Genomic DNA, 144,179 nt, shown 5'->3' with positions numbered 1-144,179 from the left:
TGGACCAAAGTCTTGTAGAGTGGGAGAATTATCGCTTTATGCCTGGAGTTAATCCCCTTTTTAATGCATGCCAATATTCTGTTTGCTTTGTTAGCAGCAGCTTGGCATTGCATGCCATTGCTGAGCCTATCATCTAATAGGACCCCCAGGTCCTTTTCCATCCTAGATTCCCCCAGAGGTTCTCCCCCCAGTGTATAGATTGCATTCATATTTTTGACACCCAAATGCATTATTTTCAATTTTTCTACATTTAACCTCATATGGTATTAAACAGGATTGGTCCCAGCACAGAACCCTGGGGGACCCTAATACCCACCCCTGACCATACTCCCCATTTATCCCCACCCTCTGAACTCGCCCTTGTAGCCAGTTTTCAATCCATGTACTCACCCTATGGTATATGCCAACAGACCTTACTTTGTACAGTAAACGTTTATGGGGAACCGTGTCAAATGCTTTTGCAAAATCCCAGATGGCAACTTACCTCCTCATAGAAGGTTATTAGATTGGTTTGGCAAGAACGATTCTTCATGAATCCATGCTGATTACTGCTAATGATACAGTTTTCATTACTAAAATCTTGTATATAGTCCCTTATCATCCCCTCCAAGAGCTTGCATACTATTGATGTTAGGCTAACTGGTCTGTAATTCCCAGGGATGTATTTTGGCCCTTTTTAAAATATTGGTGCTAGATTGGCTTTTCTCCAATCAGCTGGTACCATTCCAGTCAGTAGACCGTCAGTATTTTTACTGGAAGGAGCAATGGTCTGGCAATTACTTGACTGAGTTCCCTAAATACCCTCGGGTGCAAGGCACCTGGTCCCGGTGATTTATTAATGTTAAATTTCCCAAGTCTATTTTTAATTCTGTCCTCTGATAGCCACAAGGGTGCTTCCTGTGATGTGTCATGAGGACAAACACTGCAATTTTGGTTACTGAAGCCCCCCCAATTCCCTTGTGAAGACCGAGGAGAAGAATAAATTAAATACCTTCACCATCTCTCCATCCTTTGTAACCAGATGTCCTTCCTCATTCTTTATGGGACCAATATGGTCTGTCCTCCCTTTTTTAATATTTATATACTTAAAGAATTTCTTGGGATTTTTTTTGCTCTTCTCCGCTACGTGTCTTTCGTGTTCTATCTTAGCCGCCCTAATTGCACCCTTACATATCTGGTTGCATTCTTTGTAAAGTCTGAATGCTGATGATGATCCCTCAGCCTTGTATTATTTGAAGGCCTTCTACTTTGCTTTTATATGCATTTTTACATTTGAGTTAAGCCATCTAGGACTTTTGTTTGCTCTTTTAAATGTATTTCCCAGTGGGATGCACTGGCTAATGCCCTTATTTAATATGCACTTAAAGCAAATCCATCTCTCCTCCGTGTTCTTTGTTTCTAAGATTTTATCCCAATTTATAGCTTCTAGCAAGGTTTGTAGTTTAGGGAAGTTTGCTCTTTTGAAATTCAGTGTCTTTGTGTTCCCCTTATGTTTCCTATTTGTGTGATTTATACTGAAACCAATTGACCTGTGATCGCTGTTTCCTAAATTTTCCCGTATTTCCACATCCGTGATCAGGTCTGTATTGTTGTAATCAGTAGATCTAGTAACGCTTTGTTTCTAGTTGGTGCGTCTACCACCTGACCCATGAAATTGTCCTGCAAGAAATTTAGGAACTGGCGAGTCTTAGACGAATGCATGGTTCCCTCCGCCCAGTCTATGTCTGGATAATTAAAATCCGCCATTATGATAACACTTCCCATCCTTGCTGCTAATCCAAATTGTGATAGGAGGTCAGTCTCTCCCTCTTTCCTCAGGTTAGGGGGCCTATAGCATAATCCCAGTATTATTTTCCCCTTAGCTTCATCCCTTTAAAGCTCTACCCATAAGGATTGCACCTCCTCCCTAGCTCCCTTATTGATGTCATCTCTCACATTCACTTGTACATTATTCTTGATATATAGGCATACCCCTGCTCCTTTTTTACCCTCTCTATCCCTACGAGAAAGGGAATGCCCTTGAATGGTTGCCAGCCAATCATGAGAGCTGTTGAACCAAGTCTCTGAAATTCCCACAACATCTAAATCCTCCTCGTTCAACAGTATCTCTAGTTCATCTTTAGTTAAGTATTCTCATATGTTTTAATATTATTGTATCTGTCATTACTTAATTAAATGTTACAAGTTTTTGTGTGATCTCTCTTTGCACATCTCGAACAACCCCAAAAACGTAAACTCACATAACTGTGATAAAATAGCAGCTTACAACTGAGCTTAGCTTTACCCCCCTTGTCATTTGTACCCTTCTTCTAAACAGAAGCTTTCTTTTTTTGCCTTTTTATTTAGTCTTTATTTTTTTTCTGTTTTTGTTCATGCACAGACCTATAATAGTATAAAAAATGTAGTTGAAAAAGCCCCACGCTTTCCAATCCCTGAATTTCAATGACAGCGACAGTCAGCACAGAGCTGCATCATGCTGAAGTGGATGACAAAATATGTTTCAATCCCTGTGGATCAATGCAGACGTATGTCAAATATTTTTGTTATTTCCTTTTAAACACCAATTTTTACGGGAAAAAAATCATGGATAGGAGTCCCAAACCAAATCTGAAAATGTTTGGCATCTAAAAATAGGTATTTCAGTGATTGTTCTTTTTCGGCCTCTTATCCATGCTTATATTAGTTGCTACTTAATCCCTGTCTGCAGAAGCTACAGGAAAAGCAGGCTATATCAGGTGATAAACTGCGTAATATCAGCTCTTCCGGTGCCAGGAAACTAAAAAGGATTGCTGCATAATCTTATTTAAAGATTTTATAGCATCTCTGCTGCAAAAAATAAAAAGTACATTTTTTTATCTTTCCATCTATTAAATCTTCCGCCCTTGTTGTTTTAACTTTGGATAGTAAAACATTTTTTTTTCTGCCAGTAAATACCTTATACAGCCCACTTCCTGTTTCTTTTCTGGTCATTAGCCTAGGCTCATGACATCATGCACAGCTCTCTCTCTCACTCCCGTGAGAGTTTGCCAGGAAGGGAGGGGGATGAGTCATAAGAGGGACAATGAGAGCTGCAGAGCTGGAGGTGTGCCTCTGTGTGTCTGTGTAAATCCAGGAAGTGAACAGGCAGCAGCTTTAGCTGCCCACAGTTATAATGGATGCAGCCAGACTTAGTGAAGGGAGATTTTCTGCAGCATATTTGGAAAGCACAGAATTACATAGTTGCCAACAGTCCCGATTTTCCCGGGACAATCCCTATTTTGGGACCCTTGTCCCGATCGGAGGCTGTCCCGCATTGGGATTTGCCCAGAGAAAATCGGGAATGTTTGCATTTACAGTTTTTTGGAAGCTGGCTTCAGGAAAATGGCCGCCGGTGCCACCGCCGCCGCTAGATCGCTCCCCCAATGAATCGGCTTCTCCTCTTGCACGGATCGACCCCTCCCCTCTCCACTGAACACACGGCGCCGGCGGCCGCTGTATGTGCTCACTGCTGGGGCCTGGGGGGGCGTAATGGGAGGGGAGGGTCTGCACTGATGGAGGGGGGTCTGCTGAAGGGGTCTGCACTGATGGAGGGGGGTCTGCACTGAGGGGGGTCTGCACTGATGGAGGGGGGTCTGCTGAGGGGCTCTGCTCTGAGGGCGTCTGCACTGAGGGGGTCTGCACTGATGGAGGGGGGTCTGCTCTGAGGGGGTCTGCTCTGAGGGGGTCTGAACTAAGGGGGTCTGCACTGAGAGGGGTCTACTCTGAGGGGGTCTGCACTGATGGAGGGGGGTCTGCTGAGGGCGTCTGCACTGATGGAGGGGGGTCTGCTCTGAGGGGGTCTGCACTGATAGAGGGGGTCTGCACTGAGGGGGTCTATACTGACTCTGCTGGGGGCACCTGATGCAAGGACGGACTCTGCTGGGGGCACCTGATGCAAGGAGGGACTCTGCCGGGGGCACCTGATACGAGGACAGACTCTGCTGGGGGCACCTGATGCAAGGACAGACTCTGCTGGGGACACCTGATGCAAGGACAGACTCTGCTGGGGACACCTGATGCAAGGACGGACTCTGCTGGTGGCACCTGATGCAAGGACAGACTCTGCTGGGGGCACCTGATGCAAGGATGGACTCTGCTGGGGGCAGGCGACGTGGCAGGTGATACACTCAGGGATCCCACTGATTCGGCATTATGGTGAGTTGAATGATTTAATTTTATATTACAATGTAATAATAGAAATAATGCGCTTCAATCATCCTGACACCATAACAATCATGGTGCCGGGATGATTGAAGCGCTAACACCAGGTGTTTGGAGTATCTTTATCTGCTGATTGTTAAACTTTCTAGAATACACATATTTCTATTGTTGTGTAGGATCTAGGGCTGCTGTCCCTTCATTCCTCTCTCCCCCTTTCCCTCTCCATCCCTTATTCATCTCAGACTCTAACCACACCCCCTTTGAGCCACGCCCATTTAAGCAACGCCTGCTATTTCGCGTGCCGCAGTTTTATTTTTTATTGATAAGCCACACCTACAAAGGCATGCCCCACCCCCTAATTATTATACGGCTCCGCCTACAGCCAAAAAAGTGTCCCACATATTTTTTTTGCAATGTTGGCAACTATGGAATCACAGTACGTATAAAATAATATGCAAACTGGTTGGAGGGAAGCTTCAGAATGGCAAAGATGTTTTTATTACAAATTATGTGAGCAGACTGCAGTTCCTCTTTAAAAAAAACATCTTATAAAAGAAAAGTAATAATATTTACCAATCCCGCCCCTGATAACTCCAATCTTTGCTGTGCTGTTGAGCTACACCGGCCAGAGAATTTTCTGCATTGGACATTTCTAGGTGTGTGGAAGGCCCGTGTTTCTGTGGTTCCACCTTCTGGGCACCATATCTGCAGGGAGACAGTAGTGATATTGGGGGTGGCTGTGAGTTTGCCACTCACTGAATAGTTTTTTTTTTTTTTTAGTTTTTAATAGAATATGTACAGGTTACAACCCCAGTAAGATTTTTATTTATATGTCCCCCCTGGGAAATTCTCCATTGGGTTGGGGAGAAGGGGACGCAACTGTTCTGGTGACAACCTAAGAGGGAATTTTTTTCTCACTAGAGGTGCCCTCTGAAGAGCTATCCACAGTAGAATGTTTTTCGGAGGGGGTTTGACAGGCGGTGAAGGTGTTGCCTCCTGACCACCTGTTTTAACCCCTAAAAACTCACCAGAATGCACCTCAACAATGCGATTGTGGGGCAGGTGCGGAGTGGCACCATTCAAGTAAATGGGTAGCATTCAGCGGGTGTTACCAAGTGCAACAGAAGATAATTTATACACCCCCTTCTGCAGCCTTTTCAGCTTAAGAAGGAGCGGTTGGGGGCCAGCAAGTAAACATGTTGTCCCTGCAGTTGATGTGTTGAAAGCACAAAAAATGGACAAGTTTACCCACTTAAGCCCCGGACCATTTGGCTGCCCAAAGACTAGAGCACTTTTTGCGATTCAGCACTGCGCCGCTTTAACTGACAATTGCGCGGTCGTGCGACATGGCTCCCAAACAAAATTGACGTCCTTTTTTCCCCACAAATAGAGCTTTCTTTTGGTGGTATTTGATGACCTCTGCGGTTTTTATTTTTTGCGCTATAAACAAAAAAATAGCAATTTTGAAAAAACGCATTATTTTTTACTTTTTGCTATAATAAATATCCCCAAAAATATATAAAAAAACATTTTTTTTCCTTAGTTTAGGCCGATATGTATTCTTCTACATATTTTTGGTAAAAAAAAATCGCAATAAGCGTTTATTGATTGGTTTGCGCAAAAGTTATAGCATCTACAAAATAGGGGATAGTTTTATGGCATTTTTATTGATAATTTTTTTTTTTACTAGTAATGGCGGCGATCAGCGATTTTTATCATGACTGCAACATTATGGCGGACAGATCGGACACTTTTGGCGCGATTTTGGGACCATTCACATTTATACACTGATCAGTGCCATTTAAAATGCATTGATTACTGTGTAAATGTGACTGGCAGTAAAGGGGTTAACCACTAGGTAGCGCTGTAGGGGTTAAGTGTGTCCTAGGGAGTGATTCTAACTGTGGGGGGAGGGGCTATGTGTGACACGACACTGATCACCGCTCCTGATTACAGGGAGCTGTGATCAGTGTCCTGTCACTAGGCAGAACAGGGAAATGCTTGTTTACATCAGCATTGCCCCGTTCTTCCTCTCCTTGAGACGATCGCGGGTATCCCCGTGGACATCGAGTCCGCGGGACCCGCGATCACACTCACGGAGCTTGGGGAGGGCACAAACCGCTTCTTAAAGGGCAACGTACAGGTACGTTAATCTGCCTAACAGCGCTGCGTCCCCGGACTGTGTGGAGAGTTAGTGAGCCTGTGAGCTCCCTCTCCTTTTATTTAACGTTTATTTCTAAACCTTTTATTTGGCTCAAGTGGATTCAGTCGTATTGTTGGACTGCATTACAGAATAAAAATAAAAATTACAATTACAATTACCAACAAAGTTACGCTATGAAGCTATTTTTATTTTATTTTTTATCTAGCACATGCAAGTGGATGCCTGGTTGGGATATGTGCTGCAGTAAGGGGCAGTGAGTCCCCCTCCCCTCCTCAACGAGTGGTTCACCTGAACTGGGCTAAGTGGAAGGATACTGGCACCGGTGGGATCGGAGCGATTAAAGGCAGACATCACACGCTCATACCCCTGCAGGGGCAGGGAGCTCCTGTGAGTGCAATCGGATTGGGGGGAAATTGCTAAAAGTATTGCATGGATCTCCATTGATAAAGAAGAATCTTTTTGGGAAATGCGCTATTGCACTGTATATTGTATCACTAGATGAACTATTTGGGACTACATATATTTTCACATAATTTTTGATACACATTTTGATATTTTTATATTTTTATATATATATATTTTTGATATATCTCTGATACACATTTTTTGATACACTTGCTTTATGGACTGGTTTTAATTTTCAACGGTTTTTCACATAATTGTAGTGTGTGTGGTGCACTACTAAACCTTCTCAGCTTTAACACCTGTCACTTTGCAGTTGATTAACACATGTCTTACTATTTTGAAAAATAACTATTGTGGTTGCTCAATATATATATTCATGTATTAGGAATATAGTCACTTGAATTTTAATAAGGATTTATCACTTTACAATATATATTAGTTTTTGGTCCATTCACATTTTTATATAATTTATTTTTATATCATTTATTTTTTATATTTTATTATTTAATTTTTCTATTTAAGTAGGATTGTATCACGCACCAAAGCACTTGTCACTTTAAAAACACTCACTTTCACACTCTTTGTTTTACACAGCGCCATCCCCTATATTCTGATTTTAACCTCTTTGGGGGTAACACTGAGGTGTTCCCTACCTACATAGGGGGGCAGCAGTGTTTAAAAGTCTGAAGCGTGGACCCATTGATAGATTTATTACGTTAATCTGCCTGTACGTGCCCTTCTGCTGACGTACATTGGCGCGAGCCGGTCAGCGAGCGGTTAAGGATTTGAGCGAATTTGACAAGGACCAAATTGTAATGTCTAGACGACTGGGTCAGAGCAACTCCAAAACTGCAGCTGTTGTCAGATGTTCCTGGTTTGCAGTGGTTAGGACCGACCAAAAGTGGTCCAAGGAAGGAGAGTCGGCTAACAGTGACAGGGTCATGGGCGGCCAGGGCTAATCGAAGTACATAGTGAGCGAAGGCTGGCCTGTATAGTCCGATCCACTAGAAGAGCTACTGGAGCTCAAATTGCTTGAAAAGTAAATGCTGGTTCTGATAGAAATGTGTCAAAACACACAGAGCATCACGGTTTTTTGTGTGTGGGGGGGGTGTAGCCGCAGACCATTCAGTGTGTTCATGCTGACCTGTGCCCTACGGTGGGCGCGTGAGCCTCAGAACTGAACCACGGAGCAATGGAAGAAGGTGGTCTGCTCTTATGAATCCAAAAATAGTTTGAAGAACACAACAACAAGTTTGAGCTGTTGAATTGGCCTCCCAACAGCGGCGGCCAGTGATATATTTTCTTGGGGGGGTGGCAAACAGTGCACAGCCAGCCACCCCCCCTCCCTCACGGTCTGGTCACCTGCACCCCCCCCAACTCTCCCCCTGGTCGGGGTCAGGGTCATTCACCCTCAACACTTACCCTGGGCAGCCGGCTTCCCCTGTGTATCCTCCTCGGCATCACGGCGGTATCCTCGCCGTGCGTCTTCTCCCTGGGACAACAGGGTAGCTTCTCCTTCCGAACAATCGGGAAATGGGTCTCAGGACTCGCTTTCTGATTGGCTGGGAGGCAGAATCAGTGTTACAATAGCAAATATTAATTCGCTATTGTCACACAACTAGGTGGGTTCGGAGCGCAGTGCTCTGCGCCCCGTGCCCACCCTTTTTTGAAGCCATTTAGAGCCTTTGGCTCTAATCACGTGCTTCAAATCCCCCCCCCATTGGAATACAGGCACCTGGTACCCTGCATGTAGATTAGGGGGCCAGACGCATGGATGGGGTTGTGGTGCCTGTGCGCCTTTTATGGACAGGCTGCCACTGCCTCCCAAGTCTCCAGATCTCAATCCAATTTTGCTGGAAAAACAAGTTGGATCCATGAAGGCCCCACCTTACAACTTACAGAACTTCTGCTACTGATGGCTTGATGCCAGATACCACAGCATACCTTCAGAGGTCTAATAGGGTCCAGGACTTCACAGATTATGGTAGGTAGCTTAATGTTATGGCTGATCGGTGTGCATGTATGTGTTTATATATACAGTATATTAAGAGGCGGGAGTACTACTAATAATGAGTTGGGGATGCACGCATCATTTAATACTTTTATTTTTCAATTCTTTCTTTATTTCAGCTATCTCAAACTTAGGATAGGCAGCATGAAGAGCTGCAATGGGATAAGAGACAGGAAGATGGCTTAGTTAAAAAAATAAATATATACAGTATCTTCCACTCCGAATCACACTTATCTGTACTACTTTCAGGATCCTGTTATTTTCCTTTCTCTGTTCTGGTAAATACAATAGCTCAAACGTACAGCCTGTTTGATCATATTTACACCTACAGAGGTCCATGCTACAAAGCCGATCTGCGGGAATTATTTACATTTTCCTCTCTGAATATCAGACCCCTCCGGATATCAGAGCTTTGTTTTATAAACTGCCAGCGGGCATAGGAAAGGTGTGCAGAGAGTTGGAGTTTAATGATAAGCGCTGACGTTCTGACAATCTGTGATCTGTAGTAGCTGTTACAGCATTTAGTGAGCTGCCGGAGGGATTTCAGTAAATAACCCGCAGACTCGGATAAAATGTAAACCCTGCAAAGCTTACACACTGTCCTGATAGATTTGCAGATATTGGAGTTGGTGAAAGTAGAATAAACGCGGATTATGCTGGGACATGACTCAATCGTCTGTCTGTTCTCCCTACACTGTGCGACTCCCACTGCCACACTGTTAAAGGGGAACTTCATTTAGGGCTCATTCACTCTATGTGCGGTAACATTAGATTTTCTGCACTGGATAAACACAGGTCACCGCTGGGGCACATAGAAAACAATTGCTTTCTATGTGTCTCATTCACATCACAACGTTGGTGTGATGTGCGGTGTGGAATGCAGCATGTTTGCATTTTAAGGCGGCGCACTGGATGGCACTGCATGTCACCGAACAGCAGCACAATGCACCACACTGCTGTGCAGAGACATGAATAAGGTGACAGTATGTGACACTTCATATAAAGTTCTGGCCCAGAGTGAACCAAACCATAAAAAGGCCCAATGTCCCACCTGAAAGAGGTCTTCACTTTCTGTGCAACTGGTCCCTGCATCCGCCATGTACGATGCAGGGACCAGTTGCACAGAAAGTGAAGACCTCTTTCAGGTGGGACATTGGGCCTTTTTATGGTTTGGTTCACTCTGGGCCAGAACTTTATATGAAGTGTCACATACTGTCACCTTATTCATGTCTCTGCACAGCAGTGTGGTGCATTGTGCTGCTGTTCGGTGACATGCAGTGCCATCCAGTGCGCCACCTTAAAATGCAAACATGCTGCATTCCACACCGCACATCACACCAACGTTGTGATGTGAATGAGACACATAGAAAGCAATTGTAAAGTAAAGAACGCTCTACGTAGTTTAAGGTTAAACCTCTTTTCTTCTAATTTTAATGAGTGGCCGCGAGTCTTGTTAAACTCTCTTCTGCGAAAAAGTTTTTTTTCTATTGTAGGGTCACCAGTACGGTATTTGTATATCGAAATCATATCCCCTCTCAAGCGTCTCTTCTCCAGAGAGAATAAGTTCAGTGCTCGCAACCTTTCCTCATAACTAAGATCCTCCAGACCCTTTATTAGCTTTGTTGCCCTTCTTTGTACTCGCTCCATTTCCATTACATCCTTCCTGAGGACTGATGCCCAGAACTGGACAGCATACTTCAGGTGCGGCCGGACCAGAGTCTTGTAGAGCGGGAGAATTATCGTTTTATCTCTGGAGTTGATCCCCTTTTAATGCATGCCAATATTCTGTTTGCTTTGTTAGCAGCAGCTTGGCATTGCATGCCATTGCTGAGCCTATCATCTACTAGGACCCCCAGGTCCTTTTTCCATCCTAGATTCCCCCAGAGGTTCTCCCCCCAGTGTATAGATTGCATTCATATTTTTGCCACCCAAATGCATTATTTTACATTTTTCTACATTGAACCTCATTTGCCATGTAGTTGCCCACCCCATTAATTTGTTCAGATCTTTTTGCAAGGTTTCCACATCCTGCGGAGAAGTTATTGCCCTGCTTAGCTTAGTATAGTCTGCAAATACAGAGATTGAACTGTTTATCCCATCCTCCAGGTCGTTTATGAACAAATTAAATAGGATTGGTCCCAGCACAGAACCCTGGGGAACCCCACCACCCACCTCTGACCATTCCGAGTACTCACCATTTATCACCACCCTCTGAACTCGCCCTTGTAGCCAGTTTTCAATCCATGTACTCACCCTATGGTCCATGCCAACGGACCTTATTTTGTACAGTAAACGTTTATGGGGTACTGTGTCAAATGCTTTTGCAAAATCCAGATACACCACGTCTACGGGCCTTCCTTTATCTAGATGGCAACTCACCTCCTCATTGAAGGTTAGTAGATTGGTTTGTCAAGAACGATTCTTCATGAATCCATGCTGATTACTGCTAATGATACCGTTCTTATTACTAAAATCTTGTATATAGTCCCTTATCATCCCCTCCAAGACTTTACATACTATTGATGTTAGGCTAACTGGTCTGTAATTCCCAGGGATGTATTTTGGGCCCTTTTTAAATATTGGTGCTACATTGGCTTTTCTCCAATCAGCTGGTACCATTCAAGTCAGTAGACTGTCTGTAAGAATTAGGAACAACGGTCTGGCAATCACTTGACTGAGTTCCCCAAGTACCCTCGGATGCAAGCCATCTGGTCCCGGTGATTTATTAATGTTAAGTTTCTCAAGTCTAATTTTAATTTTAATTTTTTTAATTTAATTTTAATTCTGTCCTTTGTTAACCATGGAGGTGCTTCCTGTGTTGTGTCATGAGGATAAACACTGCAGGTTTGGTTACTGAAGCCCCCCGATTCACTTGTGAAGACTTGAGGAGAAGAATAAATTCAATACCTTCGCCATCTCCCCATCCTTTGTAACCAGATGACCTTCTTCATTCTTTATGGGGCCAATATGGTCCGTCCTCCCTTTTTTACTGTTTACATACTTAAATTATTTCTTGGGATTTTTTTTGCTCTCCTCCGCTATGTGTCTTTCATGTTCTATCTTAGCCGTCCTAATTGCACTCTTACATTTCTTGTTGCATTCTTTATAAAGTCTGAATGCTGATGATGATCCCTCAACCTTGTATTTTTTGAAGGCCTTCTCCTTTGCTTTTATATGCATTTTTCCATTGGAGTTAAGCCATCCAGGGCTTTTGTTCGCTCTTTTAAATTTATTACCCAATGGGATACATTGGCTAATGTCTTTATTTAATATGCTCCTAAAGCAAACCCATCTCTCCTCCGTATTCTTTGTTCCTAATATTTTATCCCAATTTATGGCTTTGAGCAAGGTTTGTAGTTCAGGGAAGTTGGCTCTTTTGAAATTCAGTGTCTTTGTATTCCCTTTATGTTTCCTATTTGTGTGATTTATACTGAAACTAATTGACCTGTGATCGCTGTTACCTAAATTGCCCCGTATTTCCACATCCGTGATCAGGTCTGTATTGTTGGTAATCAGTAGATCCAGTAATGTTTTATTTCTAGTTGGTGCGTCTACCATCTGACCCATAAAATTGTCCTGCAAGACATTAAGGAACTGGCGAGCCTTAAATGAATGCGCGGTTCCCTCCACCCAGTCTATGTCTGGATAATTAAAATCCCCCATTATGATAACATTTCCCATCCTTGCTGCTAATCCAAATTGTGATAGGAGATCTGTTTCCACTTCCTCTCTCAGGTTAGGGGGCCTATAGCATACTCCCAGCATTATTTTCCCCTTAGCTTCATCCCTTTGGAGCTCTACACATAAGGATTCCACCTCCTCCCTAGCTCCCTCAGTGATGTCATCTCTCACATTCACTTGTACATTATTCTTAATATATAGGCATACCTCTCACCCTTTTTTACCCTCTCTATACTTGCGGTAAAGGGTATACCCTTGAATGCTTGCCAGCCAATCATGAGACCCGTTGAACCAGGTCTCTGAAATTCCCACAAAATCCAAATCCTCCTCGTACAACAGTATCTCTAGTTCACCCATCTTGTCCGCCATGCTCCTGGCATTGGTGAACATGCCACATAGTTTACTGGTCACTGGAAAATTAGCATGGCACCTCATGGCAACAAACTCTCTGAGGATCTGAAAAAAAGAATCGTTGCTCTACATAAAGGTGGCCTAGGCTATAAGAAGATTGCCAAGACCCTGAAACTGAGCTGCAGCACGATGGCCAAGACCATACAGCGGTTTAACAGGACAGGTTCCACTCAGAACAGGCCTCGCCATGGTCGACCAAAGAAGCTGAGTGCATGTGCTCAGCATCATATCCAGAGGTTGTCTTTGGGAAATAGATGTATGAGTGAGGCCAGCATTGCTGCAGAGGTTGAAGGGGTGGAGGGGTCAGGCTGTCAATGCTCAGACCATACGCCGCACACTGCATCAAATTGGTCTGCATGGCTGTCGTCCCAGAAGGAAGCCTCTTCTAAAGATGATGCACAAGAAAGCCATGTCCTATGGTCTGATGAGACCAAGATAAACTTATATCTATATAAATCTATGACTACCCTGTCTACAATTCAATACAGGAGCAATCAGAGGGTCAAGCTCATTAGAGCTTATAATCTAAAAGGGAGGGTCAAGTAATACAAAAGGTAATAACTATAAAGTGATATGTGTGTGTATATAAATCCTAATTAGATTATTTTATTTTATTTAACTAAAATAATGCTAAAATAAATGCAAAATTTTGCTGGAATACTCGCTCTTAAACCAGACCTGTCCCCCACCAGTAATCCTTTCCACTAGTCTTGGGTCTTCTGGGTTGAATGACGTCCAGCGTCATTCAACCCTCTTTCTCTAAACTTTGTTCCTGATATATAGTCATGGCCAAAAAATGTTGGCACCCCTGCATTCCTGTCAGATAATGCACCACTTCGCCCAGAAATTTGTTGCAATTACAAATGCTTAGACATTCTCGTGTTTATTTCTTTTGTTTGTATTGGTATAACACAAAACAGTGAAGAAACAAAAAGCCAAATCTGGAACATTCTGCGAAAAACTCCAGAAATGGACTGGACAAAATTATTGGCACCCTCAATTTAATATTTGGTAGCACACCCTTTGGAAAAAATAACTGAAATGAATTGCCTCCTGTAACCATTAATGAGTTTCTTACATCTCTCTACTGGAATTTTGGACCACTATTCTTTTGCCAACTGCTTCAGGTCTCTCAGGTAGGAAGGGTTCCTTTTCCCAACAGGGACTTTATGGGGTTCAGATCTAGACTCATTGCTGGCCATTTTAGTACTCTCTGACGCTTTGTCTTAAACCATTTCTGGGTGCTTTTTGCCATGTGTTTTGGGTTTTTCTGCTGTAAGACCAGGGGACCGGATCCGGTGGGGGGGGGCAACAGGGCAATTGCCACCTCTCGAGAAATTAGTTAAGGGTGAGCGGCGGGCCAGTCAGCTGGTGAGTGAGCGGGTGGCTCGGCGGGTGGGTGAGCGGGTGGCTCGGCGGGTGAGTGAGCGGACGGGCGGCTTGGGGGGTAAGCAGGCAGGCAAGTCGGCAGGTGAGCAGGCGGCTGGCCAATCAGCGGGCCGGGGAGCAGAGAGATGACATCATCTCTCACCGCCCGGCGCCCGCCATGCATCCCTGCAGTTTCGCCCTCACTGTGCCCCGGGCAGCAGAGAGATTACATCATCTCTCTGCTGCCTGACTTCGCTCTCGGACACAGAAAGTGGCAATCCCCACCTTAGCAGGAAAGTGACAGTTGTAGCAGGCAAGTGACAATCCGCAATGTGTGACAGGTGACGTGGCAATCTGCATGTGGTGACAGGTGACGTGGCAAGTGACAATCTGCAACTTGGGGCAGGTGACGTGGCAAGTGACAATCCGCATCCAGTGGCAGGCAACGGAGGCAAGTGACACACTCAGGGCTCCCACTGATTCTGCATTATGGTGAGTTGAACTATTTCATTTTATATAACAATGTAATAATAGAAATAATGCGCTTCAATCATCCTGACACCATAACAACCATGGTGCCAGGATGATTGTGGCGCCAACACCAGCCATTTGCCCGATAAATTGCAAAAAAACATATTTTCTGGCAGTGCCCCTCCCGAGACTAAACTCTGGATCCGCCCCTGTGCAAGAGCTATGACCTCTGACCGAGATCCAACTTTCTGACACTTGGCCCTACATTGCACTCCAGAATTTTTTGGTAGTCTTTAGATTTCATAATGCAATGCACCCGCTCAAGACATCAAGTGCCTGAAGCAGCAAAGCAACCCCAAAACATCAGTTAACCTCCACCATGTGTGACTGTAGGGACTGTATTCTTTTCTTTAAAGGACTCATTTCTATTTCTGAAAACAGTAGAATGATGGGCTTTACCAAAAAGCTGTAATTTTGTTTCGTCTGTCCACAGCACATTCTCCCAAAAAGATTTTAGCTTCCCCAGGTAAGTTTTGGCAAACTCCTATCTGCCTTTTTTAATATTATTGTGTCAGCAGTGGGGTCCTACTGGGTCTCCTACCACAGTGTCCCTTTTCATTTAGATGGCGACGTATAGTGTGAGCTGACACAGATGTACCCTGTGCTTGAAGATCAGCTTGAAATTGTCTGGAAGTTGCTGGAGGTTCTTTATCCACCATTCGAACAATCCTTTGTTACAATTTTTGATCAATTTTTTGCTGACGTCCACGTCCAGGGAGATTAGCTACAGAGCCATGGGCTGTAAACATCTTGACAATGTTGCGCACAGTGGACACAGGAACATTAAAGTAGAATGGATAGAGCAAGGAAGGGTTATAATCCCCTGTCAGATTTATTTTCTCTATCTGTGTCCCATTGATGAGATTTCCTTTCACTTCCTGCCCCATAGCCAAATAGGAAGTGAGAGGAAATCCCTGCAAATTAAGAGAATTCATTGGGCACCCCCAGGTCACCAGAACTAGTGTCCTCATTAGAAGATTTCCCCTCTATTACATATTTGGGGACAACCCAAAATTTGGGGTTTTCTTTTACTTTCACTGATAACGGTAAACAAGATCAATAGAGAGGGTGAATCTCCCTAACGGGGCACAGACAGCATTAGAAAAAATGAGAGATTTTCTAATCCCTCTCCACAAGTAAAAAAAAAAGAAAAAAAAGTTTTTGCCTTTATTTATACTAAGATCTCTGGAGATGGACATGTAACCTGGAGATTGTCCATGCTTTTCCACAATTTTTGTTCTCAAATTCTCAGACAATTCTTTGCTGCTCTTTCTTCTTCTCCATGCTCCGTATGGGACACAGAGACACACAACGGAAAGGTTGATTCAATGTTACAATTTCAACTGGTTGCCGGTGTGATTTCTATATTGTCAGCACCAGGGCCGTCTTTAATATTGATTGGACCCTGGGCAAAACTTTTCTCGGGGCCCCCCCATGCAGTTTCACTCTCCACCTGCTCTGAGACATACAATAAGCAGGTGCAAAACAAACACCCTGTACAAGGAGAGAGAGCAGCTGCAAAATAAATACAGCTAGACTTAAAATCAGTTTACTGAATCAGATCAGGCAGCTATTGCGATTGGTTGCCAGAGGTTACAGTGTATCATTACCGCTCACTGACTGGTTGCTAGAGGTTACAGCACACGTTACGGCTCACTGATTAGTTGCTAGAGGTTACAGCACATGATTTCTGCTTGTTAATTGGCTGCTAGAGATTACTGTGGATATGACCTCAGGGGGGCATGATATAAATATCAATGCCACCGGCCGCCGCTAATACCATATTAATGCCACCACTATTTACATATGAATGCCGGTAATTTACATGTAAACACAGGGTCTGCAGGTGAGTCATCTGTACACAACAAAAGGGCAGAGCTGGGCAGCATTAGTAGAAGCACTTCACACTGAGATATCGGGACACAGCACAGGACTAAAACTTCAAGGGACAAGGGAATTTAAACTGGGATAGTTGGCAAGTATGAGGCAGCTGCTTTGGGCCCCACAACAATGACAGGGCCCAGGGCAGCTGCCCCTTTTGCCCTGCCTTAAAAACGGCCCTGGTCATCACATGTTAATTGATACAGGTGAGTTTAATTACAAATGACAGGAGCATCACAAACTTGGAATGCAATTATTTCTTACAATTTTGAGAAGGTGCCAATCATTTTGTCCAGTCCATTTTTTTTTTGGAGTTTTGCGTGGAATGTGTCACATTTGGCTTTTTGTTTCTTCACTTCTTTGTGTCCTTCCAATACAAACAAAAGAAATGAACACGAGAATGCCTAAACAATTGCAATTACAACAATTTTCAACAGGGATATCATGTGAAACTCTGCATACGTTTTATGGTTGTATTGAGTTTATGTGTGGTCTTCCCATGTTGACGAGATGTTTTATAAGTATAGATTGAATTGCTTTTTACGAATCCCATGTAATTATACCATTTATCCCCCCTTTTTTGATACCATGATATAAATAAAGAACTATTAATTTTTAATAAAACCATTGTCACTTGATTTGAATACCTACTTTGCTGCTAAAAAAAACCTTTGAGGGATTTCCCATTCAATTACAACAATTTTCTAGGTAAAGCGGTGCATTATCTGACAGAAATGTCGGGGGGCCAATATTTTTGGCCATGACTGTATCTCCTATGTGTCATAGCTGGAATGATTCTTTAACGTCTAGTTTGTAAGCAGAACACACACACACAACACAAAAGGTGTCTTTGTGGTAGGGGACTTTTTCCTGGACATCATTGGCTGATTTCCCTCACTGTATTCATTTTGCTGTCCTCCGCTTTTGTTAGAAATCCACAGAGCTGTTTCCCCCCACGTACGGTCTATTAACACACATAATTACAGATACGCGGCGAAAAAAAGCTAATTTCTGATCGTTAGGCCGGAAAACAAAAAAAATTGGACTCCGAATAATTACATTTCGGAAACCGATTAACAAAAATGATCTCCCGTTTACCTGGTTCCCCCCCCTTATTTACATGCAGAAGCAGAAAGTTAATTTCTCTGCAGCGTTTAATGATACAATTACATTTTTCTAATAATCAACCGTTCACAATCTAAGAGGTCCGCCAGGGAGAATAATTACATAGAGACGTGGGAAGAGCTGGGTGGAAATTCACACTTTGTACAACAATAAAGCATGGATGAACCTTGATTGAATAATATAGGCTGTGGCTTTAATTTTAATTTCTTTTACTCTGGAATTCATCTCTTCTTTTTAAAAGGCAACTCCGGGCACAAAAATATTCATTTAAAGAGTAACTTGAGGAAAAAAAACATTCCCCTCTGGGCGATCTACGTACATTACAAGGATTTTAACAAACTTTGTTACAGATTCCTACCTTTTGCTCTTATGAAGAAATCCATGTTTGTTCCTCTGTGCCCCTGTTTATGAGTGAGTCTAATGGGAGTAGTTTCATCATTATCAACCAGCTTCTAAGGGCTCGAATGAGGAAAGTGGCAGGGTCTGCGTCCTTTTAGATGTTATTTCCTACTGGGAGTATCTTACCAAAAATGACATTTTTGTTGCAGGGGATGCCAAAAATCTGACTTGTATCTTAGTGCAGACTTCTGGGGAAAATCAGTGAGCCAATCACACAAGCAGGAAATGTTTCTTGGGGGCGTTCAGTATACATTCTGTGTACAGAACGCCTCCAGGTAGCCGTATTGCATTGCGCTTTACAGAAAATTACAGCGGCTGCAGATTTTTAATAACATTCAATTACAATACGACTTGTGTCGCAATTGTATATGCCAGTGATTGCGAACCTTGGCACCCCAGATGTTTTTGGAACTTCATTTCCCATGATGCTCATGCACTCTGGAGTGTAGTGAAGCATCATGGGAAATGTAGTTCCAAAACATCTGGAGTGCCAAGGTTCGCCATCACTGGTATATGCTATATATTTTTTTTTTGTTTGCTATTTTTTTTCCCAGTTACCCTTTAAATATATTCCTCAATATAAATCCACTTTGTGTGCACCAAAATGCTTTTATAAACTCAGATATTACCTTGTGAAAGTAGTAATGACATCATCAGTGTGCTGTACATGGCCTGTGCACACACCTCCCAACTTTTTGAGATGGGGACACCTATCAGCAAAAGTATACAGGCATAGGGCACACCCCTGGCCACGCTCCTTAAAGGAGAACTGTACAAAAAACCAAAATTGGTTAAACCCACAAGTGCTTTTTTTTTTTTTTTACAACTATGTTTCCTTTATATTGGCTTTTGGAATTTACAAATGCAGCAATTTAGAAATCAGATGAAAGGTTTAGTGCTGGAGAATTTTATATACATCTATATAGATCAGACCAAAATGAGGGACAAATGAGGAGGAATGAGGGACAGAGGGACATTGCTCCAAATCAGGGACAGTCCCTCCAAATCAGGGACAGTTGGGAGCTATGTGTGCAGAGAGCAGAGCTGGGGGAGGGACTCAGCAGGCTCCACCCATTACAGATTGCCTGTGGAAAATTACATGAGGGGGCGGAGACAAGACCAGTCATCCTGCACAAGGAGAGAGAGCGGCAGTGGGCGGTCTTTATTAAAGGAAGTCTCACGCGGAATTACTGCACAGATCTGGAAGAAAGACGCAAAGTACACCAAGTTTCAAGAAGACGCATGATGAATGGATTTAGACAATGTTCGCTTCTCCCGGAGTTCAACTTTAAAGAATTTTCCTATTGGTGTACCAGCTGTGTTTCTGGCTCTGGCACCCTGTAGAATTGAGCTGATATGTGGGAGTGTATTAGTAATGCAGACCTCTCGTATCTGTTGACAAGAGTTCTACAAGGCTGGAAATCGTTTTTATATTTGTACCTCATTAGTGCCGCGCTACAAAAATATGTTATAATAGAATGACACGTCACAACACAAAAAATATTAAACATAAAACATATAAGAAATGAAAAATGTCACAATTGTGCAAACAAAAATTAGTAAGCAATTGTCCATAAGAAAGTCCCATCAACAGAATCCGTGTTCATGTTGTGAAATACCATGCACGAGGATATTACAGTCTTCAATATTTAGCTTCCTATATACAGTGTATCCTCCACTTTGTGCATAAACTGCATGCAATTGAGTGCTCCTTCCACCAGATGGAATCTCACCTTAGGTTTATTACCCCCCCACCTAAGTTGGATCACAACGCACTTGTGTCCCTCCTTTGGGGACTAAGATAATTTTTATCTCATTCTTGGGTATGCAATATGTCTGACAAGCTTTCCTCTACATTCAAGCTTTACTTCATGCTGTTACTCTCGATGATGCTTCCATTCCAACATATACACTTTATTACCAAAAGTATTGGGACGCTTGCCTTTCCAAGCACATAAACGTTAATGGCATCCCAGTCTTAGTCCGTAGGGTTCAATGTTGAGATGGCCCGCCCTTTGCGGCTAAAACAGTTTCAACTCTTCTGGGAAGGATGTCCACAAGGTTTAGGAGTGTGTCTATGGGAATGTTTGACTATTCTTCCAGAAGGGCATTTGTGAGGTCAGGCACCGATGTTGGACGAGAAGACCTGGCTCGCAGTCTCCGCTCTAATTCATCCCAAAGGTGTTCTATCGGGTTGAGGTCAGGACTCTGTGCAGTCCAGTCAAGTTCCTCCACTCCAAATTCGCTCATCCATGTCTTTATAGGCCTTGCTTTGTGCACTGGTGCGCAGTCATGTTGGAACAGGAAGAGGCCATCCCCAAACTGTTCCCACAAAGTTGGGAGCATGAAATTGTCCAAAATTTCTTGGTATGTTGACACCTTAAGAGTTCCCTTCACTGGAACTAAGGGGCCAAGCCCAACCCCTGAAAAACAGCCTCCACACCATAATCTCCCCTCCACCAAATGATTTGGACCACCAGTGCAAAAAAAAAAAAAAAAAAGCAGTCTTTAAATTTTGGCTGATAAAATATGCATTTGTTTTCATTACATCTGAAAATAAATAAAACTTCTATAATTTCTATTTATAAATACATTTGATGATCTGACTGCAGACCTCCCAGTTCTTCACAGGCCAGAAGTTGGCAGGTATTTAGAATTCTCGGTGTCCTCCCTTACTACCTTATTTTGATTTCTCTTTATAGAAAAGAAAAAAACAACAGCAACATCCAATAAATTCCCCCGTCAGTTAACACCTGAAAGATCAGGAAACGTTTGATCTTGGCTGTTTGCCATAAGAAAACGTATCAGCCTGGAATCGATAACATTGTCAATGTCTCAGCAATGAAAGGAAATGGAGTGGAAGTTCTCCTTAATTAAAAAGAAGAGGGGATGAAGACGTTGGCGATTTTGTGGTATTCGGCCCTCTGAGCTTCACAGCATAATTACATCTTTAGAAATATCATTTGTAAACTCAGGAGGGGAGAGGAGGGTTGTAGGATTGTGTTATTAAACGTTCCTCTCGGAAAAGCTCTAATGCACATGTGAGGAAAATAATAATTACCTGATCTGCAAATAACAGCGTTCCGACACTCGCTACCACTACGGCTCAACGGCATGGCAGCTTAAAGCAGATCTTTAGGCAAATATAAAAAATACGGTATATAGCAGCTGTAATTCATTAAATTATATATATATATATATATATATATATATATATATATATATATATATATATATATATATATACACTAAATTTACCAAAAGTATTGGGACGCCTACCTTTAGATGCACATGAACTTTAACCACTTGCCATCCGGGCCATTTCTGACAATTCGCTCCTACATATAAAAAAAATACTTTTTTTTGCTAGAAGATTACTTAGAACCCCCAAACATTATATATATATGAATATATATATTTTTTAGCAGGGACCCTATAGAATAAAATGGCGGGTGTTGCAATTTTTTATGTCGCGCGGTATTTGCGCAGCGTTATTTCAAACGCAATTTAAAAAAAAAAAAAAACACTTTCATGAATAAAAAAAAAAAAAGAAAAGAAACAGTAAAGTTAGCCCAATTTTTTTGTATAATGTGAAAGATGGTGTTACGTCGAGTTAATAGATACCTAACATGTCATGCTTTGACTGTGAACATACAGTTTATATATATATATATATATATATATATATATATATATATATATATATATATATATATATATATATACTTATAGTATATACACCCGTGCTATTGGATAAATTCTATTTGAGTGTTGATCTAAAATTTGTGAACTATTAAATTAATAAAGAAATAATTTATGTAAGGTTGCTGCCTTTAGATCATGTGCAAACGTGTGAAGAGCACTCCTACTACTAAACCTGATTAAACAAATTACTAGTGTCCATACATATCAAACAATTTCATAAACAACTGATTAAACTCATATAGTCAATTAATCAAACGTTCAAACAGTCCATCATTATTGGTGATCTTCTCAGTGAAATATTAAAGTTCCATCGTGGCTAAAGTGCTGTAGTGCCAAACTGCTGTAAACATAATTTGGTGCAATCTGTGCTCCCCTCCTATGTGCCCACTCACTCACCAGCTGCCATAGACTCCCATAAAAGAAGTCTTGTGCGCTTTAAAATCACTTCAGATGCTGGGCTTTGTAGTCCTTCAACGTGGCTCCTTGTTTGCAGATGAGTGTTTGCTCATAAAGGTATTGAATGGCAAAACAGGAGAAAAGTATATAGCGCAATTCCGTTTTTTTTTTTTAATATTAAAAGACAGTAATCCACTCACTTTGGTATAAAACAAACAAGCATAAAACCGGAACCAGAAGTACGTGGTGATTTGCGTGTCACCAACCAGATCTGACCTCACCACGCGCGATCTAATGACGCGTTTCCTCCCTCCCATGGGACGTTATCAAAGGAAATCCTTTGATAACATCCCGTGGGAGGGACGAAACACGTCAGTTGACCGCGGGTGGTGACGTCAGATCCGGCCGGTGACACGCAAGTTGCCACGCACTTCTGGTTCCGGTTTTATGCTCGTTTGTTTTATACCAATGTGAGTGGATTACTGTCTTTTAATATGTTTTGATAAAACGGAATTTGTTGTTTGGCATTACAGCACTTTAGGCGGCGGTGGTGGTGGGAGGGGGGTGAGATCCCTTTTCGCCACCTGCAGAAGTGATCAGGTGGCTAATTAGCCATTCAGATCACTTCTGCCTGAAAGAGAATCGCTGGCTGCAAAGAATAATACTGGGATGACGCCTGTAGGTGCAAGTATCATCCAGGTATAACCATTGAAACCCAAGAACGTCCATGTACATACCATGGGCAGCAAGTGGTTAATGACATCCAAGTCTTAGTCCGTAGGGTTCAATATTGAGTTGGCCCACCCTTTGCAGCTATAACTGCTTCAACTCTTCTGGGAAGGCTGTCCACAAGGTTTAGGAGTGTGTCTATGGGAATGTTTGACCATTGTTCCAGAAGAGCATTTGTGAGGTCAAGTACTGATATGGACGAGAAGGCCTGGCTCACAGTCTGTGCTCTTATTTATCCAAAGGTGTTCTATCGGGTTGAGGTCAGGAGTCTGTGCAGGCCAGTCAAATTCCTCCATCCAAAAAATACACACGAAAGAAAAACCTAGCAGGTGTGCTGATCAACAGTTTAGTATAGCCCACCAGCTGGCTATTGGTGATAATTAGACAATTCAAAGGGTGCTGCTGCTCTCTATGGATCCTCTGGGTGGCAGGAACACATCTAGACAAAAACACAAAAGAAGAGAGCGCAAAGCCGCCCTAGTGTAACTCAGCTTTAATATGGTAAAGTTAAAAACACTACAATGGTCAAACTCACATTCAGGGCCGTCTTTAGCGCAGGGCAAACGGGGCACTTACCCTGGGCCCAATCTTTGTTGGGGGGCCCGCGCTAGCCGTGAATTGGGGCCCCGATCACAGCTTTGCAGAGCGCACAGAGGACACGGGAGGATGTATTCCTCGCTAGCCAGCTGAGAGGGGGCGGGGCCGGGAGCTCCACTGACGCTCTGACCCCGCCCACATGCAGCCTGTGTACTCGGAAAAGAGCTTCTCTAGTGAGAGCCAGTGATCGGAGTGGGAGTGTCAGTGGAGCTTCCGGCCCCGCCCCCTCTATACTGGCTGGTGAATACAGAGGTCCGGGGGCGGGGCCGGGAGCTCCAATGACACTCCCACTCCGGTCACTGGCTCTCACTATAGGCGCTCTATTCCCAGTACACAGGCTGCATGTGGGTCAGTGGAGCTCCCGGCCCCGCCCCTCTCAGCTGGCTAGCGCGGAATACATCCTCCCATGTCCTCTGTGCGCTCTGGAAAGCTGTCATCGGGGCGACCATTTACGGGTGATGTGGGCCCCCCAACAAAGCATCAGTGGAGCTCCCAGCTGCTTTAGTGAGAGCAGAGAGTGGAAGCCCCGCCCACAGTCCTGAATGTATGTAGTGAGTTTGGCTGGCCAGGTATGTCCTTACAACCATAGAATGCCTGACTGTTTAAACCCTGAGCTGTGTTATTTAACCACTTGCCGACCGCCGCACGACTATATACGTCGGCAGAATGGCACGGGCAGGCAAAAGGACGTACAGGTACGTCCTTGCCTGCCCGCGGGTGGGGGGTCCGATCGGACCCCCCCCGGTGCCAGCGGCGGTCGGATCGAGGTCAGGGTCGATCGAAGGTGAGGGGGAGGCCACTCATTCGTGGCTCCCCCCTCGCGATCGCTCCTGGCCAATGATGTGCTTCCTCGGCTTCTGTGAATGTAAACAGAAGCGGAGGAAGTGATGTCATCTCTCCTCGAGACGGTCTTTTCGTCCGGCGCCGAGGAGAGAAGACATCCAAGTAAGTGCACCAACACTACACATACAGTAGAACACGCAGGCACACTTGTCACCCCCCTGTCACCCCCCGATCACCCCCCTGTACCCCCACACATACTGACACCAATAGCAGGTTTTTTTTTTTTTTCTGATTATTGCATTGGTGTCAGTTTGTGTCAGTTATAAGTGTTAGGGCAGTTAGGTTAGCCCCCTTTAGGTCTAGGGTACCCCCCTTAGGTCCAGGGTACCCCCCTAACCCCCCCTAATAAAGTTTTAACCCCGTGATCACCCCCCGTCGCCAGTGTCACTAAGCGATCGTTTTTCTGATCGCTGTATTAGTGACACAGGTGACGCTAGTTAGGGAGGTAAGTATATAGGTTCGCTGTCAGTGTTTTATAGCGACAGGGACCCCCATATACTACCTTCTAAAGGTTTTAACCCCTTGATTGCCCCCTAGTTAACCCTTTCACCAGTGATCACCATATAATTGTTACGGGTGACGCTGGTTAGTTGGTTTGTTTTTTGTAGTTTATTATAGTTTATTACAGTTTATTATAGTTTTAGGGCACCCGCCGTTTATTACCTTATAAAGGTTTAACCCCCTAATTGCCCGGCGGTGATATAAGTTAAGTTTTTAGGGTCAGATAAGGTCTGCGTCGCCCCAGGCAGCGTCAGGTTAGCGCCAGTACCGCTAACACCCACGCACGCAGCATACACCTCCCTTAGTGCTATAGTATCTGAGCGGATCGATATCTGATCCGATCAGATCTATACTCCCCAGCAGTTTAGGGTCCCCCAAAAAAACGCAGTGTTAGCGGGATCAGCCCAGATACCTGCTAGCACCTGCGTTTTGCTCCTCGGCCCAGCCCAGCCCAGCCCACCCAAGTGCAGTATCGATCGATAACTGTCACAAAACACTAAGCACACATAACTGCAGCGTTCGCAGAGTCAGGCCTGATCCCTGCGATCGCTAACAGTTTTTTGGTAGCATTTTGAATCAGTCGCTGACAGTCAGGAGCTTTTTTGCCTGTGAGTCTCACTAGTGTACCCCTAAATTTAGAGGCCAAAATGGCAAATCGAAGGTACACTAGTGAAGAGGCCTACACGTTTCTGAGTATGACAGATAGTGAAGAGGAAGTCACTCATCTGTCAAGTTCAGGCTCAGAATACGATCCTGTAGAGGACAGCGGCTCCATGACAGATAGCTCTGACGACGGAGTTGTGGTCCCTGCTAGGGTCAGGCGTACCAGACCCCGAACTTCTTCTTCTGTCCTTGAAGTGCAAGAACCGCAGGTCCCTCGTATGGAGCAGAGCAGTACTAGTGCCGCTACTCCTTCTGGTGAACTGGCAAGCACCAGCGGCCTAGTACACCTTGGTCGTACATCCAGCACTGCAGTATCACGTGGTGACGTGGCGAGTCCCATAAGTGCAGTTCAAGCTGGTGAGGTGGCAAGCACTAGTAGGGTCCCGCTGCCACCAAGAAGACAAAGACAGGCCCGTCGTGCCCATAGTGCCCTTCCTGCTGCATTGGCCAATCCGAATTGGGTACCCACCACTTCTGCAGCACCCGTATTGCCCCCATTCACTGGCCAACCCGGAATTCAGGTGGAAACAGTTGATTTTACGCCACTGGATTTTTATTCACTGTTTTTCACCGAAGATCTCTATAGATCTATTGTGGACCAAAGCAATTTGTACGCTGGTCAACACATCGCCACTATTCCCCAGTCCTCCCTTGCCAGAGATTGGAGACCAATTATGGTCTCCGAATTTAAGGTCTTTCTGGGCCTTTCCCTCAACATGGGCATAACCAAAAAGAGTGAGTTGCGGTCATATTGGTCCACTGACCCAATTCACCATATGCCCGTGTTCTCTGCCTCCATGACCAGGGCACGATACGAGCAGATTTTGCGGTTCATGCACTTCAACGACAATGAACTCGGTCGTCCTCGTGGAGACCCTGAATACGATCGGCTCTACAAAATTCGGCCCCTCGTAAACCACTTCAACCAACGTTTTGCAGACTTGTTTATTCCCCATCAAGTTGTCTGCGTTGATGAGTCCCTGATTAAATTTTCTGCCCGCTTGTCATTCAAACAGTACCTTCCCAGCAAGCGTGCCAGATACGGGGTCAAGATGTATAAGCTCTGTGACAGGGCCACAGGCTATACATGTAGATTTATGGTTTACGAGGGCAAAGATAGTCACGTAGAGCCGACAAACTGCCCTGACTACATAGGAAGCGCTGGCAAGATAGTGTGGGACTTGGTGTCACCCTTATTCGGAAAGGGGTACCACTTGTACGTGGACAATTATTACACGAGCGTGCCACTTTTTAGTCACCTTTTTGATCATCAAATTGGAGCATGTGGCACCGTGCGACCTAATCGCCAGGGCTTTCCTCAGCGGCTTGTAGATTCCCGTCTTAGGCTGGGGGAGAGAGCCTGCTTGCAGTGTAATAATTTGCTCGCTATGAAGTGGAGGGACAATAAGAATGTTTTCGTTCTTACCTCCCTTCATGCAGACACGACGACCCAAATTACTACGGCGACTGGTGTTGTGGAGAAACCCCTCTGTGTCCACGAATATAACCAAAATATGGGAGGGGTGGACCTCAACGACCAGTTGTTGGCGCCGTACCTAATTGCCCGTAAGGCCAGACGCTGGTACAAAAAAGTGTCTGTATACTTATTTCAATTGGCTTTGCTGAACGCTCATGTGCTATACAGAGCTTCAGGACGGACTGGATCCTTCCTTAAATTCCAGGAAGAGATCGTCAGAGCCCTTCTGTTTCCAGACGGTGCTCCACCTCACCTTCCCCAACCAAATGCAGTAGGCCGGCTGCATGAGAGGCATTTTCCTTATGCCATCCCGAGTACCCCTACCCAACAAGCCCCCCAAAGAAAATGTCGTGTCTGCAGAAAGCGCGGATTTAGGCGTGACACCCCGTATTATTATTGTCCCTCCTGTCCTGGCAATCCTGGTCTTTGCATTGGTGAATGTTTTGAACGCTACCATACACTAGTTGAGTTTTAGCATAGGGTACAGCACTGCACAGACTAGGACACACTTTCACAGGGTCTCCCAAGATGCCATCGCATTTTGAGAGACCCAAACCTGGAACCGTTACAGTTTTAAAAGTTACAGTTATAAAAAAAAAAATGTAAAAAAAAAAAAAAAAAAGTAAAAAAAAAATAAAATACACAAAAAAAATATAAAATAAAAAAATCAAAAATAGTTGTCGTTTTTATTGTTCTCTCTCTCTCTATTTTCTCTCTATTGTTCTTCTCTTTTTTACTGTATTCTATTCTGCAATGTTTTATTGTTATGTTTTATCATGTTTGCTTTTCAGGTATGTAATTTTTTTATAGTTTAATGTGTTTTAACCATTTTTTTGTTTTCAGGTACGCCATTCAGCTGCAGCGCGGATTTATTTATCTTGACAGCAACAGCGTTTGCTCCCACGATACATAAAGCCGTGACTCCAGCGCTGTCGGAGGTGATTTCACCACCACAGTTACATACTTCAGCATATATGCCGAAGCGTGGGGGCAGCAGTGGGTGGAGGAGCGATTTGCTCCTGCCTTTTGTGGGAGGATGCCCCCATGCTTCGGCATATATATATTTTAGGTAGGCACAGGTTGCGTTAAATGTTTTATTTTTTACTATGTTTTTTTTTTTTTGTATTTGCTTTGCAGGTATGGTAAGTATTACTGTTATACTGTAATGTTACTTTGTTTTTTGTTAACCATCATTTGCTTAGCAGGTACGCCATTCAGTTGCAGCGCGGATTTATTTATCTTGACAGCAACAGCGTTTGCTCCCACGATACATAAAGCCGTGACTCCAGCACTGTCGGAGGTGATTTCACCACCACAGTTACATACTTCAGCATATATGCCGAAGCGTGGGGGCAGCAGTGGGTGGAGGAGCGATTTGCTCCTGCCTTTTGTGGGAGGATGCCCCCATGCTTCGGCATATATATATTTTAGGTAGGCACAGGTTGCGTTAAATGTTTTATTTTTTACTATGTTTTTTTTTTTTGTATTTGCTTTGCAGGTATGGTAAGTATTACTGTTATACTGTAATGTTACTTTGTTTTTTGTTAACCATCATTTGCTTAGCAGGTACGCCATTCAGTTGCAGCGCGGATTTATTTATCTTGACAGCAACAGCGTTTGCTCCCACGATACATAAAGCCGTGACTCCAGCGCTGTCGGAGGTGATTTCACCACCACAGTTACATACTTCAGCATATATGCCGAAGCGTGGGGGCAGCAGTGGGTGGAGGAGCGATTTGCTCCTGCCTTTTGCGGGAGGATGCCCCCATGCTTCGGCATATATAAAACGGTGCATGTATGCCCATCATTAGAAGTGGGTGGATGAAGGGAGGTATTCTAATGGTGGGCATACCCACCGATCAAGATCTTTTTTTCGTTCAGCCCACAGGCTGCATGAAAAAAAGTTTACAATGTATGCCCAACAAGGACCAGCAATGTACTGGTATGTTGCTGGACTTTGAGTGGTTATACCAGAATGATGCCTGCAGGTTTAGGTATCATCTTGGTATCATTCTTTTCAGCCAGCGGTCGGCTTTCATGTAAAAGCAATCCTAGCGGCTAATTAGCCTCTAGACTGCTTTTACAAGCAGTGGGAGGGAATGCCCCCCCCCCACCGTCTTCCATGTTTTTCTCTGGCTCTCCTGTCCCAACAGGGAACCTGAGAATGCAGCCGGTGATTCAGCCAGCTGACCATAGAGCTGATCAGAGACCAGAATGGCTCCAAACATCTCTATGGCCTAAGAAACCGGAAGCTACGAGCATTTCATGACTTAGATTTCGCCGGATGTAAACAGCGCCATTGGGAAATTGGGAAAGCATTTTATCACACCGATCTTGGTGTGGTCAGATGCTTTGAGGGCAGAGGAGAGATCTAGGGTCTAATAGACCCCAATTTTTTCAAAAAAGAGTACCTGTCACTACCTATTGCTATCATAGGGGATATTTACATTCCCTGAGATAACAATAAAAATGATTAAAAAAAAAAAAAATGAAAGGAACAGTTTAAAAATAAGATAAAAAAGCAAAAAAATAATAAGGAAAAAAAAAAAAAGCACCCCTGTCCCCCCCTGCTCTCGCACAAAGGCGAACGCAAGCGTCGGTCTGGCGTCAAATGTAAACAGCAATTGCACCATGCATGTGAGGTATCACCGCGAAGGTCAGATCGAGGGCAGTAATTTTAGCAGTAGACCTCCTCTGTAAATCTAAAGTGGTAACCTGTAAAGGCTTTTAAAGACTTTTAAAAATGTATTTAGTTTGTCGCCACTGCACGTTTGTGCGCAATTTTAAAGCATGTCATGTTTGGTATCCATGTACTCGGCCTAAGATCATCTTTTTTATTTCATCAAACATTTGGGCAATATAGTGTGTTTTAGTGCATTAAAATGTTAAAAAGTGTGTTTTTTCCCCAAAAAATGCGTTTGAAAAATCGCTGCGCAAATACTGTGTGAAAAAAAAAAATGAAACACCCACCATTTTAATCTGTAGGGCATTTGCTTTAAAAAATATATATAATGTTTGGGGGTTCAAAGTTATTTTCTTGCAAAAAAAAAATAATTTTTTCATGTAAACAAAAAGTGTCAGAAAGGGCTTTGTCTTCAAGTGGTTAGAAGAGTGGGTGATGTGTGACATAAGCTTCTAAATGTTGTGCATAAAATGCCAGGACAGTTCAAAACCCCCCCAAATGACCCCATTTTGGAAAGTAGACACCCCAAGCTATTTGCTGAGAGGCATGTCGAGTCCATGGAATATTTTATATTGTGACACAAGTTGCGGGAAAAAGACAAATTTTTTTTTTTTTTTTTTTTTTTTGCACAAAGTTGTCACTAAATGATATATTGCTCAAACATGCCATGGGAATATGTGAAATTACACCCCAAAATACATTCTGTTGCTTCTCCTGAATACGGGGATACCCCATGTGTGAGACTTTTTGGGAGCCTAGCCGCGTACGGGACCCCGAAAACCAAGCACCGCCTTCAGGCTTTCTAAGGGCGTAAATTTTTGATTTCACTCTTCACTGCCTATCACAGTTTCGGAGGCCATGGAATGCCCAGATGGCATAAACCCCCCCCAAATGACCCAATTTTGGAAAATAGACACCCAAAGCTATTTGCTGAGAGGTATAGTGAGTATTTTGCAGACCTCACTTTTTGTCACAAACTTTTGAAAATTGAAAAAAGAAAAAAAAAATACGTTTTTCTTGTCTTTCTTCATTTTCAAAAACAAATGAGAGCTGCAAAATACTCGCCATGCCTCTCAGCAAATAGCTTGGGGTGTCTACTTTCCAAAATGGGGTCATTTTGGGGGGTTTTGTGCTATCTTGGCATTTTATGGCCTTCGAAACTGTGATGGGTAGTGAGGAGTGAAATAAAAAATTAACGCCCTTAGAAATCCTGAAGGCGGTGATTGGATTTCGGGGCCCCGTATGAAGCTAGGCTCCCAAAAAGTGCCACTCATGTGGTATCCCCATACTCAGGAGAAGCAGCAGAATGTATTTTGGGGTGTAATTCCACATATGCCCATGGCCTGTGTGAGCAATATATCATTTAGTGACAACTTTGTGCAAAAAAAAATCACTTTCCCGCAACTTGTGTCAAAATATAAAATATTCCATGGACTCAACATGCCTCTCAGCAAATAGCTTGGGGTGTCTACTTTCCAAAATGGGGTCATTTGGGGGGGGTTTGTGCCATCTTGGCATTTTATGGCCTTCAAAACTGTGATAGGTAGTGAGGAGTGAAATCAAAAATTTATGCCCTTAGAAATCCTGAAGGCGGTGCTTGGTTTTCGGGGCCCCGTACGCGGCTAGGCTCCCAAAAAGTCCCACACATGTGGTATCCTCGTACTCAGGAGAAGCAGCAGAATGTATTTTGGGGTGTAATTCCACATATGCCCATGGCATGTTTGAGCAATATATCATTAAGTGACAACTTTGTGCAAAAAAAAAAAAAAAAAATTGTCACTTTCCCTCAACTTGTGTCAAAATATAAAATATTTCATGGACTCAACATGCCTCTCAGCAAATAGCTTGGGGTGTCTATTTTCCAAAATGGGGTCATTTGGGGGGGTTTTGTGCCATCTTGGCATTTTATGGCCTTCAAAACTGTGATAGGTAGTGAGGAGTGAAATCAAAAATGTATGCCCTTAGAAATCCTGAAGGCGGTGCTTGGTTTTCGGGGCCCCGTACGCGGCTAGGCTCCCAAAAAGTCCCACACATGTGGTATCCCCGTACTCAGGAGAAGCAGCAGAATGTATTTTGGGGTGTAATTCCACATATGCCCATGGCATGTTTGAGCAATATATCATTTAGTGACAACTTTGTGCAAAAAAAAAAAAAAAATTGTCACTTTCCCGCAACTTGTGTCAAAAAATAAAATATTCCATGGACTCAACATGCCTCTCAGCAAATAGCTTGGGGTGTCTACTTTCCAAAATGGGGTCATTTGGGGGGGTTTTGTGCCATCTTGGCATTTTATGGCCTTCAAAACTGTGATAGGTAGTGAGGAGTGAAATCAAAAATTTATGCCCTTTGAAATCCTGAAGGCGGTGCTTGGTTTTCGGGGCCCCGTACGCGGCTAGGCTCCCAAAAAGTCCCACACATGTGGTATCCCCATACTCAGGAGAAGCAGCTGAATGTATTTTGGGGTGCAATTCCACATATGCCCATGGCTTGTGTGAGCAATATATCATTTAGTGACAACTTTTTGTAATTTTTATTTTTTTTTATTTATTTTTTATTTTTTTGTCATTATTCAATCACTTGGGACAAAAAAAATAAATATTCAATGAGTTCAACATGCCTCTCAGCAATTTCCTTGGGGTGTCTACTTTCCAAAATGGGGTCATTTGGGGGGGTTTTGTACTGCCCTGCCATTTTAGCACCTCATGAAATGACATAGGCAGTCATAAACTAAAAGCTGTGTAAATTCCAGAAAATGTACCCTAGTTTGTAGACGCTATAACTTTTGCGCAAACCAATAAATATACGCTTATTGACATTTTTTTTACCAAAGACATGTGGCCGAATACATTTTGGCCTAAATGTATGACTAAAATTGAGTTTATTGGATTTTTTTTATAACAAAAAGTAGAAAATATCATTTTTTTTCAAAATTTTCGGTCTTTTTCCGTTTATAGCGCAAAAAATAAAAACAGCAGAGGTGATCAAATACCATCAAAAGAAAGCTCTATTTGTGGGAAGAAAAGGACGCAAATTTCGTTTGGTTACAGCATTGCATGACCGCGCAATTAGCATTTAAAGCGACGCAGTGCCAAATTGTAAAAAGTGCTCTGGTCAGGAAGGGGGTAAATCCTTCCGGGGCTGAAGTGGTTAACTGTAAAGCTGTGCATTGCTGAAAGTTCTCTGACCATCCCCTGTATAATGTCTGCAGTCTCTGACTGTCTCCTGCAGTATGTCCGCAGTCTCTGGTAATCTCCTGCAGTATGTCCGCAGTCTCTGGTAATCTTCTGCAGTATGTCCGCAGTCTCTGAGTGTCTCCTGCAGTATTTCCGCAGTCTCTGAGTGTCTCCTGCAGTATTTCCGCAGTCTCTGAGTGTCTCCTGCAGTATTTCCGCAGTCTGATTGTCTCCTGCAGTATGTCTGCAGTCTCTGATTGTCTCCTGCAGTATGTACACAGTCTCTGATTGTCTCCTGAAGTATGTCCGCAGCCTCTGAGTGTCTCCTGCAGTATGTCCACAGTCTCTGATTGTCTCCTGCCGTATGTCCACAGTCTCTGGTAATCTCCTGCAGTATGTCCACAGTCTCTGATTGTCTCCTGCAGTATGTCCGCAGTCTCTGTTAATCTCCTGCAGTATGTCCGCAGTCTCTGATTGTCTCCTGCAGTATGTCCGGAGTCTCTGATTGTCTCCTACAGTATGTCCGCAGTCTCTGATTGTCTCCTGCAGTATGTCCGCAGTCTCTGATTGTCTCCTGCAGTATGTCCGCAGTCTCTGATTGTCTCCTGCAGTATGTCCGCAGTCTCTGATTGTCTCCTGCAGTATGTCCACAGTCTCTGATTGTCTCCTGCAGTATGTCCGCAGTCTCTGGTAATCTCCTGCAGTATGTCCGCAGTCTCTGATTGTCTCCTGCAGTATGTCCGCAGTCTCTGAACCTCTCCTGTAGTATGTGTATTAATGTGCCCCTTTACTTGCTCAATTATTTGGGATTGCTCCACTGCTCAGTGAGAGGTAATGATGTGCATGAACCTCTAGCAACCAATCAGCAAACAGTAGTGATCTGGTTTAATCTCTAGCAACCAATCAGTAAGTGCTAATGATGTGCTGTAACCCCTAGCAACCAATTAGTGAGCGCTAATAATGTACATCAACCTCTAGCAACCAATCGGCAAGCAGAAATTATGTGTTGTAACCTCTAGAAACCAGCCATTGAGCAGTAATGATAGGCTGTAACCTCTGGCAAACAATTGCAATCACTGCCTGATCTGCTGCAGTAAACTGATTTTGAGTCTACCTGCTATTTTTTGTATGTCTCAGAATGGAGGGGGGGCCCCAAGAAAATGTTTGCCCAGGGCCCAATCAAAATTAAAGACGGCCCTGCTCACATTGTGCAAAGATAGAAGATAGCATAAGGATTCCACTGTGGCTGCACTCCTAAAACCACCTCAAGATCCCGACAGGGGAGGGGGGAGCAGGGACGTTCAACCTAGCTGCCCGGATCCTGGCAGCACATTTGAGGCTATCCACCACTACACTCAACATGTAGATCCTAATGCGCATACACTCGGTCCAGCGGGCGCTCCTCTCCGAGGACACATAAACCCACACAAACAGGCTACAGAGGGGAAGAGAATGTGGATGTCACACAATTACTACGACAACGCGTTTTGGAGGCGTGGCCTCCTTCCTCAGATCTCACCAACAAACTGCTATTCACCAACAAACTGATCTCCAGCCATTCACCAACAAACTGCCTCCTGCTACGGCCAAATATTTCGCATTTTGACTCATCCGTCCAGAGCACCTGCCGCCATTTTTCTGCACCCCAGTTCCTATGTTTTCCTGCATAGTCGAGTCGCTTAGCTTTGTTTTGACATGCACAAAACCATAGGAACTGGCATGCAGAAAAATGGCAGCAGGTGCTCTGGATGAGTCAAAATGTCATATCCTTGCTGAATATTCTGTGTGCAGAGTTGGGCGTTTGCTGAAACAATTCCAGAAGATCTTTACATTTGTCTAACGAGAGAACAAGGAGAAAGAGAAGGGGTTAGATCTTTTCTGAGTTCCTTTCTCTCTTCAATATGAAAAGGCCAGAATATTAGCTAGTCTGATGCCTGCCAATATTTAGTCAATAGGCATAACAGTCACTTCATTCTCCTTAATGGACCGTATCCACACTAAGCAAGTCACTATAGACAGGAAACGGCAAGAAATCAATGCAATGCAGATCAGTCTGGAGAATGGACAAGTAAGGGTGAAAGGCCAGCACCACCCAAACTCACATTTCAGGTTTTGATACAGTTTTCTGTCAAGTCAAAGTCACTGGAGAGCTTCTTAGATATCCTGGAGGTTTAATTAGTGAGATCTCCACAAGACAGGTTGTGTCTCCACCTCTTCCTACAAAGCCACGACGGAGGTGTCACCCACAAAGAGAACGGTATTCTCTGGAAGGAATCACAATCTGCCTTTGTATGATTTAAAGCAGAGGTCAGCAACCTTTTTCCACTTAAGGGCCGGATTCAATGTAGAGTGCCTTGAAAAAGTATTCACACCCCTTGAAATTTTCCACATTTTGTCATGTTACAACCAAAAACGTAAATTTATTTTATATTATGTGCTAGACCAACACAAAGTGGCACATAATTGTGAAGTTGAAGGAAAATAATAAATGTTTTTCAATTTTTTTTACAAATAAATATCTGAGAAGTGTGGCGTGCATTTGTATTCAGCCCCCTTTATTCTGATACCCCTAACTAAAATCTAGTGGAACCAATTGCCTTCAGAAGTCACCTAACTAGTAAATAGAGCCCACCTGTATGTAATTTTAATCTTTTTATAAATACAGCTGTTCTGTGAAGCCCTCGGAGGTTTTGTTAGAGAACCTTAGTGAACAAACAGTATCATGAAGGCCAATGAACACACCAGGCAGGTCAGGGATAAACATTTAATAAACCTATTTTAAATAATAAGTGCCTTTTGTGACTCTTATTTAGAACACACAAGGTTCATGTACTGAATAGATGCAGCATATGTGGAATCTCATTCGGGCAATCTCCTGGATATGTTTCCTTTGCTTTCAATCACTGAGCATTGCAAGATGTCTGATATGTCAATCACATATGTTTGAAAATATGTTGCCTCATAAGTTAAAAGTTGGCCTCTTACCAGATATGGTGAATCCCTATTACAAAGATCAAACTCGCTGTAGGAGTATATTCGCCTGTCTGGATATCACCCACTTGGTTGTCCTGCTTCCATGCAACTCACAGACTTGAACTCAGGTGATTCAAAGACCAAGGAATTGGATTGCTTTCATGGGCGTTCAGCTTATAAACTGGCTTGGAAATCTCAAGTGCATTTGTACCAGATCTTTATATCCATAACAATGTAAAGGAACTCCAAATTTCAAGAAATCATATAGATAAGGAAAGAAAAAGCCTCATAGTGTAAAACTGCTTGGCTTTATTAAAAAGCTTATAAAGGTTACACTTACAACAAGGCACTAATTTCAGGCTTGAAAAAATTGTAGTATGTGGCGGCGATATCATTCGTCTAACCATTTGGGAGGCGTTACAGGGATTCTCCGATCCGACGCGTTTCCACAAAAATGTTGTCTACTCCATTCCCAGTAGACGACAGCAATACTTTCATCACTGCAACATTGTAATGAATTGTTTTTTTTTTTGTAAGTCAGTCCACCCCCAAACTGCCATTTTAGTTTTCTGGAGTTGCAGGTGGATTAAAACACTCCATTATTTTTCTCTCCAACGCCAGCAGTGGAATTTCTGCAAAGATTTGTGTTTTTACCTCGGTGCAAGCATGAATGGTAAAACTGTATTCCCCATTTGTAATGGCTTTAACGGGTGGGTGGAACCAGAAACTTAGATGCAGAGATTGCACCGCTCGAGACTGAAGAAAAGCCACCGAGGTATTAAACCTGCCATCATTTTGTATATTGGTTTTGGGTGGACATGCCTAATAGGAACCAAAATATTCATGAAGCAAATTTACCAATGTCAACCAGGTTCCCTCTCACCAAGCAGATGGAGCAAGCTCAATGCCCTATGGCATGGTCACTGCCTGCTCCCAATGTTTTTCTATTCAAGCATCAGGTCCCCATCATTGCCGTTCCAAAGTCAGTACACACTCACAATCCTGTACACTCTTCTGTCTTTCCTTAGTTACATGACATTCTCTATGAAATTCTCTGCCTTAAATGTACACAATATGACCTTTAGGATGAATGCAAGTCATTAGAAAGAGCACAATGTGTTCCTAGAATCCATTCTCCCCCAATGAAAGCACTATGATTGGAAAAATTAATATCCTACACTACATATTTGACCACATTCGTTTCAGCAGTACCAGCTGCCTGTATCCCAGCTGGAGACAAGGTGCCCCTCCACCTTAGTCTATGTGTCACACATATAGAGGTATAAAAAAAAAAAAAATCACTTGCATGTTCAGGAGAGGAGTTATCGGCAGAAAAAAAAAAACACCCAATGCACCTAAACATTTCTAAACGCTAGAGTTTGTTCATTTCAATTTACCTAGAATTAAAGTAGAAGTTCACCCCAAAACCAAAATCCGCACATCTATTCACATCCATGATCCAAGACTAACCCACCCAGCCCTGCAAAGAAGAAATCGCTATACACACCCCCTCTGAAGCCGCTTCCGGTCCCACGCTGAGCTGCCTCCTCTGCAGGCGTGTGCAGAGGAGGCAGCTGACAACGGAAGACCTATAAAAACTATATGAGTGAGGTCACTTCCCAGGAAATTCACAGCCGTTGTCGGCTGTTACCTGCCCAGAGCTTCCACCACTGGAGCAGCCTCAGAAAAGGCATGCACAGCAACCTCCTCACCACAGGGCCAGACAGACCAGCCCTAGACTGTGGATGCCTGTAGATCTACAAACCATAGTCTTCGGGTGAAACTCTACCCCAAAATTCCTGCCAATGGAATAAAAGCCCAAAACATATTTTATTTCTTGGACAATGATCTACCTGAAATGGCTCCTCCTTCTCCTGCCCACAATAAACTTCACACCTTTCATTAGTAAGAAGCCAATGGTAATTTTAAGGAACAAGAACTCACACAATCTTCGTGAATTGACCTTTACATACAAAATATCACAAAAATGGATGTCAGAATAAAAAAAATATAGTAAATTCAGCTGGTCTGTATGATAAAACTTCTAGTGAATTGAAAATTAAGTTTTCAACGAAAATGTAATTTCAGTTATGCTACAGTAAACTAACCCTACAGTCCAGTCTTATGCGTAGAAGAAAATAGGCCTATATGATAATTACAAGCTTTTATGTATGTATAGTGTGATCTTTAATGGAGCTGATTGATGAAAACTGGAATAAAAGTGGAGTAAGTGGCCAGCCTCAAGTCAGGTTTCATCCCTGAACTGAATAGGGCAGTGATGGCGAACCTTGGCACGCCAGACACCCTGGAACCACACTTCCCACAATGCTCAACTACACTGCAGACAGTGGTGTATTTAGGTTTTGTGCTGCCCTAGGCCTGACTAAACTCATGCACCCCCCTAATTTAAATATGACCCACCCCTTGCTGCCGAGGCCACACCCCTTCCTGTTTAAGACCCACCCTATCATCTGTAAACCACACCCCTTCCTCTTTTTAGGCTCATTTGGCACCTTTCAGGGGGGAGGGGGGAACAGGTACCTGTTTTTGACAGGTACCCTTCCCCACTCCCTGGAGACTGCAACTAAATGTGGACTGTTTAAAGGGTTTGCATTGATTTTAGCATGCATGGAGCACTTTGCACATGCCAGTGGCGGCTGGTGCTCAAAATTTTTGGGGGGGTGCAAACAAACTAAGAAATTCAAAAAAAAAAGACATCAATTGCAGCCTCACTGTGCCCCATCAAATGCAGCCACTGTTCCATCAAACGCAGCCACTATTCCCACCAAATGCAACCACTGTGCCCCATCAATTGCAGCCACTGTGCCCCATCAAACGCAGCCACTGTGCCCACCAAACGCAGCCACTGTGCCCACCAAACGCAGCCACTGTGCCCACCAAACGCAGACACTGTGCCCACCAAACGCAGCCACTGTGCCCATCAATTGCAGCCACTGTACCCATCAATTGCAGCCACTGTGCCCACCAAACGCAGCCACTGTGCCCACCAAACGCAGACACTGTGCCCACCAAACGCAGCCACTGTGCCCATCAATTGCAGCCACTGTACCCATCAATTGCAGCCACTGTGCCATCAAATGCAGCCACTGTGCCCACCAAACGCAGCCACTGTGCCCACCAAACGCAGACACTGTGCCCACCAAACGCAGACACTGTGCCCACCAATTGCAGACACTGTGCCCACCAATTGCAGACACTGTGCCCATCAATTGCAGCCACTGTACCCATCAATTGCAGCCACTGTACCCATCAATTGCAGCCACTGTGCCATCAAATGCAGCCACTGTGCCCACCAAACGCAGCCACTGTGCCCATCAATTGCAGCTACTGTGCCATCAAACGCAGCTACTGTGCCCACCAAACGCAGCCACTGTGCCCCATTAAATGCAGCCACTGTGCCCACCAAACGCAGCCACTGTGCCCATCAATTGCAGCCACTGTGCCATCAAATGCAGCCACTGTGCCCACCAAACGCAGCCACTGTGCCCACCAAATGCAGCCACTGTGCCCACCAAATGCAGCCACTGTGCCCACCAAATGCAACCACTGTGCCCATCATTTGCAGCCACTGTGCCATCAAATGCAGCCATTGTGCCCCACCAAATGCTGTCACTGTGCCCATCAATTGATTTATTCAATAACTTTACCTGCTGTTCTTTGGGGTTCCCTTGTGCCTCTCTCTCTCTTCCTGACGTCACTGCCAGACCCTGCCCCAGTGCCGAGGAGAAGGGTCAAGCAGTGTGGAGGAGGGTAGGCGGAGCATAAGGCTCCACCTCCGCCAGTCATCGGCCTCTTATGGGGGCATGAGTCACATGCCGCCCCCCCGCATGAGAGGAAGTTCCCCCACCCGTCTTTCTGATTCCCGGCACACATGCAGCCCACGGCGGCCGCCTTGCTGTAGCGAGCGGCGCTGCTGTGTATGGGCGTGCTTGTCAGAGGGTGGAGGGGCGTGAGCTCTGCTAAGCACGCCCATACACACGCCCCTCCACCCTCTGACAAGCACGCCGTGGGCTGCATGTGTGCGGGGGGCGGCCGCGGGAGCCGGGAATCGGGTGGGGGGACTTTCTCTCATACGGGGGGGGCGGCTTTTTTTGCCGCCCCCCGCAAAGTGCCGCCCTAGGCCTAGGCCTTGTCGGCCTAGGCCAAAACACAGCCCTGACTGCAGAGTGCATGAGCATCATGGGAAACGAAGTTACGAAACATCCGGGGTGCCAAGGCTCGCCACCACTGGAATAGGGGAAACTGCCATGCTTTACTACTTCAACGCTCTTTTTTCCAGTTTCTGTAAATCAGCCCCATGTGCTGGTGCTTAGATGAACCTGAACAAAACTTCTGCCTAAAGGATGGTTACTGGCATGATAGGTAATAGCTGAGTTTGCTTTAGTCAAGTTCTCTTGGTATAAAAAAAAATCTACAATTACCGTATTTACATATATACAATCAAAGACAATTTGCTCACTTTGTAAACTGATAAATGCACTATCAACGAAAGGTCAGAATGTAAAGCCAGAAAATTGTGCCTTATCGCTCAGGTATGTACCTCCTGTACTAAACACAAGCAATGTAAAGATCCTGCTCCTCCATCAGTGCAACAATGGCGATCCCTGATAGATGCATCTTTACCTTTGTATAAATTAACCTATACAGGACGCAATTGCCCTAAAAAATTTGATAAAATATGGGCGGCGTGGGTTAAGGACAGGAGCTTGAGTCTGGATTAGGCTTGGAGTCAGGTAATGAGTGATCAGAATCCGCTGAGAGATTGAACCAGGAGAGGGGCGATTCCATCCCCCCCCCCCTCCGCTTTCACTTTTTCTCTCTGTTAATACAATACATGTATGTTGAACTAGATCTATGACCACCTAGTGGGAACTATATTTGCAACTTTATTAATCTAGATTTTTGAACTGACAGGCCCCCTGGGCGAGGTAACCCTACTCTAGAACATGTTATCAGATTGTTTGCAATACTATTCGTACTGTATATGTGAACCACAGAGACTATACCACTGTATTTATTGTTTTGCTTGTTTTTTACTCAAATAAATAAACTTTATTGTTAAAAAAAACAAAAAAAAAAACACAAGCAATGTACATTCACTAAATTAATGGACAGGTGGCCTCCTTTCATTTATATCATGCAAAGAGCATTTGCAACCCATCAATTTCTGAACATTTAAAAAATACAATCTGTCACAAAACAGTGAAACGTAAATCACTGTATTGGTGTTTATCGTGTTTTTGCATTACCCCAAGTCTTCTCGGTATGAGACATTAAATATAAAATGTAGGTGTGGGCCTCAGCACCCAATTGGATCCTTGTTTTTATTTTTCAGGAGTCAGCAGAAAAATGAGTGATGGAAATCAATAACTGATTATGAACACCACCTTCCCTACTGTGTTTCTTGGTTTGGAAGTCCTATTAAATATCTGCAACATAAGGCGAGGTTAACGCTGGTCTGGCAGTGTATTCTGGAGAACTGCTGTACCTCTTTTATGTTCGCCATCTCCTATTTTTACAAATCTTGTGCTGATGCAGAATTTTGTCAGACCTGAAAAGATGCTTACTGACTTACTGATGCCTCCCTGCTTGTATCCCAAGTGCACAAGTCAAGGTCATTGCAGACATGCAGTTCAGCCATAGGACCTTTTGTCTGACAGGATCACGTGTGCAAATTCACTAGCATGAAAAGGTCTCATGTGACCGGAATGATCCTGAGAGAACTGGGCTTTTGGGGGTTACCCTATGGGCAAAAACTGGTTGTTCTGAATCAAAAGGCTGGCCTTTCCTTTTTTTTATCAGTAAAAGAAAAATAAGATCAAAACCAAAGAGAAAGAAAACAATTTAAAAATAGATAATACTGAGCTTTTGTGTGACTCAGCTAGGCATCAAGCTTGGGCTAGAGCACATTTTCCATAAAAATTCTTCTAATATAGTCACCACATAAATACAGGTGACCATTTTTTGGAGTGGACACAAAGAGACAGCCTACCGTTTCCCCGCTCCACCACGAGGCTGCTGGATACTGACCGACAATATAAATGGCTAAATTATGTACAGGTACACTTTAATGGCAAGTTATTTGTATGGCCCGACCAGGTGCTGCTGAGAAAAACAAACCTACCAAGTGTATTTTGAGTGCTTTAATAAAATCTGAGAAAACTGCATGTTTATAGCAGCCAGATTACTGCTCTTATTTTGTAATTTGCCATAGATATATGACATATCGAGTCTGATTGGCAGCTAAGGGCAACCCAAGTTACTTAATTTGCCTGAGTAACTGCTTGTGTTGCCTTCAACTGGTTTCTATCTTTCATATTTATGTAAGGGGTGGTTGGCTGGCAACACAGTCAGTTCTTTCTTCAGCCATTTTCATATGCAAGGAGTAGTCTGTGTTTTTTTTTTTGTGCGTCTCCAGCTGTGGTCTGACACATCAGCCTATCACATTGATCTAATATTTGAAAGTGATGTCCCCTTCACCAACACCATCCATTCATATCTCAACCCTACACTACGACATCTCATCCCTAAGTTAACACCTGTTCTTTCTACTCATTTTTTTTTCATGGTTTTGGTTTTCCTAAAAAAACAATTTTTGTGTTTGTATATACATATATAAAAAAAAAAACACAAAAAAGGGCAACACTTCTTTCCCCGTAACAGTGAGTTTGACAATTAATAGGCTTAACAAAACAGAGTCACAAAGGACTGTGTAATACACTCAAGTGAATCCACCCAGACTTGCACACACACACACATTTACACACACACTATTTGGTGTTACATCTCAACACTCACATTTTTGTTTTTAGTTTGTCTTTAAGGCAGCGGTTCAGTGAACAATGAAGCATAGGAAAAAAAAAAAAAAAGAAAGAAAGAAGGAAAGAAAATGTACATATGCAATCTCAAAATGAGGTCCATGGCTGTTCCTGTCCACTACAAGATCATGTTTTGTCCTGCACAGGATTGTTATAGATGTAATGAAAAGAGGTGGATCACGTTCCTTGTCCTCTTAGCGGTCAGTGCTAAAACCTGGATCTGGTTTGTTCATTGCTTTAAGGTGCTGCTGCCCGCTTTACATATATATGGACTCATTGCTCACAAGCCCCTGAGGGTCTGACATACTGTACAGTTGAGACAAATCCATGATAAAAATGCTGGATAGGTCACTCAAGTTGGCAGGAACCTGCTGTCTGTTGCTTTGGCAGGCTGCATTGAGATGTTTGAACCACAGCATAGCATTCAAACGGTTTCCAGCCTGAAACTTGTAAGAGTTTCCTTTTTCAGAGTCCGTGAGTAGAAAGAGATCAAGGTGATCGGGGTCATCAGCCATCATCGCCATCCAGCCCACAACTGAAACATTTTTTGTAGATGTGGACTTGAAATGCTTCCTTTCTGTGGCTTTTATGGATTTTGCTGCATAGTATATAAGCTGTGTATCGCACAGTACTGCTCAGTATTTGGTCCACGGCGCCACTGTTGGCTTTTTGCCCCCTTTTAATAAAGTCTTCAATCGTAAGACCCCTTGCATGGTGACTGGTGCAGGATATAAATGCATTGCCAGTTCCGCTGAATCTGCAGAGCTGCTGGCCTTCAATGGGCCCCGTCAGCCATTCCATGACTCTAGTCACTGGCCCCAGAGAATGGTACAATCTGTTCCTTTCAAATGCTGGCCATGACATATATTTACTGAGCTCTGAGCCATCACTGCTCCCTATAGATATGCCACTAGAAAGAGTAGAGCTTTCTGCCTGTCCTCGGGAAGGTGTATGGGGCTCCATTACACTGTCATCTAATAAGTGCCATGGTCCTGCGTTTGGAAATGTTGCACTTTTAAACTCTGCTGTGTTCATTTTATGGATGAAGTTGTATCCCAAACTGTGGCATCTGCGGTGCCCATGAGGGATGAGATTACGAAGAGTACGAAGAGATGGAGGCGTTGGTGGTAATAATACACCTTCCACTGCAATACTTTTTCGAGAACTTTGAGGTGAAGCTCCTGTTTCAGAACCAACTAGATCCTCACAAGATGCTGTAGTGCGCAGAGTGCTGCTCCCAGGCTCACTTTTCAAGGATAATTTATAATTTCATCCTCCATAAACTTTTGAAGCTCCTCAATGTATCACACTGAGTTCAGGTATTTCTGTACATGAGGCAATAAGGGAATATCACATTCACAGAACTGCTGCAGGTCAGAGATTATCCTCAGGATATTGTTCATTAGATTAGCTCTCTGCTCATTTTCCAGAATGCTACCAGTTTATGGGTATGCAGAATCTATGTAAGTGAGGTCAGAGAGGTAAATACCCAAATATTGAATACAAGGAGTCATCTTCAAGCTATTGATATAGTCTCTTAGGCGTTTGTAATTATCTTCCTTGCTAACTACATACTCCAGTTTCTCAAAAGCTGTCTTGTCTTTCCGACTCAAAAGTGCCCAGGTCTTTGTTAGTCGGAAGATGGTAACCCAGATACCACGGCCATTAACGTATGAAGGTTGTTCAGTTTGTAGAGTTTCTTGGCAGTTTTAATGTAATGGCTCAAGACTTCAGCACGCATCTTTAGTGTTTGCGCATGAAGAATCTCTCACTACCCAAAAACTCACTTGGTTAAATCGTTTAGTGAAGGCCATGGCATTTGGTGCAGAACTGTACTTTTCCTTTTTGTTCCATCCACAGCTTGAAAATTCCTCTGGCTGAATGGCTTTGAAAACCAGCATATCCATTAGTGTTATCTGACCGGCATATTCCTCTGGAGTGGCCATGAGGACGTCAAACACGACAGCATCAAAGCTTTTCTTTAGAGAAGCAGAGTCTTTATCACTCAGGGATTCTGAGCTACTGCTTTTCTCGGAAATATTAGCCGTGAGAGCAGCATTGCTCGACTGTCCGTTCATTAGGTCCATTCTTCCAGCAGCATTAGTGCTTGCTCCCTCCTCGAAGTGAGCGTAAACTGTTAATCATCTCATCTCCATGGACGCAGGAAAATCATTATCATCATCCTCTGTTGATCCTGCCAGTCATTTCCAAATACCTCTCCTCCTCCTTAGCTCAGCCAAATGATGCTCGCCACTCCCGTCGTGGCTTTATTCGCTCCTCTCCCATTCAGATGCCGTCATAGCGCTGTGCGCGCCCCCGCCCCACCAGCTTGCTGCCTCTCCAGGGTGGGTGGGGCCTGTGTCTGAGGAGACGATCGGGAACAGTGTCGAAGTAACGCGCTGTGTGCGCTTCTGCTATCCACCTTGCCATCAATTTTGACCAAATTTCCTGTGCCTTTGTTGCTCACACATCCCCAAAACATCAGCGATCCACCTCCGTATTTCACAGTAGGAATGGTGTACCTTTCATCATAGGCCTTGTTGAGTCCTCTCCAAATGTAGTGTTTATGGTTGTGGCCAAGAAAAGCTAAATTTTGTCTAATCACTCCAAATTACTTTGTGCCAGAAGGTTTGAGGCTTGTCTCTGTGCTTTTTGGCGTATTGTTAGCGGGATACTTTATGGCATTTGCGTAGTAATGGCTTTCTTCTGGCGACTTGATCATGCAGCCCATCTTTCTTCAAGTGCCTCCTTATTGTGCATCTTGATACAGCAACACCACATGTTTTCAGAGAGTTCTGTATTTCACCTGAAGTTGTTTGTGGGTTTTTCTTTGCATCCCGAACAATTTTCCTGGCAGTTGTGGCTGACATTTTAGTTGGTCTACCTGACCATGGTTTGGTTTCAACACAATCCCTCATTTCCCACTTCTTGATTAGAGTTTTTTACACTGCTGATTGGCATTCTCAATTCCTTGGATATCTTTTTATATCCCTTTCCTGTTTTATACAGTTCAACTACCTTTTCCCGCAGATCCTTTGACAATTCTTTTGCTTTCACCATGACTCAGAATCCAGAAATGTCAGTGCAGCACTGGATGAAAGATGCAAGGGTCTTTCAGGAGTCCAGAAACTCATTGACCATTTATACACACACACTCTAACAAGCAAACTGATCACAGGCGAGGATGGTTACCTTTAATAGCCATTCAAACCCCTTTGTGTCAACTTGTGTGCATGTTATCAGGCCAAAATCACCAGGGTATGTAAACTTTTGATCAGGGTTATTTGGGTAGTTTCTGTTGCTGTTATGATTTAGAAAGAGTAAACACAGTTGATTGATAATAAATGGCTTCAGCCAAACACTAACCATGAGTGAAAGAATTTTTTTTGTGTTATCATTCATATTCTCTGAAAAATGGCCAAGAAATCATAAATTCTGCCAGGGTATGTAAACTTATGAGCACAACTGTATGTTGACCAAGGCAAAGGTATTGAAGAAATGAACCAGGCAGTTTAAATAGCCAGAAGGGGCTGGCTGTGGGCTTGACTGACGAGCAGGAGATGATCAACAGGTGAGCCACTGTGGAACGATGAGTACTGGCAATTAACCGAGCTGAGCGACCTGAGCACAAAGAAGGAAGGTCTGAGAGCCCAGCCCTGACAGAAAACCTGTTATGCCGCGTACACACGGTCGGACTTTTCAGCTACAAAATTCCAACGGACGCTGACGGACTAAAGCTGGCTGGTAATCCGATCGTGTGTGGGCTTCTCCGGACTTTCAACGTACTTTTTTAGCCTCAAATCCGACGTACTTTAGATTTGAAACATGCTTCAAATCTTTACGTCGTAACTACGACGGACCCCGAAGTCCGCTCGTCTGTATGCTAGTCCTACGGACAAAAAAACGACGCATGCTCATAAGCAAAAACTAAACGGAAGCACTCGGTCTAGTAAAACTAGTGTTCGTATTGTAGGTAGCACATTCATCACGCTGCAAAATCTGTGATCGTTGAATGCAGCGCATTTTATTTCTTCTTTACGAATGCTCTAAAGAACGAAGGTGTTTTGCTGTTCATATTCAGAGTTCTCCCAAACTGATTTCTGGATTCTTTTTCTCTTTTTGATCTCATGAATGATATAGTATGCTTTTTAAAAACAATGTTTCCATACTAATAATACTTTTTACCTTTTATTTATTTATTTTTTTTAGGTTTGTAAAGTTACCACAAAGAACCCATTATTCTAGTTTTGTTTTTCTAGTGCTTATTTTTTAGTTTTTAGATAAAGTTAACCCAAAGCACCGTTTTTGGTTATGTAGATTTTTTTATTTTCAAGACTTACCACTTGAACATTATTAACATTAGTAATGTATTTTTGGTGTGTTTTTTCAAACTCAATGAGATTGTTGTCCCTTGTTAATTTAACATTGTGTGTAAAATCAATGATTTAAAAGAAAACACATAAAGTCTTTTGCTAAACTCAAAAAAGATCCATTTGTTCATGGTCAAAATAAAATAAAGAGGAAGTCAACGCTGGAAAAAGTCGGTGTACAAGAAAATTGGGATCTTGAGGAGTCCATATAAGAGGGAGCACAATCTGGTCCAAGAATCCCAGAGATCAACAGCACCAACAGATGATCTAGATGTCCCCAGACTGTGGTCCTACAACAGCCTGCGTCTTCTGTCAGACCAGACTGAACCCAGGTCATCACTTTCTTCTCTTCCCTGCAGCCTTTCCTCCACGCTGCCCTGCAGCCTTCCCTGCAGCCTTCCCTGTAGCCTTCTTTGGAGGCTGTGGCTGTGGTGTTTCAGTTGTGGCAGGAGGAGGAGGAGGAGGAGGAGGGGGGGCTGCCTCATGTAGTTGTGTGTTTCGGGTTAGCGTGCCCTGCAGCCCCTTCTGGATAGTTTCCCCAAATAGGCGCTCGCAAATGAGACGCTGCTCCCAATCCATTTGAAGAAGCCTGCTGGCTAAGTAGCAGCCATAGGACTCTTCTGCTTCGGGGGGGCTTCTCAAAAAACGGGTGGCCTCTTGCATGAGGCGCAGGGATGCCTCCTGTGTGACCGTCCCCTTCCTGGCCCTTTTTTTGGGAAGGTGGAGGGGAAGCACTTGTGATTGGGTCATGCTCCTACTGGGCCCAGCCACCTCACTTGGCCCAGCCACCTCACTTGGCCCAGCCACCTCACTGGGACCAGCCACCTCACTGGGACCAGCCACCTCCTGCCTGACACTGGGCCCAGCCTCCTCCAGGATGATGGAGAATCCGCCCTCCTCCAGGCTGTCCATGGGCCCAGTCTCCTCCTGCCTGCCACTTTCCACACATTCCTCCTGGATGGACTCATCCTGTGTATAAAAAAAGGACATAGTTTTATTTATTTATTTGGGGTTCATCAATGACACACAATTTGCTTCTCATGACTAGCAAATTCAATGTGAATACATCTCTTTAATAAAAGAGTCTAATCAGACACCCTAATTTTTTATAGCAGGTGCCAAACATATTTAGCCACTCCTGTCAATTGATATGTATACACAATTTTGAGGCCAAAATTATTTTAGACAATTATAACATCCAGTTAACATCATTAATATTAGTACAGTAAATATTTGTTAATATAATTTACCTGACTCCAGATGGTCATATCCGGTTCATCCAGGATGGAAGACCCAGCTTGCTCCTCATCAGCCTCTGCTGGGATGGAGGGAAGGGTGGAGGGAAGGGTGGAGGGAAGAGTTGAAAGTGATGCCCTAGCTTCATTCTGGTCATCAAGAAAACGGAGTTGATTGTAGTACCACAGCCTGGGTACATAAACATCATCTGCTGATGCTCCAGATCTCATTGATTCCTGGATCTTCTTATGCTCCCTCTTATACATATTCCTCAAGACCCCAATTTTCTTGAGCAATGTCTCCATTGTTGCTTCCGGGATGGTCGCCTGGACAAAGGACAGAAGTCTCTCCAGCGTTGACTTCCTCACATGCTTTGCATAATACTGAGGGTGTTTCACCTCCCACAAATTCCTCATCTCTCGATATTTAGATATGAAAGCTGTAAGTAACTCTGGATCCTTAAATAGGGGATTCATTATATCTGGAAAAGATAAAGTCACAAGACAAAAAACACTTAATTATTAGTTTTCTGCTAACCCCTCATCATCTTCTCCCTATGTAGGCCTCATCAATCTATCAAGCCATATAGGCCGCTTGCTACAAAGTCATGACCTAAAACCAAAAAAAAAAATTATTTAAAATTACCTTCGTTTTGTAACGTCCTGGTCCACTATCACCTACGCACAGAACGTACGTACGACACGTGCGCAAGGCCCCTCTTTATACACTACGCATGTGTGAAACTCCGCCTGCGTCGCCCGCCCCTGACGTTCGAAATTAACTCATGTTCTCCGCCCCCTAATTCGACGCACAGAACGTACGTACGACACGTGCGCAAGGCCCCTCTTTATGCACTACGCATGTGTGAAACTCCGCCTGCGTCGCCCGCCCCTGACGTTCGAAATTAACTCATGTTCTCCGCCCCCTAATTCGACGCACAGAACGTACGTACGACACGTGCGCAAGGCCCCTCTTTATACACTATGCATGTGTGAAACTCCGCCTGCGTCGCCCGCCCCTGACGTTCGATTTTAACTCATGTTCTCCGCCCATTTTTAGTTACGGCGCGTAGTGGGGTAAATAATGGCGGAGACACCTGACATGTTGACTACCTCAGGTAGCGAAAAAAGCCCGGAGGCTGGAACGTCAACCAGATCTGTGAGGCCTAGATTTAAGGCCTCCAATATGAGTTTTGAAGAGATGGTGGAGATGGTGGCCATTCTTCAAAAAAAGGACTATGATGGGAAGTATGGGCCGTACGCACGGCCAAATTTGCGCAAGGCCAAAATAATGGCGAAGGTGGTGGACACTTTACAGGCTTCTTTTGGGGTCCAGCGCTCCAAGGATCAAATTCGCAAAAGATGGTCTGACCTCAAGCTCAGGGAGCCGGATCAATACAGACGGATCCGTAAAGTGCTTAAAAAAAGTAAGTACTTGTCGTGTTTTTCTCTTGTGTTTATTACCTTGTATACTGCTCCATGTGCTTTTCCTTCCTATACGATTTTTTTGCTCATCGTTTCAAACGATCTTTTAATAAACCTTGTTACATATCTATAGATATATCTATCTATATATATGTGTGTATATATAGATAGATATATAGATAGATATATATATATATATATATATATATATATATATATATAGAGAGAGAGAGAGAGAGAGAGAGAGAGAGAGAGAGAGAGAGAGAGAGAGAGAGAGAGAGAGAGAGAGAGAGATAGGTAGATAGATAGATAGATATAGAAATGTAAAACATTCTTTTGGAATATTTTAAGTTATCTTTTTTTTTTCTTTACATTTAGTTATATATTTAGATTTTGTTCCAGATATAGAGAGAGAGAGAGAGAGAGAGAGAGAGAGAGAGAGATCAAAAGATTATTAACTATATTTCGAGATATTGATATCTAGATATCTATCCGATATGTCTTTATAATTTTAAATATTGAGGTAAAATAGGAACTCTACACAAACCACTTCACTCCAAATGTTTGAAAATTACTATGTACTAAAATATCTGTGTGCTAAGTAGATTACTAATTTTTTGTTTCACAAAGGGGAAAAATCACTCAGCCAACAAGAAGACAGTCCACCCCAAGCCAAACAACATGATTGGGAAATCAGCCCAAGCCCCACTGAGGATGTGGAGGAAGGAGAGGTGGGCGACATGGGCACCCCACCAGGTGAGTGTCTGACACACCAGCTTACTATAATCTATGCATGGCTGTCTTTTCTTTAATGTAATTTTTCTACTCTATTTTAGGGGATCTGGTTGTGCTTGATTCAAGCAACAGTGCCACCCCCGAGGATGTGGAGGAATTATGCTACATGGGCACCCCACCAGGTCAGTGTCTGAGACAACAGCTTTATTATGGTAAGGTAAACTATGTATGTGTGCATATTTCTAAACACATTTTTTGGTTTCATTCCACTTTAGGTACAAGAAGTGACTATTTCACCTCAGACAGTGCCCAACGGCTAATTGGTCAAATAATGGCCTGGAATAAGGAGATCGATGAAATGCGTAATCGGCTGGATAGTATGCAGCAGGAAATGAAGGACATGATTGATGTTTTGGGTAGAATCTAAATGCCCTTTTTGAAACCCCAAAACATCGATCATGTCCTTCATTTCCTGTTTTGCTGACCCCATTCTGGGCCTTCTCTTTTTTTTTTTGGCTGAACATATATGGCTGTTTAACATAATTTAAAAAAGGAGGGCTGTTTCTAGAAAATACATAAAAAATCCACAAAAAAAAAAAAACTTGATTTTATAAAAACCAAAAAAAAAAAAAAAAAAAAAACTTGATTTTCCAAAAAACCAAAAAAAAAACTTGATTTTATAAAAACCAAAAAAAAAAAAAACTTGATTTTATAAAAACCAAAAAAAAAAAAAAAACTTGATTTTCCAAAAAACCAAAAAAAAAAAAAAACTTGATTTTATAAAAACCAAAAAAAAAAAAAACTTGATTTTATAAAAACCAAAAAAAAAAAAAACTTGATTTTATAAAAACCAAAAAAAAAAAAAAACTTGATTTAAAAAAACAAAAAAAAAAAAACTTGATTTTCCAAAAAACCAAAAAAAAAAAAAAAACTTGATTTTATAAAAACCAAAAAAAAAAAAACTTGATTTTATAAAAACCAAAAAAAAAAAAAACTTGATTTTATAAAAACCAAAAAAAAAAAAAAACTTGATTTAAAAAAACAAAAAAAAAAAAACTTGATTTTCCAAAAAACCAAAAAAAAAAAAAAAAACTTGATTTTATAAAAACCAAAAAAAAAAAAACTTGATTTTATAAAAACCAAAAAAAAAAACTTGATTTTATAAAAACCAAAAAAAAACAAACTTGATTTAAAAAAAAAAAAAATTAAAAAACTTGATTTTCCAAAAAAACAAAAAAAAAAAAATAAAACTTGATTTAAAAAAACAAAAAAAAAATAAATAATAAAAAAAAGGATTTTAAAAAACCAAAAAAATAAACAAAAAAGGATTTAAAAAAAAAAAAAAAGCCTGTTTGCGAAAATCAAAAAGGCAAAAAAATTTTTTTGTGGATTATGTAGAAATATTTAAATATAATTATATTTTTGCAAATTATTAAGATATCATTATATTTTTGTCTATGAACATTTTCTACTAAATGCATAACTGAATGCATAACAACGATTAATAAAAACATCTCCTTATAGGAATTAAATAAATGTGTGGTTTGTTATTTCAATGCTCAGTATCAGTTTGGTTATAATTGTAAAAAAGGTGTTTACAGTGGCAATGGAGCTTATTTAGACATTTAAAAGGAAAATACAGTTGGCACTACAACTGCTCGACCATAACCTAGGAGAAAGCCCAAAAGAAAGGCAAGCAATAAATATAATTCCAGATTTCATCAATATTTTTTTTTATTTAAAAAAATTAAATATCCTGGCCCATTGCAATGGCCCCCCTACCCATAAAATAATTAACATATTGCTGTCTAACTTGACGGGCACTTTGGGGGGCCAAGCCAGTACGGACAGTATCCAGGCCCGTAAGGTTGTCATCTATAAGTCCGGCCTCAGGCCCAACTGTTCCTATATAATTTAGAGAATATTTGTGTAAAAAGTTGTGCAGAATCCAGCACGATAAAATGATAAAATTAAGTTTGTATTCCGCCAAATTAATGGATGTTTGAAACAGGCGGAACCGGCTGGCCAGAATTCCAAACGCATTCTCAACCACTCTTCTAGCTCTGGCCAGCCGGAAATTAAAAACCCTCCTCTCCGGGGTGAGGGTTCTTTGGGGGAATGGCCTCATGAGGTGCTTGCTCAGAGCGAAGGCTTCATCGGCAATGAAGACAAAGGGGAGTCCTTCCACGTTATCCGCATCAGGTGGCAATCCCAGGCCACCACTCTGGAGACGCTGGCAGAACTCCATCTGGGCAAATACTCCTCCATCCGACATCCGGCCATTCTTCCCCACGTCCACATATAAAAATTCATAGTGTGCCGACACCACCGCCATTAAAACAATACTGTGGAACCCCTTATAATTAAAATAGTATGACCCCGAATGGGGTGGTGGCACGATGTGGACATGTTTCCCATCTATAGCCCCTCCACAATTGGGAAAGTCCCAACGGCTGGCAAAATGGGATGCCACAGTCTGCCATTCCTGTGGCGTTGAAGGAAACTGGGGAATCAAACAAGAAAACCAAAATCATTAATTTGGAAGCTAACATTGCAAGAAAATTATACAATTAAAAACATTATTCCCCAGCATCAGTATAACATTAAATAATTTAATTCTTCTGGAATAACTAATATGGAAAGGCACACTTATCAGATTGCTCACCCCCTCTGATGGAACATTGATTACATTTTAGGGGGTTGTGAAATCCCTAAAAAAGATTACTTTTAGGACACGCAGGAATTTAGGGACTAAAAAGGCTACAAGACTGCAGTTGTCGCACTCTGCAGGTGCAGTTGCTAACCAGCTTACAGTAAATGAGGTAAGGTAAAAAGGCATTCATGTTGCAAGGAGTACACAATCACATGCAAGGGCAATTAATGAAAACACTTTGTGGCTTGCATATGATTTGATGATGGAAATCAGCAGAGCTTCTGCTCATTTACTAAAGCACTGGAACAAATGCACTTGTAGAGTGCACATGCATTTTGCAAAGTGCAACATATATTTGCTTTAGACAAATCAACACCACAGAACATTCAAGCAAATTTTTACGAGGGTGGGGGGGGGGGGGTTGGGAAATCAAGCTAATTGCTAATTATAAGCACACTAAATACACTCAAACAAAATACATTCAAAATGAGTAGACTAGGTGGATATGTTCCCATCATTGCATGCTGGGGAGGTTATTGAAGGAAAATATACATGCATGACAAAAAATAACAGGAAAAAAATTCAGCATGTGTGAGGATAAAAAGGGGACATTCACACTATATTGCAATGATGGTAAGTAGTGTTTGAAGCAAGAAATACATTACATTATCAAAGATTACATAAAAGAACATGTGATGCTAATAAAAGAAAAATATCTTACCTTAATATAGTCCTTCTGCAGGACCTGGATGATGGCAGAACAGGTCTCTGGGATAATGATCCCCAGAGCCTGGGGGGAGATGCCTGTCGAGAACTTGAGGTCCTGCAGGCTTCTCCCTGTCGCCAAGTACCGCAACGTGGCAACTAGCCTCTACTCCGGAGTGATGGCTTGCCTCATGCAGGTATCCTGCCTGCTGATATAGGGGGTCAGCAAAGCCAACAAACGGTCAAAAACGGGGTCCGTCATCCGGAGAAAGTTCCTGAAATCCTCAGGATTATTCTCACGGATCTCACGGAGCAATGGCATGTGACAGAACTGGTCACGCTGGAGCAACCAATTCTTGGTCCATGAACTCCTCCTCGCCCTGTTCATGGACTGGTCTTGGTCTGAAGAATAAACTACAGCACCAAACACATACAATGCACGAGCTCGACGACGAGTACGTACAGGTAACATGGTTTCAAAACGGTCGGCTGGTCAGAACGCACTAAACAGAACGCACTGAAGAACAGCAAGGCCTGTGAAGAGCGACCTGAAAATCAGGAACGAGCGGACAATAAAACAAAGATTTCTCAATGCCAACTGACCAAACGCACTGAAAAGCAGATACAAACCTCACAAGCACAGACTGAACAACAGTTAAAACGAACTGAAAAATACGAGTCTCACAAGCGCGAATCGTCTCTCACCAAACTTCTACTAACACGAGATAAACACGAGATTAGCAGAAGGAGCCCAAAGGGTGTCGTACGGGCTATTGAACTTCCGTTTTATAGTCTCGTCGGACTTGGTGTACGTCACCGCGTACTAGGCTGTCGTACTTTTGTGTGGTCGTGTGTAGGCAAGTCCGTTCGTTAGAAAGTCTGCCGCAAGTCCGCCGAAGGTACGCCGGAAGTATGTCGGACAGGCTGTCGGACTTTTGTAGCTGAAAAGTCCGACCGTGTGTACGCGGCATTAGAGTCTGCAAAAGACTTGAGACTGGGGCAGAGGTTCACCTTCCAGCAGGACAACGACCCTAAACATACAGCCAGAGCTACAATGAAATGGTTTAGATCAAAGTATATTCATGTGTTAGAATGGCCCAGTCAAAGTCCAGACCTAAATCTAATTGAGAATCTGTGGCAAGACTGGAAAATTGCTGTTCACAGACGCTCTCCATCCAATCTGACAGAGCTTGAGCTATTTTGCAAAGAAGAATGGGCAAAAATGTCCCTCTCTAGATGTGCAAAGCTGGTACAGACATCCCCAAAAAGACAGCGCTTCCGCCCATAGCTCTTAAAGGGCCATTTTTAAAAAAAATTTTTCAAATGACAACATTTTTTTTTATTGCATGTTAGTGTAAATTTGAGATCTGAGGTCTTTTTGACCCCAAATCTTATATTTAGGAGGTCCTGTCATGCTTTTTTCTATTACAAGGGATGTTTACATTCCTTGTAATAGGAATAAAAGTGACACTTTTTTTTTTAAAAGAACAGTGTAAAAATAAATAATAAAAGATAAAATAAATAAGAACATTTTTTTTTTTTAAATGCACCCCAGTCCCACCAAGCTCGCGTGCAGAAGCGAACGCATACGTGAGTAGCGCCCGCATAACTCAAAACATGCAACCTGTAGAATTTCCTAAACGTCGCCTATGGATATTTTTAAGGGTCAAAGTTTGTCGCCATTCCACGAGCGGGCGCAATATTAAAGCGTGACATGTTGGGTATCAATTTACTCGGCGTAATATTATCTTTCACAATATAAAAAAAAATTGGGCTACCTTTACTGTTGTCTTATTTTTTTAATTCAAAAAGTGTACTACAAAACTAGTAAGGCCTTAATTACAATGTAAAGTATGATAGGAAGTTTTGGTGGCCCTCTTCCCCTCTCTCACTCCCCACCAATTTCCTTCCCTACCCCCCTTTTTCTCATCCCCCCCCCCCTCCTTTTCTTTCCTTCTTTTTCCCCCCCCTTCCCCTTTATTTTTCCCCCCTTTTCGTTTCTCCTATGTCCTTCCCTTTCTCTAATTCCTGGCCTCACTAATTCTCTGTCCTTCTTTCCCTCTTTCCCTTCTACCGTTTCCCCACATGTCCCTTCCCCTCCACGTCACTGCCTTGGGTCCACCTCATCTTTATGGGAATTGCACACCCCTTCATCAATCACCACATCAACATTTTTGATGTTTACAACCCTTTTAATTCAATCTTTACTTACTAGAGCCTGTCTATTATCCCCTGTGTCCACCGCGGGGGGATTTATATTGGGTCCTGCATATCCACGGAATCCACCTGAGCGGGTGAGCTTATCCTCATGTCTATCCTATATTTATTGTTCTTTCGTTACCCTTGTAAATGATTTTGCTGCAATGGTTCAATGTATATATTTGTATATGTTAAAGCTACTTTATATTATGTTATAGATGTGGTTCTCCTGAAGAAGCGGTGTTAACCGCGAAACCGGTCGAGATTAAAAGCTTTACATACACTCCTTACTCAACATCTTGCGGGATCCACTTGCTTAGTCAGGGTGGTATATCCCTCTTGTTTTTATGATTGTATGTAGTTACTCTGTCTGTAATTGTAATTTTAATTTTATTATTAAAAATTGAATTTATATAATGTTTTAACTTATTCTTATGTCTATCACTGTACTCTCTTACCTAGTACCAGAATAGTCCCACTCCTCCTGTTTTTTGGGGGTCTAGACGGGAATTGACAGTAGCAGCAACTGCCATCACGTCTCTACCCCCTTATCTCCCTTTGACAATTCAAAAAGTGTATTTTTTTCAAAAAAAGTGCGCTTGCAAGACCGCTGCGCAAATACGGTGTGACAGAAAGTATTGCAACAACCGCCATTTTATTCTCTAGGGTGTTTTTTTTTTATAATGTTTGGGGGTTCTAAGTAATTTTGTAGCAAAAAAACAAACAGTTTTTAACTTGTAAACAACAAATCTCAGAAAGAGGCTCGGTCCTTAAGTGGTTAATGACTCTTTATATGTTCACACACACACAGGCCACCCCTATACCCACTCGCACCCCCCTCCCCCCTATGTGAATCGGTAATTGACAGCCCTATATAAAGGATGAAGACAGTTTGAAGTGGCTTCCTGTGGTCAGATACTTCATTACACTCCCCCCTACCTGGGGCAAACAGATAAATTAACCCTTTACACCGGTCTGACACACAAATGGCATTGTGCCGAAGTCCCGCTGCTCGTAATTACGTGCAGAAATCTATGTGTTTGACTTAGAAAACTCGCCTCTTTCTCTAAAGATATATCGACCCTTCTTCCTTAACGACAGCCATGCGCTGGAAAATCATCTGCAAGCTACGCTTATTACAGGCTTCAATTAACGGCTCCATCTGCAGTTTTATGTATTATGTGCACAAGTGGATCGTACATTTTTCTGTGGCCTGTATGTCATGGGCAGTGGAGTGTAATTATGCAGCAGTAGATAAAGCTGACATTATGTAGAATAATCCCGAGACAGTGAGCACGATGGACAGTCCTGGCAGTACTGGAATCGCTTTATAGATTGATAAAGTGCAAGGGACAAGGGCATTAATTGCCGCTTTATCTATGTCAGTGATTATTATGACTGCTGCTTCATTGATGGGGCCCTTGTGTGTCTGTTACTCTTTCTACAAAGAAAAGGGAATGTTTGCTGGGCGTTCAGGATTTTTTAAACTATTTGCAAAGGAAATACTGCAAAAAGAAGGAACAGAGGGCGCACCAACCTAGCATTACCATTATGATAACTTTATTGTGTAACAAAATGTTAGAAACCATGAAATCAGACTGAGACATAAGTATAGTTAAATCACGCTTGTTTAATAATAACAGAAAATAGAACAAACATAGTCAAAACGTAGCCAGAGTTCAGTAACCGGAACGGATAGTCAGACAAGCCAAACGTCAGGGAGCCGGAGATGAGCGTAGTAAAGCATTAAGCAGGATCTGGAGCCAGAAGGGATGTCAGCCAAGCAAGTCTTTAACAGGAATGCAGGAGAGCGTCTCTGTGATGTTGACCAAGGCAAAGGCAGAGCTCCTCTGGGCTGGACGGCTTAAGTAGGCAGGACTGATGAGCAGGATATGATCAACAGCTGAGTAACTGTGGAGAGATAGGAGCTGGCAATTAGCCGACAGCTGAGCGGCCAGCTCAGAGAAGGAAGGGCTGAGCCCAGCCCTGAAACAAAAAGACAGATGTGTACTCACAAACGACTTAAGGCACATCAAAGTCCATATGTACGTGAAGCAGCCTGGTCACCTAGACGAGTACCAAAGCGTGAGACGACCATCCAAATGGCTGACGCGTTTCGAGGGGTATCCCCTCTTCCTCAGAGCCCTAAACCCCCCTCGAAAACGCGTGTGCGGTTTGGACAATCTTCTCACGCTTTGGGACTTATCTAGGTGACCAGGCTGCTTCAAGTACTATTTGATATGGATTTTGATGTGTCTTATTGCCAATGTCATTTGTGAGTATCCACATCTGTCTTTTTTTTTATTAAACGATAAGGTTATCATAAAGGTAATGCGCTAGGTTGGTGCGCCCTCTGTTTCTTGTTTTTGCTATATTTTCTTTGGGTTTCCCTGAACTGCAGGGGGCAACAAAACCAGTGCATAATTGGATCATCTGAAAAATACGGATTGTCTTTAGCCAGTACACTTCTCTTGAGTGCAAGAGATTGGTCTTGTCATGTCAGGTTCCTGTACCAGAGTAATTGAAGGACACACGTTATTCTCATCAAGCTGGATCAGTCGGGTTGCTGGAGGAAAAAGTATATTCTGTCCAGTAAAACAATGGTGGTTACTTACTAAAGCTAGAGAGTGAAAAATATGGTGAAATTCTGCACAGAAACCAATCAGCTTCCAGGTTTTATTGCTAAAGCTTAACTGAACAAGCTGAAGTTAGAAGCTGATTGGCTCCCATGCACAGCTGCACCAGATTATGAGTGCTCAAGTTTTAGTAAATCTCCCCCCAATGTTTTGCAAAATTGTTCTTCTTTATGGTTTGCAGAGGCTAGAGCAGCCTTTCTCAACCTTCTCAACACAGAGAAACCCTTGAAATAACTTTCCGGTCTCAGGGAACCCCTGCTAAAAATGACTATATCTACATCTCATGATACATTAGTTTGAGGGTCAGTGGGAAGAATGGTCCTTACACTTGTGGTCATTGGGAAGAATTCCTCCTTACAGATACGCTATATTGTCAAAAGTACTGGGACGCCTGCCTTTACACGCACATGAACTTTAATGACATTACAGTCTTAGTCCGTAGGGTTCAATAATGAGTCGGCCCGCCCTTTGCAGCAATAACAGCTTCAACTCTTCTGGGAAGGCTGTCCACAAGGTTTAGGAGTGTGTCTATGGGAATGTTTGACCATTCTTCCAAGCGTATTTGTGAGGTCAGGCACTGATTTTGGATGAGAAGGCCTGGCTCGCAGTCTCCAGTCTAATTTATCCCAAAAGTGTTCTATCAGGTTGAGGTCAGAACTCTGTGCAGGCCAGTCAAGATCCTCCACCCCAAACTCGCTCATCCATGTCTTTGTGGACCTTGCTTTGTGCACTGGTCCAAACCAGTTGTCTCCTTCTCACCAAGCTTTTTTTGCAGATGGTCTTGTAGCCCATTCCAGCCTTGTGCAGGTCTACAAACATGTCCCTGACATCCTTTGGCAGCTCTTTGGTCTTGCCCATGATGGTGAGGTTTGAATAGAAGAAAGAGTTTCTGTGGACAGGTGTCTTTTATACACATAACGAGTTGTCGTTAGGAGCACCTTCTTACATCGCAGGACTAATCTGTGTACCACATGAGCACCTACTGTAGCCAGTCTGTGGGAGCCAGAGTTATTGTTGGTTGGTAGGGGATCAAATACTTATTTTACTCACTGAACTGCAACTAGATATACATTTATATATATATATATATATATATATATATATATATATATATATATATATATATATATATATATATATATATGTACACACACACACACACACACACACACACACACACACACACACAGGCACATTCTTCGTGTCTCTTTACTGTTACATATAGATTGTAATTCCAACAGCCTTTTCTGGAATTGGCCATTTAGAAGACTTTCTCTGTGACCTGGAAAACATGGAAAACATACATGTTGCAGCCTATCATGTGACACCTTTTTTTGCATGAGGTACTCCCTTAAAATCCATATCAAACTCTGGTTCTGGTATGTATTTTGGGGGGACTCTACACATTTTTTTCTAATTCTTGCTGTAAGATGTGTTGCGGCAAAAATGCCTTTTTTAACTACTTCAGCTCCGGAAAGGTTTAACCCCCCTCATGACCAGGCCATTTTTTGCAATACGGCACTGCATTATTTTAACTGACAATTGCGCGGTCGTGCGACACTTTACCCAAATAAAATGTATGTCTTTTTTTCCCCACAAATAGAGATTTCTTTTGGTGGTATTTGATCACCTCTGTTTTTTTTTTTTTTTGCACTACAAAAAAAAAAGAAAGACAATTTTGAAAAAAAAAATTGTTCTTACTTTCTGTTATAAAATATATTCAATAAAAAAAAATCTAACTTCTTCATCAATTTAGGCCAATATGTATTCTGCTACATATTTTTGGGGAAAAAATATCCCAATAAGCGTATATTGATTGGTTTGTGCAAAAGTTATAGTATGTACAAACAATGGGATAGATTTAAAGAATTTGTATTTATTTATTTTTACTAGCAATTAATAGTAATAGTGGCGATCAGCGACTTACAGCGAGACTGCAACATTACGGGGGACAAATCGTACACTATTTGGGGACCAGTGACACTAATACTGTGATCAGTGCTAAAAATATGCACTGTCACTGTACAAATGACACTGGCAGGAAAGGGGTTAAACATCAGGGGCAATAAAAGAGTTAAATGTGTGCCTAGGGAGTGCTTACTAACTGTGGGGGAGGGGCTTGTACTATGGGAAGGCAGAGATCCATGTTCCTGCTTTTCAGGAACACAGGATCACATACTTCCCTTCTCACAGAACGGCGATCTGCCTTGTTTACATAGGCAGACCACCGTTCTGCCTGTGTCCCAAACGATCAGCGGGTCATGGCTGACAACATATGGAGCGGGTCACCAGCGGCGCCCCAGACTGGGAAGTGCAGGATGACGTACAGGGGCTGCCTTGTCGTTGTATATATGCAGTATACGGTCGGAAAGCGTTTTTTGACAGGTACCCGTCATCCACTTCCAGGGGAATGCGCTGTGCCCTCCTCCTCCGCCAACGGGCCAGTTAGAAAGCGCAGCCTAAAGGCTTCACTGCCAGGTTCCCTTACCACGAATGGCGGCAGCAGCACCAGAGAGCCGATCGGAAAATCGCCCGGGGTGCAGACATCGCGGGCTCCCTGGACAGGTAAGTGTCCTGATATTAAAAGTCAGCAGCTATAGTATTTGTATATTTTTTTGGTGGGGGCGTAAAAAAAAAAAAAAAGAAACACTGGCTGAACTTTTTTTGCATTGGTACATGTTCCCAAGGGCATAGATGGGAGCAGGGGAGGAGTGCAGGGGAGGCGGCCAGCCCCAGGGGCTGCTTGAAAAAGGAGCGTGGCTGCCATAACACACACAGTGTATATGCTCTGAAACGCGTCACACTTCGGTGACGTCACTGCTCCCCGCTGCTCTGCCTTCTGCACACCAAGCCTTGTTTTGGGATCATCCACCACACAGCCGTTTCTATCATCAGCAGTGACCAGTGAGGATCCTGTGCCTTGCAGCACCACAAGCGGAGAAATGTGACGGCTCACCATCCTCGTCCTTGGGGATATCTTTCATACACAGATGTGCCTGTTATACTCCATTTACATGTGAGTTGCCATTTGGATGTTTTATAATAAATTGCTATTATTACTACACTAAAAACCTTGTACGCACGATCGGATTTTTGGCTAACAAAACCGTGGACTTTTGTCCGAAGGGCGTTGGCCCAAACTTGTCTTGCATACAAACGGCAAGGAATTGTTGGCCAACAAATACGAACGTAGTGACGCACTACGTTGTTTTTCAGCTCTTTAGCGCCACCCTTTGGGCTCCTTTTGCTAATTTCGTGTTAGTAGAAGTTTGGTGAGTGTTGATTTGTGCTTTTCCTTTCGCACTTTTCATTTCGCACTTTTCATTTCGTGCTTTTCATTTTGCGCTTTTCAGTTCGTTTCTAAACATCTGTTCGTCAACCAACCATGTTGCGGAATCGGAGGAGATAACGTGTTATTTATTATTGGCCTTGGAGTTATTGCTTTGACATAATTTTTTTGGATGAATAATGATTTGATTTGGTATATTTCCTATATTTTTGGATGCATAGAATGCACTTTTTGGTTAAATTCTATTGGCTGATAGCATGTCTAATTTTAACTAAGGGGAGACATACATAGGAGAGAACAAGGGAGCTGCGCACCCCGAATTTGTAAAAACTGAATTTTGGATTCCCCTAATGGGGCTTTAAAGCAGCAGAGTACACCATTACAAAGGTCATTAATAAAACAGTTTATTGACAAAATGTCCAATATCATATGTTCATGTGGAATCTAGTCCAATGATGAATGTTCACTCTTTCGCTCCCCCGAGGGGACGTGTATCAGTGTGGCTCCTTGCAAGCCCTTGGGGCTGGCTCTTTCCCCCAATGGGGGGGGTGGGGATGGCCTGCGCACCGCCCGGACCCCTCAATGGCTCCCCAATGCCCCTATTAGACACGCCTACTTCACTTTAACGGTAAAACCCATCATTATGATTTATCTAATGTGATCCTTTTTAGAAAATTATCCACAATTCTTAATATTTGTATTGCTTTATAGATTCAGATGTGCCCCCTGAAGAGACCGTATTCGCGTCGGTGCTTCGGCATCTTACTATACTATGTAATGTAATGATGTGATATGCATTTTGCCGTTTTATGGAATATGAATTCATCATTGGACTAGATTCCACATGAACATATGATATTGGACATTTTGTCAATAAACTGTTTTATTAATGACCTTTGTAATGGTGTACTCTGCTGCTTTAAAGCCCCATTAGGGGAATCCAAAATTCAGCATGTCTAATTTTATTTGTTTTCTTTTTTTAATGCACAATAAAAAAATTGTGTAGAATAATACTTGGCTATGTGTTTTACTTCAAATGACAGTTTGGGAGTAGGCAGTTACATTTAAAAAAAATGCAATGTAACATTGACAAGGGACACCAACATAGTTGTATCTTTGTTCTTAAAAACTACGGGATAATGGTGTTGTGGGAACTTGCCCAAATAAAAAAAAAAAAAAAAAGCATAATAATATTATTCTTGATATCACTAGAAAAAAAAAAAACCTTTGAAAATGTGTTTGCAATAACTCCATCAGTATCACCAGCAAAGCAGCTTCATTATTATCCCATTAAAGAAGAAGAGAATTGTGCGCTGCATTTCCAGATTTCATAATTTGCCGCGTCACGAATGTTAATTCTCCATTACGAATGCTAGTTTACAAGACCGACCGCTTCTGGCTCGTCCTTGCTTCCGAGCATGCGTGTTTGTACTTTGGACTTTTGTCTGACAGACTTGTGTACACACGCTCAGAAAATCCGACAACACACATTTGTCCGCTGAAAATTTTAAAACCTGTGATCCAACATTTGTCCGCGGAAAATTCGACAACAATTGTCCGATGGAGCGTACAAACGGTCGGATTTTCCGCCAACAGCCTGTCATCACACATTTCCCCTCGGAAACACAGAGAACGTTGCTTAATCAGGCTTATAAAGAGAGAGGAACAGTAAAGCACAATCACTGTACAGTGCTACTAAACAGCCTACAGTGGTGCTGAACCAATATGTCTGCCCCAATGTACATGCCCAATATAATTAGAGACAAGGTTGCCATTCTTGTGGTTTGTCATTTCATTTTACATAGAGCATTTTCTCCCAACACGCATTGCCATGTGTTGTGGTGTGCTGCAATGCATGTACATCAGAGCTGAGTTGACCATCCAAAATGAATGTGTTACCATAACACTGCAATGCAAAAGTGTGATTCAGCTCTTACACATAATAAGCTGATCATATTCACATGGATGTTTAAAAAAAAAAAAAGACTGAAATAGAGTTCCCTTTTAAGTTCATCTCACATGCAGAATTATTATTATACAGGATTTATATAGCGCCAACAGTTTGTGCAGCACTTTACAACATGAGGGCAGACAGTACAATTACAATACAATTCAATACAGGAGGAATCAGAGTGCCCTGATCGTTAGAGCTTACAATCTAGGAGAGAGGGTCAAGTGATACAAAAGGTAATAACTGTGGGGGATGATCTGATGGGGGAAATGAAAACGCAGATGTTAGGTGGGGGGTAGAATAGGCTTCTCTGAAGAGGAGGGTTTTCAGGGATTATCTGCAAGCTAACAGAGTAGAAGACAGTCGGACAGGTTAAGGTAGGGAGTTCCATAGGATGAGAGCAGGAGGTCTTAGGAGGAGTGAAGAGGACGATTAGGTTGGTATTTTGAGACCAGGCTGTGGATTTGTGGATGGCTGTGTAAGTTAATCTTAATATTCTGAATTGAATTCATTTGGTGAGCAGAATCCAGGGAAGGGATTGGCAAGGAGGGGTAGCAGACATGGAGCGATTGGTAAGGTGGATGAGTCTGGCAGCGGCATTCATGATGGATTGAAGGGGTGAAAGCCCATGTAGAGGTAATCCAATGAGGAGGGAGTTGCAGTAGACAAGAAGGGAGATGACCAGGGAGTGAATTAGGAGCTTTGTTATGTCATTGGTTAGGAAGGGGCGTATTTTGGAGATTTTGGGGCAGAAAGGTATGAATGATATCTGTAACTATGAATGAAATTCTGCTTGAAGCATCATCTTTGCTTTTGCTGTCTCTTTTTTCACACACTCATCTCCCTCTCTCTTTTCTCCTCATTTCTCTCGCATTCTCTCTCTTCTCTTCCCAACTCACTCTCTCTGCTACTCCTTTCTCTCACTTTCCTCCTATCTCTTTCTGTTTCCTACCCTATCGCTCTGTTTATCTAACCTCTCTCTTTCTTTTCCCTTCTCAAATTCTCATTCATTACCTACCTTCTATCTCTTCTCCCTTCTCTCTTTACCTACTTTCTATTACTTCTATCTCATTCCCTACCGTATCTCTATTTTCTCCTCCTTCCTCTCTCTCTTCTTTTTCCCTTCTTTCTCATCCCCTACCTTCTATCTCTCTTCTTCCTCCCTTTTCTCTATCTTCCTCTCTCTCAGTCTTCTTTCTACCTTTCCTCTTTATCTTTCCCTCCCTTCTCTCTTTCTTTACCTTTTGTTTCATTCTCTCTTTCTTCTCCTCCCTTTTTTCTCTTTCCCTACCTTTATCTATCTTTTCTCCTCCTTTTTATCTCTTCCCCCTCCTCTCTCCCCTCCTTCTCCTCCCTTATTGTTCTTTCTTTTTCTCTATTTCTCTACCTTCTTTCTCTCTCTTTTCTCTCCCTTCCTCTATCTCTCACTCTCTTCTCTTTTTTCACTACCTTATCTATCTTTTCTCCTCCTTCCTCTCTCTCTTTCCTCCTCCCTCCTCTCTCCCTTATCTTTTTCTCTCTTTCTCTACCTTACCTTTCTTTCCTCTTCCATCCTCTATTTCTCATCTCCCCCCTTCTCTCTCTCTTTCGCTTTTCTTTCTTTTTCTGTCTCTTCCTTCCTCTGTCACTCTCTTCTCGGCCTCCCTTTCTCTTTCCCTTCTTCTCCCTTATCTTTTTTTTTTCTCTCTCTCTCATTCTATTCTCCTTCCATCTTTCTCCTCGCTTCGCTCTCTCTTTCTCTCTTTCTCCTCCCTTATCTTTCTTTTTCTCTCTCATTTTCTACCTTCCTCTCTATCTCCCACTCCCTTCTCATCTTCTCCCTTCTCTCTATTTTTTCCTTCTTCTCTCTATTTTTCCCTTCTTCTCCTTCCTTATCTTTCTTTTTCTCTCTCTTTTTCTACCTTTCTCTCTCTCTATCTCCCACTTTCTTCTCTTCTCCTCCCTTCTCTCTATTTTTCCCTTCTTCTCTCTTTTCTATATTTTTCCCTTCTTCTCCTTCCTTATCTTTCTTTTACTCTCTCTTTTTCTACCTTCCTCTCTATCTCTCACTCTCTTCTCCTCCCTTCTCTCTATTTTTCCCTTCGTCTCCTTCCTTATCTTTCTTTTTCTCTCTCTTTTTCTACCTGACCCCCCTCTCTGTTTTCTCCTCCTTCCTCAATCTCCCATTCTCTTCCTCTTCTCCTCCCATCTCTCTCCTCTTCTCCTCATTCTGCGCAGTGTGTGGTGACTCTCAATGACATCCTCTTCTGATCCTACAAACCCAAGCCAGCAATTTTGATCTTGCTGCAATTCATCTAGCGGACACCAGAGATCAGGACATTACTGAAGGGCTACTGTGAACTGTCAGAGCTGTGTGCAGACTCAGAGACCGAGCACACACACCGCTGACTGATCTCTATACAACATGCTGCAACCTTCATGTCCAACTTTCCCCATGGAGGTCAACTTGTGAGGCTGCCAACTGCACCCCGGCTTAAAGGTAAGTCTCCCTAATCCTTGTGAGTTTCTTGTGGTTTATTGTTTTTCTGATACTGTCTTGCAATTGACGCTCAGAAGGCGCTAAAACTGGCCGTGTTTTGTGCCTTATTCTGCAAGAACAGTTATATTTGGCTTTTAACAGACAAGGAATACAATATATACCTTTATATAAAATAAATCCTAATTCTGTAACATTTTTTTTTTTTGTGTAAAAATAAGTGTTGTTTGGGATATCAGCATCTGAAGGTAAGAAATACAGCTGCACAGTGGCTGAGTGGTTAGCACTTCTGCCTGGCAGTATGGTTGGTTCAATTCCCAACCCGGACACCTGCATGGAGTTTGCATGACTTGCCTGGGTTTCCTCCTACACTCCAAAGACATGCTTGTAGGCTAATTGCATCCAATCTCGAATTGGCCCTAGTGTATGAATGTGAGATAGGAACTTTAGATTGTGAGCTCCGTGAGCGTAGGGATTGATGTGTAAAATGGATGGTGATATATAAGTACTTGTAAGAAATAAATACAGCAGATCTAATAGATTACCAGACAGGAAGCTAAATGGTATCAAAAGCAAGCATTTGTTATATTGCAGCTTACCAATTCTTAGATGTGATGGCTGCATTAGTTTCCTTTTTTAGGCTTTCTTTCCTTTATTTTCACCTGGTGATCTGGCCAGTAAGTCTGTTGTTTTCTAACAGAACAAGCTCCTCTACAAATGTATCAGCTAGACCAGTGATGGTGAACCTTGGCACTCCAGATGTTTTGGAACTACATTTCCCATCATGCTCATGCACTGTGCAGTATAGTTGAGCATCATGGGAAATGTAGTTCCAAAACATCTGGGGTGCCAAGGTTCACCATCACTGAGCTAGACAAACCATTTACCACTGACATGGGGCGCTTACAATGATCAGCTTTTATTTATTCATGTAAAACTCTTATCTAAAAACAAAAAACTGCTTGTGTAGCTGCAGTTTGAGTGATTGGCTTCAATTTATTTGTGTATCCAAATCTGCTAGTACATCTAAGGCAGGTCATAGACGGTGCAAATTTCTTATCTGCAACCAGGGGTTGCAGGAAAGAAATTTGCACCATTCCCCCTTTAAAACAGATAGAGCTGACCGGGCAATCCCTCCTGCCGAGCGACTGTCTGCTCCCGGCAGGGTTCGGGGGCAAGCGGGGGAAGCCGTAGCCGCTGAGAGAAGCAGCCGGCTAGGGATAATCCCAAGCAAAACCGGCAGGCTGGTTGTACCCAAATTGATTGATCGATCAACTTGGTACATTCAGCCTGCCCACACAAGGTTCGAATCTCGGCCGGTTCCTGCAGAATCAGCCTAGATTCGAACCATCTATAACCATCTAACGTCACACACCCATCTCCCAGACTGAAAACGCTGCTGTGTAAGTCTGGGTTCACACCATTGTGAATTGGATGTGGGTTTCCCCGCATCCACTTCGCAACAGCAGGAGATTTTGACCGGCTCTCTATGGAGCCGGTTCACATATCTCCGCTGCCGCTCCGGTGCGAATTTGCACAGGAGCCCTGTGCGTCTTTTGGTCTGTTTCAGGTCCGAAATCAGACCAAAATTCGGGCTGACATTGGACCTGAACCGGTGAACCAGGACGCACTGGACCCTCTACTGCGAGCCGCATGCGGCGATGGTGTGAACCCAGCCTTAAGGTGTCCCCTGTGCTCCTTCATCCAGAGTGGGGGGTGCTCTAATACAGGAGGTGTGTTACTTGCCAGATCAGGTTAAAAAGCCTAAAAAAAAAAGAAAACGAATGCAGCCACCACATTGCATGACTGGTAAGTTGCAATAGATTACATTTTTGGTTTAATGCCGCTTTTGGTCCTTGTAGGAAGATGTTCCTAGTCAACACCAGAACATCATCTCCATTGTTTTCAGTCCTGACAAACTCCTTGGAACTTTCCGTCACGGATCTGAAGATATGAATACTAATCTCTCTTTTTTTATAAAGAAAGGCTGCTTTTCCTAATACAACGTCCTTGCTTGAACCTGATGTCGTAATAAGATTGTCTTTAAAATAATGAGTCTGTAGGAATGTCTAAAAATCCTGTTGTTAGGACCTTCTGTGCGACTGTAGTCTTCCAGGTCACATCTCGGCCATGCCATCAATCTGACAATTATTCCGCTATGAATAGCGATGTGGCAGCTGAGTTCTACTGTCCTATATAAACGTCATTAATGACTGAAGGGTTTAGTGCTGCAGCCTCTGTGTTTTATGTCCAGGCTGCAGCTCTTCAGGTAATGGAAGTATATGTCCTCAGTTGTAGGTCTACAGCCCACAGATGTCACCGATTCGGCTCACTGGCAGTCACGTCAGCTGTCGTGCTGTTCTGTAGTAGGTGGCTTTCATCAGCCTCGTAGCAGATTAGTCCCGCTCACCTCTAATGAGAATGACAAAAGCGCAGAATATGATTCAAGTGAACTAGAAAATTAGCCATTGGAATATTAACCACTTGCGTACAGGGCCAATTCTCTTATATATGTAAAATCAGAGTTTTTGTTTTTTTTGCTAGAAAATGATTTAGAACCCCCAAACATTATATATAATTTTTTTTGCAGAAACCCAAGAGAATAAATTGGGGGTCGTTGCAATTTTTTATGTCACGCGGCATTTGCACAGCAGTTTTTCAAACGCAATGTTTTTGAAAAAAATACAATTTAATGAATTAACCACTTGCCGAGCAGCACACGCCGATATACGTCCTAACTTTGAGGACGGATATCGTTGTTATGGCAGCAGCTAGCTGTGGGCGGTCGGCTACAAGATAAAAGTGGTCTCTGCGGCGGATTCGCCGCAAGATCACTTTTATCGGTGGAGGGAGAGGCCCCCCCTCCCGCCACGCTCCGGTGCCCTTCGCCGCTTACCGGAGCCGTCGGTAGCGGCGGAGGCGATCCGGTCCTTTCACTGGCTGTGCATGGAGACGAGTGAGCGGAAGATGGCCCCCACCCATCTCCATGACATTGCAGGGCGGAAGCGACCTCAAAAAGTCACTTCCGCCCATAGCTCTGAAAGGGCCATTTTTTTAAATAATTTTTTTAAATGACATTTTTTTTTTTTTTTTTAATTGCATTTTAGTGTAAATGTGAGTTCTGAGGACTTGTTTACATCCCTTGTAATAGGAATAAAAGTAACACATTTTTTTAAAAACCGTGTAAAAATAAAAAATAAAAAGGTAAAATAAATAAGAAAAAAAAATGTTTTAAAAGCGCCCCGTCCCGACGAGCTCGCGTGCAGAAGCGAATGCATACGTGAGTAGCGCCCGCATATGAAAACGGTGTTCAAACCACACATGTGAGGTATCGCCGCGATCGGTAGAGCAAGAGCAATCATTCTAGCCCTAGACCTCCTCTGTAACTCAAAGCATACAACCTGTAGAATTTTTTTACTTGTCGCCTAATTTTTTAAAGGTAAAAGTTTGTCGCCATTCCACGAGCGGGCGCAATTTTGAAGCGTGACCTGTTGGGTATCAATTTACTCGGCGTAACATTATCTTTCACAATATAAAATAATTGGCTAACTTTACTGCTGTCTTATTTTTTAATTCAAAAAAGTGTATTTTTTCCCCCAAAAAGTGCGCAAATACGGTGTGACAGAAAGTATTGCAACGATCGCCATTTTATTCTCTAGGGTGTTAGAAAAAAAATGTATAATGTTTGGGGGTTCTAAGGAATTTTCTAGCAAAAAAAACTGTTAATAAACAACAAATCTCAGAAAGAGACTCGGTCCTGAAGTGGTTAAAAAAACAAAACAAAACACAATATATAACCCAATCTTTTTGTAAAATATAAAAGATGATGTTACGCCGAGTAAATAGATTTCACAATGTGTCACGCTTTAAAATTGCGCACGCTTGCGGAATGGCGGCAAACTACGGTACTTAAAAATCTCTATATGCTACACTTTCAAAATTTCTACAGGCTATCAGTTTAGAGTTACAGAGGAGGTCTAGCGCTAGAATTATTGCTCTCACTCAGATGTTAGTGGCGATACCTCACATGTGTCAATTGTTGCTGGGAGAGATCTACTGTTGAGGGAGGGGTCTATTGTTGCTGGCTGCTAGAGGGTCTATTAATGCTGGATGCTGGGGATCTATTGTTGCTCGGGGGTGGCGTCTACTGTTGAGGGAGGGGTCTATTGTTGCTGGCTGCTGGAGGGTCGATTAATGCTGGATGCGGGCGATCTATTGTTGCTGGGGGGTGGGGTCTACTGTTGAGGGAGGGGTCTATTGTTGCTGTTTGCTGGAGGGTTGATTAATGCTGGCTGCTAATTAGCACCAAAAAACAATACCTGGTTCGATTTTCTCTAAAACAAGCAGTACTGGGGGGGTGAGTATGGGGTGGAACCAAGGGACGGTGCTCCGAGATGGGTAGGGGGTGGAACCAAGGGACGGTGCTCCGAGATGGGTAGGGGGTGGAGACAAGGGACGGTGCTCCGAGATGGGTAGGGGGTGGAACCAAGGGACGGTGCTCCGAGAAAGGTAGGGAGTGGAACCAAGAAACGGTGCTCCGAGATGGGTAGGGGGCGGAACCAAGGGACGGTGCTCGGAGATGGGTAGTGGGTGGAACCAAGGGACGGTGCTACGAGAAAGGTAGGGAGTGGAACCAAGAAATGGTGCTCCGAGATGGGTAGGGGGTGGAACCAAGGGACGGTGCTCTGAGATGGGTAGGGAGTGGAACCAAGGGACAGTGCTCTGAGATGGGTAGGGGGTGGAACCAAGGGATGGTGCTATGAAGTGGGTAGGGGGTGGAACCAAGGAACTATGCTCCAAGATGGGTAGGGGGTGGAACCAAGGAAGAGTGCTTCGAGGTGGGTAGGGGGTGGAACCAAGGAACAGTGCTCCAAGGTGGGTAGGAGGTGAAACCAAGGGACAGTGCTCTCAGGTGGGTAGGGGTGGACCCAAGGGACGGTGCTTCGAGGTGGGTAGGGGGTGGAGACGAGGAGTGGCTTGGAAGAGGGGAGTTCCTGTAACTATACCCTGATAATAAGATATAATGAAAACAGAAGGGTGTATTTTAAAAATGTCATTAACTTGTGGATGAAGGAGGAAACAGGGAAGGCAAGATATAACGGTGCTCCGAGGTGGAACCAAGGGACGGTGCTCCAAGATGGGTAGGGGGTGGAACCAAGGGACGGTGCTCCGAATAGGGTTGGGGTGGAAACAAGGGACAGTGCTCCAAGATGGGTAGGGGGTGGAACCAAGGAATGGTGCTCCGCGGTGTGTAGTGGGTGGAACCAAGGGACGATTCTCAGAGAAAGGTAGGGGGTAGAACCAAGAAACTGTGCTCTGAGATGGGTAGGTGGTGGAACCAAGGGATGGTGCTCCGAGATGGTAGGGGGTGGAACCAAGGGACGGTGCTCTGAGATGTCTAGGGGGTGGAACCAAGGAACAGTGCTCCAAGGTGGGTAGGGGGTGGCACCAAGGGATGATGCTCCGAGGTAGGTAGGGGGTGGAACCAAGGGATGGTGCTCCGAGATGTGTAGAGGGTGTAACCAAGGGGAGGTGCTCTGAGATGGGTAGGGGGTGGAACCAAGGAACGGTTCCCCAAGATGGGTAGGGGGTGGAACCAAGGGATGGTGCTCCGAGGTGGAAAGGGGTTGGAACCAAGGGACGGTGATCCAAGATATAAAAAATGGTGAAAAAAACTGCGCTAAAAACCAGGTGCAAATCAGATATTGTGCAAAGCAGCAATCCTCACAAAAACATCAATTGTAAAAAAAACATAAGAAAAATATAAGGTTGCGCTAATACTAATAAAGGATAATGAATAATTTACAATGAAGAAAAATTCATATAGTGATCATGAATAAATAAATGTGCAAAACTTAGTGATATAGAAAAAAATGTCCATACAATAAAACATCAGTTAAGTGTTGTGGAAAGTCCATAAAATAAAACATCAGTTAAGTGTTGTGAAAAGTCCAAATCACCAACAATATGCAAAAAGGTCCAAGTGATATAAATGGAGGTCTGTGACAACAAGGGAGGGTCCACCACCAGAAATGGAAGGGGTTGCTCCTTACCAGAAGGCCATGACCCCCCACCACAGAGGATCAAAGCAAGCAGGGATCTTTAAAAGCCAAAGATGGGAACTGTCAGCGGTGTCCACCAGAGGTCATCTTATCAACAGCAACTCCAACGACCCAGGGCATAGATACCATAGAATAGAAGGGGCTCACATAGTGTAAAACCACTTACATTTATTAAAAATAAAGTAAAATACAGATGTACACTTACAGAGTGTCGATAAATAAAACAGCCTTAAGTCCGGCTCCGTGGCCACCGGAGCTCGGACAAACCCGTCCTACTGGAAAGTAACTCGCTTGGGGGTGACGTCAGCGCGTCGTCTGGCTCCGCCCTACGCGTTTCGTGACATCATCACGTCTTCCAGGGGCACGGTGATCCAAGATAGGTAGGGGGTGGAACCAAGGGACAGTGCTCAGAGATGGGTAGGGGACGGAACCAAGGGATGGTGCTCTGAAGTGGGTAGGGGGTGGAACCAAGGTACTATGCTCCAAGGTGGGTAGGGGGTGGAACCAAGGAACGGTGCTCTGAGGTGGGTAGGGGATGGAACTAAGGAACAGTGCTCCAAGGTGGGTAGGAGGTGGAACCAAAGGACAGTGCTCTGAGGTGGGTAGGGGTGGAACCAAGGGACGATGCTCCAAGGTGGGTAGGGGTGGAACCAAGGAGTGACTTGGAAGAGGGGAGTTCCTGTACCTATACCCTGATAATAAGGTATATAATGAAAACGGAAGGGTGTATTTTAAAAATGTCAATAACTTGTGGACAAAGGAGGAAACAGGGAAGGCAAAATATAACGGTGCTCCGAAATGGGTAGGCGGTGGAACCAAGGGATGGTGCTCCAAGGTGGGTAGGGGTTGGAACCAAAGAAAGGTCCCCCGAGGTGGGTAGGGGGTGGAACCAAGGGACGGTGCTCTGTGATGGGTAGGGGGTGAAATCAAGGGATGGCGTTCTGAGGTGGATAGGGGTGGAACCAAGGGACGGTGCTCCGAGATGGGTAGGGAGTGGAACCAAGGGACAGTGCTCGGAGATGGGTAGGGGGTGGAACCAAGGGATGGTGCTCCGAAGTGGGTAGGAGGTGGAACCAAGGAACAATGCTCCAAGGTGGGTAGAGGGAGGAACCAAGGAACGGTGCTCCGAGGTGATTAGGGGGTGGAACCAAGGGACGGTGCTCTGAGGTGGGTGGGGGTGGAACCAAGGGACGGTGCTCCGAGGTGGGTAGGGGGTGGAGACAAGGAGTGACTTGGAAGAGGGGAGATCCTGTACCTATACCCTGATAATAAGGTATGTAATGAAAACAGAAGGGTGTATTTTAAAAATGTCATTAACTTGTGGACGAAAGAGGAAACAGGGAAGGCAAATTATAAGCAGATTAACCTTCAGCTTTAAAGTAAACAATTAGCTAAAACACATTTTTTCACCAGCAGGTAGAGGGGAGCAGGGTTACAACCCACGTCTGACACTTTTTCTTACGTCTTGTGCTGTTACCATGGAAATGCGACATCAAAATCCGATCGAGTTTCTAACTCTTCTATAAGTTTTCCAGACCTAGAAAGACAGATAATTGACTGAAGTCCTGCTCTGAATCTTTACCAAAAGCAGCTTCTGGAATAGGAAGAGAGAGGGATTTTTTTTGTTTTAGTTCACAGCAGGAGGGGAAAGAAATTGAGGATAAAATAAGATTTCCAGTTTTGTGCGGTTGTTGTCAAGCTGAGTAACCTCTTTCTTCTTGCGTATTTCGAGGCTCCGGCAGTGAGATCTCATCTCCAAAATTCCGAGTTCCCACTAATTGCTGCAGCCGTTACAAAGCTGAACGGTGGCGTTACTCTCTTATGATGCAGTCATCATGTTGATAAATAACTAGAGAGAGTCTAGCTGAGGGATTGAGAGCGGTGTGACGGGAGCAGAGATACAGACTAAAAAAACAAAAAGTGCTGCGCTAAAATATAAAGTTAATCACTTCAGAACCGTGATATAGTTAGATAGATGGCTACAGAGTGGCTTTCTCTTTCTGGGAGGACGTACATGGACATCCTCCCAGAACTATGCCTCCTGGGGCGCGCAACCAGTGTGCTCTGTATTTTGCTGTGTCCTTTGGACACAGCTGATCACAGATCGCGGTAAAGGGTCAATCACAGTGGCCCTTTACCATGTGATCAGCTGTGTCCATCCACAGCTAATCACATGTAAACAAACTTGCCAGCGTGAGGAGAGGAGAGCCAGTAACCAGCAAGTGTGAAAGGGAACATGTATACAGGTAATTCGTGCCCTGATTATCAGTGCAACCCCATAGGTGCAAATCAGTGTCCATCAGTGCCGCCTATCCCTGGCTCCTTATCAGTGCTGCCTATCAGTGCCACCTATCAGTGCAGCCTCATCGGTGCACATCAGTGAAGGAGAAAAATTACTTATTTGCAAAATTTTATAACAGAAACATAGAAAAACATTTTTTCTCCCAAAATTTTCAGTCTTTTTTCATTTGTTAAGCAAACAATAAAAACCCAAGTGGTGATTAAATACCACCAAAAGAAAGCTCTATCTGTCTCCAAAAAATTATAGAAATGTAATTTGGGTACAGCATTGCAGGAACGCGCAATGGTCATTGAAAGTGTGACAGTGCTGAAAGCTGAAAATTGGCCTGGGCAGGAAGCGGGTGAAAGTGGCTGGTATTGAAGTGGTTAAAAACTACAATGACTGAAACAACCTCCCAATGTACCTATGTAAGCTGCAGCAAGCTCATAAGATTACTGCAATAGAGATCTACCCCAAAATTAAAGTGCTAATGCAAAATTAGATTTCGTATAAATAAACCAAATTCGTGCCAACGTGATAACCATGTGCAAATATGCTGAATAGGTGCAAAATAGATAAGATATTTGTGCAAACAATGCATAAAGTGCAAATGTTGAATTGCATGCAGAAGTGTCCACTGTGGGTGTATATACAGCAAATGAATAACCTTAAAGAGTAACCTCACTTTTGTTAAGAAAAACCCCTCCCCCTCTGGGTGTATATTGCAGGGATTTTAATAAACTTTTTTGCAGATTCCTACCTTTTATTATTCTGAAGAAATAGCTGTTTGTTTCTCTGTGTCCATGTGCTAAGTGAATGTGCAGGGGAGTGATTTTATAATTATTAATCAGCTGCTGCACCTGCAGGGTTCTAATGAGGAAAGTGGCAGGGTCTGCATCTCTGTGGGCGTGCTTTCCCTTTGGGAGGATCTCACCAAAATGGCATTTTTGTTGTAGGCATGCCCAATGGCTGACTTGTATTATAGTGCAGACTTCTGGGAAAGTCAGTGAGCCCATCACACAAGCAGGAAATTACATTTCGGGAGGCCTCCAGGTTGCCATATTGTATTTTACAGAAAATTACAGCGCTGCAGATTGAAAAGGAAAGGTCATTTTTAATAACATATAATTACAATATGATTTGTGTAGCAATTGTAAACGCTATATTTTAGATCTTTTTTTATTTGCTATTTTTTGTCCTCGCGAAAGTGGAGTTACCCTTTAATCCAAATAATTTTATCAAATAGTCCCAATGGAGAGAGTGTGAAAAAGAGGATGATGCTCCCAAGGTCAGCAGATGAAAATAGTGAAAGGCTCCTGCTTCCAGGTTACATGCATGACACACCACCCGTGTGAAGTAATCAGGGGCTTACTAGAGCCAAATGACCCCCCCATGCAGAGTGGTCATGGCACCTCAGAACAGTCTGCCTCCAGGTACATACTCCTGCATTTCACGGCCCTCCAAAAATGTCACCAAGGTGCGCAAACATGTACCGCAGTAAGGGACAAGAACAAAACACCTTCCATAGCGAAGAACCATTTAAAGGAAGCATTAAGTAAATGCACTTACAAGTCAGAGTGTGCAGCCCTTCAATTATATGAAAGGACTTCCACATGCCAGATTCCAAGATGGCCACGCATGCGTGGTAGGCATGTATCCCAGCTCCGTCTTACGTGTTTTGTCACATATGCCACCGATGACGTCATATGGCAGGCCATTCATTTTGAATGGGTTGGCAGGGTACCTTGAATAAAGGACGGCACGCCTTTTTTTTTCAACATATGTGTGTTTTGGTGCGGTGTTCATACTTTAAAATGCTTTGCAGAGCTGTGCAGTTAATTGCACGTTACCTCTATGCACAGATATGAGTGGTCCCTAAAAAAAACATACATCTTCTTTAAAAGTTAGTTTATAGCATGAGTTAGTAATCAGGTAACCATTGTGAAAGTGTACCTGTCAGGACAGAAAGATTTTGGATGTGTACAGAAGTTCAACTCATTTGAAGGACTTTGAGCATCAGATACAGTCTACACGTTTTGGGGGAAAAATGCTTTCCCCTTCTTCAGGGCTAAGGTCTCATGATGGCACTAATCTCAGCTGGCTGCCTTTAGTACTGTCAGGAGAATTTAGCCCTGGAGAAATTGGTGGCTTTTAGCTCTGTGTGCTGTATTTGAGGCTGTTAGAAGAGAAGTATGACCGAAATATGGACGAAGCTCTTTAGGTCATACTTCTCTTGTGGGCCACAGGAGTGCACTTACCTTTGCTCTCTTGTGACCCAGATCAGATCACAGAGCTGGAAAGATCCTGACAATATTGTTGGGATCTACACAGATGCCTGATCTGCAACTTGCTCAGCCTCCAGGAGTGTGACCGCCAGCTGCTCCCGCCCCCTCCCCGCCACTCCCGTAAGCGCTGGAGGTGCAGAGCAGAAAGCAGTGACTGATAGTCACTGCCCCCACTCTAAGCACACCAAGAACTGAGCGATCGGTGGTCATGTGATCACTCAGTTCTTGTTGTTAGAGCCAGCATGGGACAGCTGCAGCATCATAGCTATGCTGCAGCATTTAGGTGTTAAACTTGGTGTCAGTTTAGGTGCCAGAACTGGGGGTGTGTGTGTGTGCAAGGAGTCTGCCTGTCAGTTTTACACACAATCCCAGTGGCTGCAACCACCAGATTGTGTGTGAAACCCCTCACTGTCAATTTACGGACCTGGCAGCGAAAGGTTTACGCATTGCATGTTTCAAAAAGTCCTTCAGGTGAGATGAACCTTTCCTCCAAACACATCTGAGAACATACGATCTGGTGAGTGCTTCCTTGTATCGCTATCAAAGAAGTAGCAGCCTAAGATCAGAACAGGGTCCACTTGTACTATATGTAGCCAGGTCAGCCTTTGAGGACAGTCATCTTTGCGCAGTCATGTTGGAACAGGAAGGGGCCATCCCCAAACTGTTCCCACAAAGTTGGGAGCATGAAATTGTCCAAAATGTCTTGGTATGATGACACCTTAAGAGCTCCCTTCACTCGAACTAAAGGGTCAAGCCCAACCTCTGAAAAACACCTCCACCAAATGATATGAACCAGTGCACAAAGCAAGGTCCATAAAGACATGGATGAGCGAGTTTGGGGTGGAGGAACTTGACTGGCCTGCACAGAGTCCTGACCTCAACCCGATAGAACACCTTTGGGATGAATTAGAGCGGAGACTGTGAGCCAGGCCTTCTCATCCACATCAGTGCCTGACCTCACAAATGCTCTTCTGGAAGAATGGTCAAACATTCCCATAGACCCGGAACAAGCAATGCATCCAGTGACATGAAGATAATTGTTCCTGATCATCGTATGTCTGTATATGCTGTGAGATTGAGGAATTAAATTCAGGCAGCAGGTGCATTTACAATGAGCTGTGCCAGTCCAAACTGTAGTTTTAGGGCGTGGCAGCCCACTTTTATTGAATAAAGGGATGTTCACTTATACATCAGTTGCCCACGCAGGGGATTCTTCCACGTAACATAAATTAATGAAAATACCAAGCCCCATGGCTTATGTGTTGGCAGCACGGCTGCTCCTCTTACCAGTCTTTTGACTGTGTCATTCAGCTCTCTCAGAACACTTGGCTCTCTAGCCTTCAGTCGCAGTGCCCTGCTGCGTGGCCCACCTCTGGCCTAAGGATTGGAGTTGTCCTGACACCCCTGATAGGAGCTCACCTGACTCCTGGGACCGAGACCTGCTGTCTCGTGGCTTCTGGCTGGGCCCCTCTGACCCCTCGATGAGACCTGCTGTCTCGTGGCTTCTGGCTGGGGCCCCCTGACCCGACCCATCCGTCTCCAAAGTGGAAGCTGTCTCCAAAATGAGAGCCTTGAGCAATTCTCAGACCTGACTATATAATGACCCTGCACATCTGTGTAGTGAGCCAGGTTGCAGGCATCTAGCAAAACCCAGACACAGGATTGAATGTTTTGACTGAGACTCCTGGGTCACTTTTTCCTTTAAAGCTTATAGCGACAGAGTTTCTCTCTGTCACAACGCCTATACCCTGGCAGGTCTGACCGAGGGATGCAGTAATGTGATAATAGAGTATACAGAACTCTCAGCTCACATGTTGTTCTTTTGGCATTGTCAGGGAGAAATCTGTCAGTCTGACAGGAATTGCTTATTGGTACCCCATGGCTTTCATTGGAGATTTTTTTTGCGATCATTTCCTGCGGAGGGTATGAGTGTTCGCACCATCTGCAGTGACCTGCGTTTTTTCACACCGGATCAATGCAGATCACTACAGGGGTATATGGAAGATAATTATTTTCTACGTCCCTCTCTCACACCAGAATGTTGTGTACACATGCGTAAGGTTAAATCTGCATTTGATGCACCACATATGAATGCATGTAAACAAAACTGAAAGTAAAGATAAAAAAACGCAATAGTTAATATTTTGATCCTTTCAGGGACCCGTTGCTTGAAAATGCACAGAAATATGCAATGTATTGCAACACAATGTGTTGGGGGAGAAAGGGGAGAGGAATTGTGCTTGGGAAGGTGGGGGTGCCACACTTCAAATCTGCCCCCTCCTTCTAACCAAAAACAAAGCACCCTCCTAGCAAATATCCTCTAACCCCCTCCCTAAAATCACTCCTGGCAGCACAATTGTTACCTACCCATGCCCCCCAGAACCCCCCCTTTCCCAATCACCATGTAAGACTCGTAGGGCAGGTATCCCTCCTCCGCCTCCTCCCCCACTCTTCCTCCCGGCCTGTGTAAGTGAACGTCAGAGCCGAGGAGGAAGCGGCTATAGTCCAGTTCCTGCAAGCTGCAGCCAAAGCGAGATGCAATTGTGGGGGTGTGTGGGACGGACGACCGGACCCGGGCACCCTGTCTGTCAGCGTCTCTGCTTTACTCCCTTCTCCCCACACATCGCGTGGAGCTGAGGGGATAGCAGAGATCCCAAGAGGGAAAGAGGGAGCCACGGTGCCCCTCTCAATGCAGCACCCAGTGTCAGTCCGGGCATGGACTCTCTGGCGGGTGTAACCCGGGTGTAGCCCGCACCCTCATAGCCCGTAACCCCCACTGGGGATACAGATAAACTACAACATAATCATACACATGAATGTGCTGTCGGGGTGTAGGATTATACCAAAAGGTCCATGGGTCCAAGGATATCCGTGGCACTAAAGTAATCTCTGCAATATATGGAGGAAACTGCAGAGTGCGCCAACTAAGTGCAGTACATAGGAAAAGACTTGATTAAAAATCACAAGTGGCAACTCACAAGATGCATATTGATAAGAGCATGTATTCCACTCAGCGCAGGACAGGTTTGAAAAAGGAGCAGTTATGCTCTGAAACATGTAGCCACGCTTCCCACACTGCGCCCCCTCAGGTGTGACCTGACTTCCAGTCCTGCGCACTCCAGGATTTCCGTTTTTGTTTCTGGTGTCCTACACAGCTCCTGTCACGTACCTGGTTATTGAGTCCGATATGCAGAGGGAGGCCTCCCTTACCGTCCTGACTCGCGGCCCCTGGTAGAGCTGACAGGAGGCACAGGAGTGCAGAACAGTACAAGTGCCTGGCAGGATCAACAGCTGGTATGCAGGTCTGATGCTCCGGACAAAGCTGGGACAGCAGGAACAGCAGGTAGAATGCAGCAGACTGGAAGCTGAAGCAGGAGAGCAGGCACTCACAGGATTCAGATAGATGGTCCCAATGATTGAGACACAGGAGGGTCAGACAGGCCGGGTCATACACAGGAGAGCAGTACAGGAACAGATGCAGAAGGCTTGAAGGAAGGTCACTGGGCAAGCCGGGTCGGCAACAAACTGTTACGGATAAGCCAAAGGATCAGGCAGGAGCGAGGTTGTGGACAGGCCGGGGTCAGGTGCAGGCGGAAGGCAAGGATAGTCACAAGGCAAGCAGGTGGTCACAGGAACTGATCAGGAACACAGGAAACTCTCAGGGAACGCTGTAGATCTGGCAGCAATATTCCTCTGTCATGACAGGGTTTAAATAGCGCTTCTGGCACCAATGGCCGTGCGCGCGCGCGTACGGACTCACACGGAATTACTGCTTTCAGCAAACCTTTTCTGACAGCTCCTGACAGCGTCATCTGCTTCCTAGCTCCTGAAGACACATCGAGCCTCAACAGCAAACTGCACTGGGTGGAATACATGTTCATATCACAGTGGTCTAGTGGATAGCACCCTCGCCTAGCAGTAAGAAGGGTCGCTGGTTCGAATCCCAACCACGACACTACCTGCCTGGAGTTTGCATGTTCTCCCTGTGCCTGCGTGGGTTTCCTCCGGGTACTCCGGTTTCCTCCCACACTCCAAAGACATGCTGGTAGGTTAATTGGATCCTGTCTAAATTGTCCCTAGTATGTATGAATGTGAGTTAGGGACCTTAGATTGTAAGCTCCTTGAGGGTAGGGACTGATGTGAATGTACAATGTATATGTAAAGCGCTGTGTAAATTGACGGCGCTATATAAGTACCTGAAATAAATAAATATCCTTGTGAGTTGCCACTTGTGTTGTTTCCTATGTACTGCACTTAGTTGGCACCCTCTGCTGTTTCCTTTACATGCCATAGAAGACTGTGAGCAGGCAGGTAGGTTTATTTTATAGCAGAAGAGACATTGCATGTCTCTTATGTGATACATAACCTGCCAGCTCATAAGTTTCTCAATAATGCCTTTAGTCTCTCTCTACATGCACACCAATGCACATACATTTTCAATGCTTTGTGGTGAGTTTTTATGTGCAATATGGTGTACTCCTCATTTGGCCACCAGCAAATATCTCCAATCTTGTTGCATTTAATTTGGCCAGATGCTCTCCATTTTCCCAGGATTTGGAAGGCACTTGGGGCGTGCAGTTGCGGTTTCCTCACCCACTGACTACCTTGTAGTCAGAAAACACATTACAGCCATCCTGTGGAGTTAATGAAAGTGTAACTGTTAGTAAGCCACTGTACGCTGTCTAAGCGAAATGCGCTGACCTCAGCAAGCTGTGACATCATCATGGCAATGTCCCTTGGCATCCCGGAGCCCTGGCGATAGAGGCATCAGCAAATATTTGGATTATTATTATTATTATACGAGATTTATATAGCGCCAACAGTTTACGCAGCGCTTTACAATGTATAAGGGGGACAACACAATTACAGTACAGTTCAATACAAAAGGTACAAGAGGGCCCTGCTCGTAGAGCTTACATTCTAAAGGGAGGGGGTGGTGGTACAAAAGGTAATAGCTGCAAAGAATGATTTGATGGGGGTGGCTCAGGGACAGTTATGTGGGTGTGGGATAAGCTTCCCTGAATAAATGAGTTTTCAGGGATCTCCTAAAGGTGGACAGGGTAGGAGCTGATCAAATATACTGGGGTAGGGAATTCCAGAGGATGGGAGAGGCTCTGGAGAAGTCCTGAAGGCGAGCATGGGAGGAGGTAACAAGGGAGCTAGAACAGGAGGTCCTGGGAGGAGCGGAGGGGGCGATTTGGGCTATATCTGCAGATGAGGTTGGTGATGTAGATGGGGGCGATGTTGTGAATGGCCTTGTATGTTATGGTTAGCATTTTGAATTTTACACGGTGGGGTAGGGGAAGCCAGTGAAGGGATTGGCAGAGAGGAGCAGCAGTCACGGATCGATTAGTGAGGTGTATTAGTCTAGCAGCAGCATTCATAATAGACTGAAGGGGGGATAGCCTGCTTAAGGGTAGGCCATTAAGGAGAGAGTTGCAGTATTCGAGGCGGGAAATAATCAAGGAGTGAATAAGTTGCTTTGTGGTGTCATTAGTCAGGAAGGGTCGAATTCTGGAGATGTCTGGAGGTTAAGGCGGCAGGATTTAGCCAGTGATTGGATATGGGGGCTGAAGGAGAGGTCAGAGTCAAGGATTACACCCAGGACCCTGGCATGTGTGGAGGGACCAATGGTTGTGTTGTTGATATTAATGGTGAAGTCACAGGAGGGGGACCGTGAAGGAGGAAATATAACAAGCTCAGTTTTAGAAAGATTAAGTTTGAGGAAGTGGTGTGACATCCATACCGATATGTCATTCAGCAAGTTTGAGATCCGTGAGGAGATCCAGGGGGTGAGTTGAGGAGAGGAGAGATAGATCTGGGTGTCATCGGCATAGAGGTGATATTGGAAGCCATGGGAGGTTATCAACTGGCCCAGGTATAGAGTGAGAAAAGGAGAGGCCCAAGGACGGAGCCTTGGGGTACCCCAACAGAAAGAGGAAGGGGAGCGGAGGAGATGGAGTTGTAAGTGCCACTGAAAGTGCGCTGAGATAGGTAGGAGGAGAACCAGGATAATGCAGAATCACGGAGGCCAAGGGAGTGTAATTTGCTGCGGAGCAGCAGGTGGTCAACTGTGTCAAAGGCAGCAGAGAGGTCTAAAAGTATGAGTATGGAGTAGTGGCCTATGGTTTTGGCAGTTATTAGGTCATTGGTGAGTTTTAGTAGGGCAGTTTCAGTAGAATGTTGTAGGCGGAAGCCAGACTGTAGGGGGTCGAGAAGGTTGTTGTCCGTGAGGTAGCATTTGGATATATCTATATGAAATCCTAGCAATTAATGGAGGAGGTTGGAGGATTCTGCCAGCATGGGCAAATGTGAGTGGCAAGGAGAGTCACCTTGAAGAATAATGAGCCAGGCGTGTGGGTTGGATTTATGTGCGGACGTATCATATCAAAATTTGCCTGTCGTGATGCAAAATATGCCACTTTGCCTATAGGAGTCTACCTATGGGAGCTTTCCTACCTTACTCCTGCCTCTACAAAACTATCACTGCCCGCTGGCCGCTATTTACTATCTATGCTTTGCATGAATGAGCAACTCCTCTTCAGCTTGCAATTACTGACTGAGAAATATGATGACTTCCCGGTAGCCTGATTATTTCTGCCGCTATAAGAGATACACCATATGAACTGACACAGGATTGGATGAATGTCTCAAAGACATGAGATTATATAACTGGTACTGTGATTTCTGCCTGGAAAGAGAGACTATCATCTTCCCTTAATTATAAGCAAATAGATTCCAGTTTATGTTTTTCCTGGGAACTACTTACAGTGCCTTGAAAAAGTATTCACAGCCCTTGAAATGTTCCACATTTTGTCATGTTACAACCAAAAACGTAAATGTATTTTATTGGGATTTGATGTGATAGACCAACACAAAGTGGCACATAATTGTGAAGTGGAAGGAAAATGATAAATGATTTTCAAAATTTTTAAACAAATAAATATGTGAAAAGTGTGGCGTGCATTTGTATTCAGCCCCCTTAACTCTGATACCCCTAACTAAAATCTAGTGGAACCAATCGCCTTCAGAATTCACCTAATTAGTAAATAGTGTCCAGCTGTGTTTAGGTTAATCTCAGTATAAATACGGCTGTTCTGTGAAGCCCTCAGAGGTTTGTTAGAGAACCTTAGTGAAGAAACAGCATCATGAAGGCCAAGGAACACACCAGACAGGTCAGGGATAAAGTTGTGAAGAAGTTTAAAGCAGGGTTAGGTTAAAAAAAAATATCCCAAGCTTTGAACATCTCACGGAGCACTGTTCAATCCATCATTCGAAAATGGAAAGAGTATGGGACAACTGCAAACCTACCAAGACATGGCCGTCCACCTAAACTGACAGGCCGGGCAAGGAGAGCATTCATCAGAGAAGCATCCAAGAGACTCATGGTAACTCTGGAGGAGCTGCAGAGATCCACAGCTCAGGTGGGAGAATCTGTCCACAGGACAACTATTAGTCGTGCTCTCCACAAATCTGCCCTTTATGGAAGAGTGACAAGAAGAAAACCATTGGTGAAAGAAAACCATAAAATGTCCAGTTTGCAGTTTGCGAGAAGCCATGTGGGGAACACAGCAAACATGTGGAAGAAGGTGCTCTGGTCAGATGAGAGCAAAATTTAACTTTTTGGCCTAAAAGCAAAACGCTATGGGCGGCTGAAAATTATCACTTCACATCACCCTGAACACACCATCCCCACCATGAAACATGGTGGTGGCAGCCCCATGTTGTGGGGATGCTTTTCTTCAGCAGGGGCAGGGAAGTTGGTCAGGGATGATGAGAAGATGGATGGAGCCAAATACAGGGCAATCTTAGAGGAAAACCTGTTATGCTACGTACACACGGCCGGACCTCCCGACAGAAAAAGTCCGATGGGAGCTTTTGGTCAGACATTCACACACTGTGTGTATGCCCCATCGGACTTTTTCTGTCGGCATTTCCGACGGACTCAGATATAGAACATGTTCTACATCTTTCCGTCGGAAATGCCGACGGAGTTTAGCCCGTTGGCAAGTCCGCTTGTGTGTACGCGGCATAAGAGTCTGCAAAAGACTTGAGACTGGGGCGGAGGTTCACATTCCAGCAGGACAACCACCCTAAACATACAGCCAGAACTACAATTGAATGGTTTAGAACCATGTGTTATGCCGTGTACACACAAGCGAACTTTCAACGGACTGAACTCCGAAGGACTTTTTGACAGACTTTTGACGGAGTTTCGACGCAACGGACTTGATCACACCAAAGTCCGACTGATTCGAGCGTGGTGACATACGACCGGACTAGAATAAGGAAGTTCATAGCCAGTAGCAAATAGCTTCCCTTGCATCGTTATTAGTCCGCCGGACTAGCATACAGGCGAACGGATTTTTCGACCGGACTCGAGTCCGTCGGAAAGATTTGTAACATGTTCTATTTCTAAAGTCCGTCTGACAGCAAAGGTCCGATGAAGTCCACACACGATCGAATTGTCCGGCGGATTCGTTCTGTCGGACCTTTGCTGTTGAAAAGTCCGGTCATGTGTACACGGCATAAGAATGGTCCAGTCAAAGTCCAGACCTGAATCCAATTGAGAATCTGTGGCAAGACTTGAAAATTGCTGTTCACAGACGCTCTCCATCCAATCTGACAGAGCTTGATCTATTTTGCAAAGAAAAATGGGGAAAAATGTCCCTCTCTAGATGTACAAAGCTGATAGAGACATCCCCCAAAAGACTTGCAGCTGTAATTGCAGTGAAAGGGGGTTCTACAAAGTATTGACTCAGGAGGGCTGAATACAAATGTATCCCACACTTTTCACATATTTATTTGTAAAAAAACTTTGAAAACCATTTATCATTTTCCTTTCACTTCACAATTATGTGCCACTTTGTGTTGGTCTATCACATAAAATCCCAATAAAATACATTTACGTTTTTGGTTGTTACATGACAAAATGTGGAAAATTTCAAGCTATGAATACTTTTTCAAGGCACTGTATAGACAGGATTTGGATCTGTCTATGGCCAGCTTAAGACTGTGAGGACATTGTACAATATAATGTGGGGTGAGTTGGGGCACAGGGCCCCCTCCGGGTCTTTAGTTCTGAATGTGATCCCAGCATCCCATCGCTGTGAACTGAAATTTCTGGTTTCCCTGTAGAAAGAGAGCTAGCTTGCAGCGTTTGGCATAAAAACTGAACTTGGCTGGATAAGACAATGACTCGACTGTTAGATATACGCAGATTGCAATGCGAGATTTGATTTTACATTGTGTTCTCTTTAGCAATCGGGTGAATTGTACAATGTATGGAGGAATCTTCACAATTTTTGCATAGCTACCTTAAAGGGGTTGTAAAGGCTGAAGGTGCATTCTATGCACGAAGGTAAAAACCCTTCTGTGTTCTGCTCCCCCCACAGCCCGCCTAATACTCACCTGAGCCCCCTCTCGATCCAGCGATGTGCACGAGAGCCTACGCTGTCCCGGGACTCACTCTCCTCAGTGGTTGAGACAGCAGCAGGAGCCATTGGCTCATTGGCTCCCACTGCTATCAATCACAGCCAGTGAGCCAATGAGAAGAGAGCAGGAGACAGGCCCAGCCTTATGGACGCATAGAGCAGGGCTCGGGAGCGGGCAAGTACCAGTGCCCTCATAGCAAGCAGCTTGCTATTGGGGACACTGGTCAAGGGTGGTGTGCCAGGAGCACCGGCGGGGGAACTGAGAAGTAGAGGATCGGGGCTGCTCTGCGCAAATCCATTACACAGAGCAGGTAAGTATGACATGTTTGTTATTTATTTATTTTTTAAAGTCGAACCTTTAATACCACTTTAATTTTTTTTAATGCTGTTTGTGTTGACGTTGTATATAAAGAAGCACATTGGATATGGGTGACCCCCATGGGACTTTAATGCAGCCAAACATCAACAGCATATGTATAAAAACAAAAATGTTTTATTGCACAAATGTATTAAAAAACATGAAATAAAAGATCTCATTAGCATTCTGGTTGTTCAAATACAGTTCCATACACAGTGTACCCCTAAATTAAGGGTATCCAACAGTACATATACATCATTCTTAAAAAATCTCATGGGAGACGTACATTTTCTGCATTGGTTCAAGGGATGTGGTAGCCTCTAACTCCTGAGCTTACACCCACCCTCTTACTGGATTTAGGTGACCAAAATATGGAAGGCTTGTAGCACTGCAATGTGAGATGTGGTGTTGTTTGAGGAGCACCCACTGCTACCAAAACCTCCGGCTGGTGGGCAGCACTTCGGTTAAGTGGTTAGCACTTCCGCCCAGCAACATGTAGGCAGGTGCAGGTTGACCTCCCTACATGGGTGGCGCTGTTGCAGCTGCCCTGCAGGGAGAGTGCGAGAGGAATATTTATTCATCTTAGGGCTACGCACAGTCATTGGGTGTGCTCCTGACCAACTGCAGTTAGTGACACATGCCTGGACTGGCCTCCGACTCAGGCTCTCAGCAAGCCGCTGAGAGCCTGAGCCGGCCACTCTCTCGCCCCCTCCACAGCCCAGCACTCCACTGAGCGCGGGGGGGCTGGGGCAGAGCAGGGAGCTGCTGACTGATAGTCACCAGCTCTCTGCTCAGGGAGCTGTTAGAACCAAGCGATCGGCGGTGTTTGATCACTCGGTTCTCAGTTTTAGAGCCAGCGGGTGGCAGATGCAGCATTGGCTCTTTTAACACTCAAACGTTGCATGGAAGTCGTACCTGAATGCAACAGTTCAACAGTACAATCCAACAGATGAGTGTGACTTGGATCACTGTCGTATCCAAGTCGCACCCATCCAAAGTTGTGTCAAAGTTGCACTCCAAAGTCCGTGCAACTTTAGAGGCGTACAAGTGTGAATGGAGCCTTAGGGATCTTATATTGTATGCTCCTTGTGGGCAGGGACTGAACATATAATAAATATGTAAAGTGCTGTGTAAATTGATGGCTCTTTAAATGTACCTGTAATATATGAAAATGAGTAAATGATTCCGCCTCTCCCCTCATTGCCTAATTCATTAGTGTCTGTTGTGCTGCGCACAGTTAGCTTTCAGTTGTAGTACAATCATCGCACTACCAGAACGGCGGATCAGGCGATGATTTATTTAATATTTTTTTGTAACGTCAGATCAGCGGGGAAGCTATCGTTGGAAGACATGTCGTGATTGGAATTAGTAGAAGTCTCGGCAAAAGCCTGGTCTCACCTGAATAGGCTCTCTGATTGCTTTGTCTGCACAGCCGTGTCCTGGCAGCCCTCAGGTGTGATGAATTAGACGACACAAATAATCAGCTCAGTGGGTTCCCTTGTTCTTCACAACAGCACAGTTGGGGGGGGGGAGCAAAAAAAAGTACACTGTAGCAGGTTGCCTTTGTGTGTTAAACCTTCACCCCGCTGTTCATAAAGGTCAGGGGCTCCATACTGACAGTTACAGGTCTGGTTCAAGTAAATGAACCTTTTATACCGAAGGAAATATTTCCAGATGTCTGTCAGGAACAACTGAGGACCGTCTGTGATACTTTTATTTATTTGCACTAATATCCAGATTTTCAGGACACTGTGCCCCCTTCTTCAGGGCCCAAGCAGAACTAATTCACAAAGTGCTAGCAAGATGTTAAGTAAGACAAGATCTGTATCTGAAAGTTTTATCAGTTATCAGGCTCCCTCCGGAGAACTTTCTAAGGTCCAAAATGTTAGATAACGGAGAAGAATAGTAAATGGAGTTCTGTATAGTTCATGTTCCACAGAAAGAAGGTCTGTGTTCATATCTATGGGTGGGATCTTCTGTCATGGTTCATCCATGTCATGGGTTTTGCTACATCGGAGATACATAAATGGAACTCTGACCTGATAGAACATCTGTAGTACTGTACTGCTATTTTTGTGATCAGAATAGACCTGGAAAACAGTACAGCCAGGTCCTGGACCTCTGCTGCAGCATACCGTACTCCTTGACCTTCACTGCAGCATACCGTAGTCCTGGACCTCCACTGCAGCATACCGTAGTGCTGGACCTCCACTGCAGCATACCGTAGTGCTGGACCTCCACTGCAGCATACCGTAGTCCTGGACCTCCACTGCAGCATACAGTAGTCCTTGACCTCCACTGCAGCATACCGTAGTCCTGGACCTCCACTGCAGCATACCGTAGTCCTGGACCTCCACTGCAGCATACCGTAGTCCTGGACCTCCACTGCACCATACCGTAGTTCTGGACCTCCGCTGCAGCTAGGGTTGCCACCTCCTCCCTTTAAACTCGAACACATATGAATTAAACAGGTTCTGAGGCTAATTTAATGCAGATAAGGCACTGAATGAGTTTATTTACCACCTTAATCAGCCACAGAAGTTGTGTACTTAAAGCGAGAAGTCCAGCCTGAGCTCGTTTGGCTTGGCTTCTCCTCTGGGTCCCAGGAGTGCAATCAGTTTTGCACTCCTGTGACTCGTTTCCAGCAGAGAGCGGTCTGAAGTCTGCTCTCTGCTGACGTCACCAAGATCAGTTCAGGCACCGCGTCATCCCGACTCTGGAAGTCGGGACCTGCCAGGTGCCTGGACTGATAGCCGCCTCAGCCTCTCAGCGAGCCACTGAGACAGCTGCTCCCCGCCCCTCCACAGCTCAGCGTTCCAGTGAGCGTGGAGGCGCAGAGCAGGAGAGCTGCTGATGGACAGGCAGCAGCTCTCTGCTCGGGGGGAGCTGAGAGAACCGAGCCATCGGCGATGTTCGATTGCTCGGTTTTCAGTGAAAAGGACAGATGTTGCATTCACCTAGGTAAGTATGAATCTGCAGTAACCCCGATTCCCATACTTCTCTTTTAATATGTGTTCGGGTTTTAAAGGGATGAGGTGACAACCCTAACTGCAGCATACCATGGTCCTGGGCCTCCGCTGCAGCATATCATGGTCCTGGACCTCCACTGCAGCACACCATGGTCCTGCACCTCTGCAACAGCACACCATGGTCTCAGATCTCTTCTGTAGCACACCATAGTCGTGGACCTCAACTGCAGCACACCATGGTCCTGGATATCTGCTGCAGCACCATGGTTCTGGATCTTGGCTGCAGCACATAATGTTCCAGGACCTCAGGTGCAGCACACTAATGTCCTATACCTCTGCAACAGCACACCATGGTCTCAGACCTCTTCTGTAGCACACCATGGTCATGGACCTTTCCTGCAGCACACCAAGGTCCTGGACCTCCACTGCAGAACACCATAGTCCCGGACCTCTGCTGCAGCACACCATGGTCCTGAACCTCTGTTCCAGCACACCATTGCTCTACACCTCTGCAACAGCACACTAGGCTCTCTGACCTCTTCTGTAGAAGACCATGGTCTACTGCAGCACACCATAAGTCCTTTACTTTTGTTGCAGCATACCATTGTCCTGGACTTCAACTGTAGCACTTCATTGTCTTGGATCTCTGCTGCAGCACACCATAGTCCAGAACCCCTGTTGCAGCATGCCATTGTCCTACACCTCTGCAAGAGCACATCAGGGTCTTTGTCCTCTTCTGTAGAAGACCATGGTCTACCGTAGCACAGCATAAGTCCTTTACTTTTGTTGCACCATTCCATTGTCCTGGACCTCAACTGCAGCACACCCTGATCCCAGACCTCCACTGCAGCACCATGGTCCTGGACCCTGGCTTCAGCACATAATGTTCCTGGACCTCTGCTGCTGCACACTGTGAACATCTCATTGGTTTTCAGTCACTTCAATCTTCAACCATGTAAACAAAAATAGGGAATTTGACCCTTCCTCACTAATGAAACCACAAAGCAACTTATTCACTCCTTGATTATTTCCCGCCTTGACTACTGCAACTCTCTCCTTAATGGCCTATCCTTACGCAGGCTTATCCCCCTTCAGTCTATTATGAATGCTGCTGCTAGACTAATACACCTCAGTGACCGATCCATGGCTGCTGCTCCTCTCTGCCAATCCCTGGCTTCCCCTACCCCACCGTATAAAATTCAAAATGTTAACCACAACATACAAGGCCATCCACAACATTGTCCCCAGCTACATCACCAACCTCATCTGTAGATATCGCCCAAATCGTTCACTCTGCTCCTCCCAGGACCTCCTGCTCTCTAGCTCCTTTGTTACCTCCTCTCATGCTCGCCTTAGGACTTCACCAGAGCCTCTCCCATCTTCTGGAACTCCCTGCCCCGGTATATCCGATCAGCCCCTAACCTGTCCACCTTTGGGAGATCCCTGAAAACTCCCTTATTCAGGGAAGCCTATCCCACACCCACCTAACAACCCCATCAATTCATTCCCCGCATCTATTAACTTTTTTACCACCACCCCCTCCCTTTAGAATGTAAGCTCTATGAGCAGGCCCCTCCTGTCCCTTCTGTATTGAACTGTACTGTAATTGTGCTGTCCCCCCTCTACATTGTACAGCGCTGCGTAAACTGTTGGCGCTATATAAATCATGAATAATAATAATAAAAAATGTAATTAGCATGTTGACGAGGGAAAAACGTGCGACCAAGAAAAGGCAAAATATCAGGAGATTAAACTTTTAAGCTTTTAAGTGATCAGAATTCCTTTATTCTGCTGAGAGTTTGATCGATGAAGCGGCTTAAAGTATTTTGAATGCAAAATTAAAAGCAGACCTGATTTAATCCTGTTCACATACAGATTCAGGTAAACAAAGAGAACTATCAGACGTTGGTTGCAGCTACAGCCGCTGTGCAGACGGCGCTCTGCTGTGACAGCTCTTCAAATCCCACGGTTTCCCATCGCCATGTGCGCAGCACCTGCAGTGTCTGCAACATCTCCTGACACAGCTGGAGCCTTGACAATAGGAAAACATCTTATAGGCCACTTTGTATTTCTTCTGATGTTATGAAATTTTATGTGTATATATATATATATATATATATATATATATATATATATATATATATATATATATATATGTATTTTATATGTATTTTTACTAAGCTCTCAAATGCCATTTGAAATCAAACTTACCGTAGGAAAGCCTGTTCTGTAAGCTGGTGTCCAGAAAGAGCAGACACTAAGGTGAGTTAGGAGTGGTGGTAACCAGTGTGGGGGTGTATCCAAAAACCATGAAGGAGGCGGGGCAGTGGCACACATCTGCAGAATGGCACATTATGGCAGACTTATCTTCATGGGAGTCATATCGTGGCACAGGTAGGGAGGCCAAAAATGTACGCTGAGTTGCACACGCGTGGTTCAGTGCATATGGCAGCTGACATAGAGCAGGAAGTCTTTATGGCAGAAGAGACCAACATGGTCACTTGTGGACCGCACACCGTACATGTACTGCTGCAGGGAGCCCGCTCTGCGTTGGATCACGTACCTAGTATGTGAGTAATCAGGAAACAGAACAAGGGTGTACACACCGCTTCAGGCAAAAAATGGACACACCCGATCCAAGGTGCTAATCGCAGCTCATCACTGTAGGCAATATCAAGAAGAGAAGAAAAGATTGATCGCACACTTGAATTCAAAAGATTCTGTAGAAATTTCTTTATTGTCATGAGCCAGACAAAATTGCAATGATGATCAGTTGACGCGTTTCACACGAAAAGAACCGTGCTTGTTCACAACAATTGAAATGCTCACAATACAAGCTATTTAAAGGCGTATATTGAATCAAACACCTAACACAAAACACCTGTAGTTAAAGAGCAATCAACACAAAAATTCACCGACATAAAAACATTTCTTAAATGCTAAAACATCTGATCACAAAATAGTCAAAACAAAAAAATAGACAATGTAAACATGTAAACAAGAAATAGACAATGTAAACATGTAAACAAGAAATGTATTAAAAACAAAAATAGAATAATTAGCGAAAAAACATGTATATATACCAATATAAATCACATATATCACTGTATAACAAAGTCTAAATGTGTGATTTAATACTTATTATTAAAGACTTTTTAAAAACTGTTCAAGGATAAGAGGAAACAATAAGATGCTAAACCATATATATGATGGAAAGAATGCAGAATACACATGAAAATCAACCATATCCACATATATACAGTGGGGACAGAAAATATTCAGACCCCCTTAAATTTTTCCCTCTTTGTTATATTGCAGCCATTTGCTAAAATCATTTAAGTTCATTTTTCCCCTCATGAATGTACACACAGCACCCCATACTGACAGAAAAACACAAAATTGTTGACATTTTTGCTGATTTATTAATGAGTCTTTTTGGGAAAGATGCAAGTCTTTTACACCTGGATTTGGGGATCCTCTGCCATTCCTCCTTGCAGATCCTCTCCAGTTCTGTCAGGTTGGATGGTAAACGTTGGTGGACGGCCATTTTTATATCTCTCCAGAGATGATCAATCGGGTTTAAGTCAGGGCTCTGACTGGGCCATTCAAGAACAGTCACAGAGTTGTTGTGAAGCCGCTCCTTCGTTATTTTAGCTGTGTGCTTAGGGTCATTGTCTTGTTGGAAGGTAAACCTTCGGCCCAGTCTGAGGGCTGAAGGTTTACTTTGTATTTCTTTGGACCTGATCAGAATGCATGTCTGAAAAGGGCCTTAGGGGCTGACAAACTGCTCTTCTATAGATACAGTCAGTGGCAGCCCCTCCATTAGGGGCGCAGCCCCACTAATCCATGCGCCCAGCCCCTAATCTACATGCAGGGTGCCGGACCTATGAATTCCAATTTTTTTTTTTTTTTGAAGCACGTGATTAGAGCCAGAGGCTCTAATTGGCTTCAAAAAAGGATGGGCTTGGGGCACAGTTGTGTGACAATTATTGTTCGCAATTGTCTTCCTGATTCTCCTCTCGGACAATCAGGAAGCAGGTCCTGAGACCAGACTGGCCGAGAGGAGAAGTGATCGTATTGGCCGCCAAGGGAAGCCGCCGTGAATCCGGAGACGCAGGGTGTAGCCACCACTGAGGTGTTTTGTTTGCTGTCCCCCCCAAAATATACAGCACCAGCCACCACTGGATACAGTACAGTGAATGTAGTCACCCTAGGACAGAAAGTGTGTAATGGCAGGATCACCAGGGTAACATTAAAGCAAAAATGCCTGAAAAATATGACTACAGCCACCACATCTAAGGACTAGTACGCTGCAATATATCACATTTTTGTTCTTGGATTTTCGACACACTTAAACCATCCTGTGTGTCAGGATGTTGGCATTGCTGCTTTCCTTCTGAAGATACTTATTGCCTGACTGTTATGTTGGCCCAGTAGATTCCAGTAGAGTCAATGACCCAGTACAAGCATGCAGCAAATGGAACCACAACTTCTGAGCTACTTGTTTGCTTTAAATGAGTTAAACACTTAACAACCGCCTCGGGTGATCGGCCGCTGTAGGCAAAGCGGCGTACCGGTACATCGCTGCCTACTTCCGAGTTTAGGGCACGCACATGTGCACCCCCGGCCAGCTGTCAGCAAGTCTCAGCCAATGATTCACAGTCGGGACCTGCTGATTGGCTGTGTGCATTCAACACAGAGCGCGATATGTCTGTTTCTCACCCCTGCGAAACATGGATGGAAAACTGCGAGATGATTAACCACTTCAATACCGGGCATTTTCACCCCCTTCCTGCCCAGGCCAATTTTCAGTTTTCAGCACTGTCGCATTTTGAATGACAATTGCGCGGTCATGCAACACTGTACCCAAATGAAATCTTTATCATTTTTTCCCCACAAATAGAGCTTTCTTTTGGTGGTATTTGATCACCTCTGCGGTTTTTATTTCTTGCGCTATAAACAAAAGAAGAGTGATAAGTTTGAAAAAAACACAATATTTTTAACTTTTTGCTATATTAAATATCCCAATTTAAAAAAAACAAACAAACAAATTTTTTCCTCAGTTTAGGCCGATATGTATTCTTCTACATATTTTTGGTAAAAAAAATCGCAATAAGCATATATTGATTGGTTTGCACAAAAGTTATAGCGTCTACAAAATAGGGGATAGATTTATGGCATTTTAATTATTTTACTATTATTGGCGGCGATCTGCGTTTTTTATTGTGACTGTGACATTGCAGCGGACATATTGGACACTTTTGACACTATTTTGGGACCATTCACATTTATACAGTGATCTGTGCTATAAAAATGCACTGATTACTGTATAAATGTCACTGGCAGGGAAGGGGTTAACACTAAGGGGCAATCAAGGGGTTAAATGTGTTACCTAGGGAGTGATTCTAACTGTAGGGGGAGGGGACTCACAAGGGGAGGAGACCGATCAGTGTTCCTCTGTACTGGGAACACACGATCGGTCTCCTCTCCCCTAACAGGGCATGGATCTGTGTGTTTACCGGCAATTGTGGGTGCCCGACGGACATCGCGGCCGCCGGGCACGTGCACCAGCTCCCGAGTGACGTGGCGGGCGCGCGCACGCCCACTATGGGAGATCCCTCCTGCAGGCGCCATTTGACAATAGCCGGGAAGTGAAGTGGTTAATAAAAAGCAGCACACATCACACACTCCTATGTACACACGATCGCACATTCCGACAACAAAATCCATGGATTTTTTCCGACCGATGTTGGCTCAAACTTGTCTTGCATACACACGGTCACACAAATCTTGTTGGAAATTCCGATCGCCAAGAATGCGGTGGCGTCAAACACGTACTACGAGCAGAAAAAATGAAGTTCAATAGCCAGTGCGGCTCTTCTGCTTGATTCCGAGCATGCGTGGAATTTTTTGTGTCGGAATTGTGTACACACAATCGGAATTTACGACAACGGATTTTGTTGTCGGAAAATTTGAGATCCAGATCTCAAATTTTGTTTGTCGGAAATTCCGCTGGAAAATGTCTGATGGAGCCTACACACGGTCGGAATTTCCGACAGCAAGCTCCCATCGAACATTTCCCGTCAGAAAATCCAACCACGTGTACGCGGCATAAGGCACACATTTAACCCCTTGATCGCCCTAAATGTTGACCCCTTCCCAGCCAGTTTTATTAGTACAGTGATAGTGTATAATATTAGCACTGATCACTGTATTATTGTCACTAGTGATGTCAGTGGCAGTTAATCAGTTCCCCCCAGCATCAGTTAGTGTCAGATTGTCCACTGCAGTCCCATTATATGTGGGTGATCACTGCCATTAGTACTATTAAAAAAAAAAAATTCTATTATATATGCACCATAGTTTGTAGACGCTATAACTTTCACGCAAACCAATCAGTATACACTTTTTGGGATTTTTTTAATCAAAATATGTAGCAGAATACATATTGGCCTAAATTTACAAAGAAATTTTATTTTTATTTTTTTTTATTTATTTTGTTTTATAGCAGAAAGTAAAAAAAAATTTTTTTTTCAAAATGTTCGATCTTTTTTTTTATTTATAGCGCAAAAAATTAAAACCGCAAAGGTGATCAAATACCACCAAAAGAAAGCTCTATTTGTGGGAAAAAAATGTGAATATATTTTCTTTGGGTACAGTGTTGCATGACCGCGCAATTACCAGTTAACGTAAAGCAGTACCGAATAGCATAAAACAGCCTGGTCATGAAGGGTGTAAAATCTTCCAGAACTGAAGTGGTCAATCAGAAAAAACTGGATCAGTGTAACGACATGGCAACCAGTATTTTTAGAAAAAAAAAAAAAGGGTAATCGGTGGCAGCCTTACAGATCTCTTCATACACAGACACTGTGGGGTTGATTTCCTAAAGGCAAATAGACTGTACACTTTCCAAAGTGCAGCTGCTCCAGAGCTTAGTAAATGAGCAGAAGCTCTGCTGACTTCCATCGTCCAATCATGTGCAATCAAAAATGCAGTTTTTTTTTTTTTTTTTTTCCTTGCATGTGATTGGGTACTTTTTGCAGAGTGAAGCTTTACCTCATTTACTAAGCTCTGGAGCAACTGCACAATCTTTTTGCCTTTAGTAAATCAACCCTCTATATCAGGGATCTGAAACTGGTGGCGGCCCTCCAGCTGTTGAGAAACTACAAGTCCCATGAGGCATTGCAAGGCTGACAGTTACAAGCATGACTCCCACAGGCAGAGGCGTGATGGGACTTGTAGTTTCACAACAGCTGGAGGGCCGCCAGTTTGAGACCCGTGCCCTATATGCTTTACCTCTTCAGTATTTACTAAACTCTCCGTATTGGGTGGACTCTGCTGTGGGTTCAGCAGTGTACAGTAATGCTTTATTGTCATCCATGTGTTCTCACATTTGTGTAAAGCTTTGTAAGTCTCGCAGTGAATTTTTTTTCCACTCCCCCCCCCCGGCTTTGTAGAAGTGTTATTCGCAGTGATATATTCTGCTCCGCGAGGATTATATAACATGCAGAGAAGTGACATTATCAGGCCGCCACTTGCACTGAGGGTCTGATCGGTGATGCAGAGGCCGCATTGTGGGTGCAACCGGGTGTCAGCGGACAGCAGAGCACATGGTACCCCATGAGTATCTCCTGATGTGTTCTCACATCTATGTGGAAATGTTTTTTGTATAAAGCTCGGTGTCATTCCTCTGACCTTTTAACAAGAATCCTTCCAGATGTGAACATGGAAGCTGCCTTTTTCTAACTTGTTTTTAAAGCCCAACTGAACATTTCAGATGACATCAGCTTCATACATTCCAGGTCCATCAAAACAAAAGTTGTGTAAAGTCTTATGCCCCGTACACACGGTCGGACATTGATCGGACATTCCGATAACAAAATCCATGGATTTTTTCCGACGGATGTTGGCTCAAACTTGTCTTGCATACACACGGTCACACAAAGTTGCCGGAAAATCCGATCGTTCTAAACGCGGTGACGTAAAACACGTACGTCGGGACTATAAACAGGGCAGTAGCCAATAGCTTTCGTCTCTTAATTTATTCTGAGCATGCGTGGCACTTTGTGCGTCGGATTTGTGTACACACGATCGGACTTTCCGACAACGGATTTTGTTGTCGGAAAATTTTATAGCCTGCTCTCCAACTTCTCTCAAATTCCTATGGAAAATGTGTGATGGAGCCCACACACGGTCGGAAATTCCGACAACAAGGTCCTATCACACATTTTCCGTTGGAAAATCCGACCGTGTGTACGGGGCATTAGAGTTTTTTTTTCTTTAGAAAGAAGCCACAGCCGGAGTAGAAAAGCCCATCCACAGACAGAATACTGCAGAAAAGGACCCTTTCTGGAAGCAGTGGTCTCTCTACAGAGGTCTTCCATGCCCCCTGCGCGCACACACGAGCCTTTCACTGTGCTCCTTCTCCTCTCACTGTCCAGTTTCAGGCTGGGGCGAGTTAAAAAAGACCCTTCACCCTAAAATACACAGTTACCGGATGCCGGTGAGTGCATAGTTTGGGTGTGAGCACATGGTGGATTCAGGAGGAGGTGTATTGTAGTACATCACGGATCACGACTTCAGAGAATAAACTGTGTTTTGAAGGAATAAGCACTGAATAATTGAAGACATTTTTGGTTTAACCACCTCATTACCGCGCTATAGCCGAAAGACGGCTACAGTGCGGCTCTCTCGTTCTGGGAAGGTAACTATGGACATCTTCCCAAGAACCACACCCCCCCTCCCCCCGTGCGCCCCCTGGGGCACGATCTGCGCCACTGTGTCCTTAGCTGATCACAGACCGAGGTATAGGGTCACTCACAGCAGCCCTTTACCATGTGATCAGATGTGTCCAATGACATGTAAACAGACTTGCCAGTTATTGGCTCTCCTTTCCTCACATGCTGTCTCAGGAAAGGAAAGCTGTCAGCACACAGTTTACACTGATAATCACTGCAGCCCCATCAGTGCCAATCAGTGTCCATCAGTGCAGCTTATCAGTGGCCATCAGTGCCGCATCTCAGTGCCCATCAGTGCAACCTCATCAGTGCAGCCTCATCAGTACTTATCAGTGCAGCCTCATCAGTGCCGCCTCATTAGTGCACATCAGTGCCTATCAGTGCAGCCTCATCAGTGCACAGCGGTGCAGCTTCATCAGTGCACATCAGTGTGCCCATCAGTGCCGCCTCATCAGTGCACATAAGTACCTAACAGTGCTGCCTCATCAGTGCCTATTAGTACAGCCTCATCAGTGTTGCATCATCAGGGCACATAAGTACCTATCAGTGCCGCCTCATCAGTGCCTATCAGTGCAGCCTCATCAGGGCACATAAGTACCTATCAGCGCAGCCTCATCAGTGCCGCCTCCTCAGGACACATAAGCACCTATCAATGCCACCTCATCAGTGCCCATCAGTGCACATAAGTACCTAACAGTGCTGCCTCATCAGTGCAGCCTCATCAGTGCTGCCTCATCAGGGCACATAAGTACCTATGGGTGCCGTCTCATCAGTGCCTATCAGTGAAGAAGAAAAATTACTTATTTGCAAAATTTTATCACAGAAAAATGTTTGTTTGTTTTTTTTTTAATTTTCTTTTTTCGTTTGCTTAGCAAAAACCCAGCTGTGAATAAATACTACCAAAAAGAAAGCTCTATCTGTCTTTTAAAATAATAAAATCATCATATGGGTACAGTGTTGCATGACCGCGCAATTGTCATTCAAATTGTGACAGCGATGAAAGCTGAAATTTGGCCTGGGCATTAAGGGGGCGAAAGTGCCCGGTAGGCAAGTGGTTAAAGATTTTTTCACACAAAGACAAGTTTGAAGGACTTTTCTTATACATTTTTGTTAAAACAAATAAAAAAAAAGTATTTATTTTCACTGTATGGTGATTTCCCTCCTTCGTTTTGGTTGTATATAAGCGCAATGTTGTTGGTAGCACAGAACTGTATTGTAGATTGTGCTTTGCGATAGACTTACACACTGTTCAGTATTCTGGTCATGTGAAGCCTCAATCACTCATATTCCTGAAATAGAATTGTGTCTCACATTGCTGCCCACCCCCCCCAATCATCTGTCATTACTCCGCCGGCCATGTGATGAGTATTTTAATGATATTTTTAGCAGATATTTTGCAGGGGGACGGTGACCCGGGACATGGGATCATTTTAGACTGGAATCTTAGTACACACATAATGTCCACTGGTGGCGTGGGATCACGTGACGTTTTGAGGCTGTTTGGCAGCTGTAAATCATGATCAATTTGTTATTAGTTCTGCAGATTCTCTGTGTGATTGTGTAGGGTTACTGGAGTGATGGAAAATAAATGGAATATTGAGAGTGCAGCAGTCCGATTAGGAAATCGTTGAATCCTAAAGTGAGGGAACTCCACCTCTGCCTTCCGTATAATACAACATATCACAGCCGCTCAGCAGTGCACACCGTCATTCCAAGACGGAACGCTCAGGGGAGGAGATGCTTTCATTTTTTATCGTAACCTTTCATTAAGGGAAGCATCTAGTCTGCCGTTGCTGACGTATTCTCATCAAAAGGCTGGTTGATTAGGCAGTTAGATTGGAAAGTGAAAATTCCTGATCTGTCTACTGTATTTGTTCAAGGTAAGGACATCTGAAAGTACTGAAAACGTTCAATTAGCATGACAGCCAGGCAACAAGCACTTTCCCGAGGAGAGGTCAACAGCAGCAACCTGTCCACTCATGTCTTTATGGACCTTGCTTTGTGCACTGGTCCAAATCATTTGGTGGAGGGGGATTATGGTGTGGGGTTGTTTTTTTTAGGGGTTGGGCTTGACCCCTTAGTTCCAGTCAAAGGAACTCTTAAGGCGTCAACTTTGTGGGAACAGTTTGGGGATGGCCCCCTCCTGTTCCAACATGACTGAGCACCGGTGCACAAAGCAAGGTCCATAAAGACATGGATGAGCGAGTTTGTGGTGGAGGAACTTGACTGGCCTGCGCAGAGTCCTGGCCTCAACCAGACAGAACACCTTTGGGATGAATTAGAGTGGAGACTGTGAGCCAGGCCTTCTCGTCCAACATCAGTGCCTGACCTCACAAATGCAGTTCTGGAATAATTGTCAAACATTCCCATAGACACACTCCTAAACCTTGTGGACAACCTTCCCAGAAGAGTTGAAGCTGTTGGGTGGGCCAACTTAATACTGAACCCTATGTACTAAGACTGGGATGCCATTAAAGCGGAGGTCCACCAAAATTTTTTTTTTAAAGTCAGCAGCTACAAATACTACAGCTGCTGACTTGTAAAATAAGGACACTCACCTGTCCAGGGCGCCCGCGATGTTGGCACCTGAGGCCAGACCGCCCCTTGTTCCTCGGGTGCTGCCGCCGCCATCTTCAGTAAGGGAAGAGCTCGCGTGCAGAAGTGAACGCATACATGAGTTGCGCCCGCATATGAAGACAGTGTTCAAACCACACATGTGAGGTATCGCCGCGATCGGTAGAGCAAGTGCAATAATTCTAGGCCTAGAACTCCTCTGTAACTCAAAACCTGCAACCTGTAGAATTTTTTAAACATCGCCTATGGAAAGAAGATACTCTGACATGTCGATCTATGTACATCTGTAATCTGTATTTTGCCTTCTTACTTTTTTCTCAATAAAGCACCACTGTTTGTTAAAAAAAAAAAAACATCGCCTATGGAGATTTTTAAGGGTAAAATTTTGTCGCCATTCTGCAATTTTGATGCGTGACATGTTGGGTATCAATTTACTCAGCGTAACATTATATTTCACAATATAAAAAGAATTGGCTAACTTTACTGTTGTCTTAATTTTTTAATTCAAAAAAGTGTATTTTTTCACAAAAAAAAGTATGCTTGTAAGACCGCCGCGTAAATGCGGTGCGACAGAAAGTATTGCAACGACCACTTTAAAAAAATGTATAATGTTTGGGGGTTCTAAGTAATTTTCTAGCAAAAAAACAAAACAAAACAGTTTTTAACTTGTAAATAACAAATCTCAGAAAGAGGCTCGGTCCTTAAAGGGGTTGTTAAGGTTCGTGTTTTTTCACCTTAATGCATCCTATTAGTTAGAGACGTTATAGGCTTTCCTGAAGAGATGAGTTTTCAGGGATCGCCTGAAGGTAGCAAGAGTAGGGGATAGCCGGAGAGGTTGAGGTAGAGAGTCCCAAAACTTTTGGTAATATAGTGTATATCTGAAAATTGATTAATCCTGATGTACTGACAGCCGATCTAATTTTTTGAGACCAGAAAACACCAGGGCAATACACATACCCCCCAAATGACCCTTTTTTGGATATATAGTAAGAGGCATGATGAGTTTTTTGAAGTAGTAATTTTTTGGCAAAATTTTTTGGAAAATTAAGAAATTAATAATATTTTCTTTGCAATTTTTTTTTGTACATACTGTCACCAGTTCAGTACAGTGTCATTATATAACTGGTGTGGTGGTGATCAGGGACACTGACTGGTAACTGTATGTAAAAAAAAAAAAAAAGAGAGAGAAATAATTATAATTTATTTTTTCAATTTTTTTTCTTTCTTTTTACGATTTTTTTTTAACTCACTGTGACCAGAGCAATACAGTGTTACCGTAGTAACACTGTACTAATCTGGGGATGTGATCAGGCTTTTTTTTTTTAACACATGATTGCTTATACCAGTGAATTTCACTGTTATAAACAACCATTTTTACTAAATGAAATTGATTCCTTCAGTGTTTACTATTGTGCTTAGCTGTGATTGGCCCTGTCTGTACCATGTGATCACTGACCAAAATGACCTTTCCTTTTTTTAATCTGCAGCTCTGTAATTTACTGTATAATGCAACATGGCAACCTGGAGGCGTTCTGTACACAGATGGTATAGAGAACGTGCCTAGAAATGTCATTTCCTGCTTGTGTGATTGGCTCACTGATTCTCCCAGAAGTCTGCACTAAGATACAAGTCAGATTTTGGGCATCCCCTGCATCAATAATCCCATTTTTTGTGAGATACTCCCAAAGGCCCCTTTCACACTGGGGCAGTTTGCTAAAAATAGCGCCTGCAAACCGACCCGAAAGTGCCGCTGCTGTGTCTCCAATGTGAAAGCCCCGAGGGCTTTCACATTGGAGCGGTGCGCTGGCAGGACGGGAAAAAAAGTCCTGCTAGCAGCATCTTTGGAGCGGTGAAGGAGCGGTGTGTATACAGCTCCTTCACCGCTCCTGCCCATTGAAATCAATGGGACACCACGGCAATACCACTGGCAAAGTGCCTCTGCAGAGGCGCTTTGCAGTGGTTTTTAACCCCTTCTCGACCACTAGCGGGGGGTAAAACTGCCCCGCTAGCGGCCGAATACCGACGGTAAAGCACCGCTAACAATAGTGGCGTTTTACCGCCGCCCCCGCCCCAGTGTGAAAGGGGCCAAAGGGAAATCACATCTAAAGGGATGCAGACCCAGCATCCTTCCTAATTAGAACCCTGCAGGTGCAGCAGCTGATTGATAATTATAAAATCACTCCCATTCACATTCACTTTGCACATGGACACAGAGAAACAAACAGCTATTTCTTCAGAATAACAAAAGGTAGGAATCTGCAACAAAGTTTGTTAGAACCCCCTGCAATGTACAGAGATCACCCAGAGGGTGCTGCTTTTTTTCTCAACAGAAGTGGAGTTACTCTTTAAGTCTAAGGCAGGGGTCTCAAACTGGCGGCCCTCCAGCTGTTGAGAAACTACAAGTCCCATGAGGCATTGCAAGGCTGACAGTTACAAGCATGACTCCCACAGGCAGAGGCATGATGGGACTTGTAGTTTTGCAACAGCTGGAAGGCCGCCAGTTTTGAGACCCTTGTTCTAAGGGCAATACCTCCTCCTCTGGCAGATGTCCAGTATCTGTGTGACCATTCCTCAAAAGCCTCTTTTCTAAAGCCTGGGACACATGATGAGATTATCGGACGAATGATCGTTTGTTTTTTTTGCATGCTAGTCTCATATCGAAAATAAAGAGGTTACTAAAATTATGAAAATTCTTGTATGACAGAATAAAAATTTGGAAGTAATGTAACGTATTTGTATTGGCCAAAAACTGTACTGATTAAAGGAAAATCGTTTGTTCTGGTATCGTACAATTTTTTTTCCGTGTTTGTCCCTTTGGATAATTTCGGACGAACTGTTGTGAAAAAAGCTTGAAAGCTCTGTACTAACATTCAGATTATCATACGATCGCTTCGAAAGCGGTATTTTTCGTACGATTTTTTGATTGTATGTACTAGGCCCTAAGGATTGGCTGGCGTGTGCACACTGATATCACATACAGTCTAGGGCCAACAGCCCTGCATTGTGATTGGGGGGGGGGGGGGCACCAGTCCTCCTGTAGGGGGCTCCAGCACACAGGGGGGCCCGAACAGCAGAGGGAATCAGCCCCCCCATGTGGAAGCTGCCAGCCTCCCTGTCCCATAAAAAAAATAACAAATTGTTTAACCACTTCAGCCCCGGAAGATTTTACCCCCTTTCTGACAAGAGCACTTTTTTTTTTTTTTTTTCGGCACTGCGTCGCTTTAACTGACAATTGCGCGGCCGTGCGACGTTTTACCCAAACAAAATTGACGTCCTTTTTTCCCCCACAAATTGAGCTTACTTTTGGTGGTATGTGATCACCTCTGCGGTTTTTATTTTTTGCGCTATAAACAAAAAAAGAGCGTCAATTTTGAAAAAAATGCATTATTTTTTACTTTTTGCTGTAATAAATGTCCCCCAAAAATATATTAAAAAAACCTATTTTTTTTCTTCAGTTTAGGCCGATATGTATTCTTCTACATATTTTTGGTAAAAAAAATCGCAATAAGCGTATATTGATTGGTTTGCGCAAAAGTTATAGCATCTACAAAATAGGGAATAGATTTATGGCATTTTTATTATTAATTTTTTTTTACTAGTAATGGCAGCGATCTGGGATTTTTATCGGGACTGCGACATTATGGCGGACACGTCGGACAATTTTGACACATTTTTGGGACCACTGGCATTAATACAGCGATCAATGCTATAAAAGTGCATTGATTACTGTAAAAATGTCACTGACAGTGAAGGGGTTAACACTAGGGGGCAGTGAAGGGGTTAATTGTGTTCCCTAGTGTGTGTTCTAACTGAAGGGGGGAGGGGACTGTGCAGGGGAGATGACAGATCTCTGTTCATGCTCTGTATGAACAGACAATCTATCTGTTCTCCCCTCAGAGAACCGGGGTTCTCCGTGTGCCCCGAGCGATCGCGGGAGCCCGATGGTGATCGTGACCGCCTGGCCCTCGCAGCGGCTCGGGAGGGGGGGGGGGGCGAGATAGTGGCCACAGGGCGAAGCGACGTTACATAACATCGTTTCGCCCAGCCGTGCCATTCTGCCGCAGTACAACTGCGGTGGCTGGTCGTCAAGTGGTTAAAAAAAATAATTTTTTCAAAATTGTAAAATAAAATAATTTTAAAACATTAAAAACATAAAAAAAAGTAAAAAAAAAAAAAGATAGAATGCAAAAAATGATAAAATAAAAAACAATAAAAAAAATGGGCAAATTCACACACCTTCTCTGTTATCTTTGTGTCCGCTAAGAATGATTTTAGTACATTTTTAGTGAAAGTGTTGTTTTCATATAGAGGGGAGCCCTGCCAGGTAGGCTGTACAGGGGGTCCCCGTGATTTCTAACAGCAGCCCTGCATTGTGCATGAGGACAGAGAGGGCCCAACCTCAACCCAGAGTGTTAGAGAGAAAAGTAGAGTGAAGGATCTTGCCAGAGCAAGGAATAAGGTAACTATTTACAACTCATTCCTCTACCCATAGACCTAACAAAATCCTATATTCATTTCCATATTGCACTTCAATTATTTCTAACCTACTCCTATTATCTGAACCATCTTGAAGTGTGTAAACTTACTTTTGTGTAGATCCTCACACATTCTGTGACATGTAGTCACTATAACCTGTGAGTAGGCACTGTTGTCTCTGTGTCACACATTTCTCAGAGCCTGCCTTCTGACTTAGGGGGGTCCTGAGAGGAGGAGTTTCAGGAGGCGGAGTCAGTACAGGAAACAACTACTTGCATGCAGCAAGGTACCATGGGATATGTAGTTGTTAGATAAGGAGGAGAAGCTGCAAAGCATGCTGGGAATCCAGGATGTTGTAGAATGAAACAAGCACCAGAAAGGCAACACTCACAACATGGCAGGAGATTTCCAAGTAAGCCTCAATTGGATTGTCAATATTAAATATTGTTTTGTATTATTATTACAAGGCTGATGTTATAAAATGAAAGTGAATGTTGTGACCCGAGATCTCCTTTAGCCCTAGCAGGGCATTGGCCACTGCAAAGGTAGTAGTTTTTGTGTAACTCAGGTTCACCTTAGGGTGAGTACATTGATCATTTTCCAAATGATCCTTTAAGGTTGGAAGTAATAAAAATTAACCACTTGATCTCCGGAAGATTTACCCCCCCTTCATGACCAGGCCATTTTTTGCGATACGGCACTGCGTTATTTTAACTGACAATTGCGCGGTTGTGCGACGCTGTACCCAAATACAATTTTTGTCCTTCTTTCCCCTCACAAATAACTCGTAAGTGTCCGATCATGTACTAGGTACGTGATCTGGCACAGAGCGGCCGCCCTGCCCCAGTAAATGTACGGTGGGCGGTCGGGAAGTTGTTAAAGTACAACTAAAGGCAAAACTTTTATTTTTTAAATTTTGGATGGAGTGGAGAGAGGGATTAGAACCCCTGTCAGGCTTTTATTGCTGTCTGTGCCCCCCATTAGGGAGATTCCCACTCTCTATTTGTCCTGTTTACCATTAAAAGTAAAGGAAAATCCCAAATTTTGGGTTGTCCCCAGAAAAGTAATAGAGGGGAAATCTTCCAAAGGGGACACTAGTTCTGGTGACCTGGGGGGGCCCCAAGGAATTCCCCTAAAGGAGTTGTAAACCCTCGTGTTGCAGCCCCCGTTTTACTTACCTGAACCCGTTCTTTCTCGCCCTGGGGATGAGCACACCAGCTCTAGCCGGTGACTCATGTCCTGATTGGATAGATTGATAGCAGTGCAGCCATTGGCTCCTGCTGCTGTCAATCAAATCCAATGACGCAGGAGCCAGGGGGGCGGGGCCGAGTCCTGCTGTCTGTGTCAATAGATGCAGCAGCAGGATACGGGAGCTCGTCCGCACGAGTGCCCCCGGAGGGAGAGTGGCTCTTCAACGGGGCACTCAAGAAGAGGAGGAGCCAGGAGCGCCGCTGAGGGACCCCAGAAGAGGAGGATCAGGGCCACTCTGTGCAAAACCAACTGCACAGAGGAGGTAAGTATGACATGTTTGTTATTTAAAAAAAGAAAAACAAGGGTTTAGTAACCCTTTAATTTGCAGGAATTTCCTCTCACTTCCTGTTGTGGCTATAGGACAGAAAGTGAAGGGAAATCTCCGCAATGGGACACAGATGGTAAAAAACAAACTGACAGGGGTTATGGACCTCCCTTACGCTATCCAAAATGAAAAAAAAAAAGTTTTGCCTATACTGTAGTTCTGCATTAACTTAGATTTGCTTAACTTGTTAACCTCTTCACGCTGGCGGCAAACATTTATGAAGCCCTGTGTAAAGCACTTACCGCGCTGGTGAGCAGCGGTTACTGGAAAGCTCCCGATGCATACCAGCCATCGGGAGCTTTCTGATCATGTGACCGCTGTGACAGCCATTCACAGCAGTCACATGACCTGAATGCCCGCCTCCCAGCTTTTAGGACCCTTAAACAAGCGCAGTCCAGGGGGTTGGACAGCGCCTGCGCTTTACATCATGTTTCAATAACCATTCTATCTTTTTTATCTGCAGATGGGAAATGGCTCAAACACGTCAGAATTTCACTCTTCCATATCGAAGACCAATGACATCATCTTAGGAGTGGTCTACACCCTGTTCGGTAACTGTTCTGCTATTTAGCATTATGGATCTGAGGATGTGAGGGTTGAGGAGTAAGCGGGCGCACACCATTTTCCAATGTTTTAGGCAGTAGGCGGTAACAGTGCACCACTGAAGAAAATGGCTCGGGCATGGCAGGTCCAAGGTTTAGGACCATCAAGGCTTGCATGGGGTTCTTATGTTCTCACTGCTTTCCTTCCGCAATCCAAACAGGTAAAACTAATTAGGTTAATTGCTTCTGACTCGTCCCAGACCTCGAATGCATGAATTGTGCTGGGGGCAGACGTGCGTTTCGTTATGACTCGTTTTTCGGCCGTATACAAATCTCCGAAATGGACATAGTAACAAATGTCAATGAATCAAAAAAAAAAAAATTATAACACAATTATCGAATTAACCACTTCTGCCCCGGAAGTTTCTACCCCCCTCCATGACCAGGCCATTTTTTGCAATACGGCACTGCGCTACTTTAACTGACAATTGCGCAGTCGTGCGATCCTGTACACAAATAGCATTTATGTCCCTTTTTCCTACAAATAGAGCTTTCTCTTGGTTGCAATTTGATCACCTCTGCGGTTTTTATTTTTTGCATTAAAAACAAAAAAAGAGCAACAATGTTGAAAAAAACAAAACATTATTTTTTACTTTCTGCTATAAAACAGATCCAATAAAAAATGTAAAAAATCTAATTTTTTCATCAATTTAGGCCAATATGTATTCTGCTACATATTTTTGGTAAACAAAAATCCCAATAAGCTTGATATTGATTTCTTTGCGCAAAAGTTATAGCGTCTACGAACTATGGGATATTTTTATGACATTTTTATTTATTTCTTTTTTTACTAGTGATCGATCAGCGATGGCGATCAGCGATTTTTTTAGCGGGACTGTGACATTGCGGCCAACAAATCGGACACTAAGCCCAGGCTCACACTGACAGCGGGAATGAAATCGCGCGAGTACAGCTGAACTCGCACAATTTCTGTCAGTCCCGACTTCGGGGGGGGATTTCAAAGACATTTTGAATCTTTGGGTGGTGTCCTGCGTTTTTTTTTTTTCTTTTTCTTTATAGGGAGTTATGCGCTAATAAGTGAAATTCCTCATCGGTGTAATGTTCAAAGCTGCATCAATTCCACAAAAAACATTCCGCTCTGGTTGTCGACCTGCTTTGCTGTGCTTGGGAGTAGGCAGGTGCCATGTTCTGCCTCTGCCCACTCCCCCCCCCCCCCCAATTGACAGCTATGACATGCTGAGGAGTAGAAGTGCCCAATCACAGGTCCTTTCACATAATGTACAGTATATGGTTTGCACCGAATAGGCTTTTGTGTCATTTTGAAATGACATTGGAGTTTTATTTTTGATTTGATTTCTATTGATGTTGAGCATGAGGACAGCGTAATCTGGTGCCTTTGAGCACATGGTGGAAAAAAAGATGAAACAAAAGCTGTGAAGCTTTATTAATAGGACTTAGTTAATAAGATACGTGTCCAAGGTAACTGGTAACTCTGTTCCTCTCATTGTCTGGTGTGTGATTAGAAGAGTGGGGTTGGTCTCTGGGTGCATTGTGCAGATGGCAGTGTAATGGTTTGCGCTCTTCCCTTGGCAGGAATCTTTTCTCTGTCGGGAAACTCCATGCTACTGCTGGTGGCATATCGCAAGCGTTCTATGCTGAAGCCGGCCGAATTCTTCATCGTCAACCTGGCGATCAGTGACCTGGGTATGACGGCCACTCTCTTCCCTCTGGCTATCCCCTCGCTCTTTGCTCACAGGTAAGTGCCAGCGAAGAAATGGTCAATACCAATGTGGTGGAAGCACGTGACCACCATCTAGAGCCAGGAAAATCCCAAATAAAAGGGTTGTACTTACATTTCTTCGCTCCCAACCTTTTGACTGCCAGGAGTGAAATATCGAACTGTCCCAGGTATGGGTGAGCATGTGACTCGCTGCCCATCTCTAGGGACATATGGTTGCCCCAGTGCTGTCCAGCATAGGGGTTGGAGCTTTCTTTCCCCAGTCCTGGTGGCCAAACAAAGCTGTGCAGGAGAGACTCCCTCCCCTAGCTGCTTGGGGAGGAAGGGGGTCCTCCTTTAGTATTTTATATAATGTAATATAAAAATATCCAGCAGAGATGGTGGAAGCCCATCATAATGGGTACAGCAGGTGTGCAGCCCTAGTAACCCAATGCAGGGATATTGTCAGGTTTGGGCAACTGCACCCCATCCAGCTGTTGCAGAACTATGTTTCCTATGAGGCATTGCAAGACTGAAAGTTACAAGCAGAGGCATGATGGGAAAATTGACAGTTACAAGCATGACCAGGACACCTGATAAGGTAGTACAACCGGCCTTCCAGTACCAGGCCCGGGCCCCATCAGTTTAAAAGGAGGCCCAGGCTCCTCTCGAGCTGGAGGGCCGGTTGTACTGCCTCCTCTTGTGGCTCTCCATGCAATGCTGCCAGCTTCTCTTCCTCTCCCTCCCTTTGGCTGCGCTGCAGGGGATCGGTATTTGCACCCCCACCCCTGTGCTGTCTGGGCTCCCCTGTGTGCCTCCCTCCCACGCAGGGCTATCGGCTTCCTTCCTCCCAAATCAGTTTCGGGACGGAGAGCAGGAAGGAGGGGGGGCGTCAGTCCCTTTCTCATTCTCAAAAGTGAAACATTAGGGGTTACCCTATCGGGTTGGCTGTACGGGGCCCCATAATTTCTAAGGGCAGCCCTAAGCATGATTCCCAGAGGCGTGATAGGACATGTAGTTAGACAGCAGATGGAGGGCCGCAGTTGCCCACCCCTGGAAATTAGGAGCTCCTGCCTATGTCCACAGCAGGTGGGCAGACCTAGGAACGTAGTGCAGGGATGGTGGGAGCTCATTATAATGGCTACAGGAGGTATGCAGACCTGGGTACTCAGTGCAGAAATGGTGGGAACCCCTTATAATGGGCACAGCAGGTGTGCAGAGATGGTGGGAATCCCTCATAATGGGCACAGCAGGTGTGCAGAGATGGTGGGAATCCCTCATAATGGCTGCAGAAGGTATGCATGTCTAGGAACTCAGTGCAGTAATGGTGGGAACCCCTCATAATGGGCACAGCAGGTGTGCAGGGAAGGTGGGAAACGCTCATAATGGCCACAGGAGGTGTGCAGGATCCGAGAACTCAGCACAGGGATCTGATCGAGTACCTGAGAGATAGAAGAGCTCTTTAAATGGTTTCGAATAAAATACCGCAGAATAACCAAAGCCTCTCTCCCTGCAGGTGGCTGTTTGATAAAGTGACCTGTAAATATTACGCCTTCTGTGGGGTCTTCTTTGGCCTTTGCAGCCTGACTAATCTGACAGTTCTGAGCTCTGTCTGCTGTATGAAAGTCTGCTATCCGGCATACGGTGAGTTTAATTGTATTCTTCTGAATGTCCTATCCACACCACACACCAAAATCAAAAAGGTAAAGATGTGAGCTTATTAGCCTTTAGTTATGGGTCCATCGTTCAGAATTAGGCACCAGGTTTATCTTCCCCTCTGTGAGGGGAAAAAAACCAACCTGTGAAAAATGAAATCCAGGCCACAAGCCAAAAGAGAGGTGTTAGTGATGTTCAGGAAATTGTGCCTAAATGAGAAAGCTCAGCTTACCCCAAATTTGGGTTTTGATAGGACTAGGGGTTCAGGTCACGTTATTGTGTTCCTGCAGCTTCCTTGCATTTTTAAATCTCAAAGGTGTCTATAGTGGGTAGGGTTGGGTATACCGAGCCTGCATAAGCACATGGCTTCCCAGAATCACAGATTTCCAACCATAAGTTGATTTTAAGTCCTTGAATGAACTAGTGCTCTGCAGGAATGCTTGTACGCAGCACGGAATCCCTGGGCATTTTGGCATTTCAAGATGACCATACTTTTCAACAGCAGCTATACTAATGTGTTTTTGTTAGTTTTAAATAATGAATTATACTTTAACTTGCTAGTTGTTTTTCCTGGTGCCTCCATGGCAGCATACATGTGATAGAGCTCTTTAATTTATGCCCTTTAATTTATGCTGTTCACTAGTCCTGAAGGCGTAGTAGAGGCGGAGCTCTATCACATATATGCTGCCATGGATTGGCACCAGGAAAGGAAAATTACGGTAAGTATTATACAACTTTTCCGTTTTTTGCAGGGTTGTAGAAGTATGGTCAGCGTTCCCTGTGGAGAGAGTAATGCGGAGCATTGACAAAGCTTACTTCCTACTTTTATCATTTCCCTCTCAGCCTTTTTAGATTTTGTAAGACTTCAGAAAGAGAGAGACTTGCGAGCAGCCAGGGTATTGATTCTTGACCTCAAATTGTCCGCAGGTCAGGAAAGTCTGGGCTGTCATATCAGTTCAGCATGTTTTTGTTTAGTAGGTACAAGAAACTGGAACTTACCCAACAGTCCCCTCAATATATAAAAAAAAAAAAAAACAGAAGATTGCAGGTTGCTTCATGCCTAGCTGCAGTCCAGAACTTATGATGATCGGAGTCAGACTCCTTTACACCAACACACTGGGGCTGATTTACTAAAGACAAAGGTCAGCTGCTTCAGAGCTTAGTAAATAAGGGGAAACTCTGCTGACTTCCATCATCCAATCATGTGCCAGAAAAAAATGCAGTTTTTTTTTGTTTTTTTTCCCCTTGTATGTGATTGGGTATTCTTTGCAAGGTGAAGATTCATATAAAGGGGTTGTAAAGACTCAAGGGGGTTATTTACGAAAGGCAAATCCACTTTGCACTACAAGTGCACTTGGAAGTGCAGTCGCTGTAAATCTGAGGGGTAGATCTGAAATGAGGGGAAGCTCTGCTGATTTTATCATCCAATCATGTACAAGCAAAAATGCTGTTTTCTATTTTCCTTGCATGTCCGTCTCGGATCTACAGTGACTGCACTTGAAAGTGCACTTGTAGTGCAAGTGCATTTGCCTTTAGTAAACAACCCCCAAGGTTTTTACCTTCATGCATTCTATGCATGGAGGTAAAAAACCTTGTGTGTGCAACAGCTCCCTCCCCCCCCAATGCTTACCTGAGCCCCCTCTCAATCCAGCGCTGTGCACGAGAGGCTCGGCTCTCCCAGGTCTCTTCCTCCTCATTGGCTTAGACAGCAGCAGGAGCCATTGGCTCCCACTACTGTCAATCACAGCCAGAGACCCAATGAGGAGCGAGTGGGGGGAGGGCTGAGCAGCGCTGTGTGTGTGAATGGACACACAGAGCAGCGGCTCGGGAGTGAGCCTGTTCAGGTGCCCGTAGCTAGCTGCTTGCTATGAGGCATTTGGCAAGACGGAGGGGCCAGGAGCATCGGTGGGGGACCCGAGAAGAGGAGACGGGGCTGCTCTGTGCCAAACCAACTGCACAGAGCAGGTAAGTTTGTTATTTAAAAAAAAAAATCTGCCTTTAACCGCTTCAGCCCCGAAAGATTTTACCCCCTTCCTGACTAGAGCACTTTTTGCAATTCGGCACTGAGCCGCTTTATTTGACAATTGCACGGTCGTGCGGCGTTGCACCCAAACAAAATTGACGTCCTTTTTTCCCCACAAATAGAGCTTTCTCTTTGTGGTATTTGATCACCTCCTGCGGTTTTTATTTTTTGCGCTATAAACAAAAAAGAGCAACAATTTTGAAAAAAAAAAACAATTTTTTCACTTTTTGCTATAATAAATATCCCCCAAAAATATAAAAAAAAACATTTTTTTCCTCAGTTTAGGCCGATGTGTATTCTTCTACATATTTGTGGTAACAAAAACCGCAATAAGCATATATTGATTGCTTTGCGAAAAAGTTATAGCGTCTACAAAATAGGGGATAGTTTTATAGCATTTTTATTATTATTTTTTTTTATTATTAGTAATGGCGGCGATCTGCAATTTTTATAATGACTGCGACATTATGGTGGACACATCGGACACCTTTGACACTATTTTGGGACCATTCACATTTATACAGCGATCAGTGCTAAAAAAATGCACTGATTACTGTGTAAATGACACTGGCAGGGAAGGGGTTAAACACTAGGGGAAGATCAAGGGGTTAGGTGTGTCTTAGGGAGTGATTCTAACTGTAGGGGGGGATGGGCTTCAACTCACATGACAGCGATTACTGCTCCCGATGATAGGGAGCGGTGATCTCTGTCATGACACAATCCAGAATGGGGAAATGCCTTGTTTACATAGACATCTCCCCGTTCTGCGGCTCCGTGACACGATCGCCGGGACGCTGGCGGACATCGAGTCCGCGGATCCCGCGGGCACGGTCACGCTGTATGCGGCGGGCACGCCAATTAAAGGGGATGTACGGGTACGCCCATTTGCCCACCGCTGCCATTGTGCCGACGTATATCGGCGTGCAGCGGTCGGCAGTTTGTTAAAGAGACATTTAGGCCTCATGTACACTGCTGCTGGTAAACGGACGTTTAGGAGCAGTTGGGCGTTTTTTTTCAGCTGCCCCTGAACTCTCCTCTATGTTATCTTATCAGTACATGTACACAGGGTCGTTTATAGTGGTTTCTAGGCAGTTGGGTTTAGAGGTATTTTTTGGAATGCAAAATAATGCATTCAGGACAGATGTTCAGAGGCATTTGAAACGCCAAATGCCTGTAACAGCTTGTAAACGCGGTAACTCGTGTTTAGCCACGTTTCGTTTACAGGTGTTTTTCAGTTTTGGCTATTTGAAAAAAAAAAAATATATTTATATATATATATATAAAAACACTTCTAAAAGCAAACGCGGCAAAACGCTGCTAAACACGGCATGTAAATGCGGCAAAACGGATGTTTTAAACGTGGGTTACTATCTGTCAAGTTAAATCGTTCAGGAGAGGTTGTAAAAATGTCCCGTGTACATGAAGCCCTAAAGGTTCATTTTTTTTTTTTTAAATATCAAACATGTTATACTTACCTGCTCTGTAATGCTTTTGCACAGAGCAGCCCTGACCCTCCTCTTTTCAGGTCCCCCCCGCCGGCGCTCCTGGCCCCTCCACTTCAGCCAGTGCCCCCCAATAGCAAGCCGCTTGCTCTGGGGGCACTGGTGCCTGCTTGTTCCATCATAAGACATACAGAGCCGTGGTTAGGCCCCACCCCCCTGCTGTCTCCTCATTGGCTCACTGGCTGAGAGGAGAGAGAGGGGGCGGGGCCTAGCCGTGTCTGAATGGACACACAGAGCTGCAGCTTGGCTCGGGTGATGCCTCCTGGGGGGCAGGAGGCATCAGGGACCAGCAGCACTGAAGAGGGACCCGAGAAGAGGAGGATCTGGGCTGCTCTGTACAAAACCATTACACAGAGCAAGGTAAGTATGACATGTTTGTTATTTTGAAATGCAAAAAAATTGACTTTAGTATCACTTTAATTTACTAAGCTCTGGAGTGATTGCAAATGCAAAGTGCAGTCTATTTCTATTTGCCTTTAGTAAATCAACCCCATAGTAGAGGAAATGATTCTACACATTTTAGCTGAATGGACAATGCAGATTATCCTGCTATCTTGTAATTTTTCTTGCAAAGTTTGATATCCTTTTCCTTCTGCCTGGACTGTACTTATTAAGGCATGTAAAGCAGTACTTTTCATAACCCCATCTTCCTTTTACATCCACTTTGGTAGGTTTAATGCTTGTATGTGTTAGGTTCAGTGGACCCAGGCTTTTCATATCAGATAAGGTCAGCTTTAGACATGTGCACTGACAAAAAATGTGTTCGTTTTAGTTTTCATTCTTTTTTTTTGCTTTTTTTTCGGAAATTCGAAAATGTGGATTTTCAAATTTCCGAAATTTCGAATTTTCGAATTTCCGAATTTTCAAATATCCGATTTTTTCTGAATTTCCAAAATTTCAATTTTCCAATTTCCGAATTTTCGGAATTCGAAAATTCTGATATTCAAAAATTCGAAAATCTGAAAAAAAGAAAGAAAATCAGTAAAATTCCAAATAACTAACTAATAATAACTAACTATTAAATTATAGGTCTTGGAATTTCCTTTCAAATTTGGCTGTTTGTGAACGTAACGAATACAAATTTATCTGAAGCTACGAATTATCCGAAATAACGAATGCTGCATCTAAACAAATGGAATGGAACAAATTAATAATAAATAATAAAAATAAAAAGGTTTTATTATTATTATTATTGTTATTTATTATTATTAGATTGTTACGTTCCATTTGTTTAGATACGGCACTCGTTATTTCAGATAATTCGCAACTTCGGATAAATTCGTATTCGTTACGTTCACTAACAGCCAAATTTGAAAGGAAATTCCAATACCTATAATTTAATATTTATTATTAGTTATTATTTCAGATTTTCAGGTTTTCGAATTTTCAGATTTTCATTCTTATTTTTGGATTTTCAGATGAGCAAATTTTTGAATTTTCTAATTTAGAATTTCTGAAATTTTGAATTTTCCAATTTCAGAAATTTGGAATTTCCAAAATTCTGAATTTCCGAAACTTAGAATTTTCGGAAATTTGAAAATTCGGAAATTCGAAATTCGGAAAAACGAAATTCAGAAATTTGAAATTCAGAAATTCGAAATTTCGGAAATTGAAAAATTTGGAAATTCTGAAGTTTTGGAATTAATGGATTTGTCAAAATTCATTAAAAAATGAAATTGGAACGAAACTAATTGCACATGTCTACTATGCTTCAATTCCTCCATATAGTCAGTGTTCACCAATGTCCCATTCAGACCAGGCTTAAGAAAGCGTAACTGAGTCTAAATTGTGGAGTTTCTGTTTATGGCTGACCTATAACTGTTTTGCAGGAAATAAATTTTCTTCTACCCACTCACGGGTTTTGCTGCTCTGCGTCTGGGTGTATGCATTTGTATTCGCCACGGCCCCATTGGCAGAGTGGGGGAGTTACGGGCCGGAGCCCTACGGTACCGCCTGCTGTATAGACTGGAAGGCCTCCAACCGGGAGCACCGAGCCATGTCCTATGTGGTGTCCCTGTTCGTCTTATGCTATATCCTACCCTGCACACTGATCCTCATCTCCTACACCCTCATCCTGCTCACTGTGAAAGGGGCGAGGAGAGCCGTGAAACAGCACCTGTCACCACAGAACAAAGGGAGCAACGTCCACAGCCTCATCATAAAGGTGAGATTCCCTGGGACACAAACATCTGGGGCAAGGGCGTTGCTAGGTCTACAAAAGATCTGGGGCTAGAACCCATAGCAGCAAAGTAAAGAAAGTCATACACTTGGGCGGGCATACACATGTACAGTATATAATAAACATGTGTGGTGTGTGTGTATATATATAATATTGTTACATATCTGAGTGTGGATTCCATGGTTTGTTATTATTAATTGATTGGGTCCCCCGAGCCCCCCTCATTACATCAGGTGCCCCCAGGTGTCCCTTCATACTAGTCCTCAGGTGTCCTTGCTGGGTGCTGTGTTCTGCCCACATCCTAGTCCTCTGGTCTCCTTGATGGGTAGAGCACAGCACTCTGCAGGGAGACCAGCAGACTAGGATGTGGGCAGAACAGAGCACCCAGCAGGGAGACCAGAGGATTAGGATGTGGGCAGAACACAGCACCCAGCAGGGAGACCAGAGGATTAGGATGTGGGCAGAACACAGCACCCAGCAGGGAGACCAGAGGATTAGGATGTGGCAGAACACAGCACTCTGCAGGGAGACCAGAGGATTAGGATGTGGGCAGAACACGGCACCCAGCAGGGAGACCAGGGGATTAGGATGTGGGCAGAACACAGCATTCTTCAGGGAGACCAGAGGTTTAGGATGTGGGCAGAACACAGCACTACCGGGAGATTATAGCCAGCAGGGACACCAGAGGATTAGGATGTTGGCAGAACACAGCACCCAGCAGGGAGACCAGAGGATTAGGATGTTGGCAGAACACAGCATCCAGCAGGGAGAACAGAGGATTAGGATGTTGGCAGAACACAGCACTCTACAGGGTGACCAGAGGATTAGGATGTGGGCAGAACACAGCACTCTGTTGAGAGACCAGAGGATTAGGATGTGGGCAGAACACAGCACCCAGCAGGGAGGGAGACCAGAGGATTAAGATGTGGGCAGAACACAGCACTCTACAAGGAGACTAGAGGATTAGGATGTGGGCAGAACACAGCACTCTACAGGGAGACCAGAGGATTAGGATGTGGGCAGAACACAGCACTCTACAAGGAGACCAGAGGATTAGGATGTGGGCAGAACACAGCACTCTACAAGGAGACCAAAGGATTAGGATGTGGGCAGAACACAACACTTTACAAGGAGACCAGAGGATTAGGATGTGGGCAGAAAACAGCATTCTACATGGAGACCAGAGGATTAGGATGTGGGCAGAACACAGCACTCTACCGGGAGATCAGAGGATTAGGATGTGGGCAGAACACAGCACTCTGCTGAGAGACCAGAGGATTAGGATGTGGGCAGAACACAGCACTCTACAAGGAGACCAGAGGATTAGGATGTGGACAGAACACAGCACTTTGCTGAGAGACCAGAGGATTAGAATGTGGGCAGAACACAGCACCCAGCAGGGAGACCAGAGGATTAGGATGTGGGCAGAACACAGCACTCTGCTGAGAGACCAGAGGATTAGGATGTGGGCAGAACACAGCACCCGCTGAGAGACCAGAGGTTTAGGATGTGGGCAGAACACAGCACTCTGCTGAGAGACCAGAGGATTAGGATGTGGGCAGAACACAGCACTCTGCAGAGAGACCAGAGGATTAGGATGTGGGCAGAACACAGCACTCTGCAGAGAGACCAGAGGATTAGGATGTGGGCAGAACACAGCACCCAGCAGGGAGACCAGAGGATTAGGATGTGGGCAGAACACAGCACCCAGCAGGGAGACCAGAGGATTAGGATGTGGGCAGAACACAGCACTCTACAGGGAGACCAGAGAATTAGGATGTGGGCAGAACACAGCACTCTACAGGGAGACCAGAGGATTAGGATGTGGGCAGAACACAGCACTCTGTTGAGAGACCAGAGGATTAGGATGTGGGCAGAACACAGCACCCAGCTGGGAGACCAGAGGATTAGGATGTGGGCAGAACACAGCACCCAGCTGGGAGACCAGAGGATTAAGATGCGGGCAGAACACAGCACTCTACAAGGAGACCAAAGGATTAGGATGTGGGCAGAACACAACACTCTACAAGGAGACCAGAGGATTAGGATGTGGGCAGAAAACAGCATTCTACATGGAGACCAGAGGATTAGGATGTGGGCAGAACACAACACTCTATCGGGAGATCAGAGGATTAGGATGTGGGCAGAACACAGCACCCAGCAGGGAGACCAGAGGATTAGGATGTGGGCAGAACACGGCACTCTACAAGGAGACCAGAGGATTAGGATGTGGACAGAACACAGCACTTTGCTGAGAGACCAGAGGATTAGAATGTGGGCAGAACACAGCACCCAGCAGGGAGACCAGAGGATTAGGATGTGGGCAGAACACAGCACTCTGCTGAGAGACCAGAGGATTAGGATGTGGGCAGAACACAGCACCCGCTGAGAGACCAGAGGATTAGGATGTGGGCAGAACACAGCACTCTGCTGAGAGACCAGAGGATTAGGATGTGGGCAGGACACAGCACCCAGCAGGGAGACCAGAGGATTAGGATGTGGGCAGAACACAGCACTCTGCAGAGAGACCAGAGGATTAGGATGTGGGCAGAACACAGCACCCAGCAGGGAGACCAGAGGATTAGGATGTGGGCAGAACACAGCACTCTACAGGGAGACCAGAGAATTAGGATGTGGGCAGAACACAACACTCTACAGGGAGACCAGAGGATTAGGATGTGGGCAGAACACAGCACTCTGTTGAGAGACCAGAGGATTAGGATGTGGGCAGAACACAGCACCCAGCTGGGAGACCAGAGGATTAAGATGCGGGCAGAACACAGCACTCTACAAGGAGACCAGAGGATTAGGATGTGGGCAGAACATAGCACTCTACAAGGAGACCAGAGGATTAGGATGTGGGCAGAACACAGCATTCTACATGGAGACCAGAGGATTAGGATGTGGGCAGAACACAGCACTCTGCTGAGAGACCAGAGGATTAGGATGTGGGCAGAACACAGCACCCAGCAGGGAGACCAGAGGATTAGGGTGTGGGCAGAACACAGCACTCTACAAGGAGACCAGAGGATTAGGATGTGGGCAGAACACAGCACTCTACAAGGAGACCAGAGGATTAGGATGTGGGCAGAACACAGCACTCTACAAGGAGACCAAAGGATTAGGATGTGGGCAGAACACAGCACTCTACAAGGAGACCAGAGGATTAGGATGTGGGCAGAACACGGCATTCTACATGGAGACCAGAGGATTAGGATGTGGGCAGAACACAGCACTCTGCTGAGAGACCAGAGGATTAGGATGTGGGCAGAACACAGCACCCGTTGAGAGACCAGAGGATTAGGATGTGGGCAGAACACAGCACCCAGCAGGGAGACCAGAGGATTAGGATGTGGGCAGAACACAGCACTCTACAAGGAGACCAGAGGATTAGGATGTGGGCAGAACACAACACTCTACAAGGAGACCAGAGGATTAGGATGTGGGCAGAACACAGCACTCTACAGGGTGACCAGAGGATTAGGATGTGGGCAGAACACAGCACCTAGTTATTCCCTAGTCTATTGCCAATCATGGTGGAGTGTGATTTCATTTTGCAGATATACCACACATTAGTAAATTCTGCATTCAGCTATTTCACCATATCTACCCCTGCTATAAACACAGACAATACAGAGTGCACCTTTTCTGCCTGCCATCTGACACCTCTGTTACTTCAGTGTTTACACCCTTGTAAAAGATGATTGGGGGGGGGGGGGGGCTGACTGTTCACTTTGCATGAAAAGAGACAGCTTTTAGAAGTCAGGCACGGAGGGCTCAGGGTCCAGAGCAACAGTAATGAGAGGAGAGGATGAGAGTCATACAGAATCCGAATCCGAAGGTGGTGAGAGTCAAAGTACAGGGAGCACCAGAAACACAAGGGGCTTCTACAACAATGCTTGGAGAAGAATTACGATCACTCACTGATCCTCAATAATCAGTTATTGACCACGCATCACTTCCCTGCAGTCCCACTTTGACACACTGAGCTGTGTTGGCTCTCTGCCACCCCCTGCAGGCTGGAGGGAGAAGAGCACACACTCTCCTCTCCAGCTATCTTACCACACTCAAGATGACAGGTGGCAAAACTAGACTCGGGGCTATGGGCACCAGATTCGGGGCTCCAGCCTCAATATCTACCTGCTAGTGACGCCTATGACCTGGGGTGTTATTTACTTTATATACATGTAAAATAATTCTGCAAAGCTCTTCAAGTTACGATGATTTCATCCCAGGGGAGTAGAAACAGACGTAGACATAATGGGGTTGGTTTACTAAAGGCAAATAGACTGTGCACTTTGCAGTTGCTCCAGAGCTTAGTAAATGAGCAGAACCCCTGCCCACTTCCATCATCCAATCATGTGCAAGCAAAATTTATGTTTTTTTTATTTTCCTTACACGTGATTGGGTACTCTTGGCAAAGTGAAGCCTTACCTCAGTTACTAAGCTCTGGAGCAACTGCACTTTGGAAAGTGCACAGTCTATTTGCCTTTAGTAAAACAACCCCAATGGATTAAGTGAAGGCTGCAGCTGGGCATGTAAAATGTCACAGATTATCCACGTGACCTCTGGAAGATTTACTCCCCCCTTCTTCATGACCAAGCCATTTTTTTTCGATCCGGCACTGCGTTTCTTTAACTGACAGTTGCGCGGTCGTACAACGCTGTAGCCAAATAAATTTGATGTCATTTTTTTCCCCACACAAATAGAGCTTTCTTTTGATGGTATTTGATCACCTCTGCATTTTTTATTTTTTGCGCTGTAAACAAAAATAGGCCGACAATTTTGAGAAAAAAAAAACAATATTTTTTACTTTCTGCTATAAAACATATCCAATAAAAAAATAAAACAAAATCAAATTTCTTCATAAATTTAGGGCAATGGGGTTGATTTACTAAAGTCAAAAGGACTGTGCGCTTTTCAAAGTGCAGTTGCTCCAGAGCTTAGTAAATGAGGTAAAGATGCACTTTGCAAAGACTACCCAATTATATGTAAGGAAAATAAAAAAAAATCGCCATTTTTGCTTGCACATGATTGGTCTTCACCAGAGCTCCTGATGGTGGGGGGATGGGCTTCGCCAGGTTGTGGTGCTCAGGATTGCCCCAGCAGGTAGAGAGCAAGCAGGAGGTAGGTAGTGGATAAAGCAGATTAGGAACAAGGAGAAGCATAGTCAATGTACAAGCCAAGGGTCAGTACCGAGTAGCATCTGGAGGGGATCAGACAGAAGAGTAGTCGAGGAATGTGCCAAGGGTCAGTAATGAATGGTAGTGAATATATACGAACAGCAGCAGGAGTGACAAGGGCGAGCTATTGGCCTGGAGAGAGCACAATAATCTGGTAAACAGGAAGTGCAAAGGCATGGCTTAAATAGGAATTTCATGGGAGGAACAAAGAGTTCAAGGTTCACAAGAAATGAGGGACAATGCAAGATTATCTGAGGGACTGTCCAGGGAGCTGTCCAGGTGGCTCAGCATGAAGAGACATAGCCAGATACAGCAGAGGTTGCAAGTTCAGACTTGGGTCCTGACAGTGAGATACATTAGTCTTAAATGTCCAGAAGTTACCTCCGCATTAATGTGGGGCACAATTCCTCCCAGTGACACCAACAATGGAGCCCCATGACACCAATGATGGGGCACAATTCCTCCCAGTGACACCAACAATGGAGCCCAATGACACCAATGATGGGGCACAATTCCGCCCAATGACACCAATGATGGGGCACAATTCCTCCCAGTGACACCAACAATGGGGCCCAATGACACCAATGATGGGGCACAATTCCGCCCAATGACACCAATGATGGGGCACAATTCCTCCCAGTGACACCAACAATGGGGCCCAATGCCGGGGCACAATTCCTCCCAGTGACACCAACAATGGAGCCCAATGGCACCAATGATGGGGCACAATTCGTCCCAGTGACACCAACAATGGGGCCCAATGACGGGGCACAATTCCTCCCAGTGACACCAACAATGGAGCCCAGTGACACCAATGATGGGGCACAATTCCTCCCAATGACACCATTGATGGGGCATTATTTAGTCCCACTGATGCTGAGTAATTTTCTACTCCCAATAGCCACAGTCCGGCCCCCTAAAGTCTGAAGGACAGTAAAATGGCCCTTTGTTTAGAAAGTTTGGAGACCCCTGCTCTATTATAATCCTGTAACAGTGTGCAGACTGCTGGTAGTAATTATCCGGGCCTCGTTCCGGTGCATTGCGCTAAAATTGATTTCCCTTTCTGTAGTTTACTACACTAATCAAAATGCAGAGTTCATACCATGGTACTCCGCCCCCCATATCAGCGTTGTATTCTAGAAAAAATAAATTGGCGGCTTTACACGTGCTAAGTGGTTTATCTGTTTCTTCTTTCCTATCCGACGCATTCGTAGCGGAATAAAAAAAAAAAAGGACCCTTTCATGTCTATTTATGAAATCCACGCTGGGGATTCAATAGCGGGAACTGCCTTTGTACAACTGTTTGGTGTGATACGGCCCTCTCATTAAATTTACAGCATTTCAGCAAAAGATAATTCGAAAAGACAAACTATCTGAGTTTTGCAATTTTCGCCGCCACAACAAAACAATTTAATTTAATTTGTTTGCAGTGAGCAGTCGGCTGTGTCTGTTGTGTTTCCACAAATTACATTTTATTTTAATGTTCTTCCTCCTATTTAAAGTTGCACATCCACCTGAAATTGACGGCTCGGATCTCTGTGTGTTCCAGCAGTTTTCCATCACCCATACGTTTGTTATAATACCGAGCGATGGTTTGGAGAGATTTATATCTTCTATGGACTTCCCCGTTATGGCCTTACCTGTCCTATAATGGAGCATTGATTTCCCATCACTTTCTGCTCCACAGACACAACTGGAAGCAAGAGGTTTTGTTTTAACCACTTGCAGACCCTCCGCAATGTACTGCGGATAGGCGGCCCATACAGGCATACCCGTAGGTTGATGCCTGCTTCTGGGTTTAGGACGCCCTCCCACAGGGACACCCGATTGTTCACAGCTGGAGCCTGTCGGCAAGTCCTGGCCAATGATTTACGCCTGGGACCCGCTGATCGGCTGTATCCAATCACCGCCCAGAGCTCTGCGTTGACAATCAACAGATAGCTCTCTATAGAAAAAAACGATCTCTCTGTTTCTCATCCCTGCAAAGCAAGGATGAGAAACTTAGGGATCTATTAGTAAAAGCAGCACACTGTACACATAGTTAGGCTCACATTTAACCCCTTCCAAGCCAGTGTCATTAGTACAGTGACAGTGTAAAGGTATTAGCACTGATCTCTATATTAGTGTCACTGGAGATGTCAGTGGCAGTCAGTCAGCCCCCCCCCCAGTTAGTGTCAGATTGTCCGACGCGCTATCTCAGTCCCATTAGAAGTTTCAGAATCACTGCCATTAGTAATATACAGAAAAACTTTGGATTGCGAGCATAATTAGTTCCAGAAGCATGCTTGTAATCCAAAGCACTTGTATATCAAAGCGAATTTCTCCATAAGAAATAATGGAAACTCAAATGATTCGTTGCACAGCCATTTATTCATAAGTTCTTCAGTTTTAGTCCATATAAAAAGATTATAGCAATGTGACCAGGTTGTGTAACCATAAAATATCCATCCACAAATGGAAGCCTCCACAAGGAGATTAGAAGCAAAATCCAACAGGAGCTACAGAGTATAAAAGAGAAGAGAGGCGCCTCTAAGTGTAGCAATATGCTGCTAAATGTTGTAGCTTCAATAAATGTAACCATATTGCTACACTTAGAGGCGCCTCTCTTCTCTTTTATACTCAGTTGTGACATGACGCTACTTGTATATCAAGACATTGCTTGTATATCGAGTAAAAATGCATTAAAACATTTTGCTTGTCTTGCAAAACACTCTCAAACCAAGTTACTCTCAAACCAAGGTTTTATTGTAAAAATATATATAAATAAAAATTCCAGTAACCAGATAGCAAGGATAACTTGCCACAAATTTGTGGCAGTGTTCAATTGTAAGCAGGGGCGGCCCATCGATTAAGGTCACACGGGCGCTGCCCCCTCTATCCACGCCACCCTCTATATGGTTAATGGATATCCATGGCCACCCCCTATTCATGCGTCCAGCCCCTTTCAGAATGCCGGGCACATAAGTTACAGCGGCGGGGGGGGGGGGGTTTGAAGCACCTGATTGAAGCCATAGGCTCTAATAGGCTTCAAAATAGGGGGGACTTGGAGAGCAGAGCATTACGCTCGGAGCCCACCCAGGTGTGTTAGAAAAGCAAATTAATATTCGCTTTTCCAACACTGAATCACCTCTCCGCCAATCAAGAAGTGCGGGTCTGGTACCCGTGTCCCGATTGGCTGAAAGGTCAGGTGATCCTATTGGACGCCTAGGAGGAGGGGGATGCAAGGCGGAAGGCTCCATGATCCACAGCAGGAGGAAGAAAGCCACCGAACACGCTGCCCATCCGCTTCCTAGATGGGGTGAGGGGCTTTGATGTCCCGGCTGTCCTCCCGGAAGGGTGGGGGGGCTGTTTGCCGCTCCCCCAAAAGAAAAAAACACCAGCTGCCACTGATTGTAAGTCTGTTAACTTGCTGCACATTTTCACTGGCAAGTTGTACACTTGCAGAGCACCTGAAGCACGAGTTCTAGTTGACACTTTTCCAATGTGTAGCAAATTTGCGTGGCAAGTCTCTCTAACGAGAGCAAAGTTGCAGCGGCGAGTCTACAGCAAGAGCTCAGCAAGTCTACAGCATGAAAATTCAGCCACAGTGACCCCTGTGTTGGGATGACTATTGCACAACATAACTGAACCAGAACTTGCAGCAGACTTGCAGTTGGCCAAAAAAAAGTTGATCTGGGGTCATGCAATGCGGACTTGCTGTAATTGTGCAACAAACTTGTGAAGCCCGGCAAGTCTAGCAATAACTTAGCAAGTAATTTTTACACTTACAGCACAACTGGATATATATCCCATAGTCTGTAGATGCTATAACTTTCACGCAAACCAATCAATATACGCTTATTGGGATTTTATATTTTGTCAAAGACATGTAGCAGAATACATTTTGGCCAACGTTTATGAGGAATTTTTTTTTTAAATATCTTTCTTTATTGGATATGTTTGGGGCAGAAAGTAAAAAATATTGTTTTTTTTTTGTTTTTTTACATTGTCGGTCTTTTTTTGTTTGTAGCGCAAAAAATAAAAGACACAGTTGTAATCAAATACTCCCAAAAGAAAGCACTATTTTTGGTAAAAAAAATGACATAAATTTTAGTTGGGCACTGTGTTGCATGACCACGCAATTGTCAGTTAACCACTTAAGCCCCGGACCATTTGGCTGGCCAAAGACCAGAGCACTTTTTGCGATTCGGCACTGCGTCGCTTTAACTGACAATTGCACGGACGTGCGACATGGCTCCCAAACAAAATTGACGTTCTTTTTTTCCCACAAATAGAGCTTTCTTTTGGTGGTATTTGATCACCTCTGCGGTTTTTATTTTTTGGGCTATAAACAAAGAATAGCGACAATTGTGAAAAAAATATAGTTTTTTTACTTTTTGCTATAATAAATATCCCTAAAAAATATATAAAAAACATTTTTTTTCCCTCAGTTTAGGCCGATACGTATTCTTCTACATATTTTTGGTAAAAAAAAATCGCAATAAGCGTTTAGTGATTGGTTTGCGCAAAAGTTATAGCGTCTACAAAATAGGGGATAGTTTTATGGCATTTTTATTGATAATTTTTTTTTTTTACCAGTAATGGCGGCGATCAGTGACTTTTATCGTGACTGCGACATTATGGCGGACACGTCGGACAGTTTTGGCGCGATTTTGGGACCATTCACATTTATACAGCGATCAGTGTGATTAAAAATGCATTGATTACTGTGTAAATGTGACTGTCACTGAAGGGGTTAACCACTAGGTGGCGCTGTAGGGGTTAAGTGTGTCCTAGGGAGTGATTCTAACTGTGGGGGGGAGGGGCTGTGTGTGACACGACACTGATCGCCGCTCCCGATTACAGGGAGCGCTGATCAGTGACAGTGTTATTAGGCAGAACAGGGAGATGCTTGTTTACATTAGCATCTCCCCTCACCGTGAGACGATCTTCCTCACCGTGAGACGATCGCGTGAATCCTTGCGGACATCGAGTCCGTGGGACCTGCGAACACGGTCACGGAGCTTCCGGCGGGCGCGCGCGCCGCCCGCAGGCTGCCTCTCAGGTACGTTAATCTGCCTGTACGTGCCTTTCTGCCGCAGTATATCTGCGTGAGGCGGTAGGGAAGTGGTTAAAATAACGCAGTGCCGTATCGCAAATAAATGGCCTCAAAAAAAAAAGAAAGAACATACAATTGCTACACAAGTCATATTGTAATTGAATGTTATTTAAAATGACCTTTCCTTTTCAATCTGCAGCTCTGTAATTTTTTTGTAAAGTGCAATATGGCCACCTGGAGGTGTTCTGTACACAGAATGTATACAGAGATTCTCCCCCCCCATCCCTCCAGATAAATAATTTCCTGCTTGTGTGATTGGCTCACTGATTTTCCCAGTCTGCACTAGGATACAAGTCAAATTTTGGCGACGCAGAGAAGAAGGCGCTTCTTATGCCCCGTACACACGGTCGGATTTTCCGATGGACATTGTCCGATCGGAACGTGTTGTCGGAAATTCCGACCGTGTGTGGGCTCCATCGGACATTTTCCATCGGATTTTCCGACACACAAAGTTGGAGAGCAGGAGATAAAATTTTCCGACAACAAAATCCGATCGCGTCAATTCCGACCGTGTGTTGCCTGTTCCGACGCACAAAGTGCCACGCATGCTCAGAAGAAATTCCGACATGGGACAGCTCGTTCTGGTAAACTTAGCGTTCGCAATGGATACAGCATTTTCGTCACGCTGCAATGTTAAAAATGGTTTAATACAGCGCACTCTCTTCTTCTTTATAATGTGAGAAGAATTAAGTTGTTTTGCTGCTCATATTCACACACACTTCTCACAAACTTTTATTTGTGTTTTTTTAGTGGGATTCCCTGAATATATTGTTATTAGTTGTCACATCTGACAGTTTTATATTTTTTAATTTTTTTTTATTTTGGATTTTAAGCCTTTTTTTTTCTTTAATGTTTGGATTTTTTCCAAGGCTGATCTTTGTTCAATGTTATTTTTATTTTTACTCCCGAATATTTTTGTCTGTGTTTTGTGTGTCAAGTTACCCCAACACCATTGATATCTTTTCTTATTTAATCTCCAGGAGATTGTTTGGTGTTGGTGTCCCTTGTTCATTTCACATTGTATATTTGAAATGTACCTGAATCCTCACAAACCAACTGTCATTTTTGAAGTAAAACACATAGGAGAGTATAATTCAAAACAAAAATCCTTTATTAAGGGATCAGAACCAAACAAAGAGGAAGGCAACACTGGATCAACATGAGAAATTAGCGAAGCCTGGGACCCTCACGGCAGACATCAATTCTTCAACATCAAAATTGGTGGCCTGAGGAGTCCATATGTAAGGGAGTGCAGTCTGGTCCGGGATTCACAGAGACTCGGATAGCAGCAGATGACATCTGTGTCCCCAGGCTGTGGTACCACAAGAGGCTGCATTTTTTGGCCGACCAGACTGGATCCAGGGTCCTCACTTTCTGGTCTTCCTTTCACGCTTCATTCCGGGCTGTGGCTGTGCAGTTGGAGATGTTGCAGGAGGAGGAGTAGGACCTGGAGGAGGAGGAGGAGGAGGACCTGCAGGAGGAGGAGGACTGGGAGGACCTGGAGGAGGACTGGGAGGACCTGGAGGAGAGGGAGGAGGAGGAGGAGGACCTGCAGGAGGAGGAGGAGGACCATCCCAAAGATGTGTGTGAGGTGTAATTTGGCCCCTCATACCTTTCTGCAGAGCCTCCGATATGAGGGCCTCACACAAGACTTTTTGGCCCTCCTCCATCCTCTGCATTTTATATGCTATGAAGGCAGCAATGTTCTCCTGCATGGTGTGGGGTGCTCCCAGGACCTCTATAGCCCTCCAAAAGAATGCTATAGCCACCTCCTCTAGGGTACTCGTCCTACTGCCACTTTCTCTTTTCAGGGGGGGTGGAGGGACCTTGATATCAGCCAGCCGGCTCGGCCCGGCCACCTCCTGGCTGAGACTTCCCTGTGTATGAAAAAGGGACATGGTTTTAGTTTTTGCTTCATCAATCACAATCCTAAATTAGTACTCGCAACTAACATCTAGTTAACATCATTGATTGGACAAGCAGAAATATTTAGAGGAATGCTATACCTGGCTCAATCTGCGCTCCTCCACATGCGGCCTGGAAGGCCCAGGTTGGGCGTCAGAAGCCTCAGCCGGGGGGGAAGGAAGCGTGGAAGGAAGACTGGAGAGGGATGGCCTGGGTTCAGTCTGGCCTGCCAGAAAATGCAGCCTGTCGTAGTACAACATCCTGGGGACATAGATGTCATCTGCTGCTCCGGATCTCTGTGAATCCAGGACTTTCTTGCGCTCCCTTAGATATGTGCTCCTCAGGCCACCAATGAAAATTTAAATAAGTGATGTCTGCCGTGGGGATCACCTGCTTCACAATTTCACACAATTGCTCCAGTGCTGCCTTCCTCTTTGCTTGGTTCTTGAAATGGGGGTGGTTAATCTCCCACAGACAGGGCAGCTCCCTTAGCATATCTATGAATACTGACATGAAGTCATTATCTTTCATTAAGATATCCATGTTCACTGCAAGACACAACACAAGACAAAGCCTAATGTCAGACAAAACTCTCCTAATCTTGTTACAATATAGGCCTCAATCTAGAAGCAGTATAGGCACAAGTTTGTCTCTTACCTTCGTTCTTACGATCGGCGCGTCCAATGCTCCTTCCTCCGCTCACAGATCGTACGTAACACGCACGCGTGTTACGCTTTATACACACTGCGCATGCGTGTAACTCCGCCCGCCCCTGACATTCTTTCTAGTGTATTCCCCGCCCCTTTCCGTTCGGCGCAGTGGGTGAAGAGCACATGGCGGAGTTACAGCAGGTGCGTGCTAATTCTAGCAACGAGGAGGAGGAGGAGGAAAGCCCGGATCCAGGCACGTCCCAATCCAGAAGGAGACATTTTAAGGCCACAAATATGTCGTTTGGGGAGATGTTGGAGATGGTCGACATCATGAAGAAGTCCGACTATGACGGAAAATATGGGCCTTACCCCAACCCCAACATCCGAAAGGCCAAGATCATGGCGAAAGTGGTCAGGAGTCTTGATAGGAATTTCGGGGTACGAAGATCAAAAGATCAGCTCAGGAAGCGGTGGTCGGACCTGAAGTTGAGAGAGCCAGAGCAGTACCGAAAGATCCGGAGAGTGCTGCAAAAAAGTAAGTAGTTGTGCTGTGTTCCTATTCTTTCTGTCTTTATTCCGTTCGTTCTGCTCCATATGCTTTTATTAATTGTAACGTTTAAAAAGGTCAACTTTAATGTTCATGGGCCCATTATTCGTTCGTATCAAACATTTTTCTTTCGGCCTCTAGAACACCATTGTTTTGGCCGTATGCATTTTCCCACATTTTTTGGGGCCTACTTGGATGCCAAATATTTGTTTGTGTAGATGGATTTGTTACTAGAATGAAATGCAAACTAGATTGTGTGTAAGGAGAGGACACTGAGCAGCTGTTTTCACATCTGGACACTGGAGCACTAGTGTGGAACACAAGAACACCATTTTTATTAGGGGGGCCACACAGGTGCTCCAGTGTATACAATAGGGGGGTCTCCATCTGTGAAGCTTGTACCAAACAGGTAAAGTATTGCAGCTTGACAAAGGACACTAAAAAAGATACATCTTGGAACTCGGCTAAAATAGACAATTGTACCCCACTTCCAAGCAATGTTTCCTATTTCTAGTTCTGCCATCAAATATCTATGTGCTAAGTATACCATTTTAGTTTTACATAGGGGAGAAAACACTCGGAGGACACCCCTCATCCCAGGAGACCAGAGACCCCCCCCCCCTCTGGAAGAAGGGGAAATACCAACCCAAGAAGCTGAGCAGGAGGAAGAAGAAGATGTGGTGGAGATTGGCACCACAACAGGTGAGTGTCTGCGACCACAGGCTCAGGTAAAAGAGATGGATTTTGGCAGATTTTTGAGACCTTTTTTTTGTTCTTTATCTCTTTTTAGGTGATCGTGATCCAGAACGCTTTACATCTGAAAGTGCCCAGATACTCATCGGGGAGATCATGGGGTGTAATCTCCAATTGCAAAACATCCAGCAACAAATCAGTGATGTTATTAAAAAAAATAATAACATCATTGATGTTTTGGGGCGAATTTAAACCCCACAAAATCACCTGTTTTATCTTACGAAAATGTTTACAATGTTTAGAAAAGCCAAATTTGGAGGATGCACACAGTGTGCCAACATGTGCTATCTGCCATCACGGGAGATCAATGGACGCGTTTTGGGGGTGCAACCCCTTCCTCAATTATAAAGTCGCATTGAGGAAGGGCTTGCTCCCCCAAAACACGTCCCTTGATCCCCCCTGATGGCAGATAGCACATGTTGACATTCGTAATTGGTGTGCATCTTCCAAATTTGGCTTTTCCAGGGGTGATTTCCCCCCATCTGAACGCTATATCAAACACAGTTCCTAAATACTCATGTCTGATATAGCCTTCAGGTTTTACCATATGTGAACTTTGTAAGTTCAAGTTTTTTGGCTTTCTTGTTGGTTTTACACAGGCCTGTTTTATCTGAAATGGATATTTCGATTTTTGAGAAAGCTACTGCAAACATTGTTATACAACAAACATGTTGGTTTGTTTTAAAAACCTTTGGGAAATGCACATGTGATTGTGCAGGTATAAAAAAGTGCCTTACTCAAGAATGTGTGGATTATTGTCTCAACACTACAACACTTTTGGGGTGATGTAATTGCTGTTTTATGCAAAAATGGGGGTTATTTCCTAAGGGCAAATACACTTTGCACTACAAGTGCAGGTTCAGTGCAGTTGCAAGTGCACTTGTAGTGAAATGTGTTTTGGCATTTAGGAAGTACCAGCCAACACTGTTTTTTATAAGGTTACCCAATCACGACATTTTCTGCACTCAACACATTTCTGTCAGGGTCAGCTAAAACAAACACAAGCAGTAAATGTCCACAAAGAATTTCTTTTGGTTGTTTTTTATTTGAAAAAGGTGTCACAGATTGTCTGGCATATTGATAGCCCCCCTACCCACAAAGAACTCCAGGTAGCGTAACCGGACATCACGGGCATTCAGGGAGGGCAAGCCAGGACGGCCACTTTCAAGCGCCGTCAGTGTTGATGGATTAGGGATTCCGGCCTCAGGCCCAACTGAGCCAGCATAGTTGGCTGAATGTTTTCTTAAAAAATTATGGAGAACACAGCAGGCAAGTATTATATGGTTCAGTTTATACTCCGCCATATGGATGGGTGTCAGAAATAATCGGAACCGGCTGGCCAGGATTCCAAATGTTTTCTCCACCACTCTTCGGGCTCTGGCCAGCCGGTAATTAAAAACCCTCTGTTCCGGGGTGAGGGTCCTCATCGGGAATGGCCGCATCAGATGGTCCCCCAGCGCAAATGCTTCATCAGCAACGAACACAAATGGGAGACCTTCAACATTGTCCTCTGGAGGTGGCAAGTCCAAGCTGCCATTCTGGAGACGCCTGTAGAACTCCGTCTGGGCGATCACTCCACCATCGGACATCTGGCCATTCTTCCCCACGTCCACATACAAGAACTCGTAATTAGCCGACACCACCGCCAACATCACTATACTATTATAGTATAGTGATTGTTGGGTGGTGGGACGATGTGGACGTGTTTCCCATCAATTGCCCCTCCGCAGTTAGGAAAGTCCCACCGCTGGGCAAAGTGGGAGGCCACAGTCTGCCATTCCTGTGGCATTGAAGGAAACTGTTGAGGAAAAAACAATAAACATTACTATTTTTTCTAAGATACATGGCAAGCAGATTAGACACAAACATTATGGGGCAACCTCCAGATAGCATTTACTAAGGGGAATTTAACAAGGCCAAAGTATAAGGTACACCTATCATATTCACCTTCCCCCCTCTCATGGGCCATTTCTAACATTATAGGGGGGGGGGAACTCTTGGACAGGTAACCCTCTTCACTTCATTGAGAGATGAATGCCTAAATACAGGGTATTATTATTAGCCGACCAGAGGTGGGAAGCACTGTGTCTCTGATCCAGGAAGGAGAGCGTGGAACTCTGGCAACCGGAAGGGACATCAGGGTGGGCGGGATGTGTTTCGGGGGATGCCCAGTCGTTACCCTGCCCAGTCGCTCTTGAAGAAGGAGCGACTGGGCATGCCCCCAAATATGTCCCGTACCATTCTGATGTCACTTCTGTTTGCACGGCTCTCCTTCCTGGATCAGAGACACAGTGCTTCCTACCGCTGGTCGGCTGGACTTTCAATCTGCAATTGTCTATACATCCAGGAGGCATCCCTCTGGACACTTTGGACTTATTGATATGCTTGCTTATGTAGAAGAATTCATATCGCCCTAAACTGAGGGGAAAAAAATCATTTTTTTATATATTTATTATAGCAAAAAGTAAAAAATATTGCTTTTTTTTTCAAAATTGTCGCTTTTTTTTGTTTATAGCACAAAATATAAAAACCGCAGAGGTGATCAAATACCACCAAAAGAAAGCTCTATTTGTGTGAAAAAAAGGACGTCAATTTTGTTTGAGTACAACGTCGCACGGCCGCGCAATTGTCAGTTAAAGCGACGCAGTGCCGAATCGCAAAAAGTGCTCTGGTCAGGAAGGGGGCAAATCCTTCCGGGGCTGAAGTGGTTAATTGAACAAACTGAATTTAGAAGCTGATTGGCTATCATGCACAGCTGCACCAGATTCTATGTGTGCCAGTTTTAGTAAATCTCCCCCATTATATCCTCTTGTTAAACGTACAGTATAGTACTACTTCCATACAGGGGGTGTTACATCACAAGATGATGGAAGTCTCGTGCTCTCATCTCCTGGGCCCCCTGCTTCTATAAAAAGAGGGATCCCAAGCATTCACAGACTGGAGGTCCATTGGATAAGGGAGTCTTCTTTGAGGAGTGGCTCTCATAAATGGCACACATGTGGACCAGTAAGGTGTCTAGAGGACCCTTTACCAGTCCACAGAGCCAATTGGTTTGCCTAGGAAAATGAATTGTTGATCCACAGATAATATCTGCTTACCAAACATAATTTTTAATTGTAGGTTTGGGTGGACCATTCCTTGCATCCACAAATATAATATAACATGGTAATCGGTATTGCCGATCGAGTAGACTCTTGAGCCTGTCATTGGTGAATGTTCCTATTGTGTTTCTCTGTCACTGTTTTATATTTTTAATGGATAGGATTTTCTATTCTTGGTAGCAAATATTGCTAATATACAGTATATACCGCTGCTCTGCTGCTGCAGCATTGTGATTATGAAATTGTATATATGCCATTTTTTTTTTTTTTTTTGCATTTCGTCTTTATTAGCGTTTTACAAAATTTTTACAAAAAGAATCAAATACAAAACATGGTGCAAAAAAAGAAAAACGCAAGTATACTTCTAGTATATGCCACAGTTTTCAATAAAAATGTATAAAATTAGAAAAAAACAACAACTTTGTAATCAGGATAAGTAATCTCTTTTTGTATTTTTCAGCTCAGTGTGGCAGTCTGTATCGGCTTTCTCCTCGCATGGACTCCTTACGCTATTGTGGCAATGTGGGCGACCTTTGGTGATGACAGGCGGGTCCCGGCGATAGCATTTGCCCTCGCTGCTGTGTTCGCCAAGTCTTCTACCCTCTACAACCCCGTAGTGTATCTGCTACTGAAGCCAAACTTTTTGAATGTCGTAACCAAAGACCTGTCCGTGTTTCAGGCCGTGTGCACCATGGTCTGTGGCATCTGCCGAACCCCCGTGAAGCAAGCGCCATGTATACACCAGGATGTCAGGAGCCCCTTCATGGAGAGCCGCTGCTGCGATGAAACGATTGAGTGCTTTGGTAATTACAGACAATGCTGCAGTTTGGGTCAGATGGACATGAGCCACCAGGCCGGCCTCACTGAGGGCAAGACTCAACCAGCTAATGCCGTATCAGCTTCCTCTGTCCATCTCGTGGTACATTCCTCCAGAACTAAATCCACCCAGGAAACTGTGGAGATCACAACAGAGTCTCTGCCACCAGATTGTATGAAAGGCTTTTTGTGATTGCCCGACACTGGTCACATGACACCTTTCTGATGTTTCTGGCCTTCCAGGATCAGGCCTGTTTGTTTTGGTGTTGAGTCATTAAAAACGATTCAAACGTTATTGAAGTTGTGATGAAAAAATTCTTCTTCCATGGTCCCTTCACCTGATGACAGCGTGAGGCCACCAGGGAACGTTTACAGGGGAACTGTATTGTGTTTTGGATTGGTTATTCTTGGTGTCTGCTGTTGGGTTCAGGGAGTTTTTCAGGCAGCAGGCCTGCTTGGTTTTGGGGAAGATGTTTTTGACATGGCATAAAGGTAGTACTGCAGAATGATAATAAGAGGTACCAGAACCAGGAGAAGAGTGCACTGGATATCACATAGCCCCTGAAGATGATGCCAACATTGCATAGATTGCATGTGGATAAATGGGTATACGCAACCCATGGAGCTCTCACTGCTAAACAAAGCTGCAGTTTCACAGTAACCCAACCTAATGGTAAGTATTTACTGCGGATGCATTTCAGATTTCCATCCCTTCACTGGAGAACTATAGGCAAAACTTGTTTTTCCATTTTGGATAGAGTAAGGGAGGGTTATAACCCCTGTCAGATTTTTTTTTTAACATCTGTATCCCATTGGGGAGATTTCCCTTCACTTCCTGTCCCATAGCCAAGCAGGAAGTGAGAAGAAATCACTGCAAATTAAGAGAATCCATTGCCCCCACCAGGTCACCAGAATCAGTGTCCCCTTCCGGATTTTTTCGCCCCTATTACAGCAAGTGTTTTTTTAAAAGTAAACCTTTAAGCAAAACTTTTTCATTTTGAATAGAGTAAGGGAGGTTTATAACCTCTGTTAGATTTTTTTTTTCACCATCTGTGTCCCATTGCGTTGATTTCCCTTCACTTCCTGTCCCATAGCCAAACAGGAAGTGAGAGGAAATCCCTGCAAGGAATTTCTTGGGGACCCCAAGGTCACCAGAACGAGTGTCCCCATTGGAAAATTTCCCCTCTATAACTTTTCTGGGGACAGCCCAAAATTTGGGATTTTCTTTTACTTTCATTTTCAATGATAATGGTAAACAGGACAAGTAGAGAGGGTGAATCTTAATGGGGGGCACAGACAGCAATACAAATCTAACAGGTGTTTTAATCCCTCTCACCAGAACGACTGTCCACATTGTGATATTTCCCCTTATTCCTGTTCAGTTGTGACGAAACGCGTACGTTGGAGCCATCACTTGTGATGTCACCACACATCCCAGAATCAGGAAGTTGTTGATATGATTTCTGGGTCCAGCTTTTTCACTGATGAACTCTTGTCATATCTTAGTCTTTGTGAGTAATTAGTAATTCATTTTTTTAAATCTCCCTAACGGGGGGCACAGACAGCAATACAAATCTAATAGGTGTCTTAATCCCTCTCCACTCTGTCCAAAACTGGAAAAATTTTTTTAGTTATACTTTAAAGTACTACTAAAGCCAAAAACGTTTTTCTTGTTAAAAAAAAAAGCCAAAAAGGTAGGAAATTATAGAACCCCCTCCCCCTTGTGAGTTTTTCCTTTAGATCCTCTTTCAAATTACAACAAGCTGGGAGCTCTCTTGGAAGACAGTTGTCACCAGAATGACTGTCCACATTGTAATATTTCCCCCTATTCCTTGGACAAAGACGCCAACAAAAACCTGACAGAGGTTCTAAGGCTTCTCTATCTAATAAAAAAGTGAAAATAATAACATTTTGTCTGTAGATACACTTTCATTCTGGCAGTTTCCTCTTCATTAACCTAATCCAGGTGTGAGGTTGTCTCCCCAGGTTGAGGCTGGATACTTACTGAGATCTAGTACTGTTGGACTGAGATTTACTGCAGCTGAAGGCTCGGTTCACACAGGGGCGACTTGTCAGGCGACCTAGTCGCCTGACAAGTCGCCTCCCGTTCTGTGCTACGGAACCGTTCTAATAGGAGCGACGCAAGTCGCTCCAACTTAGAAAAAGGTTCCTGTACTACTTTGGGGGCGACTTGCATAGACTTCTATGCAGAAGTCGTTTTGCAAGTCGCCTCGGAAGTCGTTTGCAGGTCGCCTGTGTGAACTGGGCTTAAGCAAACTAGGTAGCCAGCAATCTGCTTATCCACTCACTGCAGCCGAGGCTGGCTTCCTTTATCTTTAGTATAAAAATCATTTGCTGTTTTTATATTTTTGTATTAAAACCCCTACATGCACAATCCAGTCCACTCTCCTCTTACTTTGGTTTCTTAGTATCTTCTGAAAGAAATAGCGGAAAGAAATAGTGCAGTCATTGGATTGCTTGTTACAGATTGTTGAATCGTTACAGATTAAAGTAATCTAAAAGGTGCACAGAACCAATATCTCTGTAGTGATCAATACATAAGTATATAAAAGTTATGTTATATGTGTGAAAAAATAAAATTCACTCTTATTAAACCTTAATAAACAATGTGCATCACTTTAATGGTGAAATAACAATCACATAATAGATCTGTGCATAATAAAAAGGGGTAAACTTTGAAGAAAAATTATATAAAAGTCCAAATGTGGAATATTGAAAATGATGAAAAAGAATCCATTGTAAGAATCCCAAACCACCTCACAGACAGTGTAAACAATGAAATCACGCTGTAAGAGCTTACAGAGCTGCTGGCACAAACATCAATACAACTGGTATAAAACCATAAAATTCTCAAAGTGGCGCGTTAAAAGTCATGATGAAAACTGCACTGGATTCCGCTGCAACCTCATGAATATGGCATCCATTTCTGCGCCCCCCCGATGACGTAAGTTGTGACAAAACGCGTACGTTGGAGCAATCACTTGTGACGTCACCACACATCCCAGAATCAGGGAGTTGTTGGTTTGATTCCTGAGACCGGCTTTTTCACTGATGAACGCTTGTCTTATCTTAGCCTTTGTGAGTAATTAGTAATTAATTTTTATAAAAACTTTTATGTGGTTTTACACTATGTGAATTTCTTGGAGTTTTTTCTTCCTTATGATTCCATAATGTATGTCCATGGATGTCATATTGATGAGGTTGCAGTGGAATCCAGTGGAGGCTTCTAACCCTGAACAGGAGAGCAATTTGACACATGAACGCATTTGACTCTTTTTACCCCAAAGAGTCCATTTGCTTTGGTAAGGTGGTGGAGCAAGTGTAGTGTTAGTGTCTTCAACTATAATCAATACTGTCGCATCCATTGTTTTGAATTATTGAGATTTGCACCATTTGGGACTGTTTTGTCACACATCTATTTTGTGCACATCTATTTGGACTTTATTTATTTATAGGGATATTTATGATCATTTCATGTATGTTTGTTTTTATCATTACTTTTAGTGCAGAAATTTTTGAGAATTTTATCACCTCACAGACAAGTGTGCCAGTTCCCTTACTAAACAGTAATGATCTCCAAATGATAAGAGATCAACAGCGCAGAAATGATCTAACTGGGGGGGTCACCACTCAGGGAACCACAGACTCCACCACCTCCATGGTCCTTCACTGGTTATCCAAAGGCAGCACCTCAGAGTAATAATGGGCAGGAGAAAGAACAAAGGACCATAGAGTAGTATGCTAAGACCACATTTATTAAGAGCAGATATACTGACAAATGTTACACACCAGGGATCAACAGCAGGTTTACAACATCATAAGCCACTGGCCTCTCCTACACTCATTTCATCTGCTGCAACAGACGTCTTCAGGGGATAAAGACAACCCCTGAAGATGTCCGCTGATCTGCGGTTGATCCCAGGTGTGGGGTGTTTTGCCTGTGTTTTACTCTGTAACTTTTGTGAGTATATCTGCTTTTAATAAATGTGGTTTTAGCATACTACTCTATGGTCCTTTGTTCTTTCCCCTTCACATTATTACACTGAGGTGCTGCTTTTGGATCCCCGGTGAAGGACTGTGGAGGAGGTGGTTCCCTGAGTGGCGCCCCCACCCATTGGGCTGATTTCTGCGCTGTTGATCTTTTATCATTTGGCAATCATTACCGTTTGGTGAGGGAACTGGCACACTTGTCTGTGAGCTGGTTTGGGATTCTTACACGTGGATTCTCATCATTTTTTAAAATTGCACATTTGGACCTTTTTGTTATGAACAAATTTATTATGTGATTGTTATTTCACCATTTATGTGATGGGGAATGCTTTTTAAGGTTTAATATGAATACATTTTTTTTTTGTACAGATATAACTTTGTATTGATCACTAAAAAGATATCAGTTATGTACACCTTTTGATTGATTATTTTTATATTTCCTTGTGTCCAGAATATAGGTTGCTGCACACAGTTTTTTGTGTGTTTATACTGTTGCAGATATAACATTGTGCTTTAATCTAGAGGGTTCTTTTTTATTTGTTTAACATGTCTTAGGAAAGTTTCAGTTTCCTAACTTGTTCTAAATGCCAGAAGTCTTATTGTGAAAACTACTGCTGCTGTTCTATGATTCAGCTAAGAGTCTGAAGTGGTGCACACACAAGATGTTAAACAAATGATTGCCACTTGGTTCTGTTACAGACTGCACAATAAACCATTGTACATCCACTGCCAGTAATAAGAAGCAATTTTGATGTTTATAGATGCTCATCACTGAGCCTGAGGATAGCACTAAGGGGGGTTGATTTACTAAAACTGGAGCACTACTTGGGTACTAGGCAAGGTTGCACACCAGAATCTGGTGCAACGGTGCCTAGTACCCAATCAGCTTCTAACTTCAGCTTGTTCAATTAAGCTCTGACAAGAAAATCTGAAAGCTGATTGGTTACTATGCACACCTGTACCAGGTTCTGTGTGCACTAGTTTTAGTAAATCTCCCCCTGAGTTCCCTTTAAGGACAGTTTTCTCTAGACAGAAATTAATAAATCATGGGGCAATATTTACTCCATTTCATACTTTATTAAATTTTATCAACTGTACTTTGTGTTGAATGTGTGTCTTTAAAAAAAGTGTCAAAATGGCCTTCATTGCAATTAGTGTATTGAAAATGAAGTCGTTTGTCACCCCAGAGTGAAATCTTTTCCTAGGCAGCAATTCAAATTTTAATTAGTTTAGAGGCATTAGTCATTGCATGTTGGCGAGAGAGAAACAACAAACATAAATTAATAGGGGGGGGGGGGGGGGGGGCTGGGCTAAAAAAAAATGTGTTTGCGATTTTCCAAATTGTCCACAAGATGGCAGTGCAGATTAAGAAACAAAATGCTGCACACACTATAGTATCAAAAGTATTGGGACACCATTCATTTACACCAGTGGTTCTCAACTCCTGTCCTCAGGGCCCACTAACAGGCCAGGTTTGCAAGATATCTAAAATACATCACAGGTGATATCATTTGCTGCTCAGTGATTGCAGTATTCTAGGCTGCATCTCCCCAAGGTAATACTTAAAAACTGGCCTGTTGGTGGGTCCCGAGGACTGGAATTGAGAACCACTGCTTTACACGCACATGAACTTTAATGGTATCCCAGTCTTATGCCCAGTACACACGATGAGGTTATCGGACAAATGACCGTTTTTGTTTTTTTTTTCATGCTAATCTCAGATCGAAACTGATGAGAGTTTACTGAAGTCACGAAAATTCCCGTACGATAGAAAAAAAATTAGGAAGTGATGTCATGTGTTGTAATGCATTTGTATTGCATTTTCGAATGATAACTGTACTGATTGAACGAAAATCGTACGATTTGGCATCATACAATTTTTTTTTTTTTGTGCATGTCCGATAGAATAATATCGGATGAACTCTCATGATCGGCTCGCAAAAGCTCTGTACTAACAATCCGATTATCGTACGATCGATTCGAAAGCGGTATTTTCCATACGATTTTCTGATCGTGTGTACAGGGCATTAGTCTATAGGGTTCAATATTGAGTTGGCCCCGCCCTTTGCAGCTATAACAGCTTCAACTCTTCTTGGAAGGCCGTCCACAAGGTTTAGGAGTGCGTCTATGGGAATGTTTGACCATTCTTCCAGAATTTTGGTAATATAGTACATGTGTTTTTTTTTTTTTTTTGCATTTACATGATGGGATTAAGATCACGCAAGAGTGTTTAATAATTGAATCTGTATGTCTCTGTAGGTAACATAAACACTATAGGCTTGATTTACCAAAACTGAAGAGCGCACAATCTGGCACAGCTGTGCATGGTAGCCAATCAGCTTCTAACTTCAGCTTGTTCAATTTAATCTTTCACCAAAAAACTGGCAGCTGATTGGTTTCTATGCACAGCTGCACCAGAGTTTGCACTCTCCAGTTTTAGTAAATCAACCCCTTTCTGTTCAAGTGTGTTAAGATAAGATGCACTCTGAGGCTAAATTGCAAAAAAGACATACTGTATATTAGGAGTGCATGAATTGTTTATAACCTTCTAAAGGGCTGTGTGATTTGATATGGTTAGGTACACTCAGGAGCTGTGCGCAGGGCTGCTGTTAGAAATCACAGGGCCCCATACAGCCTACCTGACTGGGCCCCCTAACCCTGGCCGAAAGTGACTGAGGAAATAGATTTATCAGTCCCTTTCTCTGTCGCCTCAGCTGCACAGATGAATGAATAGCAAGCACTCCGAAGCTTCCTGCGCATTCACAAACTGAAACATAGTAAAGACAGTTTACTATGTTTCAGTAAAGAATGAACATAGGAGTGATTGGTGCTGATCGAGAAATGGAAGGGGCCAGTAAATTACATTTTTACTGGCCTTTCACCACACTCCATCCTGAAACATTCCCCCTGTGTGCCCACAGCAGATGCCAGCAGAAGAGGAGAGGAGGGAAGCTGGCAGCGCTGCGTGGGAAAGGGCCCGGACAGCAAATGGAAGGGGCGCATGTGCTGGAACCAATACCCATGCAGTGCAGACAGAAAGAGAAAGAAGAGGAGAAGCTGGCAGTGCTGCAAGGTGAGGCAGAAGAGGATCAGTGTCTGCAACAAGACAGTACAGCCAGATCTCATGCTCAGCAGGTGCCCGAGCCCCTCTTTTGAACTGATGGGGCCTCTGCCCAGTACCAGAGGGCTGGCTATAGTGCCTTATCAACGGCCCTGGCTGTGTGAATGTGTGAAAAGACACATTGACCTCTGTGTCATTCTGAGAAGGGGACAAATTTAAATCTTTTAATAGGTAAGCCCATACAGCGATAAAAGTTTAATTGTGAAAAATCATAATGTTGCATGAGCTAAGTCATGACTGGTTCTCTTGAACATGTTGTTTTGGATATATGATTATGATTATGCCCCTGCCCATTGAAATGAATGGGCACCGCCGCCGTAGCGTCTGCAAATCACTTCGGCAAACAGCGCTAATGGAGCATTTAACCCTTTAGCGCCGCTAAAACTACGGTAAAGTGCTGCTAAAACTAGCTGCGCTTTACCGCTAACGCTGCCTGTGGCTCATTGTGAAAGGGGTCTTACAGTTCTCATCTTTCTAATTGACGTCTGTCAGTCTTGACTAATTGAATACAAAAAATTCTCAATGTGGCTGATTTTATTTCAGAAATCCTTCAGGGGTGCACATCATATGTAAAATGTAAATTCCTTTAGGCTACTTTCAAACTGGGGCAGGGGAGGGGGGGCGTTAGTGGTAAACCGCCGCTGTTATAGCGGCACTTTTGGGCCACTAGCGGGGTGCTTTTAACCCCCGCTAGCGGCCGAATAAAAGGGTTAAAAGCGCCCCCAAAGTGGCGCTGCCGAAGCGCTTTGCAGGCGCTTTGGCAGCGATGCCGATTGATTTCAATGGCAGGGGCAGTGGAGGAGCGGTGTATACAGCAATCCCGCACCGCCTTAAAGATGCTGCTTGCAGGACTTTTTCTAACATCCTGCAAGCACAGCGCCCCAGTGTGAAAGCACCCGGGCTCTCACACTGGGGCTGCAGGGGAGGTGTATTTTTAGCCCAAAAGCACCTAAAAAATGCCCCAGGGTCTTAAATTCAGGTTAACCTGTCTACAACCCCAATTCTAAAAAAGGTGGGGGCGCTGTGTAAAATATACATAAAAACTAAATGCAATTATTGGCAAATCTCATAAATCTGTATTTTTTTCACAATAGAAAATAGAAGACATATAGGGGTTTATTTACTAAAGCTGGAGATTTGCAAAATCAGGCTCACTTCTGCATAGTTCAATTAAGCTTTAGCAATAAAACCTGGAAGCTGATTGGTGAGCCTGGTTTTGCACGCTCCAGCTTTGGTAAATAAAGCACATAGTGTCGTTACAAGGCAGTATCTGGGGATTTGATGTCACACACAGCAACAGTATAGAGCACAGCATAGAGCACAAAGGTGAGTGCAATCTGAGACCTGAGTGGAGGGAATCGACACACCCTCCCCTCTACACATTCTCATTGTCATGGCCTGGAGTCAGGTTCGGACACTAGTAGCTATAACAGTAGAGAGACTTCCATCAACCAGCTGGGATAAGTACACAAGCCGGTCACCCTGGCGGATGACATGGGCTCAACTGAGGTGTGGAGTCTAAGTACTAACCAGTGGTGTATTTTGGTTTATGCCCCCCCCCCCCATTCAAATTTGTCCAACCCCAACCGTGGTATACCGTTCTCGTCTCAGGGTCCGATGAAGAAACTGAAGTCATTTTTTATGTCACACGGTATTTACGAAGCAGTTATTCAAACACATTTTTGGGGGGGAAAAATACACTTTTTAAAATGTTATGCAAAAATGTTAATGCTAAAAAAAAAAACCCACTAAACATAACCCAGTTTTTTTTTGTAAAATATAAAAGATGATGTTACGTTGACTAAATAGATACCAACCATATGATACTTTGAGGCTAGGGTCACACTAGTGCAAATTTCCCCGCAACCAATTCACATGACAGGAGATTGTGACCGGCTCTCTATGGAACTGGTTCACATATTTCTGTGGCGGCTGCAGAGCGGCTTGCACAGGAGTCCTGTGCGTCTTTGGCTTTGTTTCAGGCCGAATTCAGGCAAAAATTCGGCCCTGATTCGCCCCTAAAACGGAGAACAGGGCCGCACCGGACCCCTGCTGCGAGCCGCATCCGGCATCAGTGTGAACCCAGCCTAAAATTGCGCACACACGTGCATTAGTGACAAACCACGTACATTTTTCTATTGATAGGTGACGCTTTAAAAGCCTTACCACTTTAGATTTACAGAGGCGTTCGCC

General features: G+C 44.0%; 1 protein-coding gene and 1 pseudogene across 1 annotated transcript; one reads left to right on the top strand and one right to left on the bottom strand.

The window, feature by feature from the left end:
- Window positions 1–42,991: 42,991 nt before the first annotated feature.
- Window positions 42,992–44,845, bottom strand: LOC141114296 (ras-specific guanine nucleotide-releasing factor RalGPS2-like; annotated as a pseudogene).
- A 21,261-nt stretch (window positions 44,846–66,106) lies between these two features.
- LOC141113245 (opsin-5-like) lies at window positions 66,107–135,149 on the top strand. Its single transcript, XM_073606250.1, has 6 exons — window positions 66,107–66,411; window positions 107,625–107,712; window positions 109,318–109,480; window positions 110,958–111,085; window positions 116,452–116,786; window positions 134,499–135,149. The coding sequence occupies exons 2-6, from the start codon at window positions 107,625–107,627 to the stop codon at window positions 135,045–135,047; spliced, it is 1,263 nt and encodes a 420-aa protein (XP_073462351.1). The 5' UTR covers window positions 66,107–66,411; the 3' UTR covers window positions 135,048–135,149.
- The last annotated feature ends 9,030 nt before the right edge of the window (window positions 135,150–144,179 follow it).

The sequence above is a fragment of the Aquarana catesbeiana genome, linkage group LG12 (genome assembly GCF_042186555.1).
Source record: "Aquarana catesbeiana isolate 2022-GZ linkage group LG12, ASM4218655v1, whole genome shotgun sequence".
Classification (NCBI taxonomy): domain Eukaryota; kingdom Metazoa; phylum Chordata; class Amphibia; order Anura; family Ranidae; genus Aquarana; species Aquarana catesbeiana.
This window is presented reverse-complemented; position numbering and strand designations above follow the sequence as displayed.

Excerpts from the sequence above, each read along its gene's own strand:
- LOC141113245 (XM_073606250.1), top strand. The coding sequence starts at position 107,625 with ATGGGAAATGGCTCAAACACGTCAGAATTTCACTCTTCCATATCGAAG. Across the intron at positions 107,713-109,317 it reads AGTGGTCTACACCCTGTTCG|GAATCTTTTCTCTGTCGGGA; the intron begins GTAACTGTTCTG and ends TTCCCTTGGCAG. Across the intron at positions 111,086-116,451 it reads AGTCTGCTATCCGGCATACG|GAAATAAATTTTCTTCTACC; the intron begins GTGAGTTTAATT and ends ACTGTTTTGCAG.